We start from the raw sequence: 104,818 nt of genomic DNA, 5'->3' as shown, positions 1-104,818 counted from the left end.
GAAAAGCTTCAACTACATACAAATACATCTTTTTTTAAAAAAAATTGGGTTCATAACCAATAATTATAAAGAATTACTCCCTCCATCCCACAATGAGTGACCCATTTTAGCTATATCCATTATTCATATATCTTCTTTTAATCATATTTTTTTATTAATAAATAAAAATAAATATTAACATATAAGATGTTATTGGATTCGACTCCATGAATATTTTCAAGATATCATATGCGTGAAACGAGTTCAGATCAGCTTCATTTCTTTATCCTTCTTTTCCTTCAGTTTTTCCACCGATGAAAAATTTAATTGGAGGAAAAGGAGGATAAAAAAATGGAGCTGATCTGAACTCGCGTGAAACAGTCAACTGTGTCATTTATTGTGGGACGGATGAGTAATATTTTTAAAAAAGTTTGAGGGTTCAATTGATGTGTGTTCTTGAATTTGCACATCGTTTGCATCATCATTGACTGATTGCTAGATGGTTACGTCACACAATTTATTGTTACAATGTCAACTTTGCTAAAATTTGCAATTTGCTTTTTTGTGCCTTCTAGGGTGGGATAGTGAAGGATCTCTCCTCCCACCGTGAACGAGTTAAAGGAACCGTTGGATGAAAGATGTTGCGATGTACTTTCTCCGTCCCATTTTATAAAAATTATTTTGACTAAATGATACTATTCACTTATCTTGGTTTGACCATATTTTTTTTAATAATACTCCCTCCGGTCCTTTTTATAAGGAACACTTTGAAAAAATCACACAGACCAATGAAACACATTTAACATAGTTATTTTTATTTAATACTCTTATAAATTTAAATTTATTCCATGTATACCCTTACTTAATTACTCTTTATTCAACTAGCTTACTTATTTTTAAATTCTCTCTCATAATAAATAAGGGCATAAGTGAAATTGAACATTTAAAACATTTGAAAATTGGTCAAAGTTTCTTATAAAAAGGATCGGAGGGAGTATATAAATATAAATATTAACATATAAGATTTTATGAGTATTTTCAAAATATCAAGTTTTTATAATTTTTACTAATAAATAATTAAAGATATTAATCATCAAAATTATGCGTTGACATATGTACGATAGTCAAACTAGTTCTTATATTTTGGAAAGAAGAAGTGCTATCAGTTTGATATGCATCTCTTTTCTCGTTCTTCTGATTATCTTTCATTTCTCTCTACCCTACAATTGTCTACACCATATCAATTTCTCCTCTCTCTGCTCTCTCGCCCATTCTTCCTTCTTCACTCTCTCTTTCTTGCTGCAACAACACAAAACTCTAATAGAGCAAAATTCCTAAAATATTCAATGATTTTAAGCAAACTTAAAGTGGATATGTGATTGAATATTTTCCTTTCTTTAATTAAAATTGCAGATTTCACTTACTTGTTTGTAAATAAAATCTACCTCGTGTTCTTTTTGATGATTTTCGGACCAGTATAAACGTCCCGCTCCGACAGCGAATGTGTGTGTGATCGAATAGAATATTCCTGTCATTAATATTTTCAAATGTGGATGGCACATGATTATCTTGACTGTTCACTGGAAGGGAAATGCATGGAAGATCTTGGTAATCAATTCGTTAATATTTTTTTGATGAAATCATTCTTCCAAGAAGCAAAATTGAATGAAGATGGTGATATAATTGGTTTTAAAATGCACGATTTAATACACGATTTTGCAAAACAAGTAGCTGGTGATGATTGTTGTTACTTGGATAATAACGCAAAAGGATTTCGAGGAAGACCTGTCCATGTATGGGTTGAATTTGACTCATTTTATTTGCTGGAATCATTGGATGCTAGTAGGCTGCGAACTTTGATTGTGCTTTCTTTTAATGATGATGAATTATTGGATAGAGAGAAACAGTCAATTATTTCAACATTCAAACACTTGCGTGTCTTGATGCTATGCAATTTTGAAGATGTCAGACTATGTGTGTCCTTTGAAAAATTGAAGCATTTAAGATTTCTTGACTTACTAAAAAGTTGTATGCTAGAAAGTCTTCATAAGTCCATAGGAAATCTTATTTGTTTACAAACCATAAAAGTGAGATTGGATGAAAAAGTTGTACTTTCTACCAAAGTTGTCTCAAAATTAATCAATTTGAGACACCTTGATATTAGGACATGGACCTTCGGAGACAAGACACCAGTTGGAAATTTTTTTGGATGGCTTTCTCCTCTCACATATTATTGAAATAACTCTAACTTATTGATGACGAATCGTCACACTCTCTAATCCATGCCTATTTTAGCAACATTAGATGCATTTTAGTAGGTTTTTAGCAATAAATATAAGAGAAATCTAATCATAAGCTTGATTACTTGTTTTGCAAGAAAACAGGAAAAATTGCAGGAAATGGATGATTTTCACTACGCTGGGGGCGTAGCCCATCACGCGCCGCGTGATGGAGATCACAGGGAGCTTTGATTTTCACTCTGATCACGCGCGGCGTGATACCTGACCACGCGCGGCGTGATGCTCTGATCAAAAAGAAGATTGCTCTCTGACTTGATCACGCGCCGCGTGATACCGTTATCACGCGCGGCGTAGTTGATGGATTTGCAACCACGCGCGGCGTGATAGATCTGGCGCGCGGCGTGGTTGCATTCAGTATATATGGTTTCTGCATAATTCTGTTTTCTGGTTGGAAAATTCTGCAATTTTGATCTACATTCTGGGTTTGGAAACTTCAAGATTGGGATTAAAGACTCCAGAGGATAGCTCCAAGCACATGGATTCACAAGCCATGACGTTGAAGCTAGGACGCGAACGAAGGAAGATGAGGAGCTAAGCTTCTTTGGAGGTAGGATCTAGGATAGTCTAGGATGTAGATGAATCAGTTGTAATATGCTATATGTGTAAGAATCTACTCTTTTCATAGTGTTGATTTAATGCAATTCGATGCTTAATGCTTTATAATCCTTCATTAGTGTTGTAATGATTTCGAGTTAAGTCACGTGCGAGAGTATTGATTTAATTTCTGAACTGAATTGCATTGAGCGCTCGAGTGTCTCCGATCGAGAGATTGAGACATAGAGTGTAGCGAACGATTGACGCGCGTTAATATCATTCGTTGTAGGTAGCTTCCGCCCGAGAGATCGGGGGAGTATCGACAACGAATAGAGTGGATTTTGACAAGAGATTGCGATTCACTAATTTGTCGATCTAGTTGTGAACACTTGAGTAGATTCCTATGATATAGTAGATTGCATGTGGTTTAGCTATAGACTAGGTGATTCCGATGATTCTACCTCGCTTTTCCATTATATCAAAGCACGTTTTCTAACAATTCATCACTCAACATACCCCCAATTTATGTGTATTTCTTGCATAATGTTTATGAGCACTATTCGACTAGTTTAATCACACAATCCCTGTGGATTGATATTTTTATTACTACGTGGTAATTCGTTCACTTGCGAAATAATCCATCAAGTTTTTGGCGCCGTTGCCGGGGATTGTGATTGATTCGACAAGGCAATAGTGTTCATATTTTCTGTGTTTTCTTTATTTGTTCTGTTTTTACATTTTTCTGTCGAGAGCGTTCTACTTGTGTGTTTCCTTGTGCATGCGGAGGACAGGTCCCATTGAGCTGCAGTTCGATCCAGAAATTGAAAAGACAGCTCGCGCAATTCGGAAGGCAACAAGGGAAGCTCAAGCTTCAAGAGGAAGAGCTTTGCTAGGTGGTACACCGGACTGTCAAGGACAGAGTTCAGCTACTATGGAAGAAGAGCAGGATCCACCGGTCCACGTTCCACCGGTTCCTCAACCACAAAGACGTACTCTTGGTGATTATGGGCGGAGAGATAATGACGCCCTAGCCAATCAGGGTTTTCAACCGGCAAACCCGGTTTCTTTTGACATTAAGAATACCGTCTTATCCGCACTCAAAGAAAATCCCTACTCCGGATCGGAATCCCAATGTCCCAATCTACATTTATCACATTTTTATGAGGCATGCGATTATACCGACCCGCCGGGGGTAAGTGAATCGGATAAGAGACTTAGGTTGTTCAAGCACTCTCTCACCGGCCGTGCTAAAGATTGGTTGGACACGATACCCGCCGGAACTATTGCGACATGGAGACAACTTGAGCGGAAGTTCTTAGACCGCTACTTCCCTATTCATAAGTTTTTGGAAAGAAGGGTTGAAATTAGCAACTTCGAGCAAGCGGATGGGGAAACGTTGTATGATGCTTGGGAAAGGTTCAAAGTTTGTCTTAAAAGGTGTCCGAATCACGGTTTCGATGGCCACAATCAGATGCAAATGTTTACCCAAGGTTTGAGGGCTCAAACGCGAATGATACTTGACGCATCAGCCGGTGGTTCGTTGAAGAACCGTGACGAAACTGAAGCAAGAGAATTGGTGGAAAGCATGGCTCAAAACGAGTATAGAGCTACTAATGATAGAGGAGCCAAAAAGAAAGGCGGAGTGTTGGAATTGGATACTCAAACAGCCCTATTAGCACAGCAAAAGCTCATGACTAGCCAAATGGAAGCAATGATGAAGCTGCTGTCCAATCCACAAGTTCAAACTTCTCCAATAGGTAAAATTGACAATGTGCGTTGTGATTTTTGTTTACAGGACCACCCCAATGGCGGATGTTTCCCGGAGGGTTCAGAGGAAGCTCGCTACTTAGCCAACTTCCGGAAGCCGTACAACAACAACAATAACGGTTCCGGATGGGGAAGCAATATGCAAAGTCAAGGTGCACCGCAACAGCAGCCAAGGCCTCCATCAAGGATGGAAGAGACTCTAAATCAGTTCATGCTCATGACCCAAAGCAACTTTGAAGCGATGAAATCGAGTCAAGCAACCTCTAACAAGAATCATGAAGCATCTATCAAGAATCTTGAGGTGCAAATGGGTCAACTCTCAAGGCAGTTTTCAATGTTGCAAAACCAAGGAGGTTTCGGTGGAAACACTCATGATAATCCGAAAAATGAAACTTGCAATGGAATCACTTTGAGGAGTTGAGAGATACCAGAAAGGCCAGCTGTGGAGAAGCCCTTGAAAAAGAAGGTCATTGAGGGAGAGGTTGAAAGTGAACAAGAGGTTGTAGTCAAAAATGAGAGACATGAGGGAGAAGTGAAAAGTAAAATTATGTCTAAGGAAGTGGAGATTAGTGAGGATGAGGAAGAAGAAGTTGAAAAACAGAGAGAGATAAAAGAAAAAGAGAGTAAGAAGGTTGAGAAAGGTAAAGGAGTTGATGAATCGCCATATGCTAGGATGCCTTTTCCTAGGAGAAAGAAAGTTAAGAATCTTGAGCGGGAGAAGGAGTTCAAGAAGTTCATGAAGGTGTTGAACAAGCTTGAGATGTGATGATAAATTTCGCAAGTGCACGAAAATCACGTAGTAATAAAAATATCGATCCACAGGGATTGTGTGATCAAACTAATCGAATGGTGTTCATAGACATTATACAGAAAATACACATAAATTGGGGGTATGTTGAGTAATGAATTGCTAGAAAAAATGCTCGATACAATGGAAAAGCGAGGTAGAATCATCGGAATCGCCTAGTCTATAGTTCAACCACATGCAATCTACTATATCATAGGAATCTACTCAAGTGTTAACAACTAGATCGACAAAATAGTGAATCGCAATCTCTTGTCAAAATCCACTCTATTCGTTGTCGATACTCCCCCGATCTCTCGGGCGGAAGCTACCTACAACGAATGATCTTAACGCGCGTCAATCGTTCGCTACACTCTATGCCTCAATCTCTCGACCGGAGACACTCGAGCGCTCAATACAATTCAGTTCAGACATTAAATCAATACTCTCGCACGTGACTTAACTCAAAATCATTACAACACTAATGAAGGATTGTAAAGCATTAAACATTGAATTGCATCAAATTAAACACTATGAAAAGAGTAGATTCTTACACATATAACAGATTACACATGATCTCCCTACATTCTAGACTATCCTAGATCCTACCTCCAAGGAGTTTAGCTCCTCATCGTTCTTCGTTCGCTTCCTCGCTTCATCGCCACGGCTTGTGAATCCATGATCTGATGCGCTTGGAGCTCTCCACTGGAGTGTTGAATCACGATCTTCAAGTTCCAAGACCAGAATGTAGTCCAATTTCGCAGAATTTTTCAACCAGAAAACAGAATTATGCAGAAAATATATATACAGAAGGCAACCACGCCGCGCGCCAGATCCATCACGCCGCGCGTGGTTGCAAACCCATCAACTACGCCGCGCGTGGTAACAGAATCACGCGGCGCGTGATCAAGTCAGAGGCAATCTTCATCTTCAATCAAGACTTCACGCCGCGCGTGGTCAAGAGCTACGCCGCGCGTGGGCAAGTCAGAGAGCAATCCAGTTCCTGCACAAAGGTTCACGCCGCGCGTAGTCAGTTATCACGCCGCGCGTAGTAAGAGTTAAAATCTTGGCTCCCTGTGAGCTCCATCACGCGGCGCGTGATGGGCTACGCCCCCAGCGTAGTGAAAATCCTTCATTTCCTGCAGTTTTTCCTGTTTTCTTGCAAAACAAGTAATCAAGCAAATGGTTAGATTTCTCTCATATTTATTGCTAAAAACACACTAAAATGTATCTAATGTTGCTAAAATAGGCATGGATTAGAGAGTGTGACGATTTGTCATCACAACCCCAAACTTAAACCTTTCCTTGTCCTCAAGGAAACAACTTTTACCTCAAGCTTTTGTGTCAAGACCTTGGCATTTTCCTTAAATTCACTCGAATCATACATACGTGAGACTCACCTGATGATCAATGATCCACCTGCAAACAATGCTCAATTGCACAACCGTTCCCGCAAGACATTTTCAAGGAGTCCACACTTTTCGACCAAAGCTCTATGATTTCATCACACTACTCACATGCACTCTTCAGTTTTTGGTAATTCACTCAAATCAACACATCAATGCAAGTCAACAATAATTTTGCAAGTAATCTAAGAATTCATTCGGTTCACCTTGTGCACACACATTAGAGGACTTTTAGGGTTATAACGTGGCTTGGCTAGGGTGGATGGTGACATTTTTGGATAAGTAGTAGAAAAACTTGGAGTTAGATCCCCCTAAGGTCAAAAATATTTCAAAAACCAAAACCCTTTGAACTATAGTGGACTAGAGAACTTTTTCCAAATCAACAAACAAAGTTTTGCAATTCTTAGAATTCAAGGCTAACACTTCTTTTAGTACTTCTTTTCTATTTTTTTTTTTTTTCATCTCTTTTTTTTTTTCATTGTTTTTTTTTTTTTCAATCATATCTATCACACAAAGCCTTGTAACTTCTTGAAATTTTCTCAACTTTTCAAATCAAAACTTTTTGTAAGTTCTCTAGTACCCTCACCCCAAACTTTATTTGTTGCTAATTCCAAAGAGCAACCCCAAACTTAGTGGTGAGCAATGTGCATCAACCACTAATTAGGTGCCTAACCTCCAAGAAAGTCATTCCTTTTTTTCATCAAAAATTTCTTAGGGTTTTGCAAAAATAACATATTCTTTTTCAGCTCAAATTGGTTAAGCAAAGGATAAGTAAAAGTAAGGGTGGATAGAAAGGCTCAAGGGTACCAAGAAACATGCCTCGTGTGTGCTACCAAAGTACCAATCAAATACAAAGACGACAAGCAAAATCGAGAGACAATACATGAGTGGATATCACACATAGAAGAAAAATGAGTGTTTGGCTCAATACCTCTCGGTTGGGTCGAATCAAAGAACCGGTCAAAAAGTGTGCGTTCCTTTCCTTTGCCTCTTGATCACATGAGTGCAACAAGCTATTGCACTGCAAGTTTCACATATCACACACGGAGAAAATCAAGTAATTGATACTCAAGTGACTAGAAAGAACATGCCAAAATATTGAAACCAACTCTAGAGGTAAAAATCATTCCACAATTAAACAAAGGAGGATTCAAATTCAAGTACAAAAATAAAAATATCCAGCCAATATCCAAGCAACATCAGAATCTTATTACAAACCAAACAAATAAAAGACAATGAAGTAAAGATAGAGATAGAGTAGTAGAATAGTAGCAGCAGTAGCAGTAGATCAGAACCAACAACATCAAACCGCATCATCCGGCTGGCCAGTGAAATAGTTTGTGAACGGGCTATTCAAATTTAAATTCAGCCCATCCACATCCAGCATTTCCCTTTCCATTGCAGCAGCCTCATCCTGCTCAACCCGGCGTCGCCTCTCGATCTCAGCCAACTCAGAAGTTCGCAGACCTGAATTATAAGCTTGTCTGGCCTGAAATGAGTTCAGCTCCCTCGCCTGATGCGCCTCCCAATCAGTATCAACGGGATACAAAGTCCCAAAAGTAGGAGGAGGGAAGGTAGACCGATAAGTCATCGCCTCGGTGTACATGGAAGAGGCGGTATCAAAGTAGAGATTAGGCAGCCCGGAATATTGAGAAATTTCCATTTGATGCAACATGGAAGCAAGCTGATTCATATCATGAGAGTAACGAGGAGGGTCTTGAGCTGGTATATCATGATATTCATTTGCCGGATCCCCTTGTTGACCCGGATGATTACCTTCTTCAAACCGATTAATTTCTTCTTCCTCTCTCAACGCTTCTTCCCTCGCAGCATTCCCCTCACCACGGGGCACAATAGGTCCTCTCTCAAACTTTTTGATGAAATAAGATAACGATAGTGGACGGACGGGATGTAAGTCACCTTCTTGCACATTCATGGGAACATTATTCGCCCTACACAAAGCAGCGATGAGATTACAATGTCCCAAAGTAAAGGTCGGATTCGGATGATTGGCTATCTCATGAAGATCTTTTTGTAACCAATACCCAAGATTAATAAACTTCCCTTCCACCAACAATCGGACCGCGTGCGCATTATCCAGCTGAATTTCTGAATTGTTGCCAACAACCCTCACATTTTTCAACCAAAATTCACCCCAAGCTCGGTGAACCGGATTGAAACTTGTTAAGCTCAACCTTCTAGGGAGGGAAGCTGCAGAATGGGGTAGCCACATTGCTCCCGGACGACACACAATATTCTTTAGTTCCTCCCTAGCTTCGATCCCACTCTTGTCAATCCTTTCTCTATCACGCAACAGTTCACACACACCTCCAGCAGTACAACCAAGCAGATTATTTATAGTTTCAAAAGAATAGCTCACTTTAACACCCCTAACCACAGAAACATACTCCGGAAACATAGGTTGATCCGGTAAATAGGCATTTGCAAAGAATTCCCTAGCCCACATCTGATTTCCAGGATTCATGTCATCTTTAATCATCAATTTATTAAATCTCTCCCATCCCCTAGACCTTATCTCATTCCCTAACTCGGCTACACCCTTCAACAAATCTTCCCCAAAACCCTTCTCTTGATTAATAGTGAAAGTTCGAATTTGGGAGTACCTTTTTTCATGAACTTCACTGATGAAGTGGGGATGAACCTGTGGTTGAGTCACATTGCTCCGGCGAGGAGGAGATGCTTGAGCCGACCGAGAAGATTGGCCCTTGCTTGCACTTATTTTCGTTCTTGGTTTCTTTGGAGGCTCTTGTGGTGGGTTAGCATCACTCTTCTTCTTTCCCTTTCCGGTTAGCCTAGTCAACATCTTGCTATTGTAGAGATTGAAATGGGTTAGTTTGGGAGAATGGTGAATGAGATGAAATGAGGGATTTGGAGTGGAATGAGGAGTGGGTGATATGGGTGTAATGTGAATGTGAAAGAGATGGATGATTGGAGGTGATTAGAAGTGAAATTGGAGAAGTTTGGAGAGTGAAAATGGGTTGTCAATGGAGTTTTCTGTGTGGGAAACCGTGTGAATTGATGATGGGACGGATGGAGTGGTTGAGAAGATGAAGAAATTCAAATTTGACACGCTTTCCTGTGTAACCACGCCGCGCGTGGTCCATATACGCCGCGCGTAGTAGCAAATGTAACGGTCAAGAACATCTTTCAAACAGGCCACGCCGCGCGTAATCACCATCACGCGGCGCGTAATCACTTAGTCAGAGACTCCATATTCCTCCAGTCTTCACGCAGCGCGTGATATACCCCCACGCCGCGCGTAATGCCTTCTGAAAAACTCCTTCCTCTGTGATGAAGGATCACGCCGCGCGTGATTGTACTGCGCCCCCGGCGTAGTAGACTCTGTTCTGCCCTGCTCTGCTTTCGTCCTTGCTTCTGCTGCACACCTACCTACATACTTCATAAGAAAACACACTAAAACATTAAAAACCGTTGGGTTGCCTCCCAACCAGCGCTTGTTTAACGTCCCGATGCTTGACGTTCCATGCCCCTAAGGGTCACGGAGAAGAAGCGCCACCATGTGGCAAGTAGTGTGCATTCCAAGGTAACTTAAGAGCATGTTTAACAATATGATCATAAACCTGGATTTTAAAACACTGTGGGTCTCCATCACCACACTCCATCTTATCAAAGACATTGAATGTCACCTGCTGATCATCGGTCCTTAGCATGAGTTCGCCCATCTCTACATCGATTAGGGCACGGCTAGTTGCTAAAAAGGGTCTACCAAGTAGCAAGGGTTCCCACTCCCTAGTTTCTTCTATGTCTAAGACCACAAAATCCGCGGGAAACACAAACCCAGCAACTTTAACCAACACATCATGGAGGATGCCTTCAGGATGCACAACCGATCGATCCGCCAAAGAGAGACTCATCTTTGTCGGCTTTGCTACAGCTCCCGGTATCTTCTTCATCATTGATAATGGCATCAAATTTATGCTAGCACCCAAATCACACAAAGCTTTTTCAATATTAAGCGTTCCAATAGAACAAGGGATTGTAAAGCTCCCCGGATCTTTCTTTTTCTGCGGTAGCTTCCGTTGAATGAGGGCGCTGCACTCTTCCGTCATACTTACCATTTCGTCATCCAATGGTTTTCTTTTCTTTGTGAGCAGCTCCTTTAAAAACTTAGCATAACTCGGCATTTGCTCCAAAGCCTCAACTAACGGTATAGCCATCTCAAGCTTGTTCAACACCTTCATGAACTTCTTGAACTCCTTCTCCCGCTCAAGATTCTTCACTTTCTTTCTCCTAGGAAAAGGCATCCTAGCATATGGTGATTCGTCAACTCCTTTACCTTTCTCAACCTTCTTACTCTCTTTTTCTTTTATCTCCCTCTGTTTTTCAACTTCTTCTTGCTCATTCTCACTAATATCAACTTCCTTAAGTATAGTTTCCTTTTCTACTTCTCCCTCATATCTCTCATTTTCAACCACAACTTCTTGCTTATTTTCAACTTCTCCCTCAATGACCTTCTTTTTCAAGGGTTTCTCCACAGCTGGCCTTTCCGGAATCTCCCTACTCCTCAAAGTGATTCCATTGCAAGTTTCATTTTTCGGATTATCATGAGTGTTTCCACCGAAACCCCCTTGGTTTTGCAACATCGAAAACTGTCTTGACAGCTGACCCATTTGCACCTCAAGATTCTTTATAGAAGCTTCATGATTCTTATTAGAGGTTGCTTGACTCGATTTCATCGCTTCAAAGTTGCTTTGGGTCATGAGCATGAACTGATTTAGAGTCTCTTCCATCCTTGATGGAGGCCTCTGCTGCTGCTGCGATGTACCTTGACTTTGCATACCATTTCCCCATCCGGAACCGTTGTTATTATTGTTGTACGGCTTCCGAAAATTGGCCAAGTAGCGAGCCTCCTCTGAACCCTCCGGGAAGCATCCGCCATTAGGGTGGTCCTGCAAACAAAAATCACAGCGCACATTGTCAATTTTACCTATTGGAGAAGATTGAACTTGTGGATTGGACAGCAACTTCATCATTGCTTCCATTTGGCTAGTCATGAGCTTTTGCTGCGCCAATAGTGCTGTTTGAGTATCCAATTCCAACACTCCACCTTTCTTTTTGGCTCCTCTATCATTAGTAGCTCTATACTCGTTTTGAGCCATGCTTTCAACCAATTCTCTTGCTTCAGTTTCGTCACGGTTTTTCAACGAACCACCGGCTGATGCGTCAAGTATCATTCGCGTTTGAGCCCTCAAACCTTGGGTAAACATTTGCATCTGATTGTGGCCATCGAAACCGTGATTCGGACACCTTTTAAGACAAACTTTGAACCTCTCCCAAGCATCATACAACGTCTCACCATCCGCTTGTTCGAAGTTGCTAATTTCAGCCCTTCTTTCTAGAAACTTATGAATAGGAAAGTAACGATCTAAGAACTTCCGCTCCAGCTGTCTCCAAGTCTCAATAGTTCCGGCGGGTATCGTGTCCAACCAGTCTTTAGCACGGCCGGTGAGAGAATGCTTGAATAACCTCAGTCTTTTGTCCGATTCGCTCACCCCCGGTGGATCAGTATAGTCGCAGGCTTCATAGAAGTGAGACAAGTGTAAGTTCGGGCATTGAGCTTCCGAACCTGAATAAGGATTCTCTTTTAAGGCGGAAAGGACCGTGTTTTTGATGTCGAATGAAACAGGATTCGCCGGCTGAAAGCCTTGGTTTGCCAATGCGTCATTGTCTCTTCTTCCATAATCACCAAGGGTACGCCTTGGCGGTTGAGGAACCGGTGGAACTTGTTCATCCTCCATTGTTGCTGCAGTCCTTCCTTGACAGTCCGGTGTATCCTTTAGCAAAACTGTTCCCCTTGAAGCTTGAGCCTCCCTTGTTGCCTTTCGAATTGCGCGAGCTGTTTTTTCAATCTCCGGATCAAATTGCAGCTCTTGAGGACCTGTTCTCCGCATGCACAATGAAACACACAAGTAGAACGCTCCGGGAGAAAAATATAAAACAGAAAATACAGAACAAACACAGAAAATATGAACACTATTGCCTAGTTGAATCAATCACAATCCCCGGCAACGGCGCCAAAAACTTGATGATAAATTTCGCAAGTGCACGAAAATCACGTAGTAATAAAAATATCGATCCACAGGGATTGTGTGATCAAACTAATCGAATGGTGTTCATAGACATTATACAGAAAATACACATAAATTGGGGGTATGTTGAGTAATGAATTGCTAGAAAAAATGCTCGATACAATGGAAAAGCGAGGTAGAATCATCGGAATCGCCTAGTCTATAGTTCAACCACATGCAATCTACTATATCATAGGAATCTACTCAAGTGTTAACAACTAGATCGACAAAATAGTGAATCGCAATCTCTTGTCAAAATCCACTCTATTCGTTGTCGATACTCCCCCGATCTCTCGGGCGGAAGCTACCTACAACGAATGATCTTAACGCGCGTCAATCGTTCGCTACACTCTATGCCTCAATCTCTCGACCGGAGACACTCGAGCGCTCAATACAATTCAGTTCAGACATTAAATCAATACTCTCGCACGTGACTTAACTCAAAATCATTACAACACTAATGAAGGATTGTAAAGCATTAAACATTGAATTGCATCAAATTAAACACTATGAAAAGAGTAGATTCTTACACATATAACAGATTACACATGATCTCCCTACATTCTAGACTATCCTAGATCCTACCTCCAAGGAGTTTAGCTCCTCATCGTTCTTCGTTCGCTTCCTCGCTTCATCGCCACGGCTTGTGAATCCATGATCTGATGCGCTTGGAGCTCTCCACTGGAGTGTTGAATCACGATCTTCAAGTTCCAAGACCAGAATGTAGTCCAATTTCGCAGAATTTTTCAACCAGAAAACAGAATTATGCAGAAAATATATATACAGAAGGCAACCACGCCGCGCGCCAGATCCATCACGCCGCGCGTGGTTGCAAACCCATCAACTACGCCGCGCGTGGTAACAGAATCACGCGGCGCGTGATCAAGTCAGAGGCAATCTTCATCTTCAATCAAGACTTCACGCCGCGCGTGGTCAAGAGCTACGCCGCGCGTGGGCAAGTCAGAGAGCAATCCAGTTCCTGCACAAAGGTTCACGCCGCGCGTAGTCAGTTATCACGCCGCGCGTAGTAAGAGTTAAAATCTTGGCTCCCTGTGAGCTCCATCACGCGGCGCGTGATGGGCTACGCCCCCAGCGTAGTGAAAATCCTTCATTTCCTGCAGTTTTTCCTGTTTTCTTGCAAAACAAGTAATCAAGCAAATGGTTAGATTTCTCTCATATTTATTGCTAAAAACACACTAAAATGTATCTAATGTTGCTAAAATAGGCATGGATTAGAGAGTGTGACGATTTGTCATCAAGATGGCTATACCATTAGTGGAGGCTTTGGAGCAAATGCCAAGTTATGCAAAGTTTTTGAAGGAGCTGCTCACAAAGAAAAGAAAACCATTAGATGATGAAATGGTAAGTATGACTGAAGAGTGCAGCGCCCTCATTCAACGGAAGCTACCTCAGAAAAAGAAAGATCCGGGGAGCTTTACAATTAAATGCTCTATTGGAAATCTCACTATTGAAAAGGCTTTGTGTGATTTGGGTGCTAGCATTAATCTGATGCCGTTATCAATGATGAAGAAGATACCGGGAGCGGTAGCAAAGCCGACAAAGATGAGTCTCTCTTTGGCGGATAGATCGATTGTGCATCCGGAAGGTATTCTCCACGATGTGTTGGTTAGAGTGGGTGAATTTGTGTTTCCCGCAGATTTTGTGGTTTTGGACATAGAAGAAACTAGGGAGTGGGAACCTTTACTACTTGGTAGACCCTTCTTAGCAACTAGCCGAGCCTTAATCGATGTAGAGATGGGTGAACTCATGCTAAGGACCGATGATCAGCAGGTTACATTCAATGTCTTTGACAGGATGACATGTGATGATGGAGACCCACAATGCCTTAAAATCCAGGTTTATGATCATATGGCTAAAGATGCCCTTAAGTTACCTTGGAATGCACACTACTTGCCACATGATGGCACTACTTTTCCTTAACCCTTAGGGGCATGGAACGTCAAGCATCGGGACGTTAAACAAGCGCTGGTTGGGAGGCAACCCAACGGGTTCTAATGATTTAGTTTGTTTTGTTTTTGAAGTATATAGGTAGGTGTGCAGCAGAAGCAAGGACAGGAAGCAAAACAGGGCAGAACAGAGCTCTACTACGCCGGGGGCGCAGTACAATCACGCGCGGCGTGATCCTTCAACACAGAGGAAGGGGTTTTTCAGAATGTATCACGCGCGGCGTGGGGATGCATCACGCGCTGCGTGGAACCTGGAGAATTATGGACTCTCTGACTAGTGCTTACGCGCTGCGTGATGGTGATTACGCGCGGCGTGGCCTCTAAGAAAGAAGTTCTTGACCGTTACAATTGGTACTACGCGCGGCGTAGCAGGGGTCACGCGCGGCGTGGTTACACAGGAAAGCGTGTAAAATTTGAATTTCTTCATCTTCCCAACCAATCCATCAATCCCATCATCAATCCACACGCCCTCTCACACGGTAAACTCCATTATTAACCCATTTTCATCTTCCAAACCTCTCCAATTTCATCTCTAATCACTTCTAATCATCCCATTCCTTCATATTCACATACAACCCATTTCAATCATTTCAAACTCACTCCAAATTCCTCATTTCACCACTTTCCCAAATTGACCCATTTCAACATCTCTACTATCACCATGTTGACACGGCTAACCGGAAAGGGAAAGAAGAAGAGTGATGCTAATCCAACACAAGAGCCCCCAAAGAAAGCAAGAACAAAGATGAGTGCAAGCAAGGGCCAATCGTCTCGGTCCGCTGAAGCATCTCCTCCTCGCCGGAGCAATGTGACTCAACCACAGGTCCACCCTCACTTCATCAGTGCAGTTCATGAAAAAAGGTACACAAAAATCCAAACCTTTACTATTAATCAAGAGAAGGGTTTTGGTGAGGACTTGTTGAAGGGTGTTGCTGAGTTAGGAAATGAGATTAAGTCTAGAAAATGGGGGAAGTTTAATAAGTTGATGATTAAAGATTGATGACTTCACGTCATTACTATGTTTTAACCACATTTTATGGCATTTCTAGATAGCATTTAGTATGTTTTTATGCAAGAATAAAGAGGAAAAGAATCATGACAAGAATGCTCGGAACACAAGGATTTGAGGCCAAAAAGTGAAGGAATAGAAGTGTACTGCGCCTAGACCAAGGAAGCATCACGCGCCGCGCCCAGAAGCTGCTAGAAGTGTCTGTAGACTCTGCCAAGCTGGCGCGCCGCGCAGAAACGATGCTAGAATTGCCTGAGGATTCTGTCAATCTGCGCGGCGCGCAGACGGGCTGGCGCGGGGCGCCGGTACGCAGATTACACTATATATATACTTTTTCTGTTCAGAATTAGGGTTACACAGTTTTTGACGGCGACAGAGGCACTTTTGAGATCAAGATCAGAGCACGAATTTCTTCTTCGTTCTTCATTGTAATGAATTCTTTCACTCTAATTATTGTTATTACTATGATTATGAGTAACTAAACTCTATGATTGGATCCTAGGGGATTCTAGTTATTATTGTCTTGAACCATGAATTTCATATGATGTTTTAATATAATTACGAAGTTAGTTTCATTCTATTATCTCTTGTTCTTAATGCTTTATACAACGTCGCGAATTGTTTGATGATTATAATTGTTTGTTTACTAAGACATTAGAAACGAATTGATTGACCTAGAGATAATTGTACAATTAACTTATTCTTTAGACATATCGGTTTGTTAATTGTGAATTCAAGGATTAAAGGGAACAAACCTCAATTGATTATAGGTCATCCTAAGACATTAGGGATTGATAATCAATTGAGAGGACTATGTACCAAGACATTGGACATAGTTATTTATTTTAATCGAATCATGGAACTAAGTTTGTAATTTGTTAATACGCATGAGATATCCGGGACAATAGTGACCAGATGAACCGAAAAGGTCCAATCGCCTTCGCATCTTGAAAGAAAACCTTATTTTCTTGTCATTTACTTTCTCAAGTCTGAAATCTGAACACTTCCCCCCATTTATTTTATTGCAAATTACTTTTATATGATCCAATTTACTCGTATTTGATTCGGAACAATCCCTGTGGATACGATAATTATTTACTTACTTTGATACTTCATCAAATGGCGCCGTTGCCGGGGATTGTTGATTGAATCAACAAGGCAATTGGACCATACTAAGTAGTTTTATTGTTTTATTTTTATTTAGCATTCCTTTAAGAAGAAAAACATATAAAAATTAGTTCTAAATTTTATTTTATTTTCTTTTTCATTCTTGTGTAGTGCAGTTGCTTCTTAAGGTATTTTCTGGTTGTTTATGCAAGGTAGGAGAGTAGCAAGAGAACTTGTCTTTGATCCTGAAATAGAGAAAACAGCTAAAGCAAACAGGAAAGCAGTTCGGTTAGCCCGAGAGGCTGCCCGGTTAGCAGGTGTTGCACAAGAAAGTAGTGAAGAAGCGGTTTCTAGTCCAAACACATCGGACAACGAAGCCAACATCATGGCTGAAAATCCACCACCACCTCCACCAGTTGTGCCAGAGAGGATGTTAGGTGACTATGGGCAAAGAAACAATGGAGAGCTTGCCAATCTGGGTTTCCAACCGAGAAATCATGTGTCATTTGATATCAAGAATTCAGTGCTCAGCGCCCTCAAAGAGAATCAATACTCAGGGGCAGAAACACAATGTCCAAATCTCCACCTGGAGCATTTCTATGAAGCTTGTGACTATACAGACCCACCAGGAGTATCTGAATCAGATAAAAGATTAAGGCTTTTCAAGTACTCGTTAACTGGAAGAGCTAAAGACTGGCTGGACACAATACCACCTAACACCATCAATACTTGGCAAGAGCTAGAGATGAAGTTCATGGATAGGTACTTTCCAATTCACAAGTATCTGGAAAGAAGAGCTGACATTACAAGTTTTGAGCAAGGAGACTCCGAAACATTGTATGATGCCTGGGAAAGATTCAAACTGAGCCTGAAGAAGTGTCCTAAGCATGGGCTCGATAGTCATACTCAAATGCAGCATTTCACACAAGGATTGAGAGCTCAAACTAGAATGTTTCTAGATGCATCGGCAGGTGGATCTTTGAAAAATAAAAATCAAACTCAAGCTAGAGAGTTGGTGGAATCCATGGCTCAAAACGAATACAGAGTTGAAAATGATCGTGGTGCAAAGAAGAAGGCAGGCATGATAGAGCTTGATACTCAAACTGCTCTTTTGGCCCAATCTACATTGATGAATTCTCAAATGGCAGCTGTGTTGAAACACCTCACTAGCACTCCTAATGCCCAAATGCCAGTCATGGCAGCAAATGAAGTGAAATGTGATTTTTGTGGACAAGGGCATGCTAATGGCCAATGTTTTCCTGAAGGGTCAGAAGAGGCAAAGTACCTAGCCAACTTCAAAAGGAACAACCCGAAGTATGATCCTTATTCAAACACTTATAACCCAGGTTGGAGAGATCATCCAAACTTTGGTTGGGGAGGAAATCAAAACTCAAATCAATCTCAACAACAATCTTCTTCACAAAACTCTCAACAAAGGAGACCTTCTCAATTAGAGGATACACTTACTCAATTCATAAAGGTTACTCAAGGGAACTTTGAAGCTATGAAGGTCAGCCAAGATCAAATGAAAGCCAATCAAGACATTGCCAACAAGAATCATGAAGCTTCAATTAAAAACCTTGAAAATCAAATGGGTCAATTGTCAAGACAATTTGCAGCTACTCAAAATAATGGTTTTGAGGGGTCTACAAAAGATAATCCCGGCCATGAAAGTTGCAAGGCTATTAATTTGAGGAGTAGAGTGGTTCCTTCGCCGGAAGTTGTGACAAAGAAAAAAAGTGAGACAAGTGTTGAGAAAGAGAAAGAAAAAAATAATGTTGAGGGAGGAGTTGAAAATAATGTTGAGGGAGAAGTCGAAAAAGAGTGTGAGCAACTAGTTGAGCATGAAGTTGAAATTGAGGAGTTAGTTGAAAATGAGAAAGAGAGTGATGAGAAGAAAGTTGAAAAGAAGAAGGGTAAGGATGTGGAAGAAAAAGAAAATTCAATCCACACCAAATTGCCATATCCGCGCAAGAAGAAGGCGAAGGCAAATGATCACCAACAATTCAAAAAGTTTATGAAGATGCTTCATGATCTCCAAATCAATATTCCTTTTGCAGAAGTGTTGGAACAAATGCCGGTTTATGCCAAATTTATGAAAGACCTCTTGACAAAGAAGCGGAAACCTCTTGATGACGACACGGTTGATATGACTGAGGAATGTAGTGCTATAATCCAAAAGAAGCTTCCTCAAAAGAAGAAAGATCCAGGGAGCTTTACTATACCATGTTCTATAGGCAACATTTCTGTCGGTCGAGCTTTATGTGATTTAGGAGCAAGCATCAATTTAATGCCATTGTCCATGATGAAGAAGATACCGGGGGCGGTTGCTAAACCTACAAAGATGCAACTCTCTTTGGCCGATCGATCAATAGTGCATCCATATGGCATACTTCATGATGTATTGGTAAGGGTTGCTGAATTTGTGTTTCCGGCGGATTTTGTAATTCTTGATATGGAAGATGATGCCGAGGTAGAACCGTTGTTATTGGGTAGGCCATTTTTAGCTACCGGTAGAGCATTGATTGATGTCGAGATGGGAGAACTTATGTTGAGAACACATGGAGAGCAAGTCATGTTCAATGTGTTCAAAGCTATGAAACACCATGATGATGAATCACAATGTTTCAAAGTTGATGTAATTGAGGAAGTGGTGGAAGATGTCTTAGTTGAAGAAACACCATCCCTACCATTAGAAAGAGTCATTGTTAATTCTATTGATGATTTGGAAGATGAATGGGACAAGGAGAATGAAATTTGTCTCCGTCAACTTGAAGCATGCAAGGTAGAAGAGACACCAAAAGATTTTGAGAATGTGTATGCGGTAGTAGAGAAGGAAAGTGTTGGAGAAGATTCAAAAGTTGTTGTTCCCGAGTTGAAGGAACTTCCCTCTCATTTAAAATATGTTTTCTTAGGGGAAGATTCTTCACAACCGGCAATCATAAGTAGTGAGTTGAGTTCACTTGAAGCGGAGAAGCTAGTAAGAGTGTTGCGAGAGAACAAAGAAGCCATGGGTTGGAGCATTGAGGATTTGAAGGGAATTAGTCCAGGATTTTGTATGCATAAGATAAAAATGGAGGACGAATATAAACCCGTGGTGCAACCTCAAAGAAGACTCAATCCAACCATGAAGGAAGTAGTGAAAAAGGAGGTTCTTAAACTCCTAAAGGCAGGTATGATTTATCCAATTTCAGATAGTGCTTGGGTGAGTCCAGTTCATGTGGTCCCTAAAAAGGGTGGTATGACGGTTGTGAGGAATGAGAAAAATGAATTAATTCCAACTCGCACCGTAACCGGTTGGAGGATGTGCATCGATTATCGAAGACTCAACCTGGCAACAAGAAAAGATCACTTCCCTCTTCCATTCATGGATCAAATGCTAGAAAGGCTTGCGGGGCAGGCTTATTATTGCTTTTTGGATGGATACTCTGGTTATAATCAGATTGTTGTGGATCCGGCAGATCAAGAGAAGACGGCATTTACATGCCCATTCGGAGTATTTGCTTACCGGAGGATGCCTTTTGGACTATGCAACGCACCGGCTACGTTTCAGCGGTGTATGTTATCTATTTTTGCTGACATGATGGAGAACTCAATTGAGGTATTTATGGATGATTTCTCTGTTTTTGGAAAATCTTTTGATCATTGCTTAGCTAATTTGAATGCTGTTTTGAAAAGATGCATAAGTACCAATTTAGTCTTGAATTGGGAAAAATGTCATTTTATGGTTAAAAAAGGAATTGTGCTTGGACACAAAATCTCTTCAAAAGGCATTCAAGTTGACCAAGCAAAGATAGAGGTTATTAAGGATTTGCCTCCTCCCGTGAATGTTAAGGGAGTGAGAAGCTTTTTAGGACATGCCGGGTTCTATCGGCGTTTCATAAAAGACTTTTCCAAGATAGCAAAGCCCTTAAGCAACCTCCTTGTGAAGGAAAATGATTTTAAATTTGATGATGATTGTTTGAAAGCTTTTGTTATTATCAAAGAAAAGTTGGTCACTGCGCCCATAATCATTGCACCTAATTGGGACCTCCCATTTGAACTAATGTGTGATGCAAGTGATTATGCGGTTGGAGCAGTTCTTGGCCAACGCCATGAGAAGTTTTTCCATGCCATATACTATGCGAGCAAGGTTTTGAATGAAAATCAAATCAATTATACTACCACTGAAAAAGAATTGCTCGCAATAGTGTTTGCCTTGGAAAAATTTCGCTCTTATTTAATTGGTTCCAAAGTTGTTGTGTTTTCAGATCATTCAGCACTTAAGTACCTCTTAACAAAAGGCGATTCAAAGCCTAGACTCTTGAGGTGGATACTACTTTTGCAAGAATTTGATTTGGAAATTAAGGACAAAAAGGGAGTAGAAAACGTGGTGGCTGACCACTTGTCAAGGTTGGATAATCCCATGGTGACTATAAAGGAGAAGTGCATCAATGAGGACTTTCCGGATGAAAAACTTTTAATGATTTCAAAAAGGCCTTGGTTCGCCGATATGGCAAACTTTAAGGTCGGTAATGAGATTCCGGAAGAGTACTCTTATCAACAAAAGAAAAAGTTTTTTAGAGATGCTAACTTCTACTTTTGGGATGATCCATACCTTTTCAAGGTGGGGCAAGATGGTGTGATCCGGAGATGTGTTGATGAGGAGGAGGCACAAAGTATAATGTGGCATTGCCATAGTGCTCCTTACGGTGGACATCATAGTGGACAAAGGACTGCAGCTAAAATTCTTCAAAGCGGTTTCTTTTGGCCAACACTATTCAAAGATTGCGTGGAGTTTGTAAAAAGGTGTGATAACTGCCAAAGAACCGGCAATGTGTCAAAGAGAAATGAGATGCCGCTCAATGAAATGCTTGAGGTGGAACCGTTTGATTGTTGGGGGATTGACTTTATGGGACCTTTCCCATCTTCAAAGTCTAACCTCCATATTTTGGTATGTGTGGATTATGTTACAAAATGGGTTGAAGCCATTGCTTGTCCAGCTAATGATGCCCATACCGTGGTAAAGTTTATTAAGAATAATATTTTTACGCGGTTTGGTGTGCCTAGAGTCCTTATTAGCGATGGGGGTAAACACTTTTGCAACAAATATTTGGATAATCTGTTGGAAAAGTACAATGTGAAGCATAAAGTGGCTACCCCGTACCATCCTCAAACAAGCGGACAAGTTGAAGTGTCAAACCGTCAATTGAAGCAAATCCTTGAGAAGACGGTTTCTTCTTCAAGAAAAGATTGGTCGATGAAGCTGAATGACGCACTTTGGGCTTATAGAACTGCTTTCAAGACTCATCTTGGGTTATCTCCGTATCAATTGGTTTATGGCAAGGCGTGCCATTTGCCGGTTGAATTAGAACATAAAGCATATTGGGCTGTTAAATTTCTTAACTTTGATGCAGGTTTGGCAGGTGAGAAAAGATTGCTAAAGTTGAATGAACTCGAAGAGTGGCGGCAACAAGCTTATGAAAATGCCGTTATTTACAAAGCCAGAACAAAAAGGTATCATGATAAAGGCTTGGTAAGTAAGGAGTTTCATACAGGACAACAAGTCTTGTTGTTCAATTCTCGGTTACAACTATTTCCCGGGAAATTAAGATCTCGATGGTCTGGACCATTTGTTGTAAAGGAAGTTTTTCCACATGGGGCTGTGGAAATCTTTACACCAGGAGAGGAAGATAAGTCCTTTAAAGTTAATGGACAAAGACTGAAGATTTACAAAGGAGGAGAGTTCAATCGCCACAAGGTGGCGATGCTATTTGATGATGAATGATCTTATGGAGCGTCAAGCCTCGGGACGTTAAACAAGCGCGTGGCCTTTCGGCCACGGACCGTCGAAGCTATGGACGTTAAGCGAGCGCTGCTTGGGAGTCAACCCAAGGTTTTTATTTGTTACTAATGTCTATTCGTGTTATGCCTTAGTTGTGGTTGCAGGTTAAGCAAGTGCGGAAGTGCAGTCAAAGAGACAGGCACGCCCAGGCGCCAGGAGAGGCCTAGAAAGGCCTGTAAACACTGACTTGACACGCTCCAGCGCAGAGAATCGGCGCGGCGCGCCCAGAGGTGGCCAGAAAAGCCTGTGGAATCTGTTGTGCTGCGCGCCGCGCAGACTGTATTGCGCGCGGCGCAGGTACGAGTTAAGGGGAAAGAAAAACAAAACATTGAATCATTCTTCTTCTTCCTTAAACCATCCACCGTAAAACCCTTCCTCTTCTTCTCCACCCAACATCAAACTTCCATTAACACCCAAAAATAACTCACAAAATCTCTAACCCAACACTTATACACCCTCAATCAACCTTAAACACTTTCAAATTCTACCAATCCAACCACAAATCCACCAAATTCTTTCAAAACCCTAACCCCCAAAACAAAAAATTTCTTCCCAAATCACCACACCCACACGAAATTACCACCATAAACCATCTTAACACTCTTCAAAACCTTAAACCCACACCATAACCAAGCCTTCAACCAACCCAAAACCTCAAGAACTCACAAAATTTCAATTTTCCAACCACCCAAAACCCTTACTCGAAAATTTCAATTCCACCCTCTAAACCACATTCAACCTTAACATGGGGAGGTCCAATACTGGGAAGAAGAAGGTGACACAACAGGAGGAAGAACCAAGAGCAAGGAAGAAGAGTAATAGAGGAAAATCCATGGATGAAGGAGGCAACTCTCAACAACAACAACAACTGTCCTATGCGGAAATATTTCGAGCCAACAACCCACAGGACACGGCATGGAGTGATTTGTTCTATCGGGAGGATCGAAAGACCAGGTATAATCAAATACAATCTTTTGGTTTCACTCAGGAGAAAGGGTTTAGTGATGAGATGAAGGCAGTTCCGGCAATTTATAATGAACTGCATAGAAGGAATTGGCTGAAATTTAATAATCTGATGCTTAAGGATAATGTGATTGGGAATGCACAATTAGTTCGGGAATTTTATGCTAATGCTAGGAAAGAGTCTTTTGATGTACACAGTGATAAGGCTTATGTTAGAGGTGTTATGGTCGACTTCTCTGCTTTGGCTATAAATGAGTTTTTAGAAGCTAGCATTCCGGCAAGGTGTATTTATGAAAATGAATCAATTACCTTTGCGCAATGGCCTGAAGTACGACGACGAGAAATAAGAGATTTCGTGGGTCGACCGGGAACTCCATGGATGAAGTATAGTGGAGGAGAGTTCCCATCCAAGATTGATTTGCAACATTTCCGGCCAGTCGCTCGTGCTTGGGCTGAGTTTGTTGTGCACAATGTGGTACCTGTGTCTAATTCTTCAGAGTTTCAGGTAGAGAATGCGATGATAGTGATGACGATCATGAAGAAATGGGACATTAACTTGGGGCAGTTGTTAAATAAGAGCATAAGAAAAATTGCTAACCATGGGCAGGCAATCTTCCGTTTAGCACATTGCAATCTCATTACGGCTTTATGCCAACACAACCATGTTCCTGAAATTGAGTTGGATACACGTTTCAAGCCTATCAGGGGAATGACCTTGCGGTACTTTAATGGCTTGGACGATGGTCCCGTTGTTGTGAGAGCAAGGGGAGGTCCTGAGGAGCTGCGAGAAGAGGAGGATGAGGAGATGGCGGAAATCGACCGTTATGAGAGTGGCGAGCATCCAACTCAGCAACAACCACAAGAGATGCCTCGCCATCCTTATACCGAAGACGATGTTTCGGCTTTGATGTTACAGCTGGCTATTGGTCGTGCAGTCGACGTGCCTCACACTTACTATGGTGATCAGTCCATTATTTACCAGGAGGCCAGGGCAAGGGAAGCGAATTTCAGACCACCTCCCTTGTACCCTCGATACAGCACTTTGGCACGACTACAGGCGCAACATGCGATTGAGAATGCCCAGCGAGCAGCCAGACAGTTGGATGAGGTAGAGAGATGGCCACAGGATTATGCTGCATATCAGGAGAGAAGTATGTTTGATGAGGCGGACCTGGGCCTCGGAGATCGACGTGATGGGAGCGGATCGTCCCATCCGCATTGACTCTATGGTACTACTTAATCCCTTCAACTTGAATTTGTTTTTGTCTTTTATGAATGCTTGTGTCTGTTTGAAAACTTGTGCACTTCAGAATAGTTTTGTTTAAATGTCATTAAGGATCATCTGTGTTACCATCCATGCGATATGATTTGTGAGCCTCTGTGTTAATTGCTTGTTATATTTTATGATAATTAGAAAAATTGAGGAAGTTTCTCAAACATTGACCACTCGATAATCCGGCCTAGCCGTGAGTTTTCGAGCCCAAACACATAACTTTTTCTTGTTATGAGAGATTCCACAACTTAGCTAATTCTCTAGAACTTGCTTTTGTTCTCTTAATTGATTGATTGCTCTGAATTACACACCGAGGCACGTTGTTTGGTACCTTGAGCCTTGTTGAAGCCACCTTTAAAAATGTTATATCCTTCGTTAACCCCATTTGAGCCGAATGAAAAATTTTGTTTGTTTGACAACCCAAGTTTTGAAACTATATAAAAAAAAAAGATGATTTTCTTGGAGTTAGATCATAACTTATGACTCGAGCATTGCTCATCATTAAGTTTGGGGTTGCTTTTGGTACTAGCAACTGATGAAGTTTGGGGTGGGGTACTAGAGAACCAAAAAGAAAAATATTTTGAAAATATAGTGAAAAAAAAAAAAAAAAAAGAAAGAAAAAAAAATGACACCAAGAGAGAATGTAAATGAATCTCTTCAAAAAAAAGAAGAAATGAAAAAGGTTCTCTAGTATAACAATTCTTGATTTTTGGGGAAGATGTTTGAATAAATATCCAATCATGTGAATAGGTGATCCTTAAAACTCCAAGTTTTTCTGCTTACCATCCAAAAAAATATCCACCCTAAAAACCTAAGCCCCGTTATAACCCTCAAGTCCTCTAAAGGTGTGAATTTTTATGCATGTCGATCGATTGTTAGAATGTTTGCAAGCATATGGTAGAATGGCTATGTATGTGTTGATTGAGTGAATTTAACAATGCAAACAGGAGAGAATGTGAGGGAGTGAAGTGATTATTGTTTGGTCAATATTTGTGAGAAGTTCTTGATTTTTCCAATGTTCATTTGTGTGCGAGTATATTGATAATAGGGATGATCTTTGAAATGTTGCATGTGTATGATTGACTTGACTGATTCTGATGTATTTGAATTAAGCTGTAAAGATAGTGCCAGGTTTTCCGATGGATGAAGGTATTCCTTGAGGACAAGGAAAAGTTCAAGTTTGGGGTTGTGATGACTTCACGTCATTACTATGTTTTAACCACATTTTATGGCATTTCTAGATAGCATTTAGTATGTTTTTATGCAAGAATAAAGAGGAAAAGAATCATGACAAGAATGCTCGGAACACAAGGATTTGAGGCCAAAAAGTGAAGGAATAGAAGTGTACTGCGCCTAGACCAAGGAAGCATCACGCGCCGCGCCCAGAAGCTGCTAGAAGTGTCTGTAGACTCTGCCAAGCTGGCGCGCCGCGCAGAAACGATGCTAGAATTGCCTGAGGATTCTGTCAATCTGCGCGGCGCGCAGACGGGCTGGCGCGGGGCGCCGGTACGCAGATTACACTATATATATACTTTTTCTGTTCAGAATTAGGGTTACACAGTTTTTGACGGCGACAGAGGCACTTTTGAGATCAAGATCAGAGCACGAATTTCTTCTTCGTTCTTCATTGTAATGAATTCTTTCACTCTAATTATTGTTATTACTATGATTATGAGTAACTAAACTCTATGATTGGATCCTAGGGGATTCTAGTTATTATTGTCTTGAACCATGAATTTCATATGATGTTTTAATATAATTACGAAGTTAGTTTCATTCTATTATCTCTTGTTCTTAATGCTTTATACAACGTCGCGAATTGTTTGATGATTATAATTGTTTGTTTACTAAGACATTAGAAACGAATTGATTGACCTAGAGATAATTGTACAATTAACTTATTCTTTAGACATATCGGTTTGTTAATTGTGAATTCAAGGATTAAAGGGAACAAACCTCAATTGATTATAGGTCATCCTAAGACATTAGGGATTGATAATCAATTGAGAGGACTATGTACCAAGACATTGGACATAGTTATTTATTTTAATCGAATCATGGAACTAAGTTTGTAATTTGTTAATACGCATGAGATATCCGGGACAATAGTGACCAGATGAACCGAAAAGGTCCAATCGCCTTCGCATCTTGAAAGAAAACCTTATTTTCTTGTCATTTACTTTCTCAAGTCTGAAATCTGAACACTTCCCCCCATTTATTTTATTGCAAATTACTTTTATATGATCCAATTTACTCGTATTTGATTCGGAACAATCCCTGTGGATACGATAATTATTTACTTACTTTGATACTTCATCAAAGATGAAGCTAATCCTGGTAATCAGATGTGGGTAAGGGAGTTTCTCGCAAACGCTTATTTGCCTGACCAGTCGTCGGTCCCGGAGTTTTATTCGACAGTTAGGGGAATAAGAGTGTACTATTCCGCAACTCACATTAATACATTATTGGGTTGTCGTGTGAGAGGTGCTTGTGAGTTGGTATCCGAGAAGGAACGAATTTCTAATGGTGGCCTGGCGGTGAGAGAAGAGTTAAAGGCGATTGTTTGTAGGCCTGGAGCTAGATGGCTGGCACACTCGGCCTCATCCCTTCCTACTAGGTTGAGTTTGACGAGTTTTAACCCTATTCACCGTGCTTGGGGTGAATTTTGGCTTAAGAATGTTAGAGTGGTTGGTAATAACTCTGAAATCCAGATTGATAATGTTGCTGCTGTTCGATTATTAGCTGATGGTCGTTATGTCGATCTTGGTCTTTGGTTACAAAAGGATTTACATGAAATGGCAAATAATAATAATCCGACTTTTACTTTGGGGCATTGCAACTTAATTGCTGCTTTGTGTAGAGCAAGCAATGTCCCTATGTGTGTGCAAGAAGGTGACTTACATCCCGTCCGTCCACTGTCTTTATCATACTTTGAGAAGAGATTTGAGAGAGGTCCTATTATGCCCCGTGGTGAGGGGAATGCTGCAAGAGAGGAAGCTTTGAGGGAAGAGGAAGAAATTAATCGGTTTGAAGAGGGTAACCATCCGGATCAACAGGGGGATCCGGTATATGAGTCTCAAGAGATACCGACACATGCTCCTCCTCTTTATTCGCATGATGTTAACCAGCTGGCTTCGATGTTGCATCAGATGGAAATTTCACAATACTCCGGGCTGCCTAATCTCTACTTTGATACCGCCTCTTCCATGTACACCGAGGCGATGGCGTACCGTTCTACCTTCCCTCCTCCTACTTTTGGGACTTTGTATCCCGTTGATACTGATTGGGAGGCGCATCAGGCGAGGGAGCTGACATCTTTTCAGGCCAGACAAGTTTACAATTCTGGTTTGAGAACTTCTGAGTTGGCTGAGATCGAGAGGCGACGCCGGGTTGAGCAGGATGAGGCAGCTGCTATGGAGAGGGAGATGCTGGATGTGGATGGGCTGAATCTGAACTTGAATAGCCCGTTCACAAACTACTTCACTGGCCAGCCGGATGACACTGTTTGACGTTGTTGGTGATGATCTGCTGCTGCTGCTGCTACTACTTTACTACTCTATCTCTACTTTTTTACTTTCGTCTATTTTACTTTCGTTGGTTTGTAATAATATTTGATGTTGCTTGGATTTGGCTGGATTGTATTATTTTAGATCTTGAATTTGAACTTTGTCTTGTTTAATTGTGGAATGGTTTTTACTTTTAGAGTTTGTTTCAATACTTTGGCATGTTCCTTCTAGTTACTTGAGTATCAATTGCATGATTTTCTCCGTGTGTAATTTGTGAAACCTGCAGTGCAATAGCTTGTTGCACTCATGTGATCAAGAGGCAAAGGAAGGGAACGCACACTTTTTGACCGGTTCTTTGATTCGACCCAACCGAGAGGTATTGAGCCAAACACTCCTTTTTCTTCTATGTGTGATATCCACTCATGTATTGTCTCTCGATTTTGCTTGTCATCTTTTTATTTGATTGGTACTGTTGTAGCACACACGAGGCATGTTCCTTGGTACCTTTGAGCCTTTCTATCCACCCTTACTTATAATTATCCTTTGCTTAACCATTTTGAGCTGAAAAAGAAAATGTTATTTTGCACAACCTTAAGAACATTTGTGAAGAAATAAAAAAGGAATGACTTTCTTGGAGGTTAGGCACCTAATTAGTGGTTGATGCGCATTGCTCACCACTAAGTTTGGGGTTGCTCTTTGGAATTAGCAACAAATAAAGTTTGGGGTGAGGGTACTAGAGAACTTATAAAAGTTTTGATTGAAAAATTTCAAAAATTGCAAGGCAAAGAAGAAAAGGAAATAAATAGTAAGAAAAAAGAGAATGCAAAATAAAAAAAAAAAAAGATGAATGAATGTGAAAAAACAAAAAATATAGAAAAGAAGTGATAGCCTTGAATTCAAAAGAATTGCAAAACTTTGTTTGATGATTTGAAAAAGTTCTCTAGTCCACTATATTTCAAAAGGGGTTTGGTTTATGAAAATGTTCTTTGACTAATAGGGGGATCTAACTCCAAGTTTTTCTACTACTTATCCAAAAATGTCACCATCCACCCTAGCCAAGCCACGTTATAACCCTAAAGACCTCTAAGGTGTGTGCACAAAGTGAACCGAATGAATTCTTAGACTACTTGCAAAATTATTGTTGACTTGCATTGATGTGTTGATTTGAGTGAAGTACCAAAAACTGAAGAGTGCATGTGAGTAGTGTGATGAAATCATAAGAGCCTTGGTCGAAAAGTGTGAACTACTTGAAAATATCTTGCGGGAACGATTGTGCAATTGAGCATTGTTTGCAGGTGGATCATTGATCATCAGGTGATTCTCACGTATGTATGATTCGAGTGAATTTAAGGAAAATGCCAAGGTCTTGACACAAAAGTTTGAGGTAAAAGTTGTTTCCTTGAGGACAAGGAAAGGTTTAAGTTTGGGGTTGTGATGACGAATCGTCACACTCTCTAATCCATGCCTATTTTAGCAACATTAGATGCATTTTAGTAGGTTTTTAGCAATAAATATAAGAGAAATCTAATCATAAGCTTGATTACTTGTTTTGCAAGAAAACAGGAAAAATTGCAGGAAATGGATGATTTTCACTACGCTGGGGGCGTAGCCCATCACGCGCCGCGTGATGGAGATCACAGGGAGCTTTGATTTTCACTCTGATCACGCGCGGCGTGATACCTGACCACGCGCGGCGTGATGCTCTGATCAAAAAGAAGATTGCTCTCTGACTTGATCACGCGCCGCGTGATACCGTTATCACGCGCGGCGTAGTTGATGGATTTGCAACCACGCGCGGCGTGATAGATCTGGCGCGCGGCGTGGTTGCATTCAGTATATATGGTTTCTGCATAATTCTGTTTTCTGGTTGGAAAATTCTGCAATTTTGATCTACATTCTGGGTTTGGAAACTTCAAGATTGGGATTAAAGACTCCAGAGGATAGCTCCAAGCACATCGATAGCATGGATTCACAAGCCATGACGTTGAAGCTAGGACGCGAACGAAGGAAGATGAGGAGCTAAGCTTCTTTGGAGGTAGGATCTAGGATAGTCTAGGATGTAGATGAATCAGTTGTAATCTGCTATATGTGTAAGAATCTACTCTTTTCATAGTGTTGATTTAATGCAATTCGATGCTTAATGCTTTATAATCCTTCATTAGTGTTGTAATGATTTCGAGTTAAGTCACGTGCGAGAGTATTGATTTAATTTCTGAACTGAATTGCATTGAGCGCTCGAGTGTCTCCGGTCGAGAGATTGAGACATAGAGTGTAGCGAACGATTGACGCGCGTTAATATCATTCGTTGTAGGTAGCTTCCGCCCGAGAGATCGGGGGAGTATCGACAACGAATAGAGTGGATTTTGACAAGAGATTGCGATTCACTAATTTGTCGATCTAGTTGTGAACACTTGAGTAGATTCCTATGATATAGTAGATTGCATGTGGTTTAGCTATGGACTAGGCGATTCCGATGATTCTACCTCGCTTTTCCATTATATCAAAGCACGTTTTCTAACAATTCATCACTCAACATACCCCCAATTTATGTGTATTTCTTGCATAATGTTTATGAGCACTATTCGACTAGTTTAATCACACAATCCCTGTGGATCGATATTTTTATTACTACGTGGTAATTCGTTCACTTGCGAAATAATCCATCACTTATTGCCAAGGTCTCCAATACCTCCCACCATTGGAACGTCTTCCATTCCTTAAATCACTTGAGTTATGTGACCTTGATGATTTGGAGTACATATATTGCGAAGAGCTCATTCATCACAAACCATTCTTTCCATCTTTGAAGAGACTAGAGATACGGAACTGTATGAAACTGGTGGGATGGAAGAGGAAGGGAGATGATTTCAATAATATTAACACTTCACTGCCTCAATTTCCTTGTCTATCTTTTTTGCTAATTCATGAGTGCCCAATGTTGACTGACATGCCTACTTGTCCAAACATTAAGAAATTATCATTGCAAGTGCAGTGGACTTCAAAGATAAATATAGCAGCGTCACAATACTCGATCAGTTGCACTCCTCTTTCCTTGCAGATTAATCAACCTATTAAGAATGTAAAAAATGTCCCATGATATTGGTGGCAGAATCTTACTTCTCTCGAGAATCTTGAGTTTGTGTATTTTTCAAGTCAACATTTTCAAAAAATCACCTTTCATTATTGTGATGATCTAAAGGCATTGCCAGATTGGATATGCAACATCTCATCACTTCAGCATATCAAGATAGACTATTGCAATAAATTGACATTGTTGCCAGAAAGAATGTCATGTCTTACCAACTTACATACTTTGGAAATCTTTGGTGATTCACTCTTACTTGAAGAATGTCAGAAAAAAAACAAGTGCAACTTGGTCTAAAATTGCTCACATCCCAAACATAATCATAATACCGTATTCGTATCCGGTGTATTATCAAAGGTACGTACCCATATCATCTTAAAACAACTACTAGTATTTTTGGAGCATATCCCTATTTGATACAACTAATCATTTAATACACCTTGCTCCGGAGGCTTGACTTGTGCGCCAAGAAGGAGGCTTCAAAATAGAGGATTTTCATAGGCATGACTTTATGAATCTTATGAATATATTCAATAACGGTGACATGACTTAATTTTGATCTAGACGTTCTGTTCCAGATGCATGGTTTGACTTGCCTGAACCAATGCTGCGGTAGAGGGACATATTGGTCTACACTTCATCATTGAGCAGGAGGATTATTTATAGCATGATACTTTATTTTAGGTGAGAAAGAAAGCGACAAGTTACTTTCAACTGAGCATGTGATTGTAGTCAAACAAAAACTAAGCATATGATTTCATGCTAGCAATAAAATAAAATAATAAGAGATACTTTGTGTTAGAAATAAGCATCAGCCTAACTCATCATCACACTTGCTTATAAACACTTGTCAAGGTCATCTCATTTTCGATGTGTCACTTTTTAACACATCCCCTTGCGTCCAGGACTGAACAAGCTGAAACGTGAACTCAAACAATAACGGGTAGTTCAATGAATCTCAGAGAGGAGAGGTACTGATATCATGTTAGAAATGGGTATTGGGTCTAGTTCATCCTTACAAAACCGACTTGTAAGGTGAAGACTGTCACTTGCTTATAAATTCTTGTCAAGACCATCTCATATCCGATATGAGATTTTTTAACACTTTGTATTTTTTATAAAAAAAAAGGTGTGTAAATTTAATTGGAAGGAAAGAAACTATACTTTGTGTAACTTTATCCACATTTCAATGCGTAACTTTTCCTTTATTTCTTTTTTTAGTTCCTTAACATAACTTGTGCTCCGGGGCACTAGTTAGCAAAAACCCTATTTAATTTTATGGTACATCTTGAATTTGCGTGCATACTATTTTATTTTTGCTCTGAATTGCGGACCCATGTGAGCATCATGTGGTGGGGGGGACACAACGGATACATGCCTGATTAGCTATTGTTATTTTCCATATTATTTGCCATCACCAAACTTATTGTAACTTTTTCAATTGTGATCTTGATTAATCTGCTTTCTTATTTTTGTTGATTTGAAGAATGGCTGAACAAATTCCATATGGTGTTGCTACAAGCCTCATTAACAGGTTACTTCATTTTCAATCTTTTATACATCATATCATGCACGGTTGTTTATTATTACTAGAACTAGAAGACAAGTATCAAAATGAAAACAGTTAGTTGGTATGCTGAAAATTTCTTTTGTCAGGTTGGCTTCTGCTGCCATACGTGAATTTGGACGGATTAATGGTGTCATGGATGAATTGGAAAGGCTTAAGAATACAGTTGAATCTATTAGAGCTGTGTTGCTTGATGCTGAGGAGAAACAAGAGCAAAGTCATGCCGTCCAAAACTGGGTAAGAAGGCTTAAAGATGTGCTTATTCCTGCAGATGACTTGCTAGATGAATTTCTTATTCAAGATATGATACAAAAAAGGGATGAACCTCATCAAAACAAAGTAAAAAAGGTACTTAATCCATTCTCTCCAAACAAATTTGCTTTCCGCCATAACTTGGCTAATGAGATTGAGAAAATACAAAAAATGTTTGATGATGTGGTAAAAGATATGTATGTGTTGAATCTAAACTCCAATGTTGTGGTTGTTGAGAAACCTAACAATGAATGGAGGGAAACCAGTTCTTATGTGTTAGAATCAAATATTATTGGAAGAGATGATGACAAAGAGAAGATTGTAAACTTTTTGAGACAATCCCATGGAGATCAGAATGTTTCTTTGGTGGCTATTGTTGGGATGGGTGGTTTGGGAAAGACAACTCTTTCTCAGTTGGTATATAGTGATGACGAAGTTCAAAATTTGTTTGATAAGAGTATGTGGGTATGTGTCTCTGATAACTTTGATGTCAAAACTATTTTGAAGAACATGTTGAAGTCATTATTACCTAAGGAAAAAATTGATGATACATTAACATTGGACAACTTGCAAACTATGCTTCGTGACAATTTAAATGGTAAGAGATACTTGTTAGTCCTAGATGACATTTGGAATGAGAGTTCTGAAAAGTGGGATAAATTGAGGACTTACTTGATGTGTGGTGCTCGGGGCAGTAAGGTTGTAGTGACAACTCGAAGTACAATAGTGGCACATAGAATGGGTGTAAAGGATCCATATGTTTTGAGTGGTTTGATTCCAGAAAAATCATGGAGTTTATTAAAGAAAATTGCATTTGGGGATGACACCATTCGAGTGGATCAAAATATTGAATCAATTGGTAAGAAGATAGCAGAAAAGTGCAAAGGAGTTCCAATAGCAATAAGATCATTGGGAAGCATATTACAGGGTAAAAGTGAAGAAAAGGAATGGAATGATGTCTTCCGAGGTGATTTTTGGAAATTGTGTGAGGATAAAGATAGCATCTTGCCAGTTCTAAAATTGAGTTACAATAACTTATCGCCTCAACAAAGACAATGTTTTGCTTATTGCTCTTTGTTTCCTAAGGATTGGGAATTCGAGAAGGATGAGTTGGTTCAAATGTGGATGGCACATGGTTATCTTGCTTGTCCAGTGGAAGGGAAATGCATTGAAGATGTTGGTAATCAATTCATTAATATTTTTTTGATGAAATCATTCTTCCAAGAAGCAAAACTGAATAAAGATGGTCATATAATTGGTTTTAAAATGCACGATTTAATGCATGATCTTGCAAAACAAGTAGCCGGTGATGATTGTTGTTACTTGTTGGATAATAAGGCAAAAGGATGTCTAGGAAGTCCCATGCATGTATGGGTTGAATTTGATGCATTATATTTGTTAGTAGGTTACGAACTTTGATTGTGTTTTCTCCCAAAGTCCATTATTTAATGGATAGAGAGATACAATCACTTATTTCAAAGTTTAAATACTTGCGTGTCTTGAAGTTGTGCAATGATCTTTGTATTGACCTATATGTTTCAATTGAAAAATTGAATCATTTAAGATTTCTTAAATTATCTTTGAATTGTACACTAAAAAAGTTGCACAAGTCCGTAGAAAATCTTGTTTGTTTACAAACCATAGAAGTGAGTTTGGATCCAAAAATTGTACTTTCTACAAAAGTTGTCTCAAAATTAATCAATTTGAGACGCCTTACTATTAATCAAGGGAAGTTCAGAGACAAGACACCAGTTGGATTTGGAAAATTGTGCATACCACAACATGGGGGTGTAAATTTTTCCAAATGGCTTTCTCCTCTCGCAAATATTATTGAAATATCTCTTACTTTTTGCCAAGGTTTCAAATATCTCCCACCATTGGAAGGTCTTCCATTCCTTAAGTCACTTTACTTAAATAACCTTCATGATTTGGAGTATATATATTACGAATTGCCTATCCATGAGCCATTCTTCCCATCTTTGAATAAACTAAAGATCTGGTGTTGTAGCAAACTGGTGGGATGGAAGAGGAAGGGAGATGATTTCAATTTTCCTTGTCTATCTTTTTTGGAAATTTGTCGGTGCCCAATGTTGACTTACATGCCTACTTGTCCAAACATTAAGAAATTATCATTGCAAGTGATGTGGGAAGAAACGCCAAATATAGCACCGTCACAATGCTCGCTCAGTTGCACTCCTCTTTCCTTGCAAATTAATTTGAAAAACGTCTCACAATATTGGTGGCAAAATCTTACTTCTCTTGAGAATCTTAAATTTATGTGTTTTAACGGTCAACAATTTCAAGCAATTGAAATCTGGTTGTTTAAGGAAGACTTCAACTATCTTCCTTCATTGCGAAATATTGAATTTTCCCACATAAAGGCATTGCCAGATTGGATATGCAAAATCTCATCACTTCAGCATATCAAGATAAATCATTGCTATGAATTGACATTACTACCTGAAGGAATGACACGTCTTACTAACTTACATACCTTGGAAATCATTAGATGTCCACTCTTAATTGAAGAATATCAGAAAGAAACAAGTGCAACTCGGCCTACAATTGCACACATCCCAAACATAATCATAAAAAATGATTGGAATTAGAAAGGTACCCATATATACAACTACTATTCTTTAGTTTTTAGTCTCTATTCTTTAGTTTTCACAATTTATGTATGAAGTATCAGACACTGATTTTAAGTTATTTTGTGGACGTAGAAGAGTTATGTGTACAAGCTAGCTAGCTTGCTCAATAAAAGAAATGGATGCATGGAGGAGATGCTTGAAGAAGGCTATTTGATGGAAACTTATGTGTACTACTAGTTTTATTTTGTAGAAGAACTTGTTTAGCTCTATTGGAATGATTTTAATCGTAATAGGTTAGGTTTATTTTTGTATGTGTTTTGTTGATTTGATTGTTTATGTTTGAAATCATGTCTTATCTCTGCACTCTCTTTCCCTTCACCAAGGTTTTATCCCACTGGGTTTTACTTGGTAAGGTTTTTATTTAATATATTTCATTTGAGTGCTTATTAAGTGGCTTGTCAACGTAATTGAGATGTCTTAATTCTTTCACTTTTTATCAAAAAAATGAGGCTGATTGATCTGTTCTACAACTTTTCCATGAATGATCTTCTTGTATTGTGTTGTAATTGGTGAATAGTTGGATTCCATGTTATGTTATGATCTTCTTAATTCTTTCACATATAGTTTCCCTGCCCGAAGGAATGTCTCGCCTTGCCAAATTACAAACCCTAGAAATAGTTAATTGTCCCCTCTTAATCGAAGAATGTGAGACAATAACAAGTGCAACATGGCCAAAAATTGCTCACATCCCAAACATAATCTTAAAGAGATGATCTTATTAAAGGTACCCACATCTTCTTAAAATCACTGCTAATTTTATTTGGTTTCTTTTCTTCTTTTTTTGAAAGAAATTTTATTTGATCTTATAGCATGCCAATATCTCTCACGCTTCTTTCAATTACAATATGCAAATATCCAGTTTGATAACACCAAGTTTTGTTTTTTGAATATTTACTAGTAAGATTTTGAAGTTTTTCTGAAACTCGGCGAATTTCAATAATGTTGTTCACCAATTTGAAGTTAATTATGTGTCAGCAGGTGCATTGTCTGTTGATAAATATTGCACTGATGCAATTGTTGAAGGGTGGATTACGCTTGAGGAAAAATGGAATAATGATGAACTGTCTGATAAGGTCTTGGAAGAATAATAGGGAGTTAGTGCTTTTGTGATTTTTGGTGAATGGAATTTATTTTATTCAAACTCTGTTGTTGTAATAATGATAAGTAAGAAGTTGTTGTATTTTTTTGTTTATATTTGAATCCTTGTTCTATCTCTGCACTCTTTTTTCTTCATCAAGGTATTATTGCATTGGGTTTTCCTTGGGAAGGTTTTTAATGAGGTAGAGTGATTTTTACACTTTGGGTTTTGGTCTAGTCCCCCCAAGGTTTTCTTTTGTATCGATCCTTCTTATGAACATTACACTGGTTTTGGATCAATAAGTGTTTCAAATAAGAATGTTAGTTTCCTTTCTGTATTTGATTTGTCCATCACATTAAGGAATAATAAACATCAGGCTGTTTTATGATTTGCTTCTGTCTTGCTTTTTTATCACCAGAGTTGTTAAAGCTTTTGATATTTGGAATGATGATTAGTGAATTTACTTATCTTGGAATGATGGATATATAGTTTATGCAATGTGCAATGGATATTAAGAGTAAGTAATAATTCAGTTACTTATCACAGAGTTTTACTCTCGGCTCAAGCTTCCAAAGCTATCTTCCTATTTTTTCTCAAATTATCGAATTTCTAATAATGCTGTTTTATTCAAACTATGTTGATGCTGTAATGGTAGTAAGAAGTTGCTGTACATTATCATCTAAGGCTCTACATTTTTAATGATTTGTGTGTGATGCACTTCAACCACAGGGCGTGTAGTTATCAAATGTACTGCACCATGGGGTACAGTTTGAGTTGTACCTTTGATACACCTTGCTCCGGAGGCTTGACTTGTGCTAAGAAGGAGGCTTCGAAATAGAGCATCATCTAATTAGGCATGACTTATGATTAGTTGAAGTCTTCATTCAAGAGGTACGACATAGATGTTTTTCTTCCAAAGGCTTAAGTTGGCTTCAATTATTCAACGTTTGAGCTACGGCTTTTGTACTACACGCTTCAATATCGGAGATATGACTTGGATTTTGATCAAACGTTCTGTTCCAGATGCATGGTTTGACTTGCCTGAACCAATGTTGGAGTAGAGGGACATTGGTCTACACTTCATCATTGAGCAGGGGAATCAGAGGATCATTTGCATGCAGTACTCGATTGTTACAATGCAGTACTCGATCGGTGCAGTTGAACTGGGCTATTTCATCCTTCGTGGTTGATTGACTGCTTTGCACAATTCGAGCAGTACTGCGAAACATTTTAAAGAGAGCGACCTAATACACGACTTAGCCGGTAATTTCTTCAGTTCCAAATTTTCGAAAATCTTTTTCAATATAAAAAACAACAGAAAAAGTTACCTTGCTACTGATATGAGCAAGTGATTCCAGTCAAACAAAAACCAAGCATGTGATTCCATGCTAGAATGCGTGTCTCAACTCTCTAGGGAAAAATAAAATAATAAGAGATACTTTTGTTTATCATTGATGGTTATAAAAAAAAGTATAAATTTAATTGGAAGGGAAAAACCTACACTTTGTGTGTCTCACATATTTTGCGATGGAAATTAGTAGTTGCTAAATGGTGGTAGAAATTATCAAAATCACAGTTAAATAAGAACAAAAAATTTCAATTGCGAACTTACTTGATGTGTGGTGCTCAAGGCAGTAAGATTTTAGTGACAACTCGTAGTACACTTGTGGCGCGTACAATGGGTATAAGTGTTCCATATGTTTTGAATGGTTTGATTCCAGAAGAATCTTGGAGTTTGTTAAAGAAAATCACATTTGGAAATGATACCAAAAGAGTGAACAATACTATTGAATCAATCTGTAAGAAGATAGCAGTAAAGTGCAGAGGAGTTCCATTATCCATTAGATCACTAGGAGGCATATTACAAAGTAAAAGTGAAGAAAGGGAATGGATTGATGTCTTACAAGGTGACTTTTGGAAACTGTGTGAGGATAAAGATAGCATTTTGCCGGTCCTAAAATTGAGTTACCAAAATTTGTCGCCTCAACAAAGACAATGTTTTGCTTATTGCTCTTTATATCCTAAGGATTGGGTAATTAGGAAAGATTCATTGATTCAAATGTGGATGGCACAAGGTTATCTTGAATGTTCAATTGAAGATCAATTCATGGAAGATGTTGGTAACCAATTCGTGAATATTTTCTTGATGAAATCATTATTCCAAGATGCAAAAATGAATCAATATGGTGAAATAGATAATTTCAAAATGCATGATTTAATGCACGATCTTGCAACACAAGTAGCTGGTAGTGATTGTTGTTACTTGGACAATAAGGAAATAAGATGTATTGGAAGACCTCTGCATGTGTCAGTGGAATTTGAAGCTTTTTGTTTGCTGGAATCATTGGATGCTAGTAAGTTGCGAACTTTATTCTTCCTCTGAAGGGAAAAAATATGATGCAAACAAATTGTCAGTTATTTTAACATTCAAATCCTTACGCGTCTTGAAGTTGGACTCTTTTTCTTTGAGCAAGCGATCTGGTTCCATTGACAAATTGAAGCATTTAAGATGTCTTTATGTGTTGGAGTGTCATGTACTTTGAGTGAAGAAGATGTACTTTCTACAAAAGATGTCTCAAAATTATTCAACTTGAGACACCTTGAGCTTCATGGTTGGATCTGCAGAGACAAGACACAATCAGTTGGATTTGGAAAGTTGAGCTTACAACAACACGGGGCTATGATATTTTCCAAATGGCTTATTTCTCCGCTCACAAATATTACCGAAATATATCTTAATAGTTGCCGAGGTTTTGAATATCTCCCACCATTGGAACGCCTTCCATTCCTTAAGTCACTTGAGTTAGCTTCCCTTAATGAATTGAAGTATATATATTATGAAGAGCCTATTCTTAAAGAATCATTTTTCCCATCTTTGGAGAGCCTACAATTTGGTGGATGTAAGGAGCTGAGGGGATGGAGGAAGATGGGAGACGATTTCGATGATATTAACTCTTCATATCAGATCATATTGCCTCAGTTTCCTTGTCTATCTAAATTGGTAATCACTTGGTGTTGGATGTTGACTTGCATTCCTACTTTTCCAACCATTAAGATATTATATATGAAAGATTGCACTGTGGAGATATTAGAAGAAACACTAAATATAGCTGCATCACAATATTCAGTTGGTTTTACTTCTCTTTCCATGCTAAAATACTTAAAAATTAACTAGACCATTATTGGTGCGAAGAATTTTCCACAAAATTGGTTGCAAACTTTTACTTCTCTTGAGAATCTTGATATTACCTATCTTTCAAATCAAGATTTTCAAGAAAATGAAATGTGGTTGAAAGCTGACCTGAATTGTCTTCCTTCCCTCCAAAAAATCCGGTTTGGTTATTGTTGTCACCTAAACGCATTGCCAGATTGGATATGCAACATCTCATCACTTCAACATATCGAGATAACTTGTTGTATTGAGTTGGCATTGTTGCCTGAAGGAATGTCTCGTCTTACCAAGTTACGTACCTTAGAACTCGATATTTGCCCACTCTTAATTGAAAAATGCCGGACAAAAACAAGTGCAACTTGGTCTAAAATTTCTCACATCCCAAACATAATCATCATACATGATTCCAATTAGAAAGGTACCCATATCTACCTCACTTATTTATGCTTTCACATTTGTAGTTGTAACTTTATAATATGATTTTAGCATAGAAAAACTCATTGTTTGAATTCTTTCGGGTGAAAAAATGGAAGGAGAAAAAAAGTAACTCTTCTTTTGCCCCAGGAAAATGGGAAGAATCACCCGACTCTTGGTTTTCTTGAGCTTCCTTCCATTGCGAGGCTATCAATTGACATTCAAATTGTATGCCATTTATTACAAAATAATTAGTTACTTCTTTCCAATTTTTTTACTTTTTCTGTTGCAAAAAGTGCAATTAATTTGTATGCCATTTTCTTGTTTAGTCTTGAAAATTATCTATTCTAAGATTTATGGACTATCATACTAATTTGTATGGCATTTTTCTTTTTAGTTCCTTAAGGGCACTAGTTAACATGACCCTAGTTTATATTAACTTTTAGAGTTTCAGGTAAATATGCTTTTTTGTTTCTCATAGCATTCTTAGAATCTTAACAAAATATCATGCTTTGTCGACACACATTTCACAGCAAGGTTTGTTCATCAACATCACTAGGAACAGAAACAAGATAACAACAAAGTATTTCAGGAATTCAGTTATGCATAATCTCTAATCTCAAACAATGTCAAACTCAAAATCAAAGTGAAAAAATGGAAGCTTTACTACGATTAATCTCAAAGTGCCACCGCTGCGTTAGATGTCACCGCTTGGGATGCTCGCGGTTCGGTTTGAAACGGTTTTGAGGCAAAAATTCATCCAATCCAAAGTTAAAATTACTCGCGGTTCTGTTTCGGTTTTTGATGACTAATTAAGAAAATTCGATCCAATTTTATGCGGTTTAATTTGGATTGATTTTTGGATATCCAAATTACAAATTGAATTTTTTTTAATTAAATATTTATATTATAAAGACACAATAAAGTAATATATTTGATGTAAATATAACATATAATATATTAAAAATTAATTTTTTATAATGAAAATTATCAATTATATATGAAACCAATGAAATAGTAAAAAGAAATAGATTAAATTAAAATAATAAGTATTGAGAAAATTAAAAACCAACAATTAATATGTTAATACAATATACTCATACTAATAAAAAGTTAAATAAATATTAAAGGGGTTTTCTAACATAGACCCTAGTTAGGTCTAAGTTAGCAAGGTGCACCTTTTCAATTGGACCAAAATAACCATTCTTTTAATTTTTGAAAGAATAGAGCAACAGGGGCATTTCTGTAATTTTCTGCAATTTTGCCAACCATATACACGCGCCCCACCTTCTTAAACCATTAATAGACGCGGATCCAGTGTCGCGCGCGTACCGAAGGACCATGGTTACAGACCGTTGATTTCCATCAGACAGCCAAGATCTGATCTCATCAAGACTGTCTGATCAATCAGACAGCCCAGATCATCCTGATCCATCAGATTCAAGCGCCTGCGTCACACTGGATTACAACCTGGAGAGAGAAAAATTTGCTTTTTAAAAGTAGGACACGTGTCACACAATGGTTGGCTGGGCGTGATTTTTGTTCATTTAATACTTTGAACTCAATTATTTCGTTGTAAATTAATTTTTTATTTTTTTATTTTTATACCAAAATTCATAATTTTTTTTTGTCTACAAATAGAGACTTGGTTCGTTTGATTTGGACACCGAAAAAAAAAACGCAATTTTTCACTACCTTAATCTCATTTTTTGTCTACTAAATACGTTATTTGTGTGTTGTAATTTAACACGCACCACTCAACCAACTCACTGAAACCATTATACCAGGAAAATAGTAGATAATATTCTGGAACTTTTGGTATATTTTATGAAATTTTTGGAGATCTGAAACTATTTTTAGTTAATTAAATGAGATAAAACGGTAATTAAAAACTAATGTTTGCTTCTGAAACCATTTTACTGGTAGAATGGTTGCACATAGTTGTATTCTGAAACCATTTTACTGGTAGAATGGTTTCAATGAGTAATTTATTAATTGTGTTTGCTTCTGAAACCATTTATTCGGTACAATGGTTTCAGAGAGTTGTAATCTGAAACCATTTTGCTGGTAGAATGGTTTCAGTAAGTTGATTATTAGTTATTTGCTTCTGAAACCATTTAGCTTGTAGAATGGTTTCACATAGTTGTATTCTGAAACCATTTTACTGGTAGAATGGTTTCAGTGAGTAATTTATTAATTGTGTTTGCTTCTGAAACCATTTATCTGGTACAATGGTTTCAGAGAGTTGTAATCTGAAACCATTTTGCTGGTAGAATGGTTTCAGTAAGTTGATTATTAGTTATTTGCTTCTGAAACCATTTAGCTTGTAGAATGGTTTCAGAGATTTGTACTCTGAAACCATTTTTCTGGTAGAATGGTTTCAGTGAGTTGATGTAAGGTAGTGAAAAATGAGATTAAGGTAGTGAAAAATTGGGTTTTTTTTTTCTGTGTCCAAATCAAACGAACCAAGTCTCTATTTGTAGAGAAAAAAAAATTATGAATTTTGGTATAAAAATTAAAAAATAAAAAATTAATTTACGACGAAATAATCGAGTTTAAAGTATTAAATGGAAAAAAATTAACGTAGTCAATCATATGCTGACACGTGGCCTTACCTTTTCAAAAAGTTTTCTCTCTCCGCCCATCCTTCCACCCACGCGCGCCTGTCGGCGCGTGTGATGCACTCGCGTGATTTTTATCCAATAATAGCGTGACACGTGTCCTGGGGGGGAAAAAGAAGTGGGGGGCGCGTGTAAAATTGCAGAAAATTACAGAAATGCCCCTGTTGCTCTATTCTTTCAAAAATTAAAAAAATGGGTATTTTTGTCCAACTCAAAAGATGCACCTTGCTAACTTAGACCCAACTGGGTCTAAGCAGCCCCCAATATTAAAAACTATGTGTGACACATTAACAATATTTAAGAAATTCGTGATTTCTTCATGACTAGTTCTATCGGACAAGTAGCATTTCCCAAAATAGATAAATCAAGATAAATAAAGAGCCAATACTGCCCATCAACGGGATGTTGGACAAATAAAAAAAGAAGAAAAAGAGACAATGGACCCAATTGATCGAAGTCTAACAATCTAAATTAATATATAAACATATTCACACCTATAATATAAGTAACAATATAAGAAAGAAAAAAAAAATACAATTTATAAATAGCCAAGCAGGCAATACTCTATCAACTCTCTAAGCTTTGATTCTCTCATGTGGGTTGCACAACAGATCACAGTTAAAGAAAGTCAAACAAAAACTTAGCATGTGATTAACTTTCGTCAAACAAAAATAAGTACTTTTCCGTCCCAATTTGATTGACACAGTTAACTGTTGTGCACTATTTACACATTTTTCTTTGACCTTATTTTTTTTATTAATAAACAAAAATAAATATTAGAATATAAGATGTTTGATTCGTCTCGATGAGTATTTTTAAAATATGAATTTTTTATAATTTTTAATATTATACAAATTAAAAATATTAATCATCAAAGTTATGCATCGACATGTGTGAAATACTCAATTCTATCAATTAAATTGGGACGAAGAGAGTATGTGATTAGTTTATACAACTTTGAATTAGTCAAACAAAAGCTAAGCATGTTATTAGTTTTTTACAACTTCGAATTAGTAAAACAAAAACTAAGCATGTGATTTCAGTCAAACAAAAATTAATAATATCATTAATTTACACTACTTCGAATTAGTTTAGTATGCTTGAATTTTTTCTAATATTATCTTTTGTTTAAAAAATTAAAAGTTTGTACATACATGTCATCACGTGTGTCACCATGTAGTGGACATAACATAATCACTACTTATTCTTTAGCTATTGTTATTTTCTTCCAATGCCTTTGCTTGATTTATTGCAATTAATCACCAAACTCAGTCACTTTTAAATTTTGTTCTTACTTCATCTGCTTTCATTTTCTTCATTAGAAGAATGATCGAGGCAATTTGCCGTTGCTGCAAATCTTATTAACAAGTGAGTTCATTTTCAACCCTTTTCTACTCCTTCCACACTCTCTTGTATGGTTATTTTTATTTATTTGAATATTTTTTGAGAAAAAAATATGATGAAATTACAAAATAGTATATAGATTATCCATACTTAGCATATATTTAAGATTGCAGAGACTAGGGAGTTCATATCTGAATCAATTCAAAAGTAAAATCACAAAAAATCGCATTTAATTCGTTTGAACCGCACGGATCATTTTGCTTCTAAACCGCACAGTTTGATTTGGTTTGCGGTTTTCATTTCATAACATCGAACCAAACCAAATCGCAATATTTAACTTAACTCCATCAACTAGTAGAAATCAACCTATTACCTAGAACAAGAATATAAATTCTAAATAGATCCTACATGGCTATATGCTCTAATTCTCATATAGTAGAAACTCTTTAAATTAATACTCGGTAAATTAATAAACTCTCTAAAATAATAAATTTGTTCGGTCCCGACTTGGGCCAATGTAAAAAATTGAAAAACTCGATAAAATAATAAGATAATAATTTTTCAGGAAATCCCTTTATAATTTTCGGTCCCAAGAAAATCATAAATTAATAATTCATAGAAACTGAAAAAAAATATTACACTCTATTGAAATATGATTCAATAGTTGTCTGTTTCCAATGCATATGAACATAGTAGTTACTAATTTACGTTGAGTCTCAAGGTTCGCTGCAATGTAATTCTAAGAGGCTTTGACTAATTTGTCTTTTTGTTTGGTATGTACAATATAATTACTTAAAAACTCTTTAAATTAATAATTATTAATTTATCCATAAATTAATAACTTTCTAAATTAATAAATTTCTTCGGTCCTGACATTATTAATTTAAAGAGTTTCTATTGTAGCTATATGGAAGCTCTAATTCTAAAAATTCTAAATAGATCTACAAATTCTAAACTAAAATATAAATTACTTTTTGAAAATATTTAAGCATATTTTTCTGAAATAGAAACAACTTATTATACTTGAATGATTAAATGGTCAACCCATCAGAGTTTACTGGGAGACAAAAGTTCAATCAAATAATTTAAATAATTAGTACTAAATAACAATTTGACCATATTTTATCCAAAAAAAAAAAAAAAAATTAACAAAAAGAGCACAACACATGAATGTAAGACCAAACTGAAGCATAAACAAAAAGTGATTTGGACTATTTATTGGATCAAAGACTTATTCAAACCAATGTTAAAACTTTTTTTTAAAATCGCACATCTTAAAACCATGCCCAGTTTTGAGCAGGGCAACCATATCCTAGTTCAGGAAATTATCTCATCTCACCCACTCACTTTTTTTCCTATTCCCTTAGAAATTCGGAAAATATTTTTCGAATTTTTTATAGTTTAAATTTTACACTAGAAAAACAGTTCGGAACGTATTTTCCGAATTTTTTTACGCGCTAGGAGAATAGGCGAGAAAGTGAGTGGATGAGATGAGAAAATTTCCCAGTCCAAGACCTCCAAAAAATTGGGGCCTTAATTTTTTTTCAAGCCCATCATTTAAAATATTGCTTAAGTAAATTTTCGGACAACATAAATCATCAAATGTTTCTTGATCTATTGGTCTGCACATCAGTCCTAATGTTTCAGTGTTGAGCTATGTTGCATGGGTACTCCATTTTAGATCGAGTACTGGTACCGGGTACGTATCGGGTACCGGTACGCGTATGGTACTCCCCCGGTACGCACCGACGCCGTACCTAATTTTTTTTTTTTTTTGCAATGGGTACACGTGTGGTACACCTGTGGTACGCGCGTGGTACACCAATCCAAAAAAACATGGTTTTTTTATTTTTTTTCTTTTATTATTAGTTTTTTTTATAGGAAGATTTACGTTTTTTATTTGTTTATAATATAAAGTAGCAACTATTGCTAAAAAACAATAACAAAGTAGCTGCCGGAATTATTCACTCATTCATTGAAAATGAATAGACTAAATTCAAATAGAGATGAAGATCTAGTTTTTATTCATACCAATCTAGTGGTGAGGGGTGGTGAGTTCCCAAGCTTACTTTTGGCTTTTTTTTATATTTTATTTTAACACATCAATTCATAATAAATATATTTAATTTTAATTTAATATTATTTCAAGAATTGTTACTCTAATATGTCCGGGGCCTTCAAATGTATTGAGACAGTCCTGCTTAAAACATCATTATTATTTTCATTTTAAACTTTTTTTTTCTAGTATTTTTCATTCAAGACAATATCTGTTTTTTTAGTGGCAAATATTAATTTTTTTTTTTTAAAAAAAGCCAAAAATATTATATATTACTATAGAAAACGAAAATAGTATAAGAGAAGGTTTTACATAACAAAGAGATATTGGAAGTACCCTTTATAAAAACTCAAACTGAGGAATGGTAATATCAAACTCTCTAACACACTTCTTTAACTCACTCCAATAATAAAAAGCCACATCATCCACTTTTTTTAATCCTTTACCGGTTGACTGGTTCTACAATTTGCTCTGAACAACAATTTTATTTTTTCTTTTATTTCTAAATAACATTTAACTGCAAAGTGTCTTCTTCTCCACAAAGCTCTTGGTTCTTTCTCATCTGTCCATGGATCCTCCTTCCGATCTGTCCATCTCCTTTCTGTTACCGTCACCATATCGTTTCTGATTGGGTTTCCATATCTCGTTTCGTATTTCGTCACCATATCTCCTCTTTCCGATCTTGTTGAGAATTTTTCCATATCTCGTTTCCTATTTCGTTTCCGATTGGGTTGGACTCTGAGGTTTTTAATCTAGGTACAATTTGGATTTAACATCATCTAGTCTCAACCGTTTAATTTCATTCCTTGTTTATGTGATCCTCTTAATCTTCTTCTAATTTCAACGGTTTAACCAAACACGTCACTGTGAAAAAAATATATAATAAAAATCTTTTATTATCTTTTTTTTTTCTACAACAAATACTAGCTCAAAAATATATAATAAGAGTCTAAGTTTAATTTTTTATTTTTATAACCGTTTAACGAAATTGACTGAAAGGACTAACTATAATGCAAACGGTAAAAACGTAAGAGACCAAACTGATAATTTTTAAACATAATTGACCAAATTAAAAGCGAAAATAAACATATTAGGCTAAATAGACCCGTACTGTACGGGTCTAAGTTTTATAGTTAATTACGGTGCTATGGCCTAAGGCCCGTTATATTAAGGGGTCTAATTTTTTTTTATTATGTCTACCTACTATTATATAAAAAATAGTCTATTTTTTTATTATGTCTACCTACTATAGAAAATAGGAAAAACAATTATGCTTAAGAAAACATGCAAATGTGACTGAGGTCCATTTTTTTTATACCCACTAAATAAGTGAGTGAGACTCAATTGGGAGAAAACATAATTAGACATAATTGGTATAATACCAAACTAGAACTTCGCAGAACAAAAACGAAACGACACTGCTTTTGCCTTTGTTCCTGTTGAGTTTGTTTTGTGATTTTTTAATTCCTGCATCTTTGTAAGGTATGTATGGATGCTATAATTTTTTCTTATTTAGGTTTTGGTGTTTTGTTTTTTGTGTATTCCTAATTTTATTAACAAGTTATTTAACTTATTTTCTACAAATTGTTAATACTTATGAAATTATTTTTTGCATTTAATATTCCCATTTCAACTATTTGAATCTTATAGTTTTTCAATTCTACATCCAAGTAAGCATTGTACTTCACATGTGCTATTGTTCTCTATTTGAGTTTTTTATGTTTATATTTGAAGCTTAGAAGATATTGCAAAATTTTCAATCTTTAGATCTGGTTGCCTTGTGTACGTTCTGTTTTTGAAAGATGGCTGAAACAATTCTATACAGCGTTGCTACAAGTCTCATTAACAGGTGACTTCATTTTCAACCTTTTAACTATTTTTTTGCAGTTAAAATTATCATACATGGTTGTTTATTATATATAATTACTTCGATGTGATATTGTCAAGATGAAAATAGTTACATACATGGTTTGCTGAATATTTTCTTTACAATATAGTTTGGCTTCTGCTGCCTTACATGAATTTGCACGGATTAATGGTGTTATGGGTGAGTTGGAAAGACTTAAGAACACAGTTGAATCTATTAAAGCTGTGTTGCTTGATGCTGACGAAAAACAAGAGAAAAGTCATGCTGTACAAAACTGGGTAAGAAGGCTTAAAGATGTGCTTATTCCTGCAGATGACTTGCTAGATGAATTTCTTATTCAAGATATGATACAAAAAAGGGATGAACCTCATCGAAACAAAGTAAAAAAGGTACTTCGTTCCTTCTCTCCAAACAAATTTGCTTTGCGCCATAAAATGACTAATGAGATTGAGAAAATACAAAAAATGTTTGATGATGTGGTGAGAGATATGACTGGGTTGAATCTAAACCCAAAGGTTGGGGTGGTTGAGAAAACTAACAATGAATGGAGGGAAACCAGTTCTTATGTGTTAGAATCAAATATCATTGGAAGAGATGATGACAAAGAGAAGATTGTAAGCTTGTTGAGACAATCCCATGGAGATCAGAATGTTTCTTTGGTGGCTATTGTTGGGATTGGTGGTTTGGGAAAGACAACTCTTGCTCAGTTGGTATATAGTGACGACCAAGTTCAAAATTTGTTTGATAAGAGTATGTGGGTATGTGTCTCTGATAACTTTGATGTCAAAACTATTTTGAAGAACATGTTGAAGTCATTATTACCTAAGGAAAAAATTGATGATACATTAACATTTGACAACTTGCAAACTATGCTTCGTGACAATTTAAATGGTAAGAGATACTTGTTTGTCCTAGATGACATTTGGAATGAGAGTTCTGAAAAGTGGGATAAATTGAGGACTTACTTGATGTGTGGTGCTCGGGGCAGTAAGGTTGTAGTGACAACTCGAAGTACAATAGTGGCACAGAGAATGGGTGTAAAGGACCCATATGTTTTGAGTGGTTTGATTCCAGAAAAATCTTGGAGTTTATTAAAGAAGATTGCATTTGGGGATGACACCATTCGAGTGGATCAAAATATTGAATCAATTGGTAAGAAGATAGCAGAAAAGTGCAACGGAGTTCCATTAGCAATTAGATCGTTGGGAAGCATATTACAGGGTAAAAGTGAAGAAAAGGAATGGAATGATGTCTTACGAGGTGATTTCTGGAAATTGTGTGAGGATAAAGATAGCATCTTGCCGGTTCTAAAATTGAGTTACAATAACTTATCGCCTCAACAAAGACAATGTTTTGCTTATTGCTCTTTGTTTCCTAAAGATTGGGAATTCGAGAAGGATGAGTTGGTTCAAATGTGGATGGCACATGGTTATCTTGATTGTCCGATGGAAGGGAAATGCATTGAAGATGATGGTAATCAATTCGTTAATATTTTTTTGATGAAATCATTCTTCCAAGAACCAAAATGGAATGAAGATGGTGATTTAATTGGTTTTAAAATGCACGATTTAATGCATGATCTTGCAAAACAAGTAGCTGGTGATGATTGTTGTTACTTGGATAATAACACAAAAAGATTTCGAGGAAGACCTGTCCATGTATGGGTTGAATTTGACGCATTTTATTTGCTGGAATCTTTGGATGCTAGTAGGTTGCGAACTTTGATTGTGCTTTCTTTTAATGATGATGTTTTTTTGGATAGAGAGAAACAATCACTTATTTCAAGGTTCAAATACTTGCGTGTCTTGAAGTTGTGCGAAAATCGTTATATTGAGCTATATGTTTCAATTGAAAAATTGAATCATTTAAGATTTCTTAAATTTTCTTTGAATTGTAGACTAAAAAAGTTGCACAAGTACATAGAAAATCTTGTTTGTTTACAAACCATACAAGTGTGGTTGCATCCAAAAAGTGTACTTTCTACAAAAGTTGTCTCAAAATTAATCAACTTGAGATACCTTTATATTGGTCATTGGACCTTCAGAGACAAGACACCAGTTGGATTTGGAAAATTGTGCATACCACAACATAGGGATATAAATTTTTCCAAATGGCTTTCTCCTCTTACAAATATTATTGAAATATCTCTTGATAGTTGTGAAGGTTTCAAATATCTCCCACCTTTGGAAGGTCTTCCGTTCCTGAAGTCACTTTACTTAAGTAGCCTTGATGATTTGGAGTACATATATTACGAATTGCCTATCCATGAGCCATTCTTCCCATCTTTGAAGAGACTAGAGATTCAGATCTGTCCCAAACTGGTGGGATGGAAGAGGATGGGAGATGATTTCAATGATATTAACACTTCATCACATCATCTTTTCCTGCCTCAATTTCCTTGTCTATCTTTTTTTGAATTTCCTTATTGCCCAATGTTGACTCGTATGCCTACTTGTCCAAACATTAAGAAATTATTATTGCAAGTGGAGTGGACATCAGAAGAAACGCCAAATATAGCACCGTCACAATGCTCGCTCAGTTGCACTCCTCTTTCCTTGCAAATTAATGTGGATTTGAAAAACGTCTCACAATATTGGTGGCAAAATCTTACTTCTCTCCAGAATCTTGAATTTGTGGGTTTTACCGGTCAACAATTTCAAGCAATTGAAAATTGGTTGTTTAAAGAAGACTTCAACTATCTTCCTTCATTGCGAAATATTGAATTTCGACATTCTTACTACATAAACGCATTGCCAGATTGGATATGCAAAATCTCATCACTTCAGCATATCAAGATAGAATATTGCAGAAAATTGACATCGCTGCCTGAAGGAATGACACGTCTTACCAACTTACATACCTTGGAAATCATTAAATGTCCACTCTTAATTGAAGAATGTCAGAAAGAAACAAGTGCAACTCGGCCTACAATTGCACACATCCCAAACATAATCATTGAAAAGTGATTCGGATTAGAAAGGTACCCATATATACAACTACTATTCTTTAGTTTTTGCAATTTAAACCTTGAAATGCTTTTTAATTTTTTGTTTTTCCACTAATACTTGCAATTTATTTTCTTCACTTATTTAAACTTTCTCGTTTGTAGTTTCAAGTTTAAAGTAAATTTTGAAATTGTTATTTTAACATGTGTGAAAATGGAAGGAACAGAAAACATTTCTTTTGGCCATAGAAAATGGGACGGATCCTTCATTCATATTTTTGTATGATTTAATTAATCATTTAATTTTTTTTTAATGTATAAAAGACAGATCATTAATCAATTCAGTTAATATCTTTTTTCCACTTTTTCTTCTTCTCTTACCTTTAGTGCAACTAATTTGCATACCATTTTTTTCTTATACTCTAGAAAATTATATATTCCAATTTATGTATGAACTATCAGATACTGATTTTAAGTTATTTTGTGGACGTAGAAGAGTTATGTGTACAAGCTAGCTAGCTTGCTCAATAAAAGAAATGGATGCATGGAGGAGATGCTTGAAGAAGGCTGTTTGATGGAAACTTATGTGTACTACTAGTTTTATTTTGTAGAATAACTTGTTTAGCTCTATTGGAATGATTTTAATCGTAATAGGTTAAATTAGGTTTATTTTTGTATGTGTTTTGTTGATTTGATTGTTTATGCTTGAAATCATGTCTTATCTCTGCACTCTTTTTCCTTTCACCAAGGTTTTATCCCACTGGGTTTTACTTGGTAAGGTTTTTAACGAGGCAGAAAGTTTCTCACACCTTGGGTTTTGGTCTAGTCCCCCTAAGGTTCATTTGTATTCTTCTTATTTTATTTTTATTTAATATATTTCATTTGAGTGTTTATTAAGTGGCTTGTCAACATAGTTGAGATGTCTTAATTCTTTCACTTTTATAAAAAAATTGAGGTTGATTGATCTGTTCCACAACTTTTCCATGAATGATCTTCTTGTGTTGTGTTCTAATTGGTGAATATTTGGAATCCATTTCTTATTTTGAATGCAAATTTTTAAAGGACAGTGGATTTGGAAATTGATCATGGTGGATGGACATGAGTTTTATCTTTGTTATTTTTCCTTGAAAAGGTATTTCTGAAATTTTAACCTTAATAACAAGCTCATAGTTACTAGTGTTTTTTTTTGTCTGATTATTTGTATATCTAACCAAAGTTAGATGGATGGCACAACGCTAAATAAAATGTGTTACATATACATAAATTCAAAAGATAAAATAATTTTGATGATATGACTAAATTATTATAGTAACATTTTTTTTTCCTTATACGTGTGTACGCACTTAAAATATATTTTAATTGAAGTTGTGCCCAACTAAAAATTGCTCTAATGTGGATTTGATTTCTGGATTTGCTCTAATGTGTCTTTTAAAATGGAAACGGAGGTGAGTGCTGTATATTTTCTGCAGCTTTTGAAATTGTATTCTGGATCATTGTATCTCAGCCTGTTCCACATGTATATTGTAGTTTGATGTTTTCTCTCTAGGCCTTCCGTGTACTTTTTATACCTCCAAATATTTCAATTTTGTTCTTGTTAAAAATTTCGGTTCGCAGAAACCGAAATTTTTTCTAGTTCAAATTAAAGGAATATTCGGTTAACAGAAACCGAAACTTTTTTTCTAGGCAAAAAAAATTCGATTCTTAGCAACCGAAGTTTTTATTAAAAGGCAAAACAGTAAAATCGAGGGGAGAAAAAGAACTATGGGGGGCCTAAAAAGAAAACATCTTGTCGTTTTTAGCTGGATGTAGTCCCAGACTCAATTTTTGTGCCTTTAAATAAGGCCTCCAAATTTTTTTCATAATATATATATTCCACAAGAAATAACAACGAATTATCATTGGCTCAATATTAATAGTGCTATCAAAAGGAATGAAAGTTATATGGTTTGAATCCTACTTTGTTCATTTTGTTATTTTTATCCTTTCCATTTTCCCAAAGGTGCACTTAAAAAATTGGCCAGCAAGCAACACTTACTTATTTGATTAACAATGTCATGAGATGTAACAAAAAACACAATAAAGAGAAAAGCTTCATTAATGAACAATGAATTCTCCAATATAAATTTGTAGTATTCATAAAAGATATATTTTCAAAAAAGTGAGAAATACATCTAAAAATTTATAGAGGATCTTATTTATAAAAATAATAATAATTTATTATTTTTATAAAAAATCCTATATAATTAAGAATAGATGGAGTAGTTGATGTTGATGTTAATAAAAATTGTACACTTATGTATGTGACAAAATATTTGTTACGTTGGTTGTTGAAAATTATCGCACAAAATTAATTGTTGTAGTTGGAAAATTAATTGTTGTAGTTGGAAAATTAATGGACAGAATACAGAGATACCAATACACTAAAAAAAAAATGGTGCTGAGTTTTCACTATAATCGTGTTTGTACGATTGGTGCCTGGGTGTGGTAGGATAATTAATGGACACAGTTAGATATAATGAAAAGTAGTTGGAGATAATGAAAACAAGTCCCGTGAGTTTATGGTTGGGCAAATCCGGTCGATCCGGTCAAATCCACTCAATTCAACTCAAAAAAGTGGGTTGGGTCGGGTAAGTGGGTGAATATGGATTTCAAAAATGAAAAACCCATTAAAAAATCAGGTTTCGGGTAAAACCGGACTCAACCCAAAAAACCCACTAGTGCTATGTTTCTTGAAATTTTTTTATGAAAATACTAAAGATTTTTTCTTTTGATTATTAAATATTTTTATATTGAAAATGAGTTGTACTATTTTTTACAAAAATAAAAAAGATTGAATAATTTTTATGAACAAATATGATAATTTTTCGCATTATTTTTTTAAAATTTTAAAAAATTGAATAATTTTCATAAATAAATATAGTGATTTCATGGTTTAGTCATTTGATATTAAAAAAAGCAAAAACATCATTTGGATAACACGCTATCCAACCCGTAAATTAATAGATTTACACACAAAAATGGGTAATTATTTTTTATAGTGAAAAAAAGTTAGCCTATTTTTCAAGAAAATACATTGATTGAGTTATTTTTTATGATAAAATATGATGATTCAACATTTAGATATTTAATATAAAAAAATAAAAAAATAATTTGGGTAACCCACAACCCAACCCAATCCAACCCGGAAATTAGTGGATTTGCCCAACCCGGCCCAATGTTATAACGGGTGGTTATTTTACTAAACCCAATCCGGAGTACCATATGTGGTTTGGGTTTTGGTTTTAGCCAAACCCAACCCAATCCGGCCCACGTACACCCGTCGGTCATTCTACTTATTCATCTTGAAGGTGAAATTTTTAACTAATAGGCTACTTGAAAAGAAGAAAAAAAAACTGTTAAGTGATGTAGGAAGATTGGCCGCGCCAGATTGAAGATCAAGTGGCGCGCAAGAAATGTTCACTTGGAAAATAGTGAAGATTTAATTTTACTATATTTTAGAAAGATTTAGTGAAGATTTAAATTTATATTTTAGCTAGATTTATTATTTTTATATTTTAGCAAGATTTGTTATTTTTATTTAGTTAGGTTGTTATTTTCTTTTACAATCTTTTAGGAGATTTGTTATTTTTATTTTTCACTACTATTTAAGCTAAACTATTGTAGCCTTGAAGGGAACCTTTTGATTTAATAAAAAATACAGAGATTTTTCTCAAATTTGGTGGATTCCAAATTACTCCTTCTGGTGGATTCCGGAAGTCTAGTGGATTCTAGATTAGTTACTCTTTCTGGTGGATTCCGAAAATCTGGTGGTTTCAGAGCCTTATCTGACAGGTCTGTCGCTTGCGAACCTGTGTTTTATTATAGGATTAGCGCTTGCTTTTTCTTGACGCTTCCGTACTGCGTCAGTTGGCATCAGAGCAGGTTTCCCCTGTTCTTTCGTGAATTGATCAGCCATGGGAGATCAACCGGTGACGAGGGCAGACTTTGACGATTTAGCTACAATGGTCAAAGCTCTGTCAGATAAGTTGACGGCATTGACGACTAAGGGGGACGACGTCGCTAACAACAACCGCAACAACAACAATCGCAGCAACCCTACTACTAATGACTCGAGTTCTGAGGATGAGGAAGTTGTGTCCGAAGAGGGAAGTGAACGTGGGAATCACCATGATTACCGCGTGAAGGCTGATATTCCCTTATTTCACGGAACAATGGGGGTGGAAGAATTTATGGACTGACAGATCGATGTTGACAGGTTTTTCGACGTCATAGACGTCCCGGAAAATAAGCAGGTTAAGATGGTGGCGATCAGGCTGAAAAGTACCGCGGCTGTTTGGTGGGATAGACTTGTTGTTCAGAGGAAGAGGCAAAAGAAACGCCCTATTCGAACTTGGAGAAAGATGAATCGGTTGATGCTTGAGAGATTTTTACCTGAAGATTATGAACAAATTCTGTATAAGATGTATATTGAATGTGTTCAGGGATGTATATTGAATGTGTTCAGGGCAAGCGATTAGTGAGTGAGTACACGGCTGAATTCTTACGTTTTTCTGAACGTAATGAATTAGGTGAGTCCGAGAATCAGAAAGTGGCTCGTTATATTAGTGGTTTGAAAAGTTCGTTGCAAGAGAAGATGGGATTACAAACTGGTTGGACCGTTGTTGAAGCGTCCAACCTAGCTTTAAAGGCGGAGTTATTAGAGAAATCCCCCTTAAATTCCTCAAATTTCAGAAGGTATTCTCCAGAGAATAATGTTGATGACAAAGAGAAAAGTGCAACAACCAAAGATTCAAACCCAGTTAACAAAGCAGGCAATTCTGGCAAAGCACCGCAAGGCAAGACCCTCATCCAAAAACAACACAACCCTTATGTGAAGCCTACCGATGATACTTGTTACCGTTGCGGTGGGAAGGGTCACAGGTCCAATGTATGTCCATCAAGGAGGGTTGCTAGAGTTGTGGATGAAAGGGATGATGATGATGATGATGAGCGTCTTGCTGACAAAGATGAATACGCAGAAGCTGAATTTGCTGAAGAAGAATCTGATGAGAGGGTAAGTTTTGTGTTGCAAAGAACTTTACTAGCATCCAAAGATGAAGGGCAACGCAAAAATTTATTTAAAACACATTGTTCTATCAAGAACAATGTGTGTAATCTGATTGTGGATACTGGCAGCACGGAAAATCTAGTGTCGCAGAAACTAGTAGACTATTTGAAGTTATCCACTGAACCTCATCAGAAGCCATACACTCTCGGGTGGGTAAGCAAGGGTTCCCAAGTTCGAGTTTCACTAGCTTGCAAAGTTCCTATCTCCATCGGAAAGCATTACAGAGAAAAGGTACTTTGTGATGTTCTTGATATGGATGTTTGTCATGTTTTACATGGTAGACCTTGGCAGTTTGATAATGATATCACTTATCGAGGACGAGATAATGTGATGATGTTTACATGGGGCACACATAAGATTGCTATGGCTCCTGTTTTACACTTTGAAACCAAAGGGAAAATAAGTCTAGCTTCTTGTTGATGACTTAAAGTGAAGAGGAGCTTAATAAGGATGTTAAAGAAGCTATCAAGGCTAAGTTAGAAGATACTGGGCAGAAGAATAAAGCAGTTGCTGAAAAATGTAGAAGTGTTAAAGTTTTTGAAATTCTGGCACACTAGTATTAAGATGTTGTACTCAACGCTTCACCACTATAGTACACTTTTAATGCGTGAATCAATGATCCAACATCCAACCGCGCATACACAAGGAATAATAAATTAAACAAACTGAAAGTAAATTAACACAGTCATTTGTTAACCCAGTTCAGCATAAGCCTACTCTGGGGGATACCAATCCAGGAGTGAATCCACTATGATAGTATTAGTTTGAAGCCCTCAATAAACCTCCCGTTTATGACTTCTCACCTAATCACCACCCGTGCTATATCCTACCTAAGACACACCTAGGTATGAGAACCTCCGCTCACCTCCTCTTGACCACAGCCACTGTGATCGTACAATACTAGATTTAATATGTGAAGACACACTTCATAAAACACTCACACCACTTCCGTGCTTAAAAGCTTTGGAATGGTATACACACACTATCTCCTTGCTTAGAAGCTCCAGAGATATTACAATGCACAAACACACAGTTCCTAGTCTAGTGGAAAATCAACACAAGACTTAGAACACAATAAACACAATACTAAAACCTAAACTCACGCTTTGTAAGACTCAATTCTGGTTTCAGTGAGTTGAACAATGGAGTCAACCTTCTTTAAATAACCTTCACGAGCTCAGGCTAGGTCTTCAATTAGGCTTCAATAGCTCAGCATGATTAATGGTTCCTTTCAAGAAATAATCTTTAATTCAAATGTTTTGTTTCCTTAACTTGAAGATCTGATTAACAAGCAACACTTGATCACGAGATCCATTAATAATTATGCGTGACCACGCTCCTTATCACAAACGACCATTTATTGTGGATTCCATATTTAGAACTTAGGCGCGAGATCTCAACATACACAGGCCCAGCCTACTGGATGTGGTATCCAATGTTGAAGCATTGTACCGAACATCTTGCTTATACTGGATGGTGGAAGCATGTAGTTCCACATCAGGAAAGATCACATGTTTTAGCAAAATGAGGCCAACCAAACAACGCCAACAATCTCCCCCTTTGGCAATTTTTGGCTAAAACATCCTAAGATTATTTCAACCGTTCTAGAGAGATACACAAGCTACCTTTTCTTCAACTCAACGTAGGCACACAGTCATGAAGTAAAGTAGAATAGTTTAACATGCTTGTTTTAATAACCCCTCATATAAAAATAGCATATTTAATATGTATCAATTTAGAACTTCAGAGGCATGCAACAGCGGAATAGTGAACACAACTCGCCTCACAGGAATTTGCCAGTAGAGAGTATAAGATTCTCATAAAAGAAACACTGGGGAAAAATAAATTCCCTCAACGCTGAGAAAAATAAATTCTCAGGAACAAAGGATGCTTCAACATGAAGTAGCACATTGTGTGCTAAATATTGCTCCCCCTCAAAGGTAGAGTCGAGTACCAAGTTCATCTTACTCCCCCTTAATTCATGCATAGGGATTATTCAGATGATCCAGCATCTGGTGGCACATCTATTGAAGCTGAATAACTACTCCCCCTTTTTAGCCACAAAATAGACAAAATGGGAACTGCACAAAATAGTATCCAAGAGCAGTGCAGATAGTAGTAGAACATAAAGTGCAGACAAAATATTACAAACCATGCACACTAGGTGCTAAAATCAGGGCTCAGCCCTCAGACAAGCAAAACAACAAAAGTCCAAACAAGGAAACATCAAAGTTACACAGAAGCACTTGGAGATGAATCATTTTCTTCTCCTTCAACATCTGTGTCAGCTTCCTCTTCACCACTAGAGCCATCATCATCTGCATCAGCTGCTTGAGCTGCAGCCTCTTCAACCCTGAGAGCATGTATCATCCTTTCAAACTGCAACTTCTTTTCATCTAGCTCCTTACAGTTAGCTTCCAGCATAGCAATCATCTCCTTCCTTGTCATAGGAGTGTCAGCAGCAGCATTGGATGGTCCAACAATATCTGGAGCATGCTGTTTACTGTACAGCTTCTGATGAATGGCCAGAGGAGTTGCCCTTTTCTTAGCAGACTCATCCTCATGCCTTATATTCGGATGTTGGGACAAGATGATGTCACAGATTAGGGTTGGAAATGCAATGGGTTGCTTGGTGACAGAGGTCTTGGCATGCTGCACAACTTGATTGAAAATATATAGACCAGCATTAAACTTAGTACCAGTACCAATCATATAAATGAGCTTACCCAGATTTGTTGCAATGTCGGATGCATGTGTAGTAGGGACCCAGTTGACAGAAGCAATGCGATTCAAGATGGCATACTTTTGAGTTAGCTTGACAGCTGGTACCTTCTTCTTCTTGGGCCAGGTTTTCACTTTATCAGCTGTGATGGTTCTGCAGACCACATTGTCAGACACATCTATATCAGGGTGTGGCTCATCAGAGTTACCCAGGAACCTGTTTATCACACTTGGGGAGAAAGTAACACATTTTCCTCGAACAAAGACTTTCTGAAACTCCTTATCCAAGGGATTGTCACAACCTATAGGAATGTTGACAACAAACTCCCTAACCAGCTTTTCATAGCAGGAGCCTAAGCCCCACACAGTTTTGATTAATCCAGCATCATTGATCAAACTTACAATCTCTTCACATTCCAGAATATCTTTGCCTAGTTCCCTTTCCAGAGCCAACCTTCTTTTGCAAATGATTCCCCATCGTTGAGCATATGATGGAAGATGAAATGAAACATTGTCACAAGGAAAATCTTCAATGTCAGGAGCAACAAATTGAGGCATGGCCTTCTTAGCAGACATAGCCTTCTTAGCAGGAGGCTTGATGCTTGAGGCATCCTTTTCAGCTTCAAATTCAGAGTCACTTGATGGTGCACTCTTCCTTTTCAGCACACCCTTATTCTTTTCAGGAGGAGGTATAGGCTTGCTCCATCCTTTCTTAGGACCATACTTGACAGGCTTCAGAGTAGTGTCCTTTGAGTTCTTGGTGACAACAGGGGTAGTGGTAACAGCAGGTGCAGGTGTAGTGGTCCTGCTTCTCAGTCTTCTCCCAATTCCTTTCTGAGTAGGTGGAGGTTGCAGATCTTCTTCAGAGGGGACTTCATCAACATCCACTATGTCCTGTTCTTCATTTGTGGTTTTCTCAGATTCCTCACCAGCTTCATTCTCTGGCTCAGAATCAGCCACATCCTCAGGGGTACTTTCTTTGTTTACTTCCTCTTCAGTGGAAGCTTCAGTATTAGATCCACTGCCAAACGACCCAGTGGCAGTGTTAGCATGTGGGCTAGATCCTCCTTTGGATGCTTCAACATCCTTCTCAGCATCAGTTGGTATAGAGGATGGTTCAACACCGGTTGGAGCATCGGTTACAACAGCCTTTTCTTGAGATTTTTCAGTAACATCAGTTATGACATTCGTGGGAACTGTCATATTCTCAGGAACACTCGGATTATTGTTCACACCAACATTCTCAGCAATATTTTGGGTTTTTCCTAGGGTTTCAACAGAACTAGGGTTTTCCTCTACAGTAGGGTTTTCTTGATTCACCTTTTCAGATACAGACTTAACAGACGATTCAACATTCGCATTTTTGCCGGAGGCAACATCATGCGATTCCACATTCGCCGTTTCAGACAAGTTCTTACTTAAGTACAGATCAGACATGCTTAAACCCCTTTTTACAGGAGATTGGGGTTTCTTCTTCTTGGGCTTAATAGAATCAGACTTAATAGAGGGAGACGATTCACTTACTTTCTTAGACGATTTTGCAGATTTCTTCTTTTTAGAAGTAGTTGCAGGAATACTTGATAAAGGCATCGCATCTACCACAACAGTTGTTCCTTCCTTCTTAGACTTTGATCTTGTTTTCACAGTATCAGCAATTTTGTTTTTGATCTGAGCGGAACCGGAAGATTGAGACATTTTCTCAAAGAATTTGTTGGAGTTTTTGAAGTTTTTGATGATTTGAGATGATGGTTTGTGTTTGCGGATCGCAGCAGAAAGGTCAGAGGAAGTTAAGAGATTTTGAGCGAAATAATGAAGATATGAGAGTTGATAGCGTGTAGTAGAGCAGTTATGGAAAGTATTTTTTGTCTTCCCTTGATTTACGTGCGCCAATTGATGAAATTTGGAGAGCAAAACGGTTGCGCGCACATAATGCCTTAACTGCTATAATTCCTCATATAGGCAAATTCCTAATTTGCCCCTAAGCCTTTCAAACTGATTTGCATCTAAAGCTTTGGTAAAAATATCAGCTACCTGTTCTTCAGTTGCAACATGCTCCAACTTCACAATATTCTCTTCCACCAAAACCCTGATGAAGTGATGACGAATGTCAATATGCTTTGTTCTACTGTGCTGAATAGGATTTTTTGAAATATTTATGGCGCTTAAATTGTCACAGTACAATGTTAGAGCATCCTGTTCAACATTGTATTCCTTAAGCATCTGCTTCATCCACAATAATTGAGAACAGCTACTCCCAGCTGCAATGTACTCAGCCTCCGCAGTGGATAGAGAAACACAGTTTTGTTTCTTGCTAAACCATGAGATAAGATTTTCTCCTAGATAAAAACATCCTCCAGAGGTGCTTTTCCTGTCATCTGCACATCCAGCCCAATCTGCATCACAGTATCCCATCAACCTAGCATTGTTGGTGTGGGAATACATTATTCCATAATCAGAAGTTGCATTAACATACTTCAAGATTCTTTTCACTTGTGTAAGATGGCTCATCTTTGGCTCAGCTTGGTACCTAGCACATACACCCACTGCAAAGGTGATGTCAGGCCTGCTTGCTGTGAGGTACAGTAGGCTCCCTATCATGCTTCTATACAGGCTTTGGTCTACATCTACACCTTTCTCATCCTTGGTTAATTTTAGATGTGTGGCAGCAGGTGTTCTTTTGTGTGCAGCATTTTCCATGCCAAATTTCTTTATGATATTTTTAGCATACTTGCTTTGAGACACAAATATTGTGTCTTCCATCTGTTTCACCTGTAATCCAAGAAAATAGGTTAATTCTCCTACCAAGCTCATCTCAAATTCAGACTGCATCTGTCTCACAAAGTGTTGGACCATCGGTTCCGCCATCCCTCCAAAGACTATGTCATCAACATATATCTGTGCTATCAACAAGTTTCCATCCATTTCTTTGACAAATAAGGTCTTGTCATTACCACCTTTCTTGTAACCTTGGTTAATCAGGAATTCAGTTAACCTTTCATACCAAGCCCTTGGTGCTTGTTTCAAGCCATACAAAGCCTTTTTCAGTTTGTAGACATGATCCGGATGATTTGGATCTATGAAACCTTTGGGCTGTTCAACAAATACTTCTTCATGAAGATACCCATTTAGAAAGGCGCTCTTGACATCCATTTGGTAGAGTTTGAGTTTGAGGATGCAAGCTACACCAAGAAGCAGCCTTATGGATTCTAGTCTTGCCACGGGAGCAAAGGTCTCATCAAAGTCAATTCCCTCCACCTGAGTGTAGCCTTGAGCTACCAGTCTTGCCTTATTCCTTGTTACTGTACCCTTCTCATCAGACTTATTCTTGTATATCCATTTAGTGCCTATGACATTTACTCCATGTGGTCTTGGAACAAGGTCCCATACTTCATTTCTCTTGAATTGATTCAATTCCTCTTGCATTGCTTCAATCCAGAACTCATCAGTAAGAGCCTCTTTTATGTTTTTAGGCTCAAATTTTGATACAAAACAAGTGTTTGAGATAGCATCAATCTTTCTTCTGGTAGCAATGCCCTGGTCTGGATCACCTATGATTAGATCTTTAGGGTGATTCTTCTGTGTCCTAATAGATGGTGCTTTTGCTGGGGCAGGTGCAGAGTCTTGATCAGATTCATCACCTTTTACTTCAGACTTTTCACTTTGTGTCATCTCATCTGAGTTGTCAGGAGATGGTTCAACATCAGTTTCCACATCCGATGGTTGAGTGGATGTTGCATCATCAATCACAACATTGATCGTTTCCATAATGACTTTGGTTTTTGTGTTATAGACCCTGTAGGCTCTGCTATTCAAGGAATATCCCAGAAATATACCTTCTTCACTTTTAGGATCAAGTTTTCGTCTTGGTTCTCTGTCAGCAAGAATGTAGCATTTACTCCCAAAAATGTGAAAGTGTTTCACAGTTGGCTTTCTTCCCTTCCATAATTCATACAAAGTTGCAGATGTTCCCTTTTTGAGTGTTACACGGTTGTGTATGTAGCAGGCTGTACTCATAGCCTCTGCCCAGAACTGATATGGAAGACCCTTGGCATGAAGCATTACCCTAGCAGACTCTTGAATGGTTCTATTCTTTCTCTCTACTACACCATTTTGTTGTGGTGTTATGGGAGCAGAGAATTCATGTTGGATACCTTCTGCTGCACAGAAATCATAGAATTTGCTATTCTCAAATTCCTTTCCATGATCACTTCTGACCCTTATGATGACAGACCCCTTTTCTCTTTGAAGTTGTACACATAAGTTTCTAAATGTTTCAAAACTGTCTGATTTTTCTCTAAGGAAGTCTATCCATGTAAATCTAGAGAAATCATCCACCATAACAAAAGCATACCTTTTTCCTCCAAGACTTTCAGTCTGCATAGGTCCCATCAAATCCATGTGTAACAATTCAAGTGTTCTGGTAGTAGATTGATGTTGAAGCCTTGGGTGCGCCACCTTGGTTTGTTTGCCTATCTGACATTCTCCACATATTGTTCCTTCGTCTATCTTTAGCTTGGGTAATCCTCTGATTGCTTCTTCAGCTATGGCCTTTTTCATTCCTCTCAGGTGTAGATGACCCAACTTTTGATGCCAGAGTTTGACTTCCTCATTTTTGCTTATGAGGCAGGTAGACATATAATTTCCTTCTTCAGACACCCACAAGTAACAGTTGTCTTTGGACCTTACTCCCTTCATTATCAGTTTTCCTTCTTCATCTGTAACAAGACATTCAGATTGTGTGAAGTTCACCTTCATGCCTTGGTCACATAGTTGACTGATGCTAATCAAATTTGCTGTAAGTCCTTTTACTAACAGAACATTGTCTAAGTTTGGTAACCCATTATCAATTAGGTTTCCAATTCCTTTTATTTCTCCCTTAGCTCCATCTCCGAATGTTACAAAGCTTGTGGCATAGGACCTTAGGTTGGCTAGATACCCTTCCACTCCAGTCATGTGTCTAGAGCATCCACTGTCAAAATACCAATCTTGTCTAGATGATGCCCGCAGTGATGTATGAGCTATCAAGCTTACACCATCTTCCTTCTTCTTCCATTCTTTCTTGACATTCACGTTCTCAGATTTGGGTTCAAGTGGCCATGAATTCTGTGGATAGCCGTACAGTTTGTAGCAATAAGGTCTAATGTGCCCTTTCCTACCACAATAATGACACCTCCAATTCCTTCTTTTAGTCCTAGATCTTGACCTGTTGTATTGATGGTGAGGCGGGTGTTGAGGCATCGAGTTAGTCTGGACATGCTGCTTGGGTTTTAACCATGTGTCAGTTCCCTGATGTGTGGGAGGATGAGGAGGTAGTAACCCACCACTAACAGGAAAAGTTTTATCAATGGGGGTAGTGATTGTAGCTTTGTTGTAACCCATTTCTTGATCCACTATCTCGTAATCAAAGCCAATAGGTTTCTTACCAGCACTTTGTTTTAGCAGCATGGCTTGAAACTTTTCTTCTCCTGATGCAAACACTCTAACTTGTTTTCTAGCATGCTCCAAGTCTTCATTCAGCTTTTCAATCTCTTTGTTGAGAGTCTTAATTATATCCAGACATTCATTTTTCTCAGCCTGAAGTTGACAATTTGTCTCCTTTTGTTTTTCCAAGGCTTTGCAGAATTCATTGCTCCTGATGAATAAGTCCTTATAGGTAGCCAGAAGTTCTTCATATGATGTTTCATCGCATGATTCAGCATCAGATTCATAGACACCTGTCAATGCATTGACAAGTTTAGCAGATTCACCTTCATCTTCTTCTGAATCATCCTCATCTGACCAAGTAACAGCAAGACTCTTCTTCTTCTTCAGAAAAGTAGGGCATTCAGATTTGATATGACCAAATCCTTCGCACTCATGACACTGAACTCCTCTAGATGAAGTGCTTTTGTCATCACTTCTGGTCCTCCTTTGACTAGATACAGGTTTGTTGAAGTCAGATTTGGTGCTTGGACCATTGAACTTATTGTTGAAGTCAGATTTGGTGCTTGGACCATTGAATTTATTTCTTTTATCCATCCTCTTCATGATACGGTTGAACTGTCTTCCAAGTAACACCATGGCTTCAGATAAACTTTCATCACTCTCCATATCTATCTCATCATCTTCTGCAGTATTAGAAGTAAAAGCCAAACTTTTGGTTTTCTTCTCTTTTCTTTGGTTTATGCTCATCTCATAGGTTTGAAGTGAGCCTATTAGTTCATCCACTTGAATGTTGGCCAGATCCTGAGATTCTTCTATTGCTGTTACTTTCATGTCAAACCTCTTAGGTAGAGATCTGAGGATTTTGCTCACCAGTTTTTCATCTGATATAGGTTCTCCCAAGGCATCAAATGAATTTGCAAATTCTAAAATATTCATGTGAAAGTCATGAATAGTCTCTTCTTCCTTCATACTCAGATTTTCAAAATTTGTGCGAAGCATCTGAAGTTTGGACAGCTTTACCTTGTTGGTTCCTTCATGTGCTTTCCTGAGTATTTCCCACGCCTGTTTGGCTACAGTGCATCGTTTAACAAGTCTGAACATGTTGATGTCCACCCCATTGAATATGGCATTCAAGGCTTTTGAATTTCCCAGAGCTAGGTCATCCTCGTCTTTGGAATAGTCTTTATTAGGCTTGATTTCACCTGTTACTTTTCCATCCTTATCAATGACCATAGGGGGTTCCCATCCATTTTCTACAGCTTTCCATGTTCTGCTATCAATGGATTTAAGAAATACCATCATCTTAGCTTTCCAGTAGTCATAGTTCTCAGGCCCAGTTAGCAGTGGTGGTTTAGAAACCGTTCCTCCTTCCTTGTCCATCTCACCAGAAATTTCTGTCCCTGAAGCTCACCCTGAGTTTCGAGCAGGGTGCCTGCTCTGATGCCAATTGAAATTCTGGCACACTAGTATTAAGATGTTGTACTCAACGCTTCACCACTATAGTACACTTTTAATGCGTGAATCAATGATCCAACATCCAACCGCGCATACACAAGGAATAATAAATTAAACAAACTGAAAGTAAATTAACACAGTCATTTGTTAACCCAGTTCAGCATAAGCCTACTCTGGGGGATACCAATCCAGGAGTGAATCCACTATGATAGTATTAGTTTGAAGCCCTCAATAAACCTCCCGTTTATGACTTCTCACCTAATCACCACCCGTGCTATATCCTACCTAAGACACACCTAGGTATGAGAACCTCCGCTCACCTCCTCTTGACCACAGCCACTGTGATCGTACAATACTAGATTTAATATGTGAAGACACACTTCATAAAACACTCACACCACTTCCGTGCTTAAAAGCTTTGGAATGGTATACACACACTATCTCCTTGCTTAGAAGCTCCAGAGATATTACAATGCACAAACACACAGTTCCTAGTCTAGTGGAAAATCAACACAAGACTTAGAACACAATAAACACAATACTAAAACCTAAACTCACGCTTTGTAAGACTCAATTCTGGTTTCAGTGAGTTGAACAATGGAGTCAACCTTCTTTAAATAACCTTCACGAGCTCAGGCTAGGTCTTCAATTAGGCTTCAATAGCTCAGCATGATTAATGGTTCCTTTCAAGAAATAATCTTTAATTCAAATGTTTTGTTTCCTTAACTTGAAGATCTGATTAACAAGCAACACTTGATCACGAGATCCATTAATAATTATGCGTGACCACGCTCCTTATCACAAACGACCATTTATTGTGGATTCCATATTTAGAACTTAGGCGCGAGATCTCAACATACACAGGCCCGGCCTACTGGATGTGGTATCCAATGTTGAAGCATTGTACCGAACATCTTGCTTATACTGGATGGTGGAAGCATGTAGTTCCACATCAGGAAAGATCACATGTTTTAGCAAAATGAGGCCAACCAAACAACGCCAACAGTTTTCAATGTAGCAAATATATATGAATACCATGTCGATGAGGTCCTTTATCAAGATGAGAACTCGGGGTCGAGTTCTTTTGAGGTAGAGGAGACTGATGTAGGAAGGTTGGCCGCGCCAGATTGAAGATCAAGTGGCGCGCAAGAAAGGTTCACTTGGAAAATAGTGAAGATTTAATTTTACTATATTTTAGAAAGATTTAGTGAAGATTTAAATTTATATTTTAGCTAGATTTATTATTTTTATATTTTAGCAAGATTTGTTATTTTTATTTAGCTAGGTTTGTTATTTTCTTTTATAATCTTTTAGGAGATTTGTTATTTTTATTTTTCACTACTATTTAAGCTAAACTATTGTAGCCTTGAAGGGAACCTTTTGATTTAATAAAAATACAGAGATTTTTCTCAAATTTGGGGATTCCAAATTACTCCTTCTGGTGGATTTCGGAAGTCTAGTGGATTCTAGAATAGTTACTCTTTCTGGTGGATTCCAAAAATCTGATGGATTCCAAAGCCTTATCTGACAAGTTTGTCGCTTGCGAACCTGTATTTTATTATAGGATTAACGTTTGCTTTTTCTTCACGCTTTCGTACTGCGTCATTAAGAATATACAATGATAAAAAAACTGTGAACAACTAGTACTTCACGAGTGATAGAATCAGATATCATTGGAAGAGAAGATGACAAAGAGAAGATTGTAAACTTGTTGAGACAGCAACATGGAGATCAAAATGTCTCTTTGGTTGCTATTGTACGTTGGGATTGGTTGTTTAGGAAAGACAACACTTGCTTAATTGGTATACAATCATCATAGAATACAAACGTATTTTCATAATTTAATGTGGGTATGTGTCTCTGATAACTTGCTCAAGTGTATTTGACCCAACTCAGTTAACATGCTTGAGCTAGTGCCTAAACCATAAGATTTAAAGTAAAACCCGAATTGAACCCGATCTACAAGCAAATCCTTGAGTTCAATGTGACGGTTGTGATGCAGCAGTTTTGCTGAGATGGAAGTCGCCGCCGCATCCTAGTGTCCGGAGGTTCTAGTGGCGGTGAGGTTGTTGCCGGATTTCGCACAAATACATCTGGCTTAGATGGAGCCGCCACAGGTAGGTCGACATCAAGTTGTGGATCGCCAGACTTGCACAAGACAATTTTTTTATCCTAGTTGGAGTCTCTTCACCTCCCTCTTCGGACACAACTTCCTCATCCTCAACACTCGAGTCATCAGTAGATGAGTTATTGCGGTTGTTGTCGCCGTTTCTGTTGTTGTTATTGTTTCTATTGATGTTGTAGTTTCAGTTGTTATTGGATAAGGTTGTCACCTGTGTTGTCAGAGCGGTGTTGGCCGCGGTTAAAGACGTCATGGCACCGTAAAACTATGCTTTCATCACCGGTTGATCTCCCATCTGATCATGTTAGGAAAAGAAAAGGAGAAACCTTCTCTGATACCAACTGACGCAGTACGGAAGCGTGGAGGAAAAACAAGAGCTAATCCTATCATAGAACAGAGGTTCACATGCTCGACAAACCTGTCAAATAAAGTTCTGTAATCCACCAGATTTTCGAAATCCACCGGAAAGAGTAATTTGGAATCCACCAAATTTGAGAAAACTCTCTATAATTTTATTGAATCAAAATGTTTGCCTTCAAAACATAGTTTAACTTAAATAGCAGTGAAAAAAATAAAAATAAAAAATCTAGGTGAAATATAAAAATAAGAAATCCACCTAAAATATAATAAAACTAAGGCTTTAATGCAGTTTTGATCCCCCTATTTTGAAAAATCTGAACTTTTGATCCCCTATTTTAAAACTCAGCACTTTTGATCCCCTTATTTTAGTTTTTTGTTACTTTTAGTCCCCCACCTCAATTTGGTCAAACTTTTGCTTATGTGTCATGCTCACTGATGACGTGGCATTGTACATGTCAAACAATTTCCTTAGATAGTGTCACGAGCCCCAATCTTTTGCTTCTTTGATTGCAGTGATGTAAACACGATCATCTTTAAGAAATCTCATTGCAAAACATGCATCTCTATAGGTCAAATATTGTGTGTCATCAATTTTTCTGACATCATCATAGCAAGTTGTCCACATGTACAATGTCACGTCATCAGTGAGCATGACACATTAGCAAAAGTTTGACCAAATTGAGGTGGGGGACTAAAACTAACAAAAAACTAAAATAGGGGGATCAAAAGTGCTAAGTTTTAAAATTGGGGGATCAAAAGTTCAAATTTTTCAAAATAGGGGGATCAAAACTGCATTAAAGCCTAAAACTAAAATAATAAAATACCGAAGAAATCTTCCTACATCTTCCTACATCACTGTATGACACATCTATTAGTCTCAAATATCAAATTGCAATTTGTTCTTTACACAATTTGATACTGAGTTTAGAGTGACTTCGAACTGAGGCAAATACAACACATTCTAAGTTATCACGGTTGTGAATCCAAAGAAACCACACCAATAATTGTTAGTGTGTGGAGCAAATGAATAAAGCAACCAAAACAATTGGGATAAGCAATTAAACACACAAAAGCAAAAACTATGAAATATAAAAATAACTAATCTAGGTGAAATATAAAAATAAGAAATCCACCTAAAATATAATAAAACTAAAATAATAAAATACCGAAGAAATCTTCCTACATCTTCCTACATCACTGTATGACACATCTATTAGTCTCAAATATCAAATTGCAATTTGTTCTTTACACAATTTGATACTGAGTTTAGAGTGACTTCGAACTGAGGCAAATACAACACATTCTAAGTTATCACGGTTGTGAATCCAAAGAAACCACACCAATAATTGTTAGTGTGTGGAGCAAATGAATAAAGCAACCAAAACAATTGGGATAAGCAATTAAACACACAAAAGCAAAAACTATGAAAAGCAATAAAGAACACGATGGTTTGTGTGTGACGCACTTCAACAAATGGGCGTAGTTATCAAATGTACTGTACCATGGGGTACGGTCTGAGTTGTACATTTGATACACCTTGCTCTGGATGCTTGAATCGTGCTAAGAAGGATGCATGACTTTTGATTAGTTGAAGTCTTCATTCAAGAGGTACAACTGGGATGTTTTTCTTCCCGTATTCAACATTTGAGCTATGGCTTTTGTACTACACACTTCAATAATGGTGACATAACTTGGATATTGATCAGACATTCTGTTCCAGATGCACGGTTTAACTTGCCTGAACCAATCTGCACCAGAGGGACATTGGTCTACACTTCATCATTGAGCAGACAGATTATTTGCATGATTCTAGTTAGCCGACTTCAGAACTTCGTTAACGCCATTCCTTAACTGCCTAGATGCAAGTTCGAGTGTTATGTTAAAAGATAGAGGTAGCAATTTATGCATGCGTGTTAAGGAATGAAAAATAGTAGTAATATCTTGTAATGTTGGATAGTCAATATTTTAAAAGTTTAAAAGGTACTATTTTAATTTCAATACAAATTTTAATATTTTTTTAAGACACTTGATACTGCTAACATAAAAAACGGGACACGGACACAGCTAATGTAAAGGGCACTATATTTTTTAGCGATACTTTGTATTTATCATTGATGGTTATAAAACAAAGGTGTGTAAATTTAATTGGAAAGAAAGAACCCTTTGCGGAGCCATGAGGCATCATGAGGTGGGGGGACACAACGGCTACATGCCTGATTAACTATTGTTATTTTTCATATTAATATATTATCTGTCACACTCCATTTTCTTATTCCATTCTTTCTCATTACCAAACTTATAGCAACTTTTTCAATTGTGTTTTCATATTTTTGTTGATTTGAAGAATGGCTGAGAAAATTCCATATGGTGTTGCTACTACCCTCATTAACAGGTTACTTAGTATTCAATCTTTTATATATCATATCATACACGGTTGTTTATATTACTAGAACTAGAAGACAATTATCAAAATGTAAACAGTTAGTTGGTATGCTGAAAATTTCTTTTGTCAGGTTGGCTTCTGCTGCCATACGTGAATTTGGACGGATTAATGGTGTCATGGATGAATTGGAAAGGCTTAAGAACACAGTTGAATCTATTAGAGCTGTGTTGCTTGATGCTGAGGACAAACAAGACCAAAGTCATGCTGTACAAAACTGGGTAAGAAGGCTTAAAGATGTGCTTATTCCTGCAGATGACTTGCTAGATGAATTTCTTATTCAAGATATGAAACAAAAAAGGGATGAACCTCATCATCAAAACAAAGTAAAAAAGGTACTTAATCCATTCTCTCCAAACAAATTTGCTTTCCGCCATAACATGGCTAATGAGATTGAGAAAATACAAAAAATGTTTGATGATGTGGTGAGAGATATGTATGTGTTGATTCTAAACTCCAATGTTGTGGTTGTTGAGAAACCTAACAATGAATGGAGGGAAACCGGTTCTTATGTGTTAGAATCAAATATCATTGGAAGAGATGATGACAAAGAGAAGATTGTAAACTTGTTGAGACAATCCCATGGAGATCAGAATGTTTCTTTGGTGGCTATTGTTGGGATGGGTGGTTTGGGAAAGACAACTCTTGCTCAGTTGGTATATAGTGACGACCAAGTTCAAAATTTGTTTGATAAGAGTATGTGGGTATGTGTCTCTGATAACTTTGATGTCAAAACTATTGTGAAGAACATGTTGGAGTCACTAACCAAGAAAAAAATTGATGATACATTATCATTGGACACCTTGCAAAATATGCTTGGTGGAAATTTATCCGGTAAGAGATACTTGTTAGTCCTAGATGATATTTGGAACGATAGTTTTGAAAAGTGGGATAAATTGTGGACTTGCTTGATGTGTGGTGCTCAAGGAAGTAAGGTTATAGTGACTACTCGTAGTAGAACTGTGGCTCAAACCATGGGTGTATGTGTCCCCTATGCTTTGAATGGGTTGATTCTAGAAGACTCTTGGAGTTTATTAAAGAATATTGCATTTAGGGATGATACCACCGGAGTGAATCAAACTCTCGAATCAACCGGCAAGAAGATAGCAGAAAAGTGCAGAGGCGTTCCATTAGCAATTAGATCATTGGGAGGCATATTAAAGAATAAAAGAGAAGAAAATGAATGGGGTCATGTCTTGCGAGGTGACTTTTGGAAATTGTGCGAGGAAAAAGATAGCATCATGCCGGTCCTAAAATTGAGTTACCGAAACTTGTCACCTCAACAAAAACAGTGTTTTTCTTATTGCTCTTTATATCCTAAGGATTGGGAATTTAAGAAGGGTGAGTTGATTCAAATGTGGATGGCACATGGTTATCTTGAATGTTCAGTCGAAGGGCAATGCATGGAAGATGTTGGTAACCAATTTGTTAATATTTTCTTGATGAAATCATTCTTCCAAGATGCAAAATTGAATGAAGATGGTGATATAAACTGTTTTAAAATGCACGATTTAATGCACGATCTTGCAACACAAGTTGCTGGAAATGATTGTTGTTACTTGGACAATAAAGCAAAAAAAATTATATGAAGACCAGTGCATGTATCAGTGGAATCAGATGCAGTTTGTTTGTTGGAATCATTGGATGCTAGTAGGCTGCGAACTTTGATTATGTTTACTTCCTATGGTGGCCAAAAGATATGCCATGAAGATGAATTGACAATTATTTCAACATTTAAATACTTACGTGTCTTGAAACTAAAGTATTTATATTTGAGCAAGCTTTTTGGTTACATTGGAAAATTGAAGCATTTAAGATATCTTCACTTGTTAGAGTGTGGGGGACTAGAAAGTGGTTCCAAATCTATAGGCAATCTATTTTGTTTACAAACAATAAAAGTTTCATTGGGAATTGGTGCTGAAGTTGTACTTTCTACAAAAGTTATCTCAAAATTAATCAATTTGAGACATCTTGAGATTAATACTCAGACCTTCAAAGATGAGCAACCAGTTAGATTTGGTAAATTGAGTATACATCATCACAAAGGTGTGACTTTTTCCAAATGGATTTCTCCACTCACAAATATTGTTGAAATATCTCTTAGTTATTGCAAAGCTTTCCGATACCTCCCACCGGTGGAACGTCTTCCTTGTTAGATAATAATATTATTAGGGCTTTAAGTATTGGGCTTTATATGTTAGTAGTTTAGTAGTCCATTAGGAATTATTATAAATTGTATTGTAATCCTTATTTTGTTAAGTAATGCTATTATAATATTATTGAAACCCTAGCCGTCACTTTGTGTTTCTCTCTGAACTTTAACATGGTATCGAGAGCTTGTTTCGATCCGCCTTGAATTTGTTTGTTGTTGTTCCATTGTTGAATTCCCGATGGTAGGGAATTTGTTCGATTTATGTTTTGAATGATTGGTTGAATTTGTGCTTCCGCTGCTTGTATTCTCAATAGTTTGAGAATATTGTGTTTGTTAGTAATTTTCGGTTGCTTTGAAGAAATTAATTAAAGAAGGAACATGGTTCAAATTTGGATTCCTCACAAAAGTGAAAAAGATGGTGCATCAGGTGGATAAATAATGTGCAGACATGCTTGGTCGCTGCAATACATTTTGGTAGTATTATTTTCTTTTTATTTGTTACAAGAATCTATGATTTGGTCCATGGTTTCTAATTTTGGTAGTTGTTCGATTTGTTATGTGGTTTATGAGTCCAACTCTATTCGTTGGTTGTATGAGTTTTCGGGTGTTTTGAGTTAGTATATAAAAAAAAAAAAAAGTTTGATTTGTTGGTTTGCTTGTATTTATTTGATTTTCGTCGGTTCAGTTTGATTTGACTTCGTTGTTTTGGTTCCATTTGAATTTGTTTGGATTGGGTTGCTTGGTGAGTTGAGTGCTCATAATTTGGTTTCTTTTGATTGATTGTTGGTCTCTCTTGTTTGATTGTTTCTCTTCCCCTCACATTGAATCCGGTGAGGGAATACTCACATTGAATCCGGTGAGGGAATACTCACATTGAATCCGGTGAGGGAATACTCACATTGAATCCGGTGAGGGAATACTCACATTGAATCCGGTGAGGGAATACTCACAATTTGAAATTTGAATCCGGTGAGGGAATACTCACATTGAATCCGGTGAGGGAATACTCACATTGAATCCGGTGAGGGAATACTCACATTGAATCCGGTGAGGGAATACTCACATTGAATCCGGTGAGGGAATACTCACATTGAATCCGGTGAAGGAATACTCACAATTCGAAGTCTGAAATCTGAAGAAGTTGAATTTGAAGCTATTAGTTAATTTAGTTTATTTTCGGGTTGATTTGTAACAAGCTCAAAGCTTAGTAAGCTTTAGCTTGAGGGGTAGTATTAGAAATAAAATATTTAGTTAGAGTAGTTTGATTTTTGTTTTTTGTTTGACAAACTCTTGATGATTATCTGATAATGCATCGTGAGTTTGAGGGGAAGTGTTAGATAATAATATTATTAGGGCTTTAAGTATTGGGCTTTATATGTTAGTAGTTTAGTAGTCCATTAGGAATTATTATAAATTGTATTGTAATCCTTATTTTGTTAAGTAATGCTATTATAATATTATTGAAACCCTAGCCGTCACTTTGTGTTTCTCTCTGAACTTTAACATTCCTTTCCTTAAGTCACTTAAGTTACGCTGCATTAATTATTTGGAGTACATATATTACGAAGAGCCTATTCTTCATGAATCATTCTTCCCATCTTTGGAGAGCCTACACATTTATAAATGTGATAAGCTGAGGGGATGGAGAAGGATGGGAGATGATTTAAATGATATTAACTCTTCACATCATCTCTTGTTGCCTCAGTTTCCTTGTCTATCTAAATTGGCAGTTAGAGAGTGTCGGATGCTGACTTGCATGCCTACTTTTCCAAACATTAAGAGCTTGTCATTGAATTACTGCAGTGTAGAGATATTGCAAGCAACACTATGTAGTGCAGCTTCACAATACTCAATTGGTTGCACTCCTCTTTCCATGCTCAAATCCTTGCGCATTAATGAAACCATTATGGATATGAAAAACGTCCCACAAGATTGGTTGAAAAATTGTACTTCTCTTGAGAATCTTGAGTTTGACGATCTTTCAAGTCAATATTTTCAAGTAATTGAAATATGGTTTAAAGATGACCTCATCCGTTTTTCTTCTCTCCAAAAAATCACCTTTCAATTTTGTATGGATCTAAAGGCATTGCCAGATTGGATATGCAACATCTTATCACTTCAGCACATCAAGATAGACAATTGCACAGATCTGGTATTGCTGCCCAAAGGAATGCATCGTCTTACCAACTTACGCACCTTAGAAATCATTGTATGTCCACTCTTAGGTGAAGCATGCCGGACAGAAACAAGTGCAACTTGGCCTAAAATTGCTCAAATCCCAAACATAATCATAAAAAGTGATTGAGATTAGAAAGGTACACATTTCTTCTTAAAACAACTACTAGTATTTTTGGTCTCTATTGTTTAGTTTTGTCGATTTTTGAAAGTAAATAGATTCCATTATTTAAACCTTTTGAAACAGTTTTTAATTATTTTTTTGGCTCTAATTTATACTTGCAATTTATTTTCTTCACTTACTTATTTGTAGTTTCAAGTTTAAGGTAAATGTTTTTAAATTGTTATTTTAGCATGAAAAAACTGATTATTTGAATGCTTAATTACAGGTGAAACTGGAAGGGGGAAAAGCTTTTCTTTTGACCATATTCCAGAAGAATTATATTGAGCTAGCTAGCTTGCTCAATATAAGAAATGGAAGCATGGAGAAGATGCGTGAAAAGGCTGTTGATGTTTTTCTTAATTATCATTGATGAATATTTTCCTTGTCTTTAATTGTAATGTTATTGTGCTTGAACATAAGAGGCTGATTGATTGATCTGTTCTACAACTTTTCCATGAATGATCTACTTGTGTTGTGTTCTAATTGGTGGATAGTTGGAATCGGATCGGTAATGTATAATAAATTCGTATTTTGGATCCAAATTTTCAAAGACAGTGGATTTGGAAAATTGTTCCTGGTGAATCGACATGAGTTTTGGATTTGTTATCTTTCCTTAAAAAGCTATTTCTTGCAATTTCAACCTTGATACAAACTCATATAGTGACTAGCTAAAATGATTTTTGTCTGATTTATATACCTAACTAAAGTCAGATGGGGAGGCCCATAGGGTACATCTGTGGCGGAGAAGTTAACGGAAGCAGTGACGACATTGCATGTGTGGCTGTGCCCGTCAATGGTGGCTTTGGTGGTATCACCGTCACAGCATCACCACATGCATTCCATTCTATCATGAGAAAGGTGTCTAAGCCTAAGATGTCACAAATATTTTTGGTGGCACTACATTCTTATCTGGACCCTTAGCAACAAACTCCTTAGCCAAACCAATCCTCTTCAAATCCTTCTTTGCCTGTATCACACATCTATTAGTCTCAAATATCAAATTGCAATTTTGTTCATTACACAATTTTGATACTTAGTTTAGAGTGACTTCAAACTGAGGCAAATACATTAGATATCTTTATTTCTCCACAGCTCCACTTATGCATGCAGCTATTACATTACCATTAGGAAAATTCACTACTATAGGAATATGAATAATTTCATTTTGTTTAATGTAAGCAAAAACAGATGTAGTTGGCAACATAGGAATTACCTCTCTTAGTCATGTTTTCTGAACCTGTCTTCTTAAGCAGCATCATCAGGTTCTGATATTGATCCTTGGTCAAGGTCATGCTTCTATTATCACTAAGCTTGCAAAGGCTAATATTGAATACATGTGAAGAATTTGAAATTTCTACCAAACATGTCTCAAAGTTAATCAATTTGAAGCATCTTGAGATTACTGATGCAAAAGTCCTTGAAGAGAAAAAAACGACATCTGGATTTAGAAAATTGGACATGGGAGAGCGATACAAGGGTGAACATTTTTCAAATTGGCTTTCTCCACTTTCCAATATTGTTGACATCACTCTCCATAATTGTGAAGGTTTGAAGTATCTCCCACCAATGGAACGTCTTCGGTTCCTTAGGTCTGTACGTTTAAGTCACCTTCCTGAACTGGAGTACATATATTATGAAGAACCATTTTTGTCTGAAACATTCTTCCCATCTTTAGAAAGACTTTTTTTATGCGAAAACAATAAGTTGAAGGGATGGTGGAGGATGAACGATGTTGTCAATGAAGACGACCATAACTGTTCACAGTCACACAATCTCTCCTTGCCTCCATTTCCTCCACGACTTTCTTTTTTAACAATTGACGAATGTCCAATGTTGAACCGTGTGCCTACTTTTCCAAACCTTGACAAGAGACTACAATTCCGTAGTTCCAATATGGAGACATTGGAAGCAACAATAAACATGATAAGCTCAAAATGTTTGATTGAATTCCCTCCTCTTTCCAAGCTAAAATACTTGCAGAGCTGTCTCAATCACTTAAATTCTTGATTCCATCCTTTATTTCACCTTAAACAACCTACACATGAAATGAGAGGTAACTTGCTTCAATGCACTAGAAACACACAATCACATCTTCTCTTGTAGTGTTGCTAAAGAAATATGCATGGCGTGCTATTTTCGTTTGGTTGAGATGGTGGTTTCCATCATTTTGGGGGACGATGGCAGTTGGTGTTGTTTCCGGTGCAAGGGACGGACTTTCGTCGGAGAGTATTTCGAGGTTTTTGCTTCCGGTGTCCGAGTGTGAATTCACGCTTACTTCAGTAATTTGCTTGGTTTAATGACTTTAGTCTGTGATTAAAAGTTTGTTAGTGTTGATCAGAGTTGTGGGTGGAAAATAACGGAAAACAATGGTTTGGTTTATTTGAACAAATTGCAATTGTTCCATGATTCACTATTTCTTATAAAATGCTGCCAAATAGGCGCTATGATATTGTTGTGTGGTGGAATTTGAACAAACTGCTATTTTCTGCAATCAACTATTGACAACATTGGACTTGCGGAATAATATTGATTTGTTTAAATTTTGCTATGCTGTAGCCGCAATTTGAAAACATTGGTATTGATGAATTGAATTGTGTGTGAGCAGTGGCGGAACCAGGAAAAATATTGTGGGTGGGCCGTAAAATAGACAATCTATTTTTAAATTGAATTTTTTTGTCCCTCTATTTTCATATGTTATAATTTTGGTACCAACAATCGATATTTTTCCTCTAAAAATTGTGATTTTGGGCCATAAAGGTGATTTATTGTCTCAAACATTGAATCTAAAGATGAAATATCAAATTTGAGACCAAAATTCACTTTTTTTTTCATTAAAATTTGCTATTTTTACGGCAAAAAAGAAGAAAAAAACATTGAGATAGGACTATAATTGCAACAAATGTGAAAATATGGGATTTAAAAAATTAAATATTAATTAAACATATTTTTTTTATTTCATTTCATATTTATATATGCTAGTTCAATTGCTAATTTTATCTAATACTATAAATTCAATTAATTATGAACTAATATTTACACTAATACTTGAACTAATATGTGTACCGAATTACTTATAATCATCAATAATAATCTCTAAATTAATATTTACATTAATATTTGTACAAATATGTATGCTGAGTGACTTAAAATCATTAATAATACATTTAAATTAATACTCTATATATAAAAAAAAATTATTTTTTTGGGGTGGGGGTGGGCCGTGGCCCACCTCAGCCCACCCCTAGGTCCGCTGCTGTGTGTGAGTTGCGGGTTGGTTTGTTTTTGCAGGTTTTAGATGAGTTGCAGGGAGATCCGTGGCCGGTGCCAGGTGATCAGCGGGAGGCGAGGTGCACCAGCACGGCGCTGAGTATTGTGGCTAGTTTAAAATGATAATGATTGGTGTCAAATAACCGATTATCCCAAAACCTTAAGGTGTTAGGATAGAGCCATATCAATGGTTTTATATTATTTCTAACACGCCCCCTCACGGGGGAGCCCACTTGGGCTTGAAGCGTGGATAATGCATAGGCCCACCTACCATATGCTTAAATTCCACTTTTTAATTAGAAAGTGAGAGGAGCGGGGATCGAACTCTAGACCACTTAGTCACAGAGGCTCTGATACCATGTCAAATAACCGATTATCCCAAAACCTTAAGGTGTTAGGATAGAGCCATATCAATGGTTTTATATTATTTCTAACAATTGGCCTCTATTTTATCATTGCCTATATCAGGGAAGTGTATTTGACTGTTTACGAACATAGTTTTAGGTATTTCATTTACTACTGATGTCATGGACAAAAATGATTTCCATCTCATTTGATAGGTTGACGACACTCAACTGTTTCTGTTCTTACGAATTATTGTATATTATAGACTGTATCCCGACAACTTTCGGAACCAATTCGCTCCCACAAAGATCTGGATAAAGATTCTGTGCCACATTACCATAAATGTGTGAAATTCTATGATGGGCTTTTATTAGAAATAATATAAAACCATTGATATGGCTCTATCCTAACACCTTAAGGTTTTGGGATAATCGGTTATTTGACATGGTATCAGAGCCTCTATGACTAAGTGGTCTAGAGTTCGATCCCCGCTCCCCTCACTTTCTAATTAAAAAGTGGAATTTAAGCATATGGTAGGTGGGCCTATGCATTATCCACGCTTCAAGCCCAAGTGAGCTCTTGCGTGAGGGGGCGTGTTAGAAATAATATAAAACCATCGATATGGCTCTATCATGTGCTAGATCTCTTTGCTTGTGCTCTTGATCATGTAAACTTTTCTCTATTTTCAGTGGACCTTTTCTGGTTGGTATACATTATTATGCTTGTTTGTAAGCTGGCGAACGAATGTATCTGTTTTCCACCTAGGGATTATTGGCCCTTGTGCTTCTCTTGAAAAGGTATATCTAGAAGCTTTGTTCTATTCTATCCTTTTTTGCAATGTTAAATGTTCTATATATCCTTTTTAGCTTCTTCTTTGTATATGCTGAAAAGCCAATTATGCTCAGATATTGTTATTGGTCAAAACTGATTTCGTTTTGTTTTCCGTGCCTGCACGACGCGCAGGTGACCGTTGCTCCTCTGCTTTTGAAATTCAAAACGGCGCGACGCGCCATCCTTCTCTGCACGATGCGCCAACATCCGAAGCAGAATACCCTGAAGCACATCTCTGCGCGCGACGCGCCAGAACCAGAACCCAACTTCAAAGTGTTCAAAAATTCAATGAGTTTTCTCCTTTTCTAGCAAAACATGTTTCCTCCAATATCACTCGATTAAGCCTAGAATAACATGTAACGACGTAAAGTCATCAATCTACATGACTCACAGAAACAACACAGGTTTCACAGATGTTTCAACATTTGGTTCAACATGCAGATTAGAAGCAATTTCAGATTGTTTCAAAACATTCACAAAAACAATGAAAGTTTCAGTAACATCAACATTTTTGTCCACATAATTTAAAGGGATTCTGAGAACATTAACCGGGTAAGATGAAGTATCAAGAAAACTTACATTTTCAGAATGGAAATGATTTTAATCTAGTGTACAAATATTTAAGTTAAACTTTTACACCCTCTAATTGTATATGTTTGAGAAGAAATAATTTTCAAGCTCTGAAGAACATAGTTTTAAATAACTACCTTAAAATATAAATAATCTTCAAGTTTTGAAGAACATAGTTTTAAATCAAAGCACACTTACCTACCTTAAAATAATTTTAAATAACTAATTTAGATAAAGTTGGTGCCAACTATATATTTACTCACATATGATCAAATGTATGAATTTTATTAGACATTAACTGTAAAATTAATTTACATTGCCCATGTACATTGACTAAGATATTCGAAATCAATTAATTAGTTTTGATATGGAAAATCATCATTATCTCAAAAAAAAAAAATTGAAAATCATAACATCTATATTATATATAAAGAGAATATATGAATTTTGACGTGGACTTTTCATAATACTAACAATACCTTTGTTTTTTTTAATAGCAACAAAAATCTTTTATTAACAAACTCAACATAATATAAAACACATCTTTTTTTTAGTAAAAAAAAATAATAATTTATTACTAAAAAAAGATATGACTTATGTTATGGATATTGTTTTGGCCAAGTGAAAAATTACTTCCTTCTTCAGTTCTTGCTACTATATATTAGACACCATAGTCATGCCAAAACTATCAAGTGCAGTTGGTACTTGGGAAGCACATCAAGAGACCATTCCTATCCACACATGGGTGCATCCATGGCTACCTATGCTAGGGCACAAATTGGAGGGTATCTACCAGATGATTCGTTTCAAATTGAGTACTGTTCTTGATGCGTGGCATCCAAGTGATGGTTCTGCATATGCCATATTGTCCCCTTGGAAGCCTGTATTTGATTCTGATAGTTGGCAACTACTTATGCACCGTTTTATTGTACCAAAGCTGAAGGCTGTATTTGTATCTGATGACTTTCAAGTGAACCCGGCAAGTCAGAAACTTGATCAGTTTTATTGGGTAATGAACTGGGCTTCAGTTATCCCAGTTCATCTGATGGTTGACACGATGGATATCTTCTTTACCAAGTGGCTTACAGTTTTGTATCGTTGGTTGTGCTCAAATCCTAACTTTAATGAAGTTTTGAAATGGTTTTTGGGCTGGAAAGAACTTATTCCAAAAGAACTTTTGGCAAATGAACTTATTCGATACAAGCTCAATTGCTCAATTGCGGTCTTGTTATGATGAACCAGGCTGCTGAAGGCATGGAAGTTGTGCAACCTGGTTTGAAGGAGAAGATAAGCTATTATATCAGGGTAAGTGAGCAGAGGAAATATGAGACTCATCAGAAAGCAGCAGCCTATATCAGTGCAGATGGTGCGAATGAAATGAGCGTGAAAGAAATCATTGAAGCCTATGCTCGGGATCATGGTTTACTGTTCAAACTTAAACCTGGTAGAATGCATAATGGCCATCAAATATATGGGTTTGGCAATGTCAGCATAATAATTGATTCTCTAAATCAAAAGGTCTATGCCCAAAATGAGGACAGATGGTCTTTAGAAACTCTTGGGCGATTGCTAGAGTTACATAATAGATCTCTTAGTAAAAAACCCTGAATTCTGTGTTGGTTATGTGAAGTAACATCTCAATTCTCAGGTACTCTATTTCTTTAGAGTTTTTGTATGAGTTTATTTTCTCTTGATTTGTTGGCTAAGGAAGGATATTGTAGTTTTCGTATCTTTTGTCTCAATATCCAAAACACTGTGAAATTATATTCAGATAATACACTCCATATATATTAATTAAATCCTTCAAAGTAATGATACGAGCTTTATAGTAATGAAGATGCATTGAGATATGTACATTCTTTACAAAATCAGTCAATCACCATTGAAATGATTGAATAAATTATAAATCTATGTGGATGTATTTACCAAAAAACTAATGTATAATGGATATATCATATTTTATTAGCTGTTCTTCATGTAAACTATATGCCTATGCCTCTCTTAAATTATCTCATGTTACGTTTGGAAAGATATTTTGATAGTTTAAAAATGAAGGAATTTAAGAAAAAGAAATCAATATTATCTCAATATAAGTAGTATATGTATGACTTTCTCAGATGACATAGATAAAAATAAAATGTGTGACATAATATATCCATGGAGATAAAGATTGAATTTCTCATGTGTCACGTTAATTAGTTTCAATTAAACATGTGTTGTTGTGTAGCATATCGTTGATTCACTTGTTAGATTAATTACACTTTGCTAAGTTTGCTTGGTTGACAAGCAATTTTCTTAATCCGTACGCAAACAATATACAAGAGGAAGGAAGCAGTATTTTCATAAGTATATTTTTCAAAAAAAATAAAATAAATAACAATTTCATAAGTAGTCATGGTTGCGGAGTGGTTTGGATAGTCCCTCTACTTTTCTCTTCATGGCGGCGATTTGGTTAATCTAGTGTACTAGAAACAAACTTTGTTTCAATAATGAAATTGTTTCGCAATTCTCTCTTAGATTGCAAATTGAGAATTTCGCCCTTTTGCTTAGAGCATGTTTCTTTAACCAAGAGATGGTGACAACAACAAAGTTATTAAAGGAGTTTTAGATGTAGTAACAAAATTACAATTTAACCCGTAACAACCGACTCGTTCTATCCGTCACCCGTACAACCCGACATCTGAACAAACTGAAGATGTAGATGATCAGAATTGGGTCTAAATTAAACAGTTGTAATTTTTATCAATTTCGTGATTTTTGGCTCAAAACTTGCCGAAATCGACAGATACACAAACCTAGTTGGAAGCAGCCCCGCACATTTTTTTTTAGGAAAACAAATACTCTACTTTTTATTAAGTTAATAATTAAAAATAAAAAGTTTTTTCTTAGGACTGTCTGATCAATTCGACAAATACTCAAATCAACATTGAATAAATATAAATCGTCTGATCAAATCTCTACGGCCGAGATCGATAACCGCATGGAACTGTATGAAAACAGTACAACATCAAATCTCGATCCCTTTATAATCCAAACCCACCTTTCCTCTCTAACCTCATCAACGAAGACTGCAAAACGCAGCAGCAAATGAATAAAAACTCAAAACTGAAAATTGCTAGGTTATTGAAAGGGATAAATCAGATAAATCCAATTAATTTGTCATAGAATTGTTTCTGGTCAAATTCAGAAGTTAGGATTCGAAACTTCTCTTAAAATTAATTTTGAAAGACTAAAGCAGTTTAAGAAAAGAGAATCAAACATATTCAAAACTAACATTTGTAGAGTGGAAAATATGAAACCAAACATGCACTAAAAATTTATTTAAACATATGATAATCATATATATGTGCCAACACTTTGAGAAAGTAGAATCAATATCCTCCCCTACAACAACACAAACCCTTACTTTTACTACAGAAGCCACCCCTAGGAAACTCGTATTTATTTATACAAATATAACTACAAACTTTATCGTTATTTGGACATGGCCCTTTTTCAGCGCAGTATGTATAATAATATGCTTCTCCTACAATCAATCAATATAATATTGTTAGAACAATAAATAAATAAATAAATAAATATGTATGTAAGTATATAGGTATAGAATAAATAAATTTGTTACCTGGAGTCAAAACAGAAACGATGCATAGAATTGCAATGAGAAAATACACACACTTGATGCTTGCTGCCATGTTTGAAAGATGAATAAAGATCTACGTTACAAGAAGCTATTTATATTATTCACTACAAGAAAATCACTACTTTAGTCCTTAATATAAGAGATTCTTTATTCTTTAAATTCATTGCACATCTAATGTATTTAATCAATAATATGGGCTAGATACATTAGACTGTCAATGAATCTAGAAAGTCAAATTTCTCTTATATTATGGATCGGAGAAAGTATATTAACTTTTTTTACTGCATTAAATTAAAAGTTGTTGACATTTTCAAACGAAATATCGGTATTAATAATTTTCCTTATCCATGGTTTAATTTAGAATAAAGTAATTTTGACTTTTTTTAAACCCAACCCAAACCAACCTGTTAATAACCGGGTTGGTTCGGATTTGATACTGGAAGTGTGGGTTTGATGATGAACCCAAACCAAATAAATATTGAACGGATTTGGTAACGGATTAGGCCAAATCCGAGCCAACCCAACCTGCGTACACTAACCAATAATTATAAAGAATTACTCCCTCCGTCCTACAATGAGTGACCCATTTTAGCTATATCCATTATTCATATATCTTCTTTTAATCATATTTTTTTATTAATAAATAAAAATAAATATTAACATATAAGATGTTATTGGATTCGAATTCATGAATATTTTCAAGATATCATATGCGTGAAACGAGTTCAGATCAGCTTCATTTCTTTATCCTTCTTTTCCTCCAGTTTTTCCACCGATGAAAAATTTAACTGGAGGAAAAGGAGGATAAAAAAATGGAGCTGATCTGAACTCGCATGAAATAGTCAACTGTGTCATTTATTGTGTGACGGATGAGTAATATTTTTTAAAAAGTTTGAGGGTTCAATTGATGTGTGTTCTTGAATTTGCACATCGTTTGCATCATCATTGACTGATTGCTAGATGGTTACGTCACACAATTTATTGTTACAATGTCAACTTTGCTAAAATTTGCAATTTGCTTTTTGGTGCCTTCTAGGGTGGGATAGTGAAGGATCTCTCCTCCCACCGTGAACGAGTTAAAGGAACCGTTGGATGAAAGATGTTGCGATGTACTTTCTCCGTCCCATTTTATAAAAACTATTTTGACTAAATGATACTATTCACTACTTTAGTCCTTAATATAAGAGATTCTTTATTCTTTAGATTCATTGCACATCTAATGTATTTAATCAATAATATGGACTAGATACATTAGACTCACAATAAATCTAGAAAGTCAAATTTCTCTTATATCAAGAATCAGAGGGAGTATATTAATTTTTTTATTGCATTAAATTAAAAGTTGTTGACATTTTCAAACGACATATCGGTATTAATAATTTTCCTTATCTATGGTTTAATTTAGAATAAAGTAATTTTGACTTTTTTTAAGAAGTTATCTTTGACTATTAATAAATAAAAGAAATGCACAATTTTCAATATCGTGGCCATCTTTTATTAACAACATTGCTAATGAGTAATGATCTTATTATCTTCACATTGCCAATTTAGTTAATTTGAGTCAAATATTTTGCAGGCATTTGCTCACTTGCTACGAGCTCCTCATGATGATTCAGATTTAATAATGAAAGAGAGATTTCCTGTGCCTCGCCTGGTTGTTTGTGATCAGCACGGATCCCAGGTTACATTCATATACTTTGAATTTGCGTTTTGCATATTATTTTTGCTTAAGATGACTTTGTCCATTTTTTCTTCTACATCTGATATGTTTGGCGTTCATGCACAATGTGCAGGCTCGATTTCTACTAGCAAAGTTAAATCCTTCTGCAACATATAACACCGAAGCTTCCCTCCCCGGAGGGGATATTATCTTTACGGATGATGTTAGCTTTGAGGTCTTCCTGGATCATTTACAGAGATTAGTAGTTCAATAGAATTATAGTCAGTGTGTCCTGTGACTTTTTATGTAAAATTTTCCTTGGATTGCTATTATTATTTCCAATTTTGTGAAAAATCTTGTAATTATTTGCTCAATGACAGGGAAGAGTAGATATACTTTTTACTGTAGCTAATTACTCATATTTTAAAAAATTATTTGGTGTCGAACCTAGTTGATTGGCCTTGAGCATATGCTGTTTTGGCTTTTATTCTTCAGAACATTGTTAATGGTACCCCTACATTTAAGATTGTAACCCTAATAAATTAGTTTTATTTCATAAGTATACTCTTAGTGTTGAGATAAAAACTTAACCAAGGAAAAAGAAGTAAACAATGTGCTTTATTTCATAAGTACTCCTCTCAAGTATATTTCAAGTTGTTGAACCCTTGATACCATAAAAAGATGTGTTTTATTTTACATAAATAAGAATACATTGCCAAACGATTAAAGATCCTTCGTTAATCCTTGTGTAATTGGACAATGATTGTATTATATTGGTCATATTGTTGTGAAGATTATATACGGTCATCACTTGTATTATATACGGTCATATTGTCGTGAAGATTTTGAAAGTGTCCATTGCTATAATTTTTAAATAAATAAAGGATATAAATGTACGGTCGGATATGCCTTGAAATCTCGATAACAAGAAGTAAATTTGTGTGCAGGAAAAGAAAAAATTTCAGTTTTGTCGCCCCAGACGGAATTTTCTGTGCCCCAGGCAAAATTATGCGGGTTTGTTGATTTGTTGAGAAAAAAATCTTTTCTTGGAGGACACTCTGACTTGAATTTGTTACTAATTTTTGGCATATATTTTTTTTCTATAAATAGGGAGTGCTTTATTCATAGAAAAATACGAGAACAACTAAGAGGATTGATTAAACCTTGAGAAACGGGAATGGATTCTCTCAAGTGTAATTTACACTTGAGAGAATAAAGTGTGGTTTGTTACCATTGATCAAGAGAGAGAAACATATAAAAATTTAGAGAAAATGAATTTAGATGGTGTTAGATTACACTTTATTCTCTCAAGTGTAAATTACACTTGAGAGAATCCATTCCCATGAGAAACACTTATCAAATTGAGTCTCTTGGCCACATGAAGAGATTCGGGTTTTGGGTAGAATTAGGATTAATTCCTTGTAATCGAATTTCTTTTGTAAAGTTACTCTTTGATATAGTGGAACAGATGGGCTGCTCTCTCCCCAGACTAGGTCATTGTTGTACTGAACTGGGTAAACAAACATTGCGTTCTTTCTTCTCCTTTATATTATTTATCGGTGTTGTTATTATTATTGTTTATTCCACTTAATTATTGGTTGCCGTTCTATTGCTCCACACATCAAGTTTTCATTGGTGTGATTTAATTGACGAATTCAACAACAATTGGCGCCCACAGTGGAGCAATCAGAACAATTTGAAGTGAGCACCATGGTTTATAAGTGGGATATTGAGGGACTTTCCGAAAGCAATTTGAAATTGTGGAAAATGGAGATGAAAGCAATTTTAATATTCGAGATGATGGATAAAACATGGAGTGTTGTTATCCGGTGCCTCGAAGATAGAAAGTTCATGGAGATTGTGAAGAAGGTCGGCCTGAAGAGGCGGTGATAATAATACTCGACATTAGCCTGGAGAGGCGCCTGAGGCGGTGTAACGACCCAAATTTATTATTCGCTATTTAAGTGTTTAATTAATTGTCGAGGTGGCTTTTAATTTAGTTAGTGACAGATAATTATCAAACTCTATAATGGAGTAGTTTTTACATGTATACAAATCTAAATAAAATATATTTGGACGCGCACACATATATAAAAAAATTAAATCATTTAATCACATAATTTAATATTAATTATTCTTTTTATCTTTTAATTTTTAAAATTATATATGTTGCATAATAATCATGTTTTATTTTAGTGTTGTGGCTAGACAAATATTCCTCCTAAGTAAAGAGTTGTAATTTTGTGGCTCAAATTTGCATGTGACTCGGGTGGACCCAAATCGATTGTTCTAACTTCTAAGATCAAGAGCAATGGGAGTGTTGAGTTTGAACTCAACAATGAAAAAATGGTTCAATGGTTGTTGAGATACGTGTTGAAGATGACATGGAAGAGAGAGATGTTGAGAAAACTCAACACAATTGAAACTGACGCAGGGAGACACTTGGCGCGTTCTGTTTGGCTTGATCTTGGCGCGTGTAATACACGCGCGGACAAGGGCGTGTTCTGGTTCTTCACGCGGAGAGAGAAAGAGCTTTTGATAAGATCCAGCCACGTGACTGGCTGAATTTTTATCCATTTAATACTTTGAACTCAATTATTTCATTGCAAAATAATTTTTTTTACCAAAATTCATGATTTTTTTGTCTATAAATAGAGACTTGGTTCATTTGATTTGGACACAGAAAAAAATAATTAATTTTTTCACTATATTAATCTTATTATTATCTTCCTATTAGTGTTAATCTTAAAGTATTAGTCTTTTTTTTGGTGAAATGGATCCCAATAATCATTTCAACAGCCAAAATTCTTCTAATTATCCCAACAATTTTCAAAATCTCAACAATTACGTTGTGTTGCATTGCAGTTTAAATTATTTGTATCGTACTAATTATGTTGCTTGTGTGTTGCATTGCATTTTAAATTATTTGTATCGTACTAATTATGTTACTTGTGTGTTGTATTTTAAATTAAGTTAAGATGATTTGTATCGTATAAATTATTTAAATAAATCTTGTTTTTATTACAAAAAACTAAAAAATAAATCGTTAAATGTTAATTATTTTAATTTAATTTTAATCGATAATTATAATTTTATGTAATTATAAAAATAAAAATATAAATTTAAATAAGAATATGAAATAAAAAGTGGTGGTGTAGAGAAAGTGCTGAGGTAGAATGTTGAATGAAAAAAATATTGAAGAGGGTAAAAGTTGAATGAATATTGAATGAGTAGGTGAAAAAAAGAGAAAATGATGTGAATTGTTTAAAGTTAAAAAAAATGGTATTGAGAGTGGAAACCATTCAAAGTGAGAATGAAGTACAATAATGAGGAATGGAGTGCAATAATTAGTAGTCTCTTTTTTTTTTGACAATACAATAATTAGTAGTCTTAAAAGTTAAAAGGAAACAATTGTTTGGTGGACATTTATTTCAATCTTTTTGCATGTGCTGATGTCTTCTTCTCTTCTTTATATAAAGTATCATAGATGTGGATAATATTTTGGTGGTCACGAATATTTGTTCACATTGGGTTATATAGCAAAAAGAAAAAAAAAGCACCTAAGTCCCTAGAAAAAAGCACATTAGTTTTTTTTTTTTTTGATAAGCAAATAATTGAATTATAAGGAGTATAAGGTGTACTCAACCCTTACAATTCGGTGAACCTCCATTATATACTATGGAGGCAGGCTAATGGATCAATACACCAATCAGAGAACTTATAACAAGAATTAGTAATATTTTCACACAAAATGCACATTAAATATAATTTTAATTGTAGTTTTATCTCTTTAGAGTATCTCCAATGAATATTTTGTAAGGAACTCATTCTAAATTTCATACACAGTTAACAAGTGCTCCATATTCATGTCCTCATATATATTTTAAGTCAATAATACAAAATTATGCAACTCTCAAATAATTCATATTTCTTTGTAAAAAATAATAATTCATATTTCTATACAAAATCATTTAAAGTGATTCACTTAAATAAACCAATATTAAATGATGATATGATATTTAAACCAAAATTCGATATTCAACTTGTTAGAATAGAAAATATCTTTTAAGATATGGATAAAATATTATGTTATTATTCGTTGAGAAAATATCTGAATAATTAGGTTTGTTTTTCTGAGCCTTATGATTAAGGGATTTATATTTAAATATATTTACTTGGTTAAGTTTGTTGTTTTAGGCCCTATGATTAAGGGATTTATATTTAAATATATTCATTTGGTTATAAATACCAAAGTAGTCATACTATTTTATTATGTAAATAATGTAATTAGGTCATTGACATAATTATCGATAATATTCATTGAGTTATCAGAGTTTATCCTAGATGCATTTGTTGTGGAGACTTCACATATTTGGACTACCTGTTGTTGTTGATTTGTTCGGTTCTGAACGTGAGGGGGTGTGTTAGAAGTCTCACATTGACTAGAGATATGACATAAATAGCCTTTATAAAGTGTAGTGCAAACCTCAACTCTCAAGCTACCTTTTATGGTTGAGTATATGTTTTTCGAATTCTAATAGAAATTTTTGAAACGTGTAGATAGTGTTGGGTTTCAAGTGTGAGTGTTTAAGTCTCACATCGACTATGTGTGAGAAGAATGTTGGATTTATAAGATAGGTGACCCATTAACCTAACACTTTAAGGTTTTGGATTGGGATGTGGCGTCTCCCTCTCTTGTGTGGTCTTGGAGCATTGACTCATTGTTTCTCCCGAGTCCCCGGGACTCCCAAAAGATAGGACAATTGTGTTGCAACGTGTAGGATAAAGTGAAAAAGTAGAATTTCATTATATTTTTGTCCCTCCCCTCGGTCCTTATATTATGTAAGGATACTTTTATACTTTACTTCTACCACTCTCAAACTCTGCAAATTTTTCAATCTTCCGATCTGCTTGCTTGCCTTGTGTTCTCTTGTTGAAGGATGGCTGAATTTGCTTCAAGCCTCATTCAAAGGTGACTTCATTTTCAACCTTTTATCTATTTTATCTTTTTTCAGTTAAAATTATCATACATAATTGTTTATTATAATAATAATATGCTTTGCTGAAAATTTTCTTTACAATATATATAGCTTGGGATCTGCTGCCTTACATGAATTTGCACGGATTAATGGTCTTAAGGATGAGTTGGAAAGGCTTAAGGAGCATGTTGAAACTTGTAAAGCTGTGCTGCTTGATCTTGACGGGAAACAAGAGCAAAGTCATGCTGAACAAAACTTAGTAACAAGGCTCAAAGATGTGCTTATTCCTGCAGATAACTTGCTAGATGAATTTGCTATTCAAGATATGATAAACAAAAGGGATCGAAACAAACTAAAAAAGGTACTTCATCCTTACTCTCTAAAAAAATTAGACATGGCTCATGAGATTGAAAAAATACAAAAAAAATTTGATGATGTGGAGAAATATATGTTTGGATTGAATCTAAACCTAAATGTTAGTGCGGTTGAGAAAACTAACAGTGAATGGAGGGAAACTGGTTCTTATGTGCCAGAATCAGAAATAATTGGAAGAGATGATGACAAAGAGAATATTATAAGCTTGTTGAGACAGTCACATGGAGATCCAAATGTCTCTTTCGTTGCTGTTGTTGGGATTGGTGGTATGGGAAAGACAACTCTTGCTCAGTTGGTGTATAGTGACGAAAAAGTGCAAAATTTGTTTGAAAAGAGTATGTGGGTATGTGTCTCTGATAACTTTGATGTCAAAACTATTTTGAAGAACATGTTGAAGTCATTATTACCTAAGGAAAAAATTGATGATACATTAACATTGGACAACTTGCAAAGTATGCTTCGTGACAATTTAAATGGTAAGAGATACTTGTTAGTCCTAGATGACATTTGGAATGAGAGTTCTGAAAAGTGGGATAAATTGAGGACTAACTTGATGTGCGGTGCTCGGGGTAGTAAGGTTGTAGTGACAACTCGAAGTACAATAGTGGCACATAGAATGGGTGTAAAGGATCCATATGTTTTGAGTGGTTTGATTCCAGAAAAATCTTGGAGTTTATTAAAGAAGATTGCATTTGGGGATGATACCATTCAAGTGGATCAAAAAATTGAATCAGTTGGTAAGGAGATAGCAGAAAAGTGCAAAGGAGTTCCATTAGCAATAAGATCATTGGGAAGTATATTAAAGGGTAAAAGTGAAGAAAAGGTATGGAATGATGTCTTACGAGGTGATTTTTGGAAATTGTGTGAGGATAAAGATAGCATATTGCCAGTTCTAAAATTGAGTTACAATAACTTATTGCCTCAACAAAGACAATGTTTTGCTTATTGCTCTTTGTTTCCTAAGGATTGGGAATTTGAGAAGGATGAGTTGGTTCAAATGTGGATGGCACATGGTTATCTTGATTGTCCAGTGGAAGGGAAATGCATTGAAGATGTTGGTAATCAATTCATTAATATTTTTTTGATGAAATCATTCTTCCAAGAACCAAAATGGAATGAAGATGGTGATTTAATTGGTTTTAAAATGCACGATTTAATGCATGATCTTGCAAAACAAGTAGCTGGTGATGATTGTTGTTACTTGGATAATAACACAAAAGGATTTCGAGGAAGACCTGTCCATGTATGGGTTGAATTTGACGCATTTTATTTGCTGGAATCTTTGGATGCTAGTAGGCTGCGAACTTTGATTGTGCTTTCTTCTAATGATGGTGATTTATTGGATAGAGAGAAACAATCACTTATTTCAAGGTTCAAATACTTGCGTGTCTTGAAGTTTTGCAATAATCATTATCTTGAGCTATATGTTTCAATTGAAAAATTGAATCATTTAAGATTTCTTAAATTCCCTTTGACTGCTTGTACACTAAAAAATCTTGTTTGTTTACAAACCATACAAGTGTGGTTGCATCCAAAAATTGTACTTTCTACAAAAGTTGTCTCAAAATTAATCAACTTGAGGTACCTTTATATTTGGAAATGGACCTTCACAGACAAGACACCAGTTGGATTTGGAAAATTGTGCATACCACAACATAAGGATGTAAATTTTTCCAAATGGCTTTCTCCTCTCACAAATATTATTGAAATATATCTTGGTTTTTGTCAAGGTTTCAAATATCTCCCACCTTTGGAAGGTCTTCCTTTCCTGAAGTCGCTTCACTTATGTAGACTTGATGATTTGGAGTACATATATTACGAATTGCCTATCCATGAGCCATTCTTCCCATCTTTGAATAAACTAAAGATCTGGTATTGTAGCAAACTGGTGGGATGGAAGAGGAAGGGAGATGATTTCAATGATATTAACACTACACATCATCTTTTCTTGCCTCAATTTCCTTGTCTATCTTTTCTGAGGATTTTTGAGTGCCCAATGTTGACTCACATGCCTACTTGTCCAAAAATTAAGAAATTATCATTGCAAGTGGACACATGGGAAGAAACGCCAAATATAGCATTGTCACAATGGTCGCTCAGTTGCACTCCTCTTTCCTTGCAAATTAATGTGGATTTGAAAAACGTCTCACAATATTGGTGGCAAAATCTTACTTCTCTCGAGAATCTTGAATTTGTGTGTTTTACCGATCAACAATTTCAAGCAATTGAAATCTGGTTGTTTAAGGAAGACTTCAACTATCTTCCTTCATTGCGAAATATTGAATTTTCCCACATAAAGGCATTGCCAGATTGGATATGCAAAATCTCATCACTTCAGCATATCAAGATAAATCATTGCTATAAATTGACATTACTACCTGAAGGAATGACACATCTTACTAACTTACATACCTTGGAAATCATTAGTTGTCCACTCTTAATTGAAGAATATCAGAAAGAAACAAGTGCAACTCGGCCTACAATTGCACACATCCCAAACATAATCATAAAAAATGATTGGAATTAGAAAGGTACCCATATATACAACTACTATTCTTTAGTTTTTAGTCTCTATTCTTTAGTTTTCACAATTTAAACCTTGAAATGCTTTTAATATTTTTGTTTTTCCACTTATACTTGTAATTTATTTTCTTCACTTATTTAAACTTTCTCGTTTGTAGTTTCAAGTTTAAAGTAAATTTTGAAATTGTTATTTTAACATGTGTGAAAATGGAAGGAACAGAAAACTTTTCTTTTGGCCATAGAAAATGGGACGGATCTCTCATGCATATTCTTGTATGATTTAATTAATCATTTAATTTTTTTTTTTAATGTATAAAAGACAGATCATTAATCAATTCAGTTAATATCTTCTTTCCACTTTTTCTTCTCTTACCTTTAGTGCAACTAATTTGCATACCAATTTTTTTTCTTATACTCTAGAAAATTATATATTCCAATTTATGTATGAAGTATCAGACACTGATTTTAAGTTATTTTGTGGACGTAGAAGAGTTATGTGTACAAGCTAGCTAGCTTGCTCAATAAAAGAAATGGATGCATGGAGGAGATGCTTGAAGAAGGCTATTTGATGGAAACTTATGTGTACTACTAGTTTTATTTTGTAGAAGAACTTGTTTAGCTCTATTGGAATGATTTTAATCGTAATAGGTTAGGTTTATTTTTGTATGTGTTTTGTTGATTTGATTGTTTATGTTTGAAATCATGTCTTATCTCTGCACTCTTTTTCCCTTCACCAAGGTTTTATCCCACTGAGTTTTACTTGGTAAGGTTTTTAACGAGGCAGAGAGTTTTCCCGCACCTTGGGTTTTGGTCTAGTCCCTCTAAGGTTCACTTGTATTCTTCTTATTTTATTTTTAATTAATATATTTCATTTGAGTGCTTATTAAGGCTATGTTTGGATTGATGAAATATAATGGAATGGAGCGGAGCGGAATAGAGTGGAGTGGAATGGAGCGGAATGGAATGGAATAAATATTTCATTCCATTGTTTGGATATTTTATGATGGAGTAGAACTAATTTCTCATTCCATTGTTTGGAAAGTGGACGGAACGGAATAAAATATAACTTTTTTCTCAAATTTACCCTTTGTTTAAAAAACATTAATATGTTGAATCCAATACACCCAAACCAATATATTAAAGAGGTCGAAAAAATTATTAACAGAGGCATAAGGCATTGCAAACATAGAAACCAGAGGCATAAGGTATTGCAAACATACAAACCAACATGGAATATGAACTTTATTGGAATTGAATAAATTATGGGTTAGTAATTAAATTGCTACATTTAAACTGGTTTTTCTTCTTTTTACTATGATTTTTGTGTTTCAATTTTCAAGTGACTAAATCCAAGAGAAAAACATGATTGAATTAGTAGAGAGTTGCAAAGAGAAGAGAAGCACACCGATGAAGAGTTGCAGAAGATCACAAGAGAGAAGCAAAGAAGAAGAAGAAGAAGAAGAAGAAGAAGAAGAAGAATCAATAGAAAACGAGGAAAGAATGCTAACGGTGAAGAAAGGCATGAGAACAGTTTCATGAAATAAAAAATTAGGGATAAAATAGTAATTATATAATTAATGTGTTCCATTCCATTGGATACACCCCAAATTGGGTGGAATGAAAAATTGGATAAATGAGTGGTATTGGATGGAAAAAGTTCCATCACACTCCATTCTATTCCATTAATCTTTTACAAAACCAAACAACGGAATCTAACTTCATTCCGCCACATTTCATTCCATTCCACCACTTTCCATAAATCCAAACATAGCCTAAGTGACTTGTCAACGTAGTTGAGATGTCTTAATTCTTTCACTTTTATAAAAAAATTGAGGCTGATTGATCTGTTCTACAACTTATCCATGAATGATCTTCTTGTATTGTGTTGTAATTGGTGAATAGTTGGAATCCATGTTATGTTATAATAATTTCTTATTTTGAATGCAATTTTTTTAAAGGACAGTGGATTTGGAAATTGATCATGGTGGATGGACATGAGTTTTATCTTTGTTATTTTTCCTTGAAAAGGTATTTTTTAAATTTTAACCTCGATAACAAGCTCATTGTTACTAGCGTTTTTTTGGTCTGATTTGTTTATCTAACCAAAGTTAGATGGACGGTACAACACTAAATAAAATGTGTTAGATATAGGTGACTTCAAAAATTCGAAAAATAAAATAATTTAGATGATATAACTAAATTATTATAGTAACATTTTTTTTTTTTTACTTTTATATGTGTGCGCAGCTAAATATATTTTAATTGAGGTTATGCCCAACTAAAAATTGATCTAATGTCATGATTAATTAGCCTCATTTTTCTTAATTTATTACTCATTACTCATAGTCTATTTTTTGTCCATTTGAAACTCTAGTCTAGTTTTTCCCCTTGTTTTGGCCCATGTCCCACTCAAGTAAAAATAGTAATCAAATTTTTTAATTATAAAATAAAATATTGTGATTGGAGAAACACACTTCACGTAAAGTCAACCTATTATCTAATCGATAATTTTCACTGTATTTTTTTTAGGTATTCTAGTAATTAGAAATGTGAATAAGTGAGATGTCCGAACTTTCCGGCCCTTATATATAAAATACGATGTCTCTTATCAATTGAGTTAAATTCATGGAGACCACTAACTTTATTTATAACCTGAGAAATTTTGTGCTTGAATTCAAATCATGCAATTGGTATTGCTACTTAAAAAGAAGGCAATTGATCTGTGTTGAACAAAGTTCAACCATTTTTACCAACTCTAGAAGAAGAAGAAAAAAAAAAATGTTTATTGTTTTTTAGTCCTACAAAATAAGGATCTTCTAATTTAATCCTTTTTATTTTTTAGTCCCTATTTTTTTATTTGTAGATAATTCAACAAATTTGGTTTTACCGAGGACTATACATACATATACATTTTATTAAAATTATAGGGACCGAATATTTTTAAACGTCGTCATATTTCTGGATTTAGAGAAATATCAGTTAACTTTTAGGTTTAGAAAAAAAAAGATAAAAATATGTTTTAGGGGTTAATTTCATTTTTTTTATTTGGTCCCTCTCTACGATTTTATTTTTAGATTTGGGCCCTCTAAGTAGATGTCTTAGCATCATTATTGACACATCATCCTTGTTTGTCACATCACACATTGCCACCTCAACCTCTATTTGCCACATCATCATTTTTTTAAAAATATTTAACATTATGGACTAAAACTAAAAGAATTTGCATATTCAAGGATTATTTTAAGGACAAAACTTATATGCATTTCTTTAGATGCTGTTTTTCCTGTTCCTCTCACAAAAAAGTAGTTATTTGTATTTTTTAATTAAAAAAAGAAAAAGAAAAATGTTTTTAAATATAAATAACTTCCCCCATGTATCTAGCACAGTAAAAACTGTGTATATAGAACTGTACATAAGTTTGGTCCTTATTTTAAAACAAAAAACGATAAAGGAGCGAAAACCAAAAACCGGCAAACTTACGGGAACAAATTAATCATTTAAGTCTTTTATTTAATAGTGACTGACATAAAAAATGTGTATCTAAAAAATAAAAATAATTAAATAAAGTGAGTATGTATCCAAAGGACAACTTTTTTAACCTTACTTCTGGAAGAAGGAGTTTTCTCTCTCTGCTCTGTCTCGTTTCAGGTAACCAACACAACACTCGTTTCTTCTTCTCTTCTTCACACTTTTCACATTTTTTCACTTTCTAATGTGTGTGTTGTTTCTTTACTGTTACTTCGTTACAGAACAAGATCATCAATGGCTACTCCGAAAGAACACATTGAAGAGATAAGAACAACAAAGTTTTCTATTGGCGGGAAACCTAATCCTTTGACTGAAGATCTTCATCATGCTGTCAAAAATCTTTCTGCTGAACTTTATGCAAAAGATGTTCATTTTCTCATGGAACTCATTCAAGTACATTTACCATTTTCATCTTTTTCTGTTTAACCTATTTCCTTTGTTAGTACAATCATAAAAACAAAAAAAATTGTTTTTTTTGTTTAAATGTTTTTATTTTCTATTATTTTCTATAACATTTTCATTCTTTGTTTTTAGACATTTTATTCACTTTTTAGTTTCTAAAAAAATTATATAATTATATTATAGAGGGATTAGGTATTATTGAGTATGATTTGTTTCGGTACACCAAAAAGTCTCACATTTTTTTAGAATCGAGACTGAGAGTAGTTTATAAACACTCACATTTCTCAACCCACTGAGACGCCTTTTAACTAAGGACAAAATCGAAAGGGATTGTGCAAGATTCGATGCAGACAATATCTTAGAAAAATGGTGTTTTGGATTTTAGGTTGGAATCGAGGGCCTAAGCCATACACGTGAGGGAGATAGACCCTTTAGCCCCTTTGATTCGACCGGGGGCTACTGATTACAGTTCCAGTGCACCAAAAAGTCTCACATTGCCTGAGGATTGAGACTAAGTTTAGTTTATAAACACTCACACTCTTCAACCTATGGAGGCAGCTTTTAACTAAGGACAACATTGTGAGGGCTTACACAAAGTCCGAAGTGGACAATAGCTTTGAAAAGAGGTTCATAACTTGAGGTTGGAATATGATTGAATGGATCTTTGTCAAAAAGTCCAATTTCTGAGAGGATGTCTGAGGTGTATTTTCAAAGGTGAATGCCAATTCTTGATTTTGAAGTTAGTGTTGAAAGGATTTAAGGATTATTGCCTTCAACGATTGCATCATCAACATAGATCAAAATAACAGGGAACGATAAAGTCAATCTTTTGATGAATAAGGAATGATCTGATGAAGATTCAATATATCTCTTAGATGTTCATGTAGAAGATAATTTTGCAATTGTATATAAAACCCTTCATTCAAGTCACTCTGTAAAAACGGAGAATATAAACATGATTAGGATTATGAGATGGACTTATGGTAGTTAATTTTGCAACAGGAGAAGCCCTTTGCTATAAATTTCAAGTGGTAGCTAATAGTAGAACTGAAAGTAAATGTTTATTTTTTTATTATTATTTTGTTTGCATACAATGCATGATTGAGATGATAGTACCTACACACATAGCATGTAGAGCAGTAGTTCTCTTTATTTTATTTATATAACTATCATTATCTCTATCTAGAACGATGCAATCATGTTGTTAAATTATAGTTGGTTATATTCATGACCATAAATTTCTTGTCATGTTCGACAGAATGCTGAAGACAACCATTATATTGAAGGAGAGAGTCCAACATTGGAGTTTGTCATAACTTATGATGACATTACTGGCACTGGTGCTCCAGCAACGTTACTTATTTTCAATAATGAAAAGGGTTTCTCTCCAAAAAACATAGAGTCCATCTGCAGTGTTGGGCGATCAACAAAGAAAAACAATAGGAGCAGTGGTTACATAGGAGAGAAAGGTACATCACATTTTCATATTTAAATGTTTCTTAAAGTGTCGTGTACTTTTAGCTACTATATTGGATATCGATAGTTGAATGTTTTCACTGGTATTGGTATTTTCATTGATATTGGTATTTCCATTCTCATATTTAAATGTTACTCCTTGTACAAAATTTATAAATTTATGCTTGACTATGGATATCCATTATAGCAGCCAAATTGAAGATAATGCAAATCTCTGACATAATCTCTCCTATGTTTTTAATTACAGGAATTGGTTTCAAGAGTGTGTTTCTTGTTACTGCTCAGCCTTATATTTTTAGCAATGGATATCATATAAGGTTCAATGAGAGGCCTTGTCCACATTGCAGAATTGGGTATGTAGTTCCTGAATGGGTTGAGAAGCCAACCCTTGTGGACATAAAGAAGATATATGGTGCTGGTAAAGGTTCCCTTCCAACTACAACAATTGTGTTACCTCTGAAGCCGGATAAGGTCACACCTGTTAAACAGCAGCTCTCAAACATTCACCCGGAAGTTTTATTGTTCCTTTCAAAAATCAGACACCTTTCTGTCAGAGAAGAGAACAAGGACACCAGAAAGAACACTGTAACTGCTGTCTCTATTTCAAGCGAGATTAACTTTGTGACAAGGAAAAACATGAATGCTGAGTCTTACACAATCCATCTATCTGCGGGGAAAAATAGTAAAGAGCAAAAAGAATGTAGTTACTACATGTGGAAGCAAAAGTTTCCTGTCAAGTTGAAAAATATGGTAGAAAGGAGAATGGGCGTGGAAGAGTGTGTTGTGTCCCTGGCCTTCCCATTTCAGGAGAGGCTTCACAAGGATAAGAGCTTACCTGGGGTTTATGCATTTCTTCCTACAGAGATGGTAACTAATTTTCCCTTCATAATTCAAGCAGATTTTGTTCTTGCCTCGTCAAGGGAGACGATTCTCTTTGATGATAAGTGGAATCAAGGGATACTTGAATATGTTCCGTCAGCATTTATAGATGCATTCAAAACACTTATCACTGGTTCAAACGAAGCTCCAGTTTCTAATTTACCTTATATTTTTAAGTTCCTTCCAATTCATAGTTCTTCTTATGAGAACTTCAATCATGTGAGGCAGAAAATCAAAGCAAAACTGGATGAAGAAAAAATTGTACCTATTGAGACATTCACAAACCAGAAGCATTTCTACAAGCCTCGTGAAGTTAGCAGGCTACTACCTACATTTTGGAGTATTTTGATGAAGGCCCAGCAGGAAGGAGTGTACTTGCTTGACCTATCTTCTCATGATGGGATGAAAATATTGAGTTCTTCATTTGATAAAAGAGAGTATGATCACATACTCAAATTTTTAGGGGTGAAACTGGTGAATATTGATTGGTATGCAAAGTGCATCCAGAGTTCTAATCTTGTGGACGGTGTATCAGAAGATATTTATCTTGAGCTTTTACTGTTTGTTGCTAGACTTCCATCTTCAAAGCATTTTCGTGATATTCCATTGTTTAAGTATGTGGCTTCTGATGGGATTCTGTCTTTTTCCAGTCTTCAAGAATGCACAGAACACGGTGATGGTGCCAAGCGAGTAGTAGTAGTAGACTCGAGTAAGAATTGTCCTTGTTCTTGGCTGATCAATTGGAACAATGTATTTGCATGTGCGACAAACCAATTTTTTATGCCAGAAAGCACACAACAAGCCATCACCCAATCGCCCTATAAGTATAATTTGTTGGAATGGCTAGCAAATCATGTTAAGATCCGTACTCTGGACCTGTACAGTTTTGCACATGTCCTCTGCAGTTCTATTCATAATAACTGCAAGCTTGCCATTGCATATGCTCATTTTTTATACCACTCTTTGTCAAAGGGTTATTTATCAAGTCAGACGGTTTATGCTCTCTGTAGGTCTATGCCACTTGTGGACAAGTTTGGACGTATCACTAAAAGCAGAAAAGGGGTTCTTCTGCCTGCAGATGTGAGCAAGTGGGCAGACTTGATTGGTTCTAATCCATGGAGAAATGAAAATTATGTTGAACTAGGAAAGGCGTACCTAAATGATTCTTCTTATGCAGGCCAACATACGGATTCTGGGAAGCTTATTGAGTTTCTCAAAACTCATGTTGGAGCTTCCGACATACCTTTTATATCTCCTCCAAATGCTGGATTTTCAGCTGCGGATACACCACTTACCAAAGACAGTGCCTTTTTACTTTTGGATTGGATTCGGGATCTGAAGAAAACGGGAGTTGACCTACCAGAGAGATTCTTGGAGTGCATAAAAGGAGGCAGATGGCTTAAAGTTACTGGTAATGGATACATGCCTCCTTCAAAGTCATTCTTAATTGGCTCATCATTGGGAAAACTCTTGCAAAGTAGTTCAGTTCTTGTTGACATTCCTCTGGTTGATGAGAGCTTCTATGGGGATAAAATAAATGAATACAAAGAAGAGTTGAAAACCATTGGAGTGATGTTCAATTGTGAGGAAGCATGTGAATTCATTGGAATAGAACTAATGTCTCGTGCAGCTTCTTTCTCTTTAAGCAGGAGTCATGTTCTTTTGATGCTTAATTTCATCCAATATATCAAGAAAAGTCTTATTCCTTTGGACAAATTTGTAGACAGCATTAGAAAGGGAAGTTGGCTTAAGACATCTTGTGGTCTTCGATCTCCTGTGGGATCAGTATTGAATGATTCTGGATGGCGAGTTGCATCATCACAAATTAGTGATGTCCCTTTCATTGATCATGCTTATTTTGGAGAGGAAATATATAATTACAAAGAGGAGCTCAAGTTGCTGGGAGTGATAGTTGACTTAAGCGAAAATTACCAAGTTGTCATTGAGAATTTAAAACCACCCTCAAATTTGGCCTCTTTGACAGCTGAAGCTGTTCTTTTGATAATGGAATGCATCAGACACTCGAATGCCCCTATTGAACTTTTAAATTTACTAAAGGGAACAAGCTGCTTGAAGACAAACATTGGTTTCAAAACACCAGGAGAATGTTTCTTGTCTGACCCAGTGTGGGGCTGCATTTTCGAGGTATTCAATGGTCTTCCTGTTATTGATCATAAATTTTACGGGGAGAAGATTTTCGGTTACAAAGATGAATTGAAGCAAACAGGGGTGCGGGTTGATTTTAACGATTGCATCAAAGAATTTGCTAGTCTCTTCGAACATAAGGCATTGGAAATTTCAATTTCCCAACAACATGTTATCTCATTTCTCTCTTGTTGCAGGCTGCTGGAGGGAACTGACTATAGGTTTCCTTCTGATTTCTCAACCATCATACGTAAAGTGAAGTGGTTGCATACTATTGTTGATGGTTTTAGGTGCCCTAGAAAATGCATTTTATATGGTCCGGAGTGGAAATCAATATCTTCTATAACTTGTCTCCCTTTCATCAATTACAATGACAAATGTTGTGGTTTGGGAATACATGAATACAAGGAAGAGCTGAAGAGTTTTGGTGTTGTTACTGAATTGAAAGATGGAGTGAGGTTTGTGCTTGAATGTCTGAAGTTTCCTTCAAATCCCTCCACCATTAGTCCTGAAAGTGTGTTTTCTTTGCTGGAATGCATCCGACTTCTAATGAAAGATAACAAGCTTACGATTGAAGATGATTTCAGAAAAAGATTGTCCAAAAATTGGTTGAAGACACATGCTGGTTATAGGCCTCCAGAGAAGTGTTTGTTGTTTGATTCTAAGTGGAGTTCTTTCTTGAATCCAACTGCTGGGCCTTTTGTTGATGAGAATTTTTATGGACCTAAAATTGCATCTTTCCAGAAAGAACTCAATGCAATTGGGGTCATTAGTGATGTTGAAAACGGATGCTCCTTGCTTGCCAGTCACCTCGAGTCTCTCTCTGATCATGAGACCATTGTGAAAATATACAAGTACTTATGTGAACACAACTGGAAACCTGAGGAGAAAGCTGCAATAAAGATTTGGATTCTGGATGGAGTTAAAGGGGGTAAGTGGGTTGATTCTAAAGAATGCATCGTACATGACCCTGCAAAACTTTTTAGCTCAAAATTTTATGTTCTAGAAGATATCTATGATAACAGTAGTCTTCTTCTTTTTTTCTACTTTGCAATGGAAATCAAGAATAAGCCCTCCCTAGAAGATTATGTTGACCTTTGGAATGATTGGGGTAGTTCAATGGAGCAATTGTCATATGATGAGTGCTGCAGGTTCTGGATGTCTGTCTCGAAACATTTGAGGACAAATGAAGAGAAAAAACTTGCCGAGAGTTTGATGAAACTTCCTACAACATCAGGAAATAATGAAATATTTCTGGTAGATAAGGAAGATGCTTTCATTCCTGATAACCTTCATATGAAGAAGCTTTTTGAGAAGGAAAAAGTTTTTGTATGGTATCCTCAGTATAACATTACACCATTGTCCAAGTCTAAACTATCCGACATTTACAGAAAAATTGGTGCTAGAAATATCTCTGAATCACTATGCAAAGATGAATCATCCTTAGTGAATGATGATGGTAAACTGAAGTATGTTGATCCAAATAACTTTTTCAACTTAAAGGGGTTGGTTAAGATTATTCTTGGTTTCCTTGCATGTTCTAGCCTGAAAATGGAACCAAAAGAGACATGAAACTGTTCAAAGTCTTATCAACTTGAGTTTCCATGAAACAATGGAGCCGATCAATGTAAGCTATAGTTTATCACTATCATCAGGGGACATCATTACCAAGAAAGCAAACAAAAGGGTTCGTTGGGAAAGCCAAAGTTGTAAGTTTATCATCCAGAAGACGGATGGAGTTCCTGGTGATTCGTTGCAATATGCTACCAATTTTTCTGAAGCAATATCTGAGGGCATTTTGCGTGAGAATCATGATCACGTTCCTGCACTGGCTGAACTAATCACATTGGGTTTTGTTATGAAATTCAAGAGTGAAGAAGTTGATTTTCTAATGGAATCCAAGAATCTGCAGATTGACCTTGAGGACGACGAGTTCCTCAGCTCTGCCTTCCCTTTTGACTAAGTCTATTTCCACTGCTTACTTGTGTTTTCTGTTTGAATATGTGATATGTTTAGACTCGTTAATGTTGTAGGCTTGAATTTATCTAATCATGCGTTGACAATATTTTGCTTGTTTTGTTTTTATCCAATGAGAACTTGTTGGATTTCATAGGATAGCACTTAATTATGGTTGTAGAATTTCAGTGTATTGATACAATTGCTACTACTATTTTAGTTGGAACTATTGCACAACTTCAAGTGATCAATGACACAAACCATTTCTTTATCGAGTTTCATAAAATTGGCCTGCATAAGTTCATAAAAACCTCTGATGAGATGGTGCTGCTATAAAACACTTCATTCTAACCTTTTATATAGCAGTTATTATATCCCTGATTTAAATATAACATCATATTTTGTATCATATGCATAAGCACTCTTTTCCTTGGTTGCAAGCATGGAACAATTCATTAGTGTTTTACAGTTAAAATAGTAATATTTCATAAGTTTTAGTTCTGAATTTTGAACCATCCAACAGTGGTTAGATTCTGGGCTATG

General features: G+C 36.4%; 4 protein-coding genes, 1 long non-coding RNA gene and 4 pseudogenes across 9 annotated transcripts; 8 read left to right on the top strand and 1 right to left on the bottom strand.

Annotated features, from left to right (window-relative positions):
• Positions 1-33,024: 33,024 nt before the first annotated feature.
• On the top strand, positions 33,025-52,510 carry LOC123883226 (annotated as a pseudogene).
• Positions 38,841-40,337, top strand: LOC123886905 (putative disease resistance protein RGA1). The gene is made up of 2 exons (XM_045936177.1): positions 38,841-39,516; positions 39,664-40,337. Exons 1-2 carry the CDS (start codon positions 38,841-38,843, stop codon positions 40,335-40,337), a joined length of 1,350 nt encoding a protein of 449 aa, XP_045792133.1.
• Positions 44,529-52,472, top strand: LOC123883221 (putative disease resistance protein RGA1). Of its 5 annotated transcripts, none has more exons than XM_045931964.1 (4): positions 44,529-44,737; positions 48,509-48,618; positions 48,767-51,616; positions 52,074-52,472. In XM_045931964.1, the coding sequence occupies exons 2-3, from the start codon at positions 48,572-48,574 to the stop codon at positions 51,600-51,602; spliced, it is 2,883 nt and encodes a 960-aa protein (XP_045787920.1). In that variant the 5' UTR covers positions 44,529-44,737; positions 48,509-48,571; the 3' UTR covers positions 51,603-51,616; positions 52,074-52,472. The 5 variants fall into 5 exon arrangements, with proteins under 5 accessions (XP_045787920.1, XP_045787918.1, XP_045787916.1 ...); XM_045931962.1 differs by having other exon boundaries at positions 44,557-44,737; positions 48,504-48,618; XM_045931960.1 differs by having other exon boundaries at positions 44,591-44,737; positions 48,537-48,618.
• Positions 52,511-58,919: 6,409 nt separating the features above from the next.
• LOC123886904 lies at positions 58,920-61,103 on the bottom strand. Its single transcript, XM_045936176.1, has one exon. The coding sequence runs from the start codon at positions 61,101-61,103 to the stop codon at positions 58,920-58,922; it is 2,184 nt and encodes a 727-aa protein (XP_045792132.1).
• Positions 61,104-70,963: 9,860 nt separating this feature from the next.
• Positions 70,964-76,281, top strand: LOC123883217 (annotated as a pseudogene).
• A 5,027-nt stretch (positions 76,282-81,308) lies between these two features.
• On the top strand, positions 81,309-82,458 carry LOC123886903 (annotated as a pseudogene).
• A 3,420-nt stretch (positions 82,459-85,878) lies between these two features.
• LOC123883218 lies at positions 85,879-86,571 on the top strand. The gene is made up of 2 exons (XR_006800129.1): positions 85,879-86,033; positions 86,146-86,571. It is a non-coding gene; the product is annotated as an uncharacterized LOC123883218 (long non-coding RNA).
• Positions 86,572-90,798: 4,227 nt separating this feature from the next.
• On the top strand, positions 90,799-94,772 carry LOC123883216 (putative disease resistance protein RGA1). Its single transcript, XM_045931957.1, has 3 exons — positions 90,799-90,984; positions 91,103-93,897; positions 94,380-94,772. Exons 1-2 carry the CDS (start codon positions 90,953-90,955, stop codon positions 93,891-93,893), a joined length of 2,823 nt encoding a protein of 940 aa, XP_045787913.1. The 5' UTR covers positions 90,799-90,952; the 3' UTR covers positions 93,894-93,897; positions 94,380-94,772.
• Positions 94,773-97,475: 2,703 nt separating this feature from the next.
• On the top strand, positions 97,476-104,555 carry LOC123883215 (annotated as a pseudogene).
• Positions 104,556-104,818: the final 263 nt, after the last annotated feature.

This window comes from Trifolium pratense, linkage group LG5 (assembly GCF_020283565.1).
Source record: "Trifolium pratense cultivar HEN17-A07 linkage group LG5, ARS_RC_1.1, whole genome shotgun sequence".
NCBI classification, from domain to species: Eukaryota; Viridiplantae; Streptophyta; class Magnoliopsida; order Fabales; family Fabaceae; genus Trifolium; species Trifolium pratense.
Note: the sequence above shows the minus strand (reverse complement) of the source record. Positions and strands in the feature narration are given on the sequence as shown.

Excerpts from the sequence above, each read along its gene's own strand:
- LOC123883216 (XM_045931957.1), top strand. The coding sequence starts at position 90,953 with ATGGCTGAATTTGCTTCAAGCCTCATTCAAAG. Across the intron at positions 90,985-91,102 it reads GCTTCAAGCCTCATTCAAAG|CTTGGGATCTGCTGCCTTAC; the intron begins GTGACTTCATTT and ends CAATATATATAG.
- LOC123886905 (XM_045936177.1), top strand. The coding sequence starts at position 38,841 with ATGGGTATAAGTGTTCCATATGTTTTGAATGGTTTGATTCCAGAAGAA. Across the intron at positions 39,517-39,663 it reads GCTGGAATCATTGGATGCTA|CATTTAAGATGTCTTTATGT; the intron begins GTAAGTTGCGAA and ends GACAAATTGAAG.
- LOC123883221 (XM_045931964.1), top strand. The coding sequence starts at position 48,572 with ATGGCTGAAACAATTCTATACAGCGTTGCTACAAGTCTCATTAACAG. Across the intron at positions 48,619-48,766 it reads GCTACAAGTCTCATTAACAG|TTTGGCTTCTGCTGCCTTAC; the intron begins GTGACTTCATTT and ends TTTACAATATAG.
- LOC123886904 (XM_045936176.1), bottom strand. The coding sequence starts at position 61,103 with ATGTCTCAATCTTCCGGTTCCGCTCAGATCAAAAACAAAATTGCTGAT.